Source organism: Jaculus jaculus, chromosome X, assembly GCF_020740685.1.
Source record: "Jaculus jaculus isolate mJacJac1 chromosome X, mJacJac1.mat.Y.cur, whole genome shotgun sequence".
NCBI lineage: Eukaryota > Metazoa > Chordata > Mammalia > Rodentia > Dipodidae > Jaculus > Jaculus jaculus.
This window is the reverse complement of record NC_059125.1, coordinates 109,910,619-110,054,797: the sequence shown is the minus strand read 5'-3', so window position 1 is coordinate 110,054,797 and position 144,179 is coordinate 109,910,619. Positions and strand designations below refer to the sequence as shown.

The 144,179-nt window shown below is 40.7% G+C and overlaps 1 protein-coding gene across 4 annotated transcripts; it reads right to left on the bottom strand.

Moving 5' to 3' along the window:
- Positions 1 to 33,605: 33,605 nt before the first annotated feature.
- Pls3 (plastin 3) lies at positions 33,606 to 142,610 on the bottom strand. Of its 4 annotated transcripts, none has more exons than XM_045140603.1 (17): positions 142,486 to 142,610; positions 83,929 to 84,009; positions 67,534 to 67,697; positions 59,312 to 59,441; positions 58,709 to 58,841; positions 56,253 to 56,334; positions 55,178 to 55,343; positions 50,013 to 50,155; positions 45,819 to 45,845; positions 45,464 to 45,559; positions 43,221 to 43,416; positions 42,129 to 42,207; positions 40,991 to 41,105; positions 40,672 to 40,805; positions 38,252 to 38,375; positions 37,910 to 38,034; positions 33,606 to 34,842 (listed from the first exon to the last, which is right to left on the bottom strand). In XM_045140603.1, exons 2-17 carry the CDS (start codon positions 83,999 to 84,001, stop codon positions 34,710 to 34,712), a joined length of 1,920 nt encoding a protein of 639 aa, XP_044996538.1. In that variant the 5' UTR covers positions 84,002 to 84,009; positions 142,486 to 142,610; the 3' UTR covers positions 33,606 to 34,709. The 4 variants fall into 4 exon arrangements, with proteins under 4 accessions (XP_044996538.1, XP_044996539.1, XP_044996540.1 ...); XM_045140604.1 differs by lacking the exon at positions 142,486 to 142,610 and adding an exon at positions 141,821 to 141,899; XM_045140605.1 differs by lacking the exon at positions 142,486 to 142,610 and adding an exon at positions 103,435 to 103,453.
- Between the last annotated feature and the right edge of the window lie 1,569 nt (positions 142,611 to 144,179).

Here is a 144,179-nt window from a genome sequence, read left to right as displayed (position 1 = left end):
CATGGGCTGGGGCGATAGCTCCCTAGTTAAAGGTGCTTACTTGCAAAGCGTGAATACCTGGATTCAATCCATCATTACCCACATAAAGCCAAGTGCACAAAGTGGCACATGCGCCTGGAGTTCGTTTGCCCATAGAAATTCTCTCTCTCTCAAATAAATTTTTAAAAAATTTAAAAGGAAGTACAAACATGGTATGTTTTCTTTCCTTTGTGGTTCCTAGATTTTATATATAGATACATACAGAGATACACTTGTATAGATATGCATATATGACAAAAATAGAAGCAAACTGTCTAGGAGACAAATAGGAAGGAGAACGGTGAGGAAGAGGAGGGTATAGATGTAGGCAATTGTGCTCAATGTACAATGTCCTTATGTAACACAGCATCATGTGTAATGACTTAACAAATAATTTAAATCCATTTACCAAGAATATTTAATAAAATGCTATCCTATTGTTCAAATATTCAAGATACAGATGGTGGAAATCCTAAAGTTATTCAACAAATATTTAAAAGCTGACAATATATGAAAAGTAAGAAATAATGTAAGCCAGCACTTAGGAGGCAGAGGCAGGAGGATCATGTGTTCAAAACCATCCTTGGATACATAACAAGTTTGAGTTTGAGGCCAGCCTGGGGTACATATGATTCTATTTCAAAACAAAACAGGGGACTGGTGAGATTGCTTAGTGGTTAAAGGTGCTAGCTTACAAAGCCTACCAGCCCATGTTCAATTCCCAACACACCCATGTAAGTCAGAAGCAAAAACTAAACCTAAAAATAAATAATCTAAGGAGCTTCCCAGGCTCTGTGTCACCTATACTTTGTTTGCTATTTGGAGACTAAGAAATTGATGTCAAAAATATTTGTTTCTTTTTCTTTCTTTTCTTTTGCTAAGTAGTCCTGAATGATCTTGAACTTGAGATCCTCCTGCTTCTGCCTCCCAGCCTAGAGATTACAGGCTTTGGCTACTAAACCAAGCCTTTGTATTTTCATTGTTAATATACTCTTTTGTGATTTAATTTTTTTTTATTAACAACTTCCATGATTATAAAAAATACCCCGTGGTTATACCCTCCCTCCCCCCACTTACCCCTTTGAAACTCTCCATCATACCCCCTCCCCATCTCAGTCAGTCTCTCCTTTACTTTTTTTTTTTTTTTTTTTTTGGTTCTTCGAGGTAGGGTCTCACTCTAGCCCAGGCTGACCTAGAATTCACTATGGAGTCTCAGGGTGGCCTCAAACTCACAGCGATCCTCCTACCTCTGCCTCCCGAGTGCTGGGATTAAAGGCATGCGCCACCACTCCCGGCTCTCCTTTACTTTTGATGTCTTGATCTTTTTCTCCTCTTATTGATGGTCTGATGCAGGTAGTATCAGGCACCACCTTGTACATCTGACTTCACTCAGGCCTAGGGAATCGAACCCTGGCCAGCAGGCTTTGCAAGAAGCATCTTTACCTACTGAGCCATCTCTGCAGCCCTCTTTCATGAATTTTTAAGAAAAAAAAATTTACAAATACAAAAGTCTCTCAAGTGAGAACTGAAGTCACCCTGGGCCAGATCCCACATTCTCTGGTAACTACTCTTTAAAGAAACACATGAAAGAAATTCCAGGCATGTGCCTCAATCCCAGCACAAGGACGGCCTGGAGTTTCTCAGAGTCTTCAGCTCTCAGCTCTGAGGCAAGGCTTTCCCACCTCCTCCCCACCCCTCAGGACCTCCTGCTGGCTGCTACCCTGAGTCTTGGTCTCAGGCTGTGATTGGCAGCCCTTTTTTTTCCTCACCCATTCTCTGCTAATGGGTGGGACTTACCGGACAAAGAAAAGGCAGCTCTCTTTTTAAATTTCAGGCCAATTCAGAAGATCACAAATGGGGCTGGAAGATGGCTTAGCACTTGTTTGCGAAGCCTAAGGACCCAGGTTTGATTCCCAGTACCGACATAGTGCTAGATGCATAAAATGGCACATGTGTTTGGATTTCATTTGCAGTGGCTAGAGGCCCTGGTACACTCATTCTCTCTCTACTTTCCTCTCTCTCATAAATAAATAAATAAAATATTTTTAAAAATCGCAAATGAAGTTGCTTCACAACTTCACCTTGTAGGAAATGGGAAAGGAAAAGTGCGTCCAACCCCTCCCAGGTGAAATTTCCCCCACAAAGACCTGGGCTGTGCATCTCAGTTTCCCTGCTTTCCCCCCTTCACTTTAGGGAGTAGTGATCATTTCCCATGCAGAAAACCAAGTCAAAGCCCCTTTTCCCTATCCTCAATTTTACTGGGCAAACTGCTTCTTTATTTACTCACTATGCCAGGCAGTCAAGGTACACAGAGGCTCAGTGGCTTTGACAAACTGAACTATGACAAAGTTCCTTATGCAGGGGTCCAAAGCTGCAAATCTGATGCTCTCTCCAAGCAAGCAGAGGTCCTCAACATCACTAACAATCAGAGAAATACAAATCAAAACCACAAGGGAACACCACCTCTCACCTACTGAGATGTCTAGAATAAAAATGAAATGGAAAATAACAAGTGTGGTGAGGTTGTGGGTAAAATTTGAAATTCTTGTACTGCCAGAGGGAAATAGAAATAAATGATGCAGATAGCCGAAAGTGGTGGCACACACCTTCAGTCCCAACACCTTGGAGGCTGAGGTAGGAGGATCATTGTGAATTCAAGGACTACCTGGGCTAAGAGTGAGTTCCAAGTCAACCTGGTTAGAGTGAGATCCTCCTGCACCACCATGCTCGGCTTGAGACAGATCATTTTTTTTAACAAAATGTATGATGCTATGTGTAGTGATATAAACGCATGCTCCTAGCACTCAGGAGTTTACATAGGAGTATTGTGGTGGGTCCAAGGCCTGAGCTATACTCAATCTCAAAACCAGCAAAAGGCCAACAAACAAACAAAAAGACCTTTAGCACTGAATGAATTGAGGGTATAGCCATACTTAGTAAGTATACATGCTTCTGTGACATGGGTATATTTGGAAAATGTGTATAAACAGGTCCTTCTAATAGCTTCTCATTTAAGTGGCTTAGTCCAGTGTTGCAAACTGAAATTATATTTTTCTGCAGTATTTGTGACAGAGCCCAGCTCCTCACACATACAAGGCATACCTCTTAGCATTGAACTGCCTCCCTAGTCTGTTATTTACTGCCCTAGTAACAGTCCTCTAGAAAATTCTAATTGTTGCTTGGCACCTGTGGAGAGGTTCTCAACTGTCACTAGAATCAATAAACTACTTATGAGTGGGAATACACTTCTGTATCCCTGGATACATGGGGCTAGTGGCCTGTTTGTTTCATTAGCTTCAGGGACACTAGCTTAAGTGAGCAGAAAATGGCTGGCTGATCAATATTGTCTTAAGCCTGATGACAGCCCAGTACATTGTGAAGTCATTGAATCACAGGTGACTGAGCTCTAGAGCATCAAGATCCTAGTAATAGGCTGAGGCTCATTTCTCTTGTGCTATTTTTAAATCTTTTTACTATTTTTTAAAATGCCCCTTTTTGTGGTTTTTCAAGGTAGGGTCCTTCTCTAGCACAGGCTGACCTGGAATTTACGATGTAGTCTCAGGCTGGCTTCAAGCTCTCTCCTGAATGCTGGGATTAAAGGAGTGTGCCACCATGCCCGGCTAACAATACCTCTTTAATATTCAATTCTGACTTCGGAAAATTGTTTTTTGCTTATGGCAAAGTTGTTAAAAAAAAAAACGGTCATAAGATTATAAGGAAACTGAAGACTGATTTACAGCTTAGTGCCACCTCACACTCCATCAACAGATGAAGATTGGACCCTGAATCCATGCATCTGGTAGGTTTGTAATATGATTCCTTGCTGCTGTTTGTTTCAAGCCCTTCTGTATGACAGTCTCACTTTTAAAATATTTATTTATTTATTTGAGAGAGCGAGAGAGAAAAAAAATGAACCACTACAAACGAACCCAGATGCATGTGCTGCTTTGTGCATCTGGCTTTATATGGTTACTGGAGAATCGAACCCCGGCCATCAGGCTTTGCAAGCAAGTGCTTTAACCACTTAGCCATCTCATCAGCCTTAGGCTTACTTTTTATTAAATTATTTTATTTCAGTTGATATAATAGGATATGCTCATATTCCCTTGCCCCTGCTCCCATTACCATGGGGGCCTCCTCAGTAGGAATATGGTATTCACTGTGAGGTCATAAAGGTCTCAGCTACTCCCTGTGGGATAGTAGGGGAACCATGCTTCAAGGAATTCTTATCCACTCTGTAACTCTTACAATCTTTCTGTCTCCTCTTTCACAGTGTTCCTTGAACCAAGGAAGCCTGTTGGCAGTTTGATTTAGTGTTGACTTTTCTGTAGCCTCTGGATTTCTGCTTTGATTGGTTTTGATTGACCACAGTTCTGTCACCATTGCCCTGGCACTGGTTTCCAGGCTAACAGTGAGAGCACTATTCATGCTGCTGCTTCCTCTGCAATTTCTCCAGGGCCCTGGCACATGTAGTAGAGGTGGCACCTCTGGTGGTTGCCAGTCAGCTCTCTTCTTGTCATATTGATGGATCTTGCTTCTCCTCTGTCTTCTCTGCCATCTATAAAATAAAACAGATTAGGGCTGGAGAGATGGCTTAGCAGTTAAGGTACTTGCTTATGAAGCCTAAGGACCCATGTTCAGCTTTCCAAGTCCCACATTAGGCAGACACACAAGGTGATGCAAGTGTGAAAGGTTGTATGTGCAAAGCCTAAGGACTCAGGTTCGATTCCCCAGTACCCACATAAAGCCAGATGCACAAGGTGGCGCATGCGTCTGGAGTTCGTTTGCAGTGGGGCTGGAGGGCCTTTCTGTCTCTCTTCTCTCTCTTTCTCTCTCTCTCCTTACAAATAAATGTAAAAATATTTTAAAAAGAAATAAAAGAAAATGTTTGGGGGCTGTGGCTACAGCTCTGTGGGAGAGTATATGCTTAGCATGTACAAAGTCCTGGTTTTGATTTCTAGCACTGCAGTAAACAAATAAATAAATGTTGGTAAATTAACAAGCAATGTATAATCTCTAAGAAAACACAAATGACCACCGTTATGTTTTCTGAGATGCATAATTCTTGGTAAGAATTAAACACTGATTATTTGTGTTATAAGAGCATGAATTCTCAGGTTGCTCGTATGTTTCTAAATCTCTTCCAACCCCTCTGCAGGTAAGTCCATCCCCATCTTGCACAGCACCCCTCTGCCCAGAGAAGCTTCTCCTCTGCTTCCAACTTGTGTCAACATCACCACTATCTTCTTTTCTTGGGGAACCTCTCACTCTACAGCCACCTTATTGGTACTCCCTTACTCATTATTAGCAGTTGTTCTATATGATAGAGCAAAGCAGGAAAAAATGATTTCGTCTGTTTTCTTTCTTTGTTTTTCATTTTCTTTTCTTTTTTATTTTTTTGAGGTAGGTAGGGTCTTCCTCTATCCCAGGATGACCTGGAATTCACTATATAGTATCAGGCTGGCCACCACACCTGGCCTTGTTTATTTGTTTTGTTTTGAGACAGTCTTACTCTGTATCCCAGGCTGGCCTTAATTGTACTGGGAAGCTCTTGCCTCAGACCCTGAAATGCTGGGATCACAGGTGTGAGCCATGTTTTGTTTCATGTGTGAACTCTTTTGGAGGCATGTTCTTATGTAATCCAAGTTCACCTGGCATGCACTATGTAGCCAAGGATGACCTTGAAATTCTAATACATCTGTCTCTATTTCCTGAGTTCTGGGATTACAGATAAGTGCCACCATCCCTGGCTTTTGTAGTACCTGAGGTCAAACCCAGGGCTTTATTCTTGCTAGGCAAGCACTCAACCAACATCCCCAGCTAAATATCTGGACCTTATTCCCTTTGTGGACTCAGTGTCATATGCTGCTATTTTGCTACAGTATGTAAGTAATGGGAAATTTCAAAGAGATGAACTTTTCTGGATTTAGCTAGTCCTGGTGTTGAATGCCTGTGACTCCAGCTACCGACGCAGGAGGATCAAAAGTTTATGGTCAGTCTGAGCATTTAGTGAAACCCTATCTCAAAATAAAAAGTAAAACATGACTGGAGTGATGACTCAGCAGTTAAGGATTTGCCTGCAAAGACAGATGACCTGTGTTCAACTCTCCAGTACCAATGTAAAGCCAGATGCACCAAGTGGTGCATGCATCTGGAGTTCATTTGCAGACACTACTCTCTTCCTCTCTCTTTTTCTGTCTTTGCTTATAAAAAAAAAAGAATATTAAAAATGTAAAAACAGGGCTGGAGAGATGGCTTAGTGGTTAAGGCGCTTGCCTGCAAAGCCTAATGACCCATGCTCAACTCTCCAGATCCCATGTAAGCCAGACACACAAAGGTCAGGCAACTGCAACATCACACATGCCCACTAGGTGGCACAAGTGGCTGGAGTTTGACTTCAGTGGCTGAGGCCCTGGCATGCCAATTCTTTCTTTCTCTCTCTCTCTCTAAAATTAAAAAAGTAAAATTAAAAAAGTAAAAACAGAGCTGGGAGGCCAGGCATGGTGATGGATGCCTATATTTCTATACTCAGTAGGAAGGTAGAAGCACGTGGATCAGGAATTCTAGGATTAGCAACATAGTGAGTTCCACAAGATTTGTGGGAACTTCTTGGGATTGAACCCAGGGCCTCATGTACTGTAAGACATGCTCTACCATTGAACTATAACCCCACAGTACTCTGGAAGCTGTAGCAAGAGGACAGAATGTTTGAGGCCAGTTTGGGCTACACAGTGAGGCACACAGCCTGGATAATTTAGCAAAACCATGTTACTTCATAAATAATTTTTGAAAAGGTTGGGTTATAGATTAGTGGTAAAGTTCTTGCTTAGCATACAGATGGTTCAATCCCTAGTCTCACCAAAGAGAATAAAATTTATGTGTCTTGTCATACTTCTAGGCTTATTGTAGTGATTTACATAATATCACACAGACACACATGAGGTGCTGGGAATATTAGTTTGAACACAGAAGCTATTTAAGTGTTTGTCATGAAGGGTAATGCATGTCTGCAATATCAATACTGGGGAGGCTAAGGCAGAAGGATCCAAGTCTGGGCTACGCAATGAGACTCTTTTAAAAACTAGGTTCATTAAAAAACCATTTGTAAATGGTGAGACTACAGGGTGAATTTCAGGTCAGCCTGGACTAGAGCAATACTCTACCTTGAAAAACCAAAAAAAAAAAAAAAAAAAACGTTTATTATGAGCTGCAGAGATGGTTCAGTGATTTAAGGCACTTGCTTGCAAAACCTGCTGGTATGGTTTTGATTTCCCAAAATCAATGTAAAGCCAGATGCACCGAGTGACACATGCATCTGTAATTAGTTTGTAGTGGCAAGAGGTACTGGCATGCCCATACTCTATCCAAATAAATAAATAATAAACAAACAAACAAACAAACAAATTTCTTTGTGATTGTGATCATTATAATCATCAGAGGTAGCAGACCTCACCCCTGTGATCTATAATCTACCTAACCCACCTTTGAACAGTAGAGTAATGATAAATGTCATTTTCATTACCAAAATGCAGTGGAAGTAATTGGTAGCAATATAGCTTCTCCACAACATTTTATGAAAGCTTTCTTTTTGAGTGTGGCGGTGCTGCTCAGTGGGGCAGTGCTGGCTTAGCATGTGTGAAGCCAAGCATTATGTTCTCAGCACTGAAAAGTTCTTTTCCTCAGATCTCCCTGTTATAAGAATCATAAGCCAGCTTTGAACCTTTGCCAATATGATAAGGAAACAATCATGTGTCAGTGCTTTTTATGATCTCCAGGCTATTAAAGCATATTTAACTATTCATAGTAAAAGGGATAATTTTGTTATTTATTTATTTATTTTTTTGGTCTTTCGAGGTAGGGTCTCACTGTAGCTCAGGCTGACCTGGAATTCACTATGTAGTCTCAGGGTGGTCTCAAATTCACGGCAACCCTCTTACTGCTGCCTCCCGAGTGCTGGGATTAAAGGCGTGCGCCACCACACCAGGCTCAATTTTGTTAAATTTTTTTACTTATTTGAGAGACGGGGAGAAAGAGGCAGATAGAGAGAGGGAGAGGGGTGGGGGAGAATGGGCATGCTAGGGCCTTTAGCCATTGTATTCAAACTCCAGAAGCATGTGCCACCTTGTGCATCTGACTTTCATGAGTCCTGGGGAATCAAACCTGGGTTCTTTGGCTTTGCAGGTGAGCACTTTAACTGCTAAGCCATCCCTCCAGCACAAGAGGGAGATATTTGTTGCACATTTATTTTCCTTTCTTTCTTTCTTTCTTTCTTTCTTTCTTTCTTTCTTTCTTTCTTTCTTTCTTTCCTTCCTTCCTTCCTTCCTTCCTTCCTTCTTTCTCTTTCTTCTTTCCCTCCTTCCTTCCTTCCTTCCTTCCTTCCTTCCTTCCTTCCTTCCTTCCTTCCTTTCTTTCTTTCTTTCTTTCTTTCTTTCTTTCTTTCTTTCTTTTGGTTTTTCAAGGTAGGGTCTCACTCTAGCTCAGACTGACCTGGAATTCACAGTGTAGTCTCAGGGTGACCTCAAACTCATGGCAGTCCTCCTACCTCTGTCTCTCAAGAGCTAGGATTAATGGTGTGCACCACCACACCCAGCTCACACATTTTGTTTTTCTTTCTTTCTCTTGTTTTTTTTTAAAAAAGTATCTTATTTATTTATTTGCACTCAGAGACAAGAGACAGAATGAGAAAGACAGAGAGAAAGAAAGAAAGAAAGAAAGAAAGGAAGGAAGAAGGAAAGAAAGAAAGAAAGAAAGAAAGAAAGAAAGAAAGAAAGAAAGAAAGAAAATGGGCTTGCCAGGATTTCCAGTCACTGTAAGCAGACTCTTGATACATGCCCCACTTTGTGCATCTGGCTTTACGTGGGTACTGGTGAATAGAACCCGGGTCATTAGGCTTCGCAGGCAAGTGCCTTAACTGCTGAGCCATCTCTCCAGTCCCTCCCTCCCTCCCTCCCTCCCTCCCTCCCTCCCTCCCTCTTTCTCTTCCTTCCTTCCTTTTGTTTTTCAAGGTAGGGTTCCCCTCTAGCCCAGGCTGACCTGGAATTCACGACGTAGTCTCAGGCTGGCCTGGAACACACAGTAATCCTCCCACCTCTGCCTCCCAAATGCTGAGATTAAGGCCATGCGCCACCATGCCCGGCTCAATAAATGTTTTAAAATATTTTACTTATTTATTTATGTGAGAGAGAGAGAAAGAGAGAGGGAGAGAGAATGGGCACACCAAGGCCTCTAGCCACTGAAAACCAAATCCAAACACATGCGCCACTTTGTGTATCTGGCGTTATGTGGGTACTAGAAAAATGCCTTAACCATTAAGCCATTTCTCCAGCCCTGCTATGTTCTTGATCATATTTGTGGCCTATTTTTTTACACTCATGGGAAATTTATTCCACACACACTGAGATTTGTAGAAGGAACATGAAGATTATTTTTAAGCTATTTTAGTTGGCGGACAGAGGTTTAGGTTTCATTCATTCTGGCATTTTTAAATAATAGGTTTTTGATTCTCATCCCCCTTTTAATAACCAATCTCCCTCTCTCCCCCTCCCCCTTCTATTTACATGTCACTTGGGTCCTTTAGCCCTTCCCTCATCCCTCATCCATCTTTTTAAATTTAATTATATATATTTTTTTATTATAGAGAGAGAGAGAGAGAATTGGCACACCAGGGCCTAAGCCCCTGCAATTGAATTTCAGATGCTTGTGCCACCTAGTGGGCACGTGCGACCTTGCGCTTGTCTCACCTTTGTGCATGAGGTTATGTGGGATTTGGCCAGTGGAACATGGGGCCTTAGGCTTCACAGGCAAGTGCCTTAACCACTAAGCCATCTCTCCAGCCCTCATCCATCTCTTTTAAAAATGATTTTATTTATTTATTTGTAAGGAGAAAGAGAGTGTGTGTATGTGAGAGAGAATGGGCATGCTAGGGCTTCCAGCCATTGCAAACATACTGAGTAATCAAACCCAGGTTCTTAGGCTTTGCAGGCAAGCACCATAACTGCTTAGCCATCTGTTTAGCCTTCATACATCTCATACTCCTGGTTACAATTCTACCTTAATTTCTTTTTTTTTTTTTTTTTGAGGTAGGGTCTCACTGTAGCCCGGGCTGACCTAGAATTCACTATGTAGTCTCAGGGTGGCCTTGAATTTATGGTAATCCTACTCCCTCTGCCTCCAGGCCTGGTCTTAACAGGGTTGATCCACATTTGCGCCCCCTTAAATGTAAATACTTATAGATATTTCAAGCCATGGCTTTTCACTTATCATCGCTACTAAAGATACTCAACTATGAGCTGGGCGTGGTGGCGCACGCCTTTAATCCCCGCACTCGGGAGGCAGAGGTAGGAGGATCACCATGGGTTTGAGGCCACCCTGAGACTACATAGTGAATTCCAGGTCAGCCTGGGCTACAGTGAGACCCTACCTCAAAAAAAAAAAAAAAGAGATACTCAACTGTTGTTGAGAATGTAGTTTGTGGTTCACAGGTCCTGTGAGAGAAACTGGTTATAGTGGGAAGTACCAGGGTTGAGACTGTAGAAAGAGAATGGGGTGAGGAAAGGTGCTCGTTGTGGTTTCTGTGGGAAGGAGGGGGCCTGGCAGGGTAAGCTGGTTGAGAATTGACTAATTTGAATGCCTTCAGAGGGGGTCCAGATTTATCCAGGAACTGGCCCTGGGGTGCTTAAGACTCTGAGAATATTTGTGTAACCCGCCTATTTGGAGTGTGTGGGGTGTAGGCTGGAGGTTGGTTAGTTTGCATGTGAAAGGTATAACCCCAAGAAGTTGTTTACTATCTCTGAGAACTGGCTCTGGGCAGTGTCTCTGGGGCCCACATTGTGAGGTCACAACATCTGAATTACAACAGGCATGATGAATATCAGCTTCTGTAAAAAAGAAAAAAAAATCTGTTCTTACAATTTCTATTACTACTGTCTAATTCTGGAGTATCATTTCAAAACTAGAAAATAAAATTAAGAGGCAGTTCCCAAGGTAGGCAGGGTTTACAAAAGCATTTTTTTTTCTTTTCCAATGCTGGGGATGGAATCCAGGGCCTCATACATGCTATGCAACTGCTCTATTGCTGAACCACACTCAAAGCACCACAACTCTCTTTGAAAAAAAAATTAATTGTTTAATATTTTGTTTTATTTGAGAGGGAGGGAGAGAGAGGCAGATAGAGACAGATAAAGAGAGAGTGGGCATGCCAGGGCCTCTAGTCACTGCAAACTCCAGACACATGCACCACCTTGTGCATCTGGCCTTATGTGGGTCCTGGAGAAAGAAACCATGGGTCCTTTGGCTTTGCAGGTAAGTGTCTTTACCGCTAAATCATCTCTCCAGCCCTGATTTTTTTTATTAGGAACTTCAATATCACTATATGAACACACTGAAAATTGTTCATATGCCCATGGGGTTATCTTCTTTTGTCCCCTTTCTATTGCCCACACGCCATTGAATGCATTATCTGCAGTGGATTTCCTACCTCCATTCCCTTGGCCCCCTCCGGTAGTATTTAGCATTTCAAGTTCCCCTTTGACCACCAGCTGGCCTGCTATTTCCAGTCCTGGGCCTGACTTCCCAGCTCTCTTTGTTCTCTCACTCCCTGGTGGTTTAGACCGAAGTGGATGGGAATTATCAGAGAAGGAAAGGAGAACAGTGGAGCTCTTGTAGGTGCTTTATCCTGGCTAAGCAGTTGTCCGTTTTTGCATTTCAGGTCTCCAAGAAGTCTCACAAAACATGGCAATCTTCTCCCAGTGAGGGGTGGGTTGGAGGAGGGATTAACTCTGAGGAAATGGGAAGGGAAAGGAGTTCCCACTCCTCCCAGTGGCATTTCTCCTCAAACATTGGCCCACGAATCTTCAACAGCACCCCCCCATCTTCCTGGTTTTTCTTCTTCATGATATGTGCAGTAAAGGGGCCATCTGCCCCCAGAGAGCTCAGTCAAAAGCCCCTTTTGGTCTCCATTCCCTTAACAAACACAGATCAAGGGCTAGTCATAGTGTTAGAGGTCCACAAAATCCAATGACTTAAAGAATACTTTACTTATTTATTTATTTGAGCAAGAAAGAAAAAGAGACAGAGAGAGAGAATGACCACCACAAATGAACTCCAGACACCTTGTACATCTGGCTTTATGTGGGTACTGGAGAATTGAACCCAGGTCCTCAGGCTTTGCAAGCAAGCACCTTAGCTGTTGCACCATCTTTCCAGAGACTCAAATGACTTAAAAAAAAACAACTTTAGGGCCAGGAGTTGGCTTAGCAGTTAAGGGTCTTGCCTGCGAAGTCCTTAGATTAAGGACCTAGGCTCACTTCCCCAGTACCCAGGTAAGCCAGATGTACAAGGTGGCACATGCATCTGGAGTTTGTTTCCAGTGGCTAGAAGCCCTGTCGTGCCCATTCTCTCTCTCAAATGTAGTGGTGGTAGAAATATGCTAGAAAACTTGAACAGTGGAAAGCCTCCAAGATGAGATAAGAAAAGAATGAGAAGAGATGACTAGAGAGGCTGCCCCCCCCCCGCCCTAGCTGTTTATTGCTCTTTCCACCCTTTTGCAGTTTATTTCAGGTTTAACTTTAATTACCACTTACACCCCTGCCCCAGCCAGCGGGAAGTTAAACAAGGATCCGAGGGGAAGCCATCCTGAATGGGGAGAGGCAAACAGACACAAAGAAGGAGACCAAGCTGAGTATTTGGTCAAGGTCTCAAATTTTTATTTTCACACATAGGTTTATATAGGGTTGTAGGGGGAAGGGGGCGTTGTCAGGCCAAAGATCACAGGGTTACTGGATAAACGGCAATATGCTTGTTTCTTCATCAGTTACCTGCAGCACGGGGGAGGGGGTGGTCATCACCCAGGCGTACGAGTTCTTCATTTCTGGTAACTGAACATTAGATGAGGAAACAGAAACTTAACTCTCAATATGGCGGTTTCTGTCAGCATGGCCAAGGTTAGGCTCATAGCTCCCAACACACCCCATTGTAATTTATCTTTTCCAAACTGTTACATCTTTGTAAATTTTTTGGAACCTGCTCACCCAACTGTCAAGTACTATTGTAACCCATGCTTGATGATACTATAAAATCCCTCACAAACTTGAGTTCAGGGCCAATGCCATTGGAGAGATCCCGAAGTCAGTCTGCAGGTTTAAATAACCTTCCTCTCCTTCACCTGACTTGGAAGGCGGTCTCTTGACTCCAAGAAATTCCTGTAAAATCTCTCTCTCTTTCAAATAAATAAATAAACTTTATTTTACTTATCTATTTGCAAAGGGAGAGAGAATGGGCATAGGTATGCCAGGGCCTATTGCAGCTGCAAAGAACTCCAGACACATGTGCTACTTTGTGCATCTGGCTTTACCTGGCCACTGGGGACTCAAACTCAGGCAAACAAGTGCCCTTAACCACTGAGCCATCTCTGTAGCCCCTGCCCCAAATTTCTGAGCTCAAGCGATCCTTCTGCCTCAGTCTCCAGTTTACTGAGATTACAGGCACCACCATGTGTGGCCATAAATAACAAAGTTCTTTAGTTGCCTTTTAGGAAAACCTTGAGAATCTGGCTTTTCAAAGAAGGTACGCAGGGACAGAAGCATCCAGTTCAGTGTGTCAGTGACTATTTGAGGGGACAAGCTAGACAGCCGTTATGTAGCAAGTCCCAGACCAGAAATGAACAGAAGACCACCTGAAAAAAAGATTAAAAAGCAGGGTCTTTATTAAGCCTGCCAGCATCTGTCCCTTCACAGCAAGGAGAAAAGCAGCCCCGTCCTACATTTATAGTGAAATTTAAAAGGCAAAAATCAGGGCTGGAGAGATGGCTTAGCGGTTAAGCGCTTGCCTGTGAAGCCTAAGGACCCCGGTTCGAGGCTCGGTTCCCCAGGTCCCACGTTAGCCAGATGCACAAGGGGGTGCACGCGTCTGGAGTTCGTTTGCAGAGGCTGGAGGCCCTGGCGCGCCCATTCTCTCTCCCTCCCTCTATCTGTCTTTCTCTCTGTGTCTGTCGCTCTCAAATAAATAAACAAATAAATATTTTTTTTTAAAAAAGGCAAAAATCACATTCCTTTACAATGAGCTGAAGTCCCCCAGACACCCCTTCCACACACAATTGTCTTTAGCAAGAGCAAGCAAGCATGATTACAAAATCAGAGTATTTGCAATCAGCACCTGGTATGAAGCAGATACCAAAAATCAGGACATCTTGACCTCAGGGTGAGAGCAAACACCAGGTGCCTTACTGGGACCCATCCACATTCTTGTAATTAATGCTTGTGCTAATCTTTAATCTCTTCTGGCTCTTAGACTCATCAGTTACCATAGCCTCCTACTTGGTCCTGAGAACCATTAATTTTACTGAGGAAATTCTCTGTTGGATAAACTTGATTAGAGCATTTAAAATGCAGGGGCCTACAATCAATCCTAAAAGTAGCAGAATTATGGGTCCAGAGATGGCAATAATTAGAGTGGTGAACCAGGGTGACCAAAAAAACAAATTTTCATACCAACAAATGGGCAGCTGTTTACAGAAGCAGGGCATGACAGTTAGCTTGTGCAGTCAGTATGATTCAAAACAATTTTTCAAAACATACCTATGGACCAACATGCATATGAATCATGTAGTTGGGTCGCCCTAACCATGAGCTATATTTTATTCTATTTTAGTCTTAAATTGTTATGATTGTCCCTCTGGGTCCCCCTAGACAGTTCTGTCTTTGGCATTTCTTCAGCTACCGATCAGTTCAGCTCCTTAGCAGTTAATTCTGACAGTGGCTTCGTACATCAGTCCAGCTTTCAGCTTTTCCATTACATTTCCCTTGTCTTCCCAGTCATAATATATTTGGTGAGTAAAGCAGATCTGATCAGGGAATGACAAACAGTTTAAAATTATTCTGATCAATATTTAAATGTAGTTGTCAAGTGACAGTGCAAGCTATATCTGGAACACAGAAAATATGCACATTTTATCTTTTTTTGTTCATTATTTATTTATTTATTTGAGAGTGACAGACACAGAGAGAAAGACAGATAGAGGGAGAGAGAGAGAGAGAATGGGCGCGCCAGGGCTTTCCAGCCTTTGCAAACGAACTCCAGACGCGTGCGCCCCCTTGTGCATCTGGCTAACGTGGGGCCTGGGGAACCGAGCCTCGAACCGGGGTCCTTAGGCTTCACAGGCAAGCGCTTAACCGCTAAGCCATCTCTCCAGCCCCACATTCTATCTTTTAAGTATATGTTAGTTATAAGTACAGGCAGAACGTTTTAGTTGCCCTGAAAACAATATTTTACCAAGACTGTAAGCCAGTTGATTTAACCTAGACATTGTATGTCAGGATAAGACAAAACAGTATAAAAACTTGGCATGTATTTTTGAAAACAACTTTGGCTAGTCTGTATATCTATGCAGGCACCAATTACCACCAAAACTGGAAGCAGAACAGCAGAGTTTAAGATTATTTTCTAGAGCAGGAAACATGTCTTAAGTATCAATATATTCATAAGCAATGAACTTGAGATACTAGAAATGAGACAATTACTTAAAACCTTAACTGTGACTGTTTATACATAGTTTAAGAATAAAGTCAAACCTGGCCATTGTTGAGCTGAATTAGCCTGATTTTAAACATACATTAGAGACATTTTGACAGACACAAATAATTTCTTTTTTTTTCTGTCTCATATTTTACATTGTATTTTGGTTTTATTGTTATTATTATTTTTATTAACAACTTCCATGATTGTAAACAATATCCCATGGTAATGCCCTCCCTTCCCCTACTTCAGACACCCATCACTCCCTCACACATTCATTCAGAAGCTATGCATTTCCATTTTAAATGCCTATTCTATTTACAACTCCAGAGACCAAGACCAAACCTCACAAATTACTCTGAGTATTATTTCAGACCTCACATTGAGGATTTTTCTTTTTTTCTTTTTTTTTTTTAAAAAAAGCTCAGTATTTCTTTTTCTTTTTTCTTTTTTTTTGTTTATTTTTATTTATTTATTTGATAGCGACAGACAGAGAGAGGAAGAGGGAGAGAGAGAGAGAGGGAGGGAGAGAGAGAGAGAGAGAGAGAGAGAGAGAGAGAGAGAGAGAGAATGGGTTCGCCGGGGCCTCCAGCCATTGCAAATGAACTCCAGACACGTGCGCCCCCTTGTGCATCTGGCTAACGTGGGTCCTGGGGAACCGAGCCTCGAACCGGGGTCTTTAGGCTTCACAGGCAAGCCCTTAACTGCTAAGCCATCTCTCCAGCCCACATTGAGGATTTTTCAAGCCAAAATTTGACTAGTCTGAATTTCAAATTTTAATTTCTAATTTCCAATCTACCTGGCGTGGTCAGTGTGCCCTGGTCAACCAAGGACAATGTGTTCAACTTGATATGCAGTTGGGCGGTTGAAAGTTCCCTCTGGCAGCCATCCCACATCAAAGGAAAGCCAATCTAATTCACAGACCTTCCTTAAGGAGAAGGCATCACATCTGGCACCTGAGTCAGATGCCCACTGTTGGAAGAAGGACAAGTTAGGAAGGACACATTGCAATAGGCTAGTCGTGCTAGACATGGAGTTTGTCTATCCCATCGTGGAGTTTTGATTCTGCAGTTGGTTTCCTAGGAGGATCCAAAAATGTTAAGCACAAAAGAAGAAAACAAATACTAACAGAAAGACAAGGATATGTGGCCACACAGAACTGAAACAGACAGATCAGGAGTCAGGGCAACGTCTTGCCACTGCCCGGGATTTGGGAAGTGGTGTTGCATTCAGCCTTCCATTGAATCCCCCTTACCTCCAGAGGTTTTCAGACCAGATGACGCTCTGCTCACCGTGTTGATGTCTCCTGACTGCCACTCCTTTCTGCAGGGACATGAAGAATGTCCCTGGGGCTGAGGAATGCCTCTCAGTGGCTTCCCCCTTTGGCTCTCCAACCCGCAGTCTGAGTGGATTCCAAAGAAATCAAGACTCTGAGAGGCCAGATTTGGGGGTCAGTAGAGTGAGATGAATATAACATCTCACTGGAGCCTCCAAATGTATCGAGTTCCAGACCAAAAGTGAACAGAAGACCACCCAAATAAAAATCAAGTAGGAGAGTCTTTATTAAGCTGGCTGGCATCTGTCCCCTCATAGCAAGGAGCCCCTTCCTACCCTTTACAGTGAGTTTTCAAAGGCAAAAATCACATTCCTGTACAATGATCTGAAAACCCTCAGACACCCCCTCCACACACAATTGTGTTTAGCAAGAGCACACAAGCAAGCATGATTATAAAAACAGAATTTTTGCAATTAGCACCAGGTACAAAGCAGATATCAAATCTTGACCTCAGGGTGAGAGCAAACATCAGATGCCTTACTGGGACCTCATTCTTGTAATTAATGCTCTTTACTAATCGTTCATCTCTTATGGCTCCTTGAGAACGTCAAGATGGCTGAGTGGCCTAAGATGGCTTCCTTTAGGTCTGTTCACCAGAGGTAGTTTCAGTTATACAGAACACCATTGCTCCCCCCAAAAGAAGCATATGGCCTGTGAAGAGGCATGATGTCTATGCCTATACCAAAGAACCCCACACTTACCCTATGGCCACATAATCAACCAGTGCAACTCCTCCTCTTTCTTGTCCCTTAAGTCACCCTTTACACACACACACACACACACACACACGCACACACACACACAGAGTCACTAATTATGAGTCAATTGTTTTCTTTTATTTATTTAAAATAGTGTCTCAGTCTAACCCAGGTTGACCTGGAATTCACTCTGTAGCTCCAGACTGGCCTGAAGTTCATAGAGATCCTCTGACCTCAGCTTCCCAAGTGCTGCGATTATAGTTGTAAGCCAATACACTGGCTTTCAGAGTCAATATTGAGGATGTACAACAGGTTAGTCTGGAACTTACTGCCATCCTCCTGCCTCTACTTTCTGAGGGCTGGGATTATATCTGTTTGTCATGACACCATGAGAAGAGGCTGACTTGAACCTTTTTAAAAGTCTTAGCCTTAAACTGGGTGTGGTGGCACATGCCTTTAATCCCAGCACTTGGAAGGAAGAGGTAGGAGGATCACTGTAAGTTCAAGGGCACCCTGAGACTACAGAGTGAATTTCAGGCCAGCCTGACTTAGAGTGAGACCCTACCTGGAAAAATTAAAACAAACAAACAAACAAAAAAGTCTTAGTCTCTTTGCCTGCTGACTGCACAGTAAATCCTTTAAACATTTTTTTTGTTTATTTGTTTATTTATTTATTTGAGAGTGGCAGATAGAGAGAGAAAGAGGGAGAGAGAGGGAGAGAATGGGCGTGCCAGGGCCTCCAGCTACTGCAAACGAACTCCAGACGCATGCGCCCCCTTGTGCATCTGGCTAACGTGGGACCTGGGGAACCCAGCCTCGAACCGGGGTCCTTAGGCTTCACAGGCAAGCGCTTAACCGCTAAGCCATCTCTCCAGCCCCAGAAATTTTTATTCTTTAAGAAGAACTTTCTCAGAAGGTGTTGGAAGTGTTCCCTAACTGGGCAGAAATAAAAAAAAAAAAAAGGCCAGATCCTTCTGATATTTCTAAACTGTAGTATAGTGAAATGACTTACATTTTTCCCACAGGACCAAGGATGATTCCATCGTTCAGCTAAGTGAAAGCTCTTTGCTTTGGTGTCTTGTTACCATAAGCTGCCTAGCCCATTTCATTATGTTTTTCTTCAAGAGGAGCATTACTCGAACCTAAAGACATATGAAAAAGCCATATTGAAACTATTTCTTTGTTAGCTGATCGAAAACCATAATTTTAAAAAGGAGGAGATGGGCAAGGTGGATCAAGGAAACACATGGACAAGTGATTGAGGGAGGGTACTTGACATTCTCATCTGGCCTCCACATACACATGCTTTGATGCATGCATCCATACACACACGTCTATACACCGCATACACACCACACATACCATACACTAATACTTCACACATGTACATTGAAAAAAAAAAGTATGAGCAGAAGTACCCTTCCTGGGTAGATAATGCTGCATCCAGATGCTATAGGTTGTTATAGGAACATCCCAGGTCCATGAGAGGGTTAACTCCCAGTTAGTTCTCCTAAACAGTATCAGTTATTGCCACCTGTTCTTGGTTGCTCACCACAACTAGATAGTAAGACCCTGTTGCTGAATACACTGCATGATTTGATTGCAGGACACTGTAAAATCAAGCTAGAACTGAGCTGTGTGTGTGTGTGCTTGTGCATGCACTCACATGTACACATGTGCCATGGTGTACTTGTGGAAGTCCGACAATTTTTGGTTCTATCCTGGCCTGTCCACCTTATTTAGGAAGGGTTTTTCACTCTGGATTCTTGCTCGGCTACTTTTTGCTGAATTCACCCCAATATTCTCAGAAATTCTCCTGTCTCCACCTCCCGTTTTGCCCAACACATCAGTGTACTGGGATTACAGAAGCCCATCACTTCAGATACCCCAGCTCGGGTGGAGAGTGCTCTATGTACTAAGATATCTCTATAGCCTCTGATCAGTGTATATTAAAAAGTCTTTTGGGCTGGAGAGATGGTTTAGTAGTTAAGGCATTTGCCTACAAAGCCAAGGACCCAGGTTCAATTCCCCAGGACCCACGTAAGCCAGATGTACAAGGGGGTACACATATCTAGCATTCATTTGCAGTGGCTGGAGGGCCTGGTGCGCCCATTCTCTCTCTCTCTAATACACAAAAATAAAATATTTTTAAAAAATCTTTTAAGACAGGATTTCACTCTAGCCCAGGATGATCTGGAACTTCTGTGGCCCAGGTTGGCCTCAATCTCACTGTGGTCCTCCTGCTTTAGTCTCCACAGGGAAGTGGTGGCTTCTGTAATCCCAGGACACTAATGTCACCACAACCACACTTTTTTTTTTTCATTTTTAAAGATTTAATGTACATCTATTCTTTTTTTTTAAATTTTATTTATTTATTTATTTGAGAGCGACAGACACAGAGAGAAAGACAGATAGAGGGAGAGAGAGAGAATGGGCGCGCCAGGGCTTCCAGCCTCTGCAAACGAACTCCAGACGCGTGCGCCCCCTTGTGCATCTGGCTAACGTGGGACCTGGGGAACCAAGCCTCGAACCGGGGTCCTTAGGCTTCACAGGCAAGCGCTTAACCACTAAGCCATCTCTCCAGCCCTGTACATCTATTCTTAACACGTGGAACATATAGTATAAAGATTTCATACTGAATAAATTATATTGATTAAACCAAAAAAATGGAAAAAGGAGGAATTTACATCAAGTTTTTAGCTATGTTGTTTAAATACAAATATGCAGATTTTTATATATCTGATAGAGGATTAATATCTAGGATATACAAAGAACTCAAAAAGTTAAATAATAAAGAATCAAACAAGCCAATCAAAAAATGGTCTATGGAGCTAAATAGAGAGTTCTCAAAGGAAGAAATACGAATGGCATATAAGCATCTAAAAAAATGTTCTACGTCACTAGTCGTCAGGGAAATGCAGATTAAAACTACATTGAGATTCCATCTCACTCCTGTCAGATTGGCCACCATCATGAAAACAAATGATCATAAATGTTGGCGGGGATGTGGAAAAAAAGGAACCCTTCTACACTGCTGGTGGGAATGCAATCTGGTCCAGCCATTGTGGAAATCAGTGTGGAGGTTCCTAAAACAGCTCAAGATTGATCTACCATATGACCCAGCTATAGCACTCCCAGGCATATATCTGAAGGAAACATCTCATTTCCTTAGAAGTACGTGCTCAACCATGTTTATTGCTGCTCATTTTATAGTAGCTGGGAAATGGAACCAGCCTAGATGTCCCTCAACTGATGAGTGGATAATGAAGATGTGGCACATTTATACAATGGAGTTCTACTCAGTGGTAAAGAAAAATGAAGTTATGAAATTTGCAGAAAAATGGATGAATCTGGAAAGGATTATACTAAGTGGGGTAACCCAGGCCCAGAAAGCCAAGCGCCACATGTTCTCCCTCATATGTGGATCCTAGCTACAGATGACTGGGCTTCTGCGTGAGAATGAAAATACTTAGTAGCAGAGGCCAGTAAGTTAAAAAGGAGACATAAAGGGAAGAGAAAGGAAGGGAGGAGGGTACTTAATAGGTTGGTATTGTATATATGTAAGTACAATGATTGTGATGGGGAGGTAATATGATGGAGAATGGAACTTCAAAGGGGAAAGTGTGGGGGGGGGAGGGAGGGTATTACCATGGGATATTTTTTATAATCATGGAAAGTGCTAATAAAAATTGTGAAAAGAAAAAAAATTAAAATTGAAAAAAACAAATATGCAGATTTTTATCCCTGAAAAAAAATCTCAATTGTGTTTCTTCATCAAGAACTTCAGCTGAACCTAGAACTTTCTCTTACCTCTATTAGAAAGAAAATAAAACAAAACAATAACCCAGAAAAAAAAACTGTATGTTGATTGGCTGCTGAGACATCAATGACTTTTTTTTTAAAGGTTGAAATCATACAAAAGTCATAATTGTTAAGTGTTCTAGATACACATTTTCTAATTACAAAATATAGTTTGTAAAGTTTTGTGTCATGTTTATGAAGATAATTATAAATTATATTGAGCTAAGTGCAAGGCTATGTGTGCTTCATTCTACTTCTCTGGTCAGCTTGGCTATCTCATACTCAGCTGGAAGCCCTCTTCTCTAGTGCTTCCTACTTCCCTGTTTTAACCTTAATATTTACTCTATCACATTCCCAAAGCAAGGACAAAAGACAAAACTGTTGCCAAGTAGTAGTCAAACTGCAGCTGAGGGCACAAAGCAAGAGGGCCGGCTCTCAAGGGCTCTTCCCTGACTACCAAGCAAACTTCTTGCTTATCTCGATCAATGATGATCCTCCTGCCTCAGCCTTCTGAGTAGCTGGGATTACAGGTATGTGCTATTGGTCTTTGCTTGAGGAGCTAATTTTTTTTTCAAGGGAGGGTCTCGCTCTAGCTCAGGCTGACTTGGAATTCACTATGTAGTCTCAGGGTGGCCACGAACTCACAGCCATTCTCCTATCTCTGCCTCCTGAGTGCTGGGATTAAAGGTGTGGGCCAGCACACCTAGCCTGAGCTCATTTTTTCTGTCACTGTTTTAATCAGATACAGCAGGTCTAATAAAGGGCCACAGACTGGCTATTCAGAGAAATTTCTCAAAGCTCTGAGTTCATGGTACCAGCTTTATTGATTCTGTTGTGGACTCTGGGGTTGCACACTGCACAGCCTTTCTGTGTCTATGGCAGAAAGGAAGATGGAGGGCTCTAGGGGGTCTCTGTAGAGAGATGACATGTTTATAATCGGCCAGGGTAGCTCCTTGTTAGTGGATAAGAACGCTTACCTAGAATGATAGAAGGCCCTGAATGTAATGTTCAGCGCTATCAGAAAAGAAGGAACGATGGAAGGAAGGACGGATGGAGGGAGGAAGTGAGATAGATAAAGAAGAGAGAAAGAAGAAATCAAGGGAAAGAAATACAACTAACCTTGTAAAACCACCCTTAAACCACAAGCCAGGTCTAAATCTGTAAGTTTAAAAGTTGTCAAAAAGCAAGAGTAATAAGTCATATTCGCCAGTAGAGGGGGATGTTCGACTATTTCTGTGGCTTGCGTGGCTGTGTTTAGCTGCGTCTCACTTCAACACAGAGGAGCCTTGTTGGATATTAGCGCCCGATGAAATTGTTTACGTTCAGAGGAGAACAATAAGGCCCAGCTGCCAGTGACAGGCCCGCTCCCATGTCAGGGATTACTTTTCTCCGTTTCATCACTGCTATTAGGCCGTGGCAGGGGAAAATGGTGATATTATTATTATTTTATTTTATTTTTTTCAAGATAGGGCCTCGTTCTAGGCCAGGCTGACCTGGAATTCACTATGTAGTCTCACGCTGGCCTCGAACTCACAGCAATCCTTCTACCTCTGCCTCCTGGCTGCTGAGATTAAAGGCATGCGCTACCACGCCCAGCGATATTATTTAAATATGTCTTACAGATGTGTTGATTTATATGTATTGTCCTTTTTTTCTGGTACTTCGGAGTGTTTTTGCAGATGTTAGGCAAGCACTCTGCTACTTAGTGGCACTTCCAGCCCCAGGCCCACTCTTTAAACCCGGCTAAAGAAAGTTCTTCCTACAAAAGAACCTGGAGCCTATGAATGAAGGTATCACAGGCAGGAAGAAAAGACAACAACAACAGAATGGTAGCCATAAATAGAACAGAGTAATCCTCTCAGATTTAAAAAAAATACTATTTGAAGGTTGAAGCAAAAATTAGGGTGTCATCTCATCTGTTTAAGGTATGTAGAAAAAATACTTAAAGTATTTATATAGTTTTTTCTCTTTGTCTTTTTCTCTTCTCCCTCTCCCTTCTGCCCTTCCTTCTTTCCTTCTTCCCTCCCTTCCTCTTTCTCTCTCCTTCCTTCTTCCCTCCCTTCCTCCCTCCCTCCCTCCCTCCCTCCCTCCCCCTCCCTCCCTCCCTCCCTCCCTCCCTCCCTCCCTTCCTTCCTTCCTTCCTTCCTTCCTTCCTTCCTTCCTTCCTTCCTTCTTTCTTGTAGAGAGGAGAGAGATAGAGAGAATGGGAGCGCCAGGGCCTCCAGCCACTGCAAACGAACTCCAGATGCGTGCGTGTACATGTGGCTATACATGGGTACTGGAGAATTAAACCCAGGTTACTAGGCTTTGTAGGCAAGTGCCTTAACCTCTGAGCCATCTCTCTAGTCCAAGATACTTATATTTTAAAACAATCTAAAAGCAGAATTAGGGGCTAGAGAGATGGCTTAGCAGTTAAGATGCTTGCCTGCAAAGCCAAAGGACCCAGGTTCCAATTCCCCAGGAACCATGTAAGCCAGATGTACAAGGTGGTGCATGCATCTAGAGCTCATTTGTAGTGGCTGGAGGCCCTGACCCACCTATCTCTCTATCTGCCTTTCTCTTTCTCTCAGATAAATAAATGAAAACAAGATGTATTTAAAAAGAATTAAAGTAAAAGTTTAAAAGAATAATAAAAGAAGCCTGGGCATGGTGGAACACACCTTTAATCCTAGCACTTGGGAGGCTGATATAGGTGAGTTCAGGGCTACCCTGAGACTACATAGTGAATTCCAGGTCAGCCTAGGCTACAGTGAGACCCTAACTAAAAAAAATAAATAAAAAGGAATAAAAGATCAACAATACAAATAACAAAATAAAACCAGACACAGTGACACATGTTTGTCCTCAATTTTAGGCCAGCCTGGCCTACATAGCATGACTGCCTCAACCTTCCACCCATCCCCACAATTTAAAAAATATATGTACAACTATTTAAAGGGCAAGGACAAAGGGCTTTAGATGTAGAAGGCATGCTTAACACGCAGGAAGGCTTCAGCACAAGACCAATACAAGAAAAAAAATCCAAACAAAAAATGGGAGGGGAGGCAGGAGGATGAACTTATATAAATGGATGTGTGGTTCCTATGGCATAAAAGTGGTAAGAATGGGCTGGAGAGATGGCTTAGCGGTTAAGCGCTTGCCTGTGAAGCCTAAGGACCCCGGTTCGAGGCTCGGTTCCCCAGGTCCCACGTTAGCCAGATGCACAAGGGGGCGCAGGCGTCTGGAGTTCGTTTGCAGAGGCTGGAAGCCCTGGCGCGCCCATTCTCTCTCTCTCCCTCTATGTGTCTTTCTCTCTGTGTCTGTAGCTCTCAAATAAATAAATAAATAATGAACAAAAAAAATTTAAAAAAAAATGGTAAGACTATGGGTAAATCGAAGTGAAATTCAAAAATTATTCCTATAGATCATCAATAGATAAAAGAAACAGTACCAAAAAATGTTATGACCAGCTGGATGTGGTGGCACACACTTACAATCCCAGCATTTTGGAGGCAGAGGCAGGAGGATCAATGCAAATTCAAGGCAAGCCTGGGCTGTACAATGAGTTGAATTGGACTGGAGGCCCACTCTATGGGAGGGAGTACATGTCTGGTACTGAAAACCTAATCAAAAGCCTATGGCAGGGGAAGTCATGAGCCTTAGGGGTATAAAGCCTGCTCTTGTCTGTTTAAATGCATATATTACTCTCACCAAATTGCCCTGAAAGCATTACACTTAATGCTCATATTCATACATTAATGCTATTGTCACTTCTGGTTAGAGAAGCTTCTCTTTTCAGATGGCGATGACCACTGGGATGACCCAAAAGGCAACATAGTGCTGAGAAAAAGGGGTGGAGGAGTGTCCAGCACTGAAACATTTCACACCCTCCAAGGCTCAGGGTCCATTGTGGAAGAGGTGGCAGAAAGAATGTAAGATCCAAAGGAAGGGTACCACTCCTTACATACAACTGTCTGGGCAGAATTTGGCCTCAATATCCAAGACCTGGCAATGCCTAGCAATACCCACACAAGACCCTCATAATAGGAGAGAAAGATGATGACCTCAAATTAAAAGAGAGACTAACGGAGAGCGGGAAGGGGTATGACGGAGGGCAGAGTTAGGAAGGGGAAAGCAGGGGAGGGGAGGGAAATACCATGGTTTGTTATCTGTAAGCATAAAAGTTGTCCATACAATATATACTAAAAGTAAATAAATAAAAGAAAAATAAAAAGGGAAAGAAATTCCAGCTGAGGGCTTGGGCTGTAGCTCACTGCTTGGCATACACAAGGCTCCAGATTCCACCCCCAGCAACACACACACAAGCCACTATCAGTGCTTCCCGTGCTGGAGCTCTGACATACTTTGCTGGACCTGTTGGCTCACGTCTATAACTCCAGCAATCGGAAAAATCACCTATTAGACAGTAGTATGGATTACACAGTGAGGCCCTGTCTCAAAACGAAGCAACCCCCAATAAGTAATCATTCCAATGTTGTCTAAAAATATTCCATTTATTTATAGAGGGAGAGACAGAAAAAGGGAGGGAGAGAGGAACAAAGGAGAGAGAGAGAGGTAGTGAGGAAATGGGCATGCCAGGGTTTCCTGCCACTGCAAACAAACTCCAGACACGTGTCACTTTGTGCATCTGGATTCACATGGGTACTGGGGAATCAAACCTGGGTCATTAGGCTTTGTGAATAAGTGCCTTTAACTGCTGAGCCACCTCTTCATCATATATATATATATATTTATTTTTCGAGGTAGGGTCTCACTCTAGCCCAGGCTGACCTGGAATTCACTATGGAGTCTCAGAGTGGCCTCGAACTCACAGTAATCCTCCTACCTCTGCCTCCTGAGTGCTGGGATTAAAGGTGTGCATCACCACACCCAGCCCTCATTCCAATATTTTTAGTATTACGGTTTTTCTTTTTAGTATGTGCTTGGTTCTTACAATGGAACCTAGGGCCTTATACATGCCAGGCAAGTGTTGTACCTGAGATGCACCCATCTAATATCTTTTTTTTTTTTTTTTTTTTTTTTTTTGGTGTTCGAGGTAGGGTCTCACTCTGGCCCAGGCTGACCTGGAATTCACTATATAGTCTCAGGGTGGCCTCGAACTCACAGCGATCTGCCTACCTCTGCCTCCCGAGTACTGCGATTAAAGGTGTGCACCACCATGCCCGGCCCATCTAATATCTTAAATCTTAAAATGGCAGTACAGGGACCTACCAATCCAATGTAGCACAGAACTTATTGTAGCCTGGATTCAATTATTTATTTATTTATTTGTGTTTTTGAGGTAGGGTCTCTCTTTCTCTAGCCCAGACTGTCCTGGAATTCACTATGTAGTCTCAGACTGGCCTCAAACTCACAGTGATCCTCCTAAGTCTGTCTCCCGAGCTCTGGGATTAAAGATGTGCACCACCATGCTGTGCATGGCCTGGATTTCACAGCTCATATTTGCTGTGTTGTGTATCTGTTTTGTCCCTGAAGCATTCATCTCTTGAAGCTCAGTCTTCACTGTGCAGTGCTGAGGTGGTGGGAACTTTAAGAGTTTGAACCAGATACATGGCTTTAATCCTAGCACTTGGGAAATAGATGCACGAGGATCATAAGGTTATAGCTAGCTTCAGTTACATTGCAAGTTCAAGGATAGCCTGGACTACATGAGACAGCAATAAAACTTAGTAGAGCACACTAAGTCTTTGGGGACTTTGTGCCCTGGATGAATTATGTAGTTTTGTGGGGTCCCTTTTAGTTTTCTTGAGAATGAGCTATTACATAGATTGAGTTTAGAGTTCCACTCTTGCTAGCTTCCTATCTTACCTTGTGATCTTTCCTCCTTTGTGTTTCTGCCAATGGTGATGTCACCTGCCATCTACCATGATGTCATTCAGCCAAGAGCAACTTGGCAATAACCAGTGCTCAACTACTTAGTCTTGCACCCCAAACTGAAAATTGGGAACTAAGTAAATTTGCCTCATGTAACCCAGATTGGCCTTGAACTCTGTGTAGCTGAAGATGACCCTGGACTCCTGATCCTTTTGCCTCCTCCTCCTAAGTGCTAGGGTTATATGCATGCACCATCATGCCCAGCAAAAAACTTTTCTTTGTTGTACAGCACTCATCCTTAGATAATGTTATAGTAATGGGAAAGAAACTAATTTTAGTTAGTTTTGGAATAATTTTATAAGCATACAGGCAAGAATATATATTCAAAAGAGACACTTTTTTGTGGGGGGTAGTGTCTCGTTGTAGTGCAGGCTGACCTTGAATTCACTATTTAGTGTCAGGGTGGCCTTGGACTCATGGCATTCCTCCTACCTGTCTCCCAAGTGCTGGAATTAAAGGTGTGCACCACCACACCTGGCCTTAAAGAGACACCCTCGTTCCTCCCTTTGGCTATCAAGACTGTAGAAACAATGGTTCATACCAAATTAAAATTTCCTCAGGGGTCTCATGCTGGGAAAAGCAAGACTGGGGTTCTGGAAGTAGCTAGACAGACAGCTTGTCTCTCAACAAGAGAGTCTACAGTTCTGATCACCATGTCAGCTCACCTTGCAGGAGACATTGGAGCAGAGACAATGACGGGACCACTCCTCAAACAAGATTGCCCTCTACTTAAACCTGAATCTCATGTCAGGACCTGAAGATGAAGTGGGGTGTGTGTGTGCGTGTGCGTGTGCGTGTGTGTTTGGGCCTCTTTGTTCTTCTTTCTAATTTGTTCAGATTGTATAAATCTGGTTTTTTTTCACCATAATTGGACTGCTGAGGTTAGGTGGCCAAACCTATTTTGGTAGAGCTGCTAGGGCCTTGGCTCTGACCCTAATTCCAGTAACGACTTGAAAAATGAAGTTAGGCTATGTACTAACTATTATATTCATAACATACTCTATGCTGTATAACTATGTAGTTTCCTTATTCTCAGGAGATTTATGCTGAGTATTTAGGCATCAACTGTCAAGATGCTTGTGACTTTTCACATGGTTCAACATCAACAAAAGGACAAAATATATTCATCTGTTCACTGGTGAACATAGGGGAAGGATATACATGTGACATTATCTCGAAGATTCTCTGTGTTCAAAACATTTTTGCCATGTTATTTTATTTTATTTTATTTTATTTTTTGGTTTTTCAATGTAGGATCTCACTCTAGCCCAGGCTGACCTGGAATTCACTATGTAGTCTCAGGGTGGCCTCAAACTCATGGTGATCCACTGACCTCTGCCTTCCAAGTGCTGGGATTAAAGGCATTTGCCATCATGTCTGGCTTCATCTTCAATTTCTTTTTAAACTTTCCTAACATTGTAAAAATATTCCAATAAGAAAGTAATAAGTGGTTATCTCCCTCTTCTGTTCCAGGTATGATTATAGCAATTGCTTTTGGTCCTCAATGCTACCAGTTTTTTCTTTTTTGCATGTGTGTGTGTGTGCGTGCGCACGTGCATGTACACGTGTGCCAGGGTGTATGCATGTGTATAGAGGCTAGAGGTTGATATCAGGTTCTACATCATATTTTTTGAGGTAGGGTCACTCACTGAACCTGGTGCTCACCAAGTCAGCTAGGCAAGTTGGCCAACAAGCCATAAGGGATCCTTCTGTCTCTGCTTCCCCAGAATTGGGATTACAGGCATGCATGGGTGCTGAGGATCCAAACTCAGGTCCTCATTTTTGTGTTGTAAGCACTGTATATATGGAGCCATTTTCCCAGCTAGCCCTGATACTACCATTTTTAAAACTGAGATGGCATAATGCATTGTTCCATATTGTTATATAGAGAGCTCCTGCAGTCCCAGCTACATTATTCTATTGTGTGGATAGGTTCACAACTTATTATTATTATTATTATTATTTTTTTTTTGTAGTTTTTTGAGGTAAGGTCTCACTCTAGGCCAGGTGACCTGGAATTCACTATGTAGTCTCAGGCTGGCCTCAAACTCACCTCTGCCTCCTGAGTACTGGGATTAAAGGTGCATATATCCATGCCTGGCTGGATCAGAATTTATTGCGCCAATTCTTTTTATTTTTTGTTTTTGTTGTTGTTTTGATTTTTCGAGGTAGGGTCTTACTCTAGGCTAGGCTGACCTGGAATTCATTATGGAGTCTCAGGATGGCCTTGAACTCATGGCTGCCCTCCTACCTCTGCCTCCCGAATGCTGGGATTAAAGGTGTGCACCACCACCCTCAACTGCACCAATTCTTCATTGCAAGATTTCATAGTGTTTTTAGTGACACTGTGATACTTTCTATCTGTAGAATTGAAGGATGTGCTAGTTCTTAGTATAACTGTCATGGTAGGTTAGCTAAATTGGTTAGTTGGTCACTATTATCAAGTTGCATTCAACAAATTATAAGCTGCTCACTTTCCAACCATAGTTTCTGAAAATACCTATGTACCCATACCTATCAGATAATTATCAATAATTTAATGCAGGATTGTCTCAAGTTTATGGGTAGCCTTGTCTACATTGTGAATTCTGGGCCAGCTAATGCTACATCATGAGACCATGTCTCAGAAAATTCAAAAAGTGGTTGGATCTATAGCCCAATTGGTAGAGTGCTTGTCTAGCACGTATGAGGCCCTGAGTTTGATCCCATAAACCGGGAATTGTTGGCACACACCTCTAATCCCAGCATTTAGGAGGACTGTGGTATGCAGGTCAGAAGTTTAAGGTCATCCTGGTTTACACAGTGAGTCTGAGAGGCCAGCCTGGGCTACATACAAACCTGACAATAAAAGGCAGTTAAAGGAAACCCTAGTCCAAAACCACAACCTGTCCCCTGCCTCTGGATGAAGTCAATCTGAAAAGGCTGCAGACTGTGTGACCCCGAGTCTGAGATCTGGACAAAGCAAAATGATGGAGCCAGCTGCCAGGGGGGTGGGGATAGTGGGGGGTGATTATGCAGAGCAGAGGGGTTTTAGAACAGAGAAGCTATTCTCAATACAACAGTGGTGGATGCTGTCTTCACACATTTGTCCAAACACAGAGAATGAACACCACCAAGAGTGAGAGCAGGGGTGTAGCTCAGTAGAAAAGCTTTAGACCGGGGTGCCTGGGGCTCAGGGACCCACACTTAGCACAACAAAAACCAGAACAAACAAAAGAATGATCCTTAATGTAAATTATGGCCTTGGGTGATACTGGTGGTATCAATATGTGCTTACTGACCAGAACAGACATCCCAGTCCAGTGCAAGCTGTTAATAGAGGGCTGGTGTGTATGTGTGAGGGTAGGGTTTATGGGAATTTTGTTTTCTGTTTAGCTTTTTTTTTTTTTTTTGGCATCTCGAGGTAGGGTCTTGCTCTAGCCCAGGCTGACCTGGAATTCACTATGTATTTTTAGGCTGGCCTTGAACACATAGCAATTTTCTTACCTCTGCCTCCCAAGTGCTGGAATTAAACCATGTGCCACCATACCCGGTTTGGTTAGTATTTTTTTTTTTTTTTTTTTGGTTTTTCGAGGTAGGGTCTCACTCTGGTCCAGGATGACCTGGAATTAACTCTGTAGTCTCGGGGTGGCCTTGAACTCACAGTGATCCTTCTACCTCTGCCTCCCGAGTGCTGGGATTAAAGGCGTGCACCACCACACACGGCTTCTTCTTCTTCTTCTTTTTTTTTTTTAAAGACATGGTGTCTTGTAACAGAGGCTCATCTTAACTCTCTATGTAGTTGAGGATGACCTTCCAAAACCACTTTTGCCTTTTGAGTATGGCAAACGAGATTTATTTATTTATTTAGGTTTTTTGAGGTAGGGTCTCACTCTAGCCCAGGCTGGCCTGGAATTCACTATGGAGTCTCAGGGTGGCCTCGAACTCACGGTGATCCTCCTACCTCTGCCTCCTGAGTGCTGGGATTAAAGGCATGCACCACCATGCCCGTCTGCAAAGGAGATTTATTACGAAAAAGGTGGAAGAGACTCAAAGTGTCAGTGCACTTGCATGCCTCCCATTTTGACTGGCATTCAAAGAAGAGAAAGGAAAAGTTATACTTTTTAATAGTCTGAGAGCAATTGCTGGATCTATTTATTTTTATTTTTTACTGAAAACTTTAATATATGAACATATTGCAATTTGTTCATATTCCCATTGAGTTATCTTCATGTCCTCTCTCCTCCACCCTCAGTCCACTGAATATTCTTAGTGAGATTATCAATAATCATGATGGGGTCATGACGTGCTATTTATTAGCAAGTGTGTATGTCTGCGTATGGGCATGCCAGAGTCTCCTGTGGCTGCAAAGAAATGGCAGATGAACATTTTTTGCTGGCTTTATGTGGGTGCTGGAGAATTGAATCCCATACGCTTTAACTGCTGAGCCATCTTCCCAGCCCCAGCCTTGAACTGTTCCTCTTGCCTCTATGTCCTGAGTGCTGGGATTATAGGCATGTGCTGCCATTACCCATTTAAGTGGTTCTGGGGATTAACTCAAGGGCTTTGTGCATGGTAGGGAAGTACTCAAACAACTGGACTACATCCCTAGCCATACCATAAGGCTGTGTTTACATTAAGAAAATGATCTTTGGGATGGAGAGATGACTTAGCAGTTAAGGCACTTGCTTGCAAAGCCTAGGAATGCATGTTTGAATCTCCAGGTCCCACATAGTCAGATGCACAGTGACACAAGCGTGCAATGTCGCACATGCAAAGGTGTGCAGGTGGCTGGAGTTCATTCACAGTGGCTGAAAGGCCCTGGAACACCCATTCACTCTCTGCCTTTTTCTTTCTCTGTCTCTCAAAAATAAAATAATAAAGAAAGAAAAAAAATAGGAGTGGGCTTCCTCCTCTGTGGGTCATCTATCTGTTGACTCTTTTCCCCACCAAAGTAGATTTTTCAAATTTGTCTACCTTGTATTCTATGTCTTTACAGCCCAGGCAATCCTGGAACTTACTAGTGTGTGCCACTATGCCATCCAAATAATAATAATAACCATATCACTCATCACACGAAAGCTTTAAAGGGTACCTGTAAATCAGTGACTGTCCAGTAGGGTTTATTTTGTATCCCAGGGGATAATATGTCTGGACATATTTTGGTGGACACAACAGGGGATGTGGTTCTGACATACAGCAGACACGGCCTATTCCATGCCTCTATACTTCCTATAATGTTCAAGATAGCCTTATCCAGCCCCAAGTGACAACAGTGAGGAGGCTCAGAAAACCTGCTATAAGTACTTCTTTTCCCTGGCCCATCAGACTCTAGCATTTCAGTGCATGTGTATTAGAGAATGGTGAAACAAGTAAAGGTGAAGAGAAAAAAAAAAGGAAAAAAAAGGAATAACTGGAAGGGAATTTTTTTGTGGGGGGGGGAAGGGAAGGGTGTTTCACATGCATTTTCTCTACCACTGAGGTATATACCCTCAGCTGAAGAAATTTTGTTAAGTTGGAAAAAGCTATTATACTTTAACCTTGTTATTATTATTATTATTATTATTTGGTTTTTCAAGGTAGGGTTTCACTCTAGCCCAGGCTGGCCTGGAATTCACTATGTATTCTCAGGGTGGCCTTGAACTCATAGCGATCCACCTACCTCTACCTCCCGAGTGCTGGGATTAAAGACATGTGCCACCACTCCTGGCTTAACCCTATTTTAATATAAACTTTTATTTCATTTATTTGAGAGAGAGAGAGAATGGCTGTGCTAGGGGCTCTAGCCACCGCAAATGAACTCCAAATGCATGTGCAATCTTGCACAGCTCGCTTATGTGGGTACTGGGGAATCAAACATGGGTCCTTAGGCTTCGCAGACAAGCACCTTAACCACTATGCTGTCCCTTCAGTCCTAACCCTATTTTTACTATCCTTAGCTCCCTATCTCTAATTCAGTTCCCACAACTCAAATCTAATAACCACTATTTTATGGAATATATCAGAAAAGGGGGAAAAGATTTCAATCAGTGGCATATCTTTAAGTGAAACAAACATGAAGAGACTAGTGGTGAGAATGGTGATGTGTATCTATAATCCCAACAGTACAGAGGCTGAAAGTGGGATTGTAAATTCAAGGCCAGCCTGGGCGACACAGAGAAGACCTAGTAAAAGCAAAAAAAAAAAGCCCCCCCCAAACAAACAAACAAAACCAGCTGGGCAGCATGGCACATGCCTTTAATCCCAGCACTCAGGAGGCAGTGGCAGGAGGACTGCCATGAGTCTGATGCCACCAGGAGACCACATAGTAAATTCTGGGCTAGAGCGAGACCCTATCTCAAGCCCCCAGAAAACCCCTCAAAAATCAAACAGAAAGAGTGCAAGACTAGTTATTATGTAAATGCCTTTATTTTGAACTACTACATTGCTACCAGATTACATCCCTTTTCAGAGTTAGAGTAACATAATGATCTTGAGAACTATAGCAAAGAGCTTGACAAAGCAAGAGTACATCAAGTCCTACATACATACTTTGACTTTTCATACCTTTGTTGTTATAGGAGTAAAATTTAAAAATGTATTGTACACTTAGCAGACTTGGCCTACACAATTTCATCCAAGTTCTGCATTCACTCTCTCCTCAAGGGCCATATTCAATGGTATTTTCGATTGAAAGAGAGAGCTTGATGATACAGGTTTCAGAGCAAATAAGCATGTATTGAACTGACATATTGGAGACAAAAATACTTCCTTAGTTTACAGCTTGGGTGTGAGAGAGAAGATGCAACCTTAGGGTACATTTTTCCTCCACTTATAATGTATTCTTTTTTTACTTACTTGAAGACCCCTTAAAAAAAGTAGCAAAATCAGCAGACTTGTTGAATGTAATCAAAATATTCTTAAATGTACAAAAAATAATCATGTAGAAAGAATACTGTAAAAAGATACCAATTTTAAGAATAAAAGAATAAGAAAAGCTTCTATTACATTCTGCTCAGCCAGTTGCTTCGGCAAATTTTCAGTGCTACAGAGTAAGTGGAGGATACTCATGTCCACATACCTTCTGAGCCTAGTTCTGGAGTAAGAACTGGCAGCCTGGATGGATAGCACAATGACTAGCTAAGAATACTCATTATCTACCCATCTAAGCAACTCTCAAGAGATGGACATTCTAAGAGGGAAAAACATACGTACAGGAATAACACACAGCAACAGGAAATGTGAAGTGTGGCATTCTAGGAGGAGAGAGTAAAATGGTTGGCTATGAGCACGGTTCAAGTGTGCCTGGCAGATCCAACGCTAAGGGAAAGAGGAGTTGCTTGTTATTCAAACTCTCTCCCGAGGGCTCTCACGATGAGCTAGTCTTGTTAATCAAAACTAAAAGTCCTTTAAATGACCAAGAAGTTCTTAAGCCATAAGCACTTCACCTGGAAATAGCTGACTTGCTAATCATGCACTTGGGAACAAGGTTGGCTTTATTCAGATTGGTTATTTTACACTCTCTTCATCCCCCTGCCCATCAAACATGCAAACACGGTCATGACCATCTTGGGCTTTACTTCCACAAGGTCTTCAGGGAGAGCGTACACTCTGGCTCCGATTCTTCTAGCCATTGACACTGCATACCTATTTTTTTTGAAGAAACAAAAACAAAGATGAGATTTTGTCAGTTAATAGACGTCATGTGAACCATCTAAGTACTCTACGCTTTGAATTCATTTATGTTACCCTCTATTATAGACTAATAGCGTCTATTTTCTCCTCTCCTCTAATGTGAAGGGAGTATTAGTGTTTGGAGTACCAACCATATAAAAATGAGATTATAGGGTTGGAGAGATTGCTCAGTGGTTAAGGCACTTGCCTGCAAAGCCTAATGAGCCAGGTTCCATTCCTAGTACCCACATAAAGCCAGATGCAGAAAGTGGCACATGCATCTGGAGTTTGTTTGCAGTGTCTAGAAATTTTGATATTCTCTTTGCATTAGCCATGAGACAACAGAGACTTTTGTGTGCGTGGTGCTGGGGGCGGAGCTCAAGGCCTTGTGCATGCTAGGCAAGCCTACCCATGAACTATACCTCTAACCCCCAAGATAGCAGACACTTTTACTATCTTAGAGATGACAACCCCTTTTGGGACCCCTCTTTTTTTTGAGGTAGGGTTTCACTGTAGCTCAGGCTGACCTGGAATTCACTATGAAGTCTCAGGGTGGCCTTGAACTCACAGCAGCCCACCTACCTCTGCCTCACAAGTGCTGGGATTAAAGGCGTGTACCCCCACGCCCAGCTGGACCCCTCTTTTCTATAGGGAGCATTTTACTTTCACTTCAATAAAACTTGGCTTGTTTGCCAAAAAAAAGGAACAAAGAATATTACATCAGATATAAAATCCAGTACTTCCAAGACAAGCTTAAGCAAGGGGAGAGAATCTATATGGTATAGTCAGAGTATCTGGACCATCGTCAGGCAAAGGATAGGACAAAAGGACTGACATTTTCAGATGGGATGACTGGCAGGCGTATACCTCAACTAATCCAGGAAGTATTTCCAGGTGCATTCCAATAGGAGTCTTTATGGATATGAAACTTTTATCATTTCCTGCTATATATTTTGTTTTCATTTTGACATGGAAGACAGAGTAGGACAAAAGGAATGAGATATCAAAACTGAGAAAGGACTACTTGGAAAGATGAGGGTCCTTAGTGGGATGGGGAAAGGGAGACAAAATAGGAAAATGGGATAGAAATATGATCAAATTATGGTATCTTCACATATTAAAGTTCTCGTTTTTTTTTTTTTTCAAAGAAAAAACAATGTGCTTAACCTCAGAGTTTCATAGGTGGCATCTTAGCTAGCCTATAAAACAGTCCTTTGGACTGATTGTCACAAGGTATTGGTAAAGTTTTCATTAGTTACAGTGAAACTAGGTTATAGTCTAGGTCTTTAGTGAAGAAGGGACCAGACATGGAAAAGACCTAAATGTGGCTGCAATGCAAGAAACTTCCAAGGCATAGTCTTCTGGTGAGGGCTTATAACCATCATGCCAACATGGGGACTGAAGTAGATAAAATGCTCTATATACAGAGAGACATAAGTGGATAATGTATTTAAATATGTGAAGGGCTGGGGTGGGGGGGCAGTAAAACTCAGTGGTAGAGCCTATTATGTACAAGGCTGCGTGTTCAAATCCCCAACACCACCAAAAAACAAAAGTGAGACAGATGAACATTCTGAATACAATTATCCATCCTTAGGTCATGCTTTCCTTAGCCTACATTTGTACTTGAATTGCATTATATTAGTCCATTAGTTCACTAAGTAACTACTGGGGATCTTGAACATGAGATGGACTGTTAAAATTTTAAAATCTCTTTCTCTCTCCCCTCCTCTGTCCCTTTTCCTCTCTTCCTTCCTTCCTTCCTCCCTCCCTCTCTCCTTTTTCTTTCTTTCCTTCCTTCCTTCCTTCCTTCTTTCCTTCCTTCCTTCTTTCCTTTCTTTCCTTCCTTCCTTCCTTCCTTCCTTCCTTCCTTCCTTCCTTCCTTCCTTCCTTCCTTCCTTCCTTCCTTCCTTCTTTCTTTCTTTCTTTCTTTCTTTCTTTCTTTCTTTCTTTCTTTCTTTCTTTCTTTCTTTCTCCTGTCTTTCTTTTTTTCCTTTCTTTGTATAGACATGCCAGAGCCTCTTGGCACTGCAGATGAACTCAAGATACATGAGCCACTATGTGCATCTGGCTTTACATTTCTTTTGAGACATGGTCTCACTATATACTCTAGGCTGGCATTGAAATCTGTAATCCTCTTGTTTTAGCCTCTGTGATTAGAAGTCTGTGCTACCACACTTGGCTTTATAGCTTTTTAAAAATTTTTCTGAAATCTCTCAGGTAAGTATTATTGCTTCTTCTTCTTCTTTTTTTTTTTTTTCAAGGTAGGGTTTCATTCTAGCCCGGGCTGACCTGGAATTCACTATGGAGTCTCAGGGTGGCCTTGAACTCACCATGATCCTCCTACCTCTGCCTCCCGAGTGCTGGGATTAAAGGCGTGTGCCACCATGCCCGGCTATTGCTTCTTTTTTATTGTAAAGGATTTGAGGCTCAAAGACCTTTCCCTCATTTGAGTAAGATCATGAATCTTTGTCTTTCTGTATCTGTCATATTTCACTTAACATCATCCTCTCTAGATTCACCCATGCTCCTGTAATTGATAAGATTTCATTATTTTTAGTGGCCAAATCATATTCCATTGTCCTATACAGACTCTACAAAACTGGTACTATAAAAGAACACAGTATAGAATGGTGGTTATCAGAGGCTTTGGTGACATGTTTGAAAAGTAGAAAGATAAAACAAGGAGTCACAAATAGGCAAAAATGGAGACAAGGGGTGGGTCAGGTGTTTTCTGGGTGCTAGCGTATAGAGAACAGTGCCTACTGGTAGCCATGGAGGGCCTTTCTTATATAATGACAATGTTCTACAATTAATTGTGGTGATGGTTGTAAAATATTGTGAGCATACTAAAAGCCAATACTCTGTGTACTTAAATAAGTGAATTGTATATGTGTTAATTATATCTCAATAACATCAACATAATGCTAAAACTCTTTTTGAAAAACGAGATCTTCCCCAGGTGACACCAATGTAAGGTGAGTGAACTTGAGAGTTCAGAACTCAAGGCATGTGCTCTTTCCACAACATCCCCACTTACTTGGCATTATTGTGCTTGTCATCTTCTGTTAGATTGCCACTCTTCACAAGGTCATAGTTAATGCAGCCTGGCTGGATAGCATCAATTAGATCCACAACCGCCAAACTGGAGCTGATCGTCTTGTCCTATGATAAAAGAAGAACAAATCTCAGAATGTCAGTACATACACATTAACAAGTGCTTCTTTACATAAAGTGCATAAAAGAAAGCCTAGCCAACCAGAAGACAATTTTGCTATTGGTCCAGTAATAATTCTTACCAACCGCCTCCTCCCCAAGCTTGATCCTTCCAAATTTTAGAGATTACCTAGCAAATATAATGTACACTAGTCAGTATTCTGACCTTGAAACTCTGAATGGAAGTTGACTTTCCAGCTTCACTCAATGTTCTGTTCACCCAGTTTACAATGATGTCATCATTTGCTTTCTGACCCTCTCCCAGATCCTCTAGGACATTGAGGGTATATCTAAAAGAAACAGTAGAAAATAGGGTCACAACATGCTCCAAGAAGAAAAAGGCACATATCACAAAGATAGATGCCTTATGCAGAACTGTCTCTAAACCAATGAGTTCATGGAAAGAGAACCTCACTATGTGAAAAAAAACAAGTATATCAAGGAATAGTGGCTTGCCACTGATCTACTCTATTGCAGTGAGGGGGCAAGAATTATGGTGCTTCAATGTACTGTGCATTTCATACAACTGCAGTAGTAGTGTAATGACAAAACATCTGCCATGTTTTGGCTATTACCCAATCATAATAAACACTTTCAGTGTTAGTGTTCAGGTCTTCATTTTTAAAAAGATACATGTGAATATTCATATTTTTTTCTTTCTTTTTTGTCGAGGTAGGGTTTCAATCTAGTCCAGGCTGACCTGGAATTCACTATGTAGCCTCAGGGTGGCCTTGAACTCACTGTGATGCTCCTACCTCCGCCTCCCAAGTGCTGGGATTAAAGATGTGCACCACCACGCCCAGCTGTATATTCATATTTTTTCTAACAACTCATTTTTAATATTTTTCTTATTTTTTATTTGAGAGTGACAAACAGAGAGAGAAAGAGGCAGAGAGAGAGAGAGAGAGAGAAAGAAAGGGGGGGGAGGGCATGCCAGGGTCTCTAGCCACTGCAAACAAACTCCAGATGCATGCGCCCCCTTGTGCATCTGGCTAACATGGGTCCTGGGGAATTGAGCCTCGAACCAGGGTCCTTAGGCTTCACAGAAAAGCGCTTAACCCCTAAGCCATCTCTCTAGCCCTCTAACAACTCTTTTTTAGGAAGGGTATCACTGTGTAACCCAGGATGACTTTGAATAAACTAAGTAGCCAAGAATGACTTCAAACCATAAATCCTCCTGCCTCAGACTCCTGAGTGCTGGGGTTACAGGTGTAAGACACCATGTTGGACTTCTGACAAGTTTGATTTATTTATCTTGGGGGGCTGATGATAGAACTCAGTGCCTCTTGTATGCTAAATATGTGTTATACTATTGACTTATACCATTAGCCCATCTGTCAATATAATTCAGTGATGTTACATGAGGATTAAGTCTACTTATCTGGTTTCCTGTGGGAAAAAAAGAAGCCTGGCACGGTGGTGCATGCCTTTAATCCTAGTACCTGGTAGGTGGAGGTAGAAGGATCACCATGAGTTTGAAGACAACCTGAGACTACGTAGTGAATTTCAGGTCAGTCTGGGCTAGAGCGAGACACTACCTTGAAACAAAAATAAAAAACAGAACAAAGAATCGGGCTAGGGAGATAAGGAGATGGTTCAGGGGGTAAAGTCATTGCTTCGCAAGTGTGAGGACCTGTGATCAAACCCTAGCAACCCCATGTAATGCCAGGAGTGATTGATGGTATATGCCTTAATCCCAGGGCTGGAGAGGTAGAGAGGATTGCTGAGGCTCACTGACTAGCCAGTCTAACCTAATTCGTGAGTTCTAGGCCAGTGGTAAGACCCTGTCTCAAAGGAGGTGGATGGCATTCCTGTGGCTTTCACATGCATATTGTGGTGGTTTGACTTTGGTGTCCCCCATAACATCATGTGTTTTGAATGCTTTGTTCCCAGCTGATGGCAATTTGGGAATTAGAGCCTTGGGGGGGGGGTTATGTTGTTGGGAGGTGTGCTCTCCTGTTGCCATTGTCCACCTGATGGTGTCCTGGAGGTGATGTCCAGCCTCTGCTCTTGCCATGTTTTTCCCTGCCATCATGTGGTCTTTTTATTTCCAAAATAAATCCTTTCCTTCCATCGGCTACTTTTGGTTGGGTACATTGTGCCAACACTTGTGCACACACGTGCATGCATACCCACATATAACCATGTGCCCTCACACATACAAATACACAAACATATAGGCCAAAAAAGGGAGAAAAATTAGGGAGCCAGGTGTGGTGGTGCATGCCTTTAATCCTAGCACTCGGGAGGCAGAGGTAGGAGGACTGCCATGAGTTCAAGGCCACCTTGAGACTACATAGTTAATTCCAGGTCAGACTGGACCAAAGTGAGAGAGACCCTACCTCGCAAAACCAAAAGAAAAAAAAACTTAGAATATTTATACTTCTCCTAGCTAACTTATAGGTATCTAACATTTAATATCCAACATATGCTTAGAAAACTCATTTCAGAGTCTAAATGCAACCAAGTTCAAGTATATTCATCAAACTAAGTTAGCTATTTAAATAATAATAAGTAAACATTCCATGGTGAATTTATTGACCTATATTGCTGTGAAGCTTAAATAGCCAAAATTGTGCACTGTACCTTCTCATCAGCTGCCAGACTAAAGCTAAGGTCAAGGTTTGGTTCCCATCATTCAGGTCTTGGCCTCCAATGCCAACCAGGGAGAATTTAGCAGGATGCTTCCCTAATTCAACAGCGTAGTTGCAGTTTTCTAGCTGCAAATACACAAAAGCAAACGAAGGGTTAAAGATTTCCATGTGCACACACACACAAAATAATAAGAAGACGTGGTTCCTGACCTCATGAAGAAGTTCAGGGTCCAGAGTTTTGAAACACCAATGAAACAAATCAAGAATCAAAATAGTCTTCCAGAAAGACAGGAAAGAACATGATTTTCTACCTTTTTCATGTTGGCACCAAGCTTTGGGTATGGAGGTTTATTAACTTTACTCCAGTCCACAGGAACTTTAATTCGTTCATATAACTGTAAGATTACCAGGGCATCTTGCAGGTCACTAACAATGAAAAAATAATTAGTGTTTTCAAATAGCCAGACACTTGGTTTTCTTAAAACAGCAATACGACACTGTCAGACAAGATGTCTAAAGTCACAGTATCCATGACTCTTTTTATTGACTCTTATTTAAAATCAATCTTTCCAAAAAAGAAGAAAAGACCATTCAGCTCACTTCCATGTATGCAATCAAACCCCGTATCAACGCTGGGCACATAGGACAAAAAAAAAAAAAAAAAAAAAAAACTCTGTCTCTACATTAGGGTCAGAGAATTAGGTAATAAATTACAATATGGATAAACATATAATGTGATTTTGGCATGAATGTAAATGCTATGATGAAAAATGAGACCAGAGTTGGTAGTTTGCAAATGGCAAGTGGTTTGAAAATAGTGAAGCCATAGGATGTAGGAAGGATATAACCTACCACACATGGGCAAATAGCTGTCCATGTGTTGAATGAAATAAAGATATAATCAATCCACTGCTTGTGGTGGCTGAGAGTACCAGTCAAAGGTCCCAAGGAATCATGACTAGTCTGTCACAAGTGTTCCTTGGACTCTGCTTCAAAAATATAAAGGGCTGGAGAGGTGGTTCTAGAGTTATGGTTCTTGCTTGCAAAGTCTGAGGGCCTGGGTTTGATTCCCCAGTACCCACATAAAGCCAGATGCACAAAGTGGCATATGAGTCTGGAGTTCATTTGCAGTGGCAAGAGGCCCTGGCGTGCCCATTCTCTTCCTCTCCTTGCAAATAAATAAATCAATAAAAATATTTGAAAAAGTACCTGATCCCTAAGGTCTCATATAGACATTTATACTTTCTACTACTTCTACTCAATAATTATGTAAGGAAAGAACTTAGGTGTTTGTGTATTTGGAAAATGATGATGGAAATCACCATCCAGTGCTTTCCAATAACAATTGCTACAAATGAACATGTGGAAAATTTTTAGAGCCATAATTATTCATGTAGCACCCATTCCTGACATTTATAACTGTTCACAAATAGTGGTTGGATGGCTTACGCATAGAGATGGTTTACGTGGGGATTAACACCAAGAGAGTTCATCCAGTTACGGAAGGTTCTTTCTTCACGAGTTTCTCCTATAAAGAATATTGACAAAAGGTATCCATTCATTCATTCATTCATTAAATGTCTTGTATATATACAGCATCAACCCATGTATGAATTTACTTTATCAGTTCTATTCAAATGAACAAAATTTCAGGTATTCTTTCTAAATACATTATCGTCAGATTTGTGCTTTAAGTTTTTTTTGAAATTTATTTTGAAACTAAAACACAGCTTAAAACGCAAAATTTAAAACTTTTATAGTAACATCAGTGGTTACCCAGTGAACTTCAATTTGCATTTGCCAATTATCATAGTGTGCTTTATATATAAAATCTAGAGTAAGTAAGCTGCTTTTCCCAAATTTAAAGGAAATAATTACCATGTAGTGACATTTGTTTTCAGTCTGTGGATTACTGAAACATAATTACTACAAATTTATGGGTTGAATCAAATGTGTATTTGCATTTTTCTTGATAGAAGTTTAAAAAGTGGTCTAGGCCAGATGTAGCGGTTCACTCCTGCAATCTCCCAGCACTCAGCAAGTCATGGAAAGAGGAGCACTGTGAGTTTGAGGTTGGCCTGGGCTACATGGTGAGATAATGCCGAGAGACAGAAAGGGGAAGGGGGAAAGAGAGGGAGAGGGAGGGAGGGAGGGAGGTGGGGGGGGGAGAGAGAGAGAGAGAGAGAGAGAGAGAGAGAGAGAGAGAGAGAGAGAGGCAGAGAGAGGGAGAGAGAATTCCCTAATGTTTTTCTAAACATTAAGTGGCTTCATGTTGGGTGACCCTAGATTTTTCGTTGCAGTGATGGATACACTAGGTAAAAGCTCTGCCAACTGAGCCACATCCCCACCCAGACTTTTTATTTTAAAACTCTCCTTCTACCACCATCTCTATCCAACAGCTGCCAATTTTCACTCAGCACTGCATCTACTTTTGGAAGATTCTTACGAAAGCTACTTACTGGGTTGAGCTTATGATGTCTTTTTGGGCTCTAATTTCTACTCAATAGTCTACATGTTAGGATTTGAGAGACTTTTGGTTACCTTCTAGTAAAGTCCAGTCAATGTCCTGGTTTTCAGGCTTAGTTAGTGCCGGGTACTTATTAAACAGGTTAGCCACAAAGGCTAAGTTCAGTTTGGGGTTTCCACTCACAACATCAGCAGGGGTAACAAACTGCCTGCAACCTAATTTATCCGCTTGTTGAAGCATACTCTCAGCTCTCTTCAAATCATCTGTTTCCTGTTGAAGTAAAAGAAGACAGTTTTTTTTTTATAAAAAGTCCATCCTAAAAATACAGAATTTCCCTCTGCAATCATAGGTTGGGTATACAATTCTACTGTCTTTCAGCCAACACATGGTACTTATTATAAAATTGTTTTGAATACAACAAAAAAGTGGCTTAGTATATATAGTACCTTTAAATTCCCCTAGATGGCACTAGATGACATATTTAACAGCTATACCACTCAATTGGGATTACCTTTCATGCCAAAATGGAGAGAAAACAAAACAAGAAACTTAGCTGGGTGTGGTGGCGCATGCCTTTAATCCGAGCATTTGGGAGGCAGGGGTAGGAGGATCACTGTGAGTCTGAGGCTACCCTGAGACTGCATAGTGAATTCCAGGTCAGCCTGGGCTAGAGTTAGAATGAGACCCTACTTTGAACCCCAAGATTTTTTTTCTTTTTGCAAAAGAGAAGTGTCCATCTTTTAAAACCATATACCTTATTTAAGACCTAAGTTTAAAATATGACCAATTAAATTTTTTTCATCTTTCCAAAGAAGTCTATAAAAGTGTGAGCTCAGAGGTAAAATGAATGCTTAGAGAAGATCGACAGTGGATGGTGGCTGGATGAGAGGTTTGCAGGGCACATACTTAAGGGGAATAGCACAGACTGGGAGAAATTAAGTAAGACTGTGCAGGGCTTTAAATGCTAAGCAGAGGAAATTCTGGAAGGATTTTGAGGAGGGAAGACAGTGTTTTAGGAGGATCAGTCAGGGAGAATTGGCTAGTATGTCTGTGAGGGCATTTCCGGAGAGGGCAGACACACCCTGGATATGGGCAGTTTCATTCCTATGGGCAAGGTTCCTGGACTGAATGAAAAGGGAAGAGGGAGAAAGCATGGATGCCTCCTTCAGCCGTACGCTGGAATAAGTCCTTTTTCTCTCAAGCTGCTTCTGCCAGGCATTTTTTCACAGCAAGGAGAAAAGTAACTAAGATATCTAGGGAAGGGCTGTATTTGAATCAGAATTAGTACATTGGCGCCTTTGACCCAGACAGGTGATACCCTGACCAGCCATCCTAGAGAGCTCCCTTAATGCATAGTATTTCCCTTTATCCCTACTAAGAGTGATCTGAGCCAAAGAGATTTGCATTTTCAAACTGAAATATATGCACACAGCCAGTTCCAAATTCAATTCCAGTAAACTCAGAGTGAAATGGCTTAGCCAATGCAATCCACTGAATCTAATTCCATAATGGCATACATATGTGGGTTTTGTTAATTGCTAGAATGCATTCTGTATCTAATGGGCATACAGAAACACCAACTCCTATACATGGGACTAAACTGTCAGGCTAAACTCCATTATGGATGGACAAATAAAGACCAACTTTGGAGAAGGCACTTATCCAAGGTCACTGTATAAAATTGGTAACATAAATTGGGCATAGTGGTGCACACCCTTAATCCTAGCACTTAGGAGGCAGAAGTAGGAGGACTGCTATGAGTTGAGGCCAGCCTAGGACTACAGAGTTAGATCCAGGTCAGACTGAGCAAGAGTGAGACCCTACTTCGAAAAAACAGTAACAAGAACCCCAATAATGATTTCCCAAACTGAATTTTATGGATCAGGACTTTGTAGAGATATTCAAATTACTCCTAATTTAGGAACATCACTGGTATAGGATATATATATATATATATATATATATATATATATATATATATATATATATAAAATTTATACACACACATACATATACATATATAGTACTGTGGTTATTATTGAAATACTTGAGAAGCCAGTTGCTAGTGCTTATTTCCCTATAATCCCTTTGACTGTTTCATACCATACCTATAAACCAATAAATATTACCATACTTACATAACACACAATTATCAAAATAAGTCACAGCAGGTTTCTCCCCAGAGTTACATGTATAGTAATACTTTAAAAATAATGCTTAAGGTGTCAACAGTATTACATGTAGTTATATAGTCATGCAATACTTGCAAGAATTAGACAACAGTTTGGTAAGGTAGAATTTGAGTAGGTATACTTACATTGAAACCTGACATATTAATATCTATCCGGGGTTCACCTTCCTTTTGTCCTTTTGGTGCAATTTGATTGAGAAGATGGAAATAAGCTTTGGAATCCTACAAGTGAATGGAAAATGTCATTTAGATCACATTTACAAGAATGATGGTATCTTATGGTGTTATGTTAGTTACCAAGGACATTTGCATCAGATTTTGTGAGAATATATGGCGCTGTTCTCTGTCTTTTTATTTGAGAGATCTTTTCCCCAGAAAAGTCCATCCATGTAGCCTTATGTCTGTCTTGAACTTGATTTCGATTTGTCTTTACAATTTCCTGAAGTCATTGTTACAATAATGCTAACAAACATTTCTGTACCTTCACTGAATTACTGAAGTCAATAAGCTGGACAGATAAAGCAAGCGTGTAAAGGTAGAAGAGCAGGAATCCAGGAAGCATAGGGAAAGAGAAAACAAAGAGGTTATATATCCATAACTTAATCTACGGAGGAGAGATCTGCTATGTTAATGATATATTTAACGCTAAGTTGAAAAGACCAATGTAAACATTCTATTACTGAGCTACATCCTCATGCCTGAAGATTCCATTCTCTTTTTAGCTTGTGAATACATGCAGCTTTTTTCTTTTGTCTTTTCAATACATAGAACAAAATGGAGGGGTGGGCGTGCTCACGCAGGGCAGGTGGTGAATACTGGAAAGAACCAGGGCACATCAATACATCAAGAACAGAGAGCCAACTGCCAGCCATGAGATGGGTCACCTCCAGCTCAAGTGCTCTGGCAGGTCCAGGCCGATGGTGACAGACACTGCGGTCACTCAAACCTCATCAAAACAGAGATCCAGAGGCTCCAGAGAAAGCAACTGTTAAACCAGATCTCTCTCTTGACCGCCAAGGTTCCGGGAACATTACAGCAGAGGGGCAGAAAGATATTGAGGGGCTCAGGGTGGGTAGGAATAGTCTCCACCAGACTGTCTGAGGCCTCTTGGTCCTCACAATGAATACCAATAACCCCACCAAAGAAGACCCTCAGTTGAACTGGAGCGGAGGTATGAAGGCCTAAGAGTACAACCCCCTTTTTTAAATAAAAAAAATCAATAATGGGCTGGAGAAATGGCTTAGTGTTTAAGGTGCTTGCCTGCTCAGCCAAAGGACCCAGGTTTGATTCCCCAGGACCCATGTAAGTCAGATGCCCAAGGGGGTACATCCATCTGGAGTCCGTTTGCTCTCCCTCTGCCTGTTTGTCTCTCTCAAATAAATAAAGAAAAATAAAATATTAAAAAATAAAAAGTCAATAATAATAATAATAATAAAACCAAAATGGAGTCCCTCATACTGGAGGTGGGATGGGGGCACTAGGCTCTTTACAAACTCCTCAGATTGCATCTAGGAAGCCATTATGCCAGGGCAAGTAAGCGTCTTCATGCACGTTAAAGGGCATTCTGTCTTGCTGTGACACTGGAGGACAAGAACTTAAGTCAACATTTCCTACTCTTGCTCTGTTGGAAGATCAGCCATCCACAGATGACACTTCCAAATTATTGAGCCCCCAAAGCCCCAGACAAGCTCTAAGAACATTTCTTTTTCCATAGGAAGTACCATAAATGATATACACCCTGGTCCCCAGGGAAGCTGCTCAGTAAGTGAGTGTATCTGATGCCAGACCTGCACATATGAGCCTCTGGCATTTGCCCTGAAACCTGTATTTTAAACCAGTGGTGCAAAAATGAGTTTATGTCCCTACTGCTTATGGAAAACAGTGACTCCCAAAATTCAATTCAACATAGAAAAAAAAAAAAACAACAAAACAAAACTAGGGCTGGAGGGATGGCTTAGCGGTTAAGGCATTTACCTGCAAAGCCAAAGGACCCTGGTTTGATTCCCCAGGACCCACATTAGCCAGAGGCACAAAGGGGCACATGTGTATGGAATTTGTTTGCAGTGGCTGAAGGCCTTGGAGTGCCCATTCTCTCTCTCTCCCTCTGTCAAATAAATAAAATTAAAATATAAAAAAGAAAATAAACTAAAATGTTTATTTACTTTTTTGCTAGAGAGAGAGAGAGAATATGAATGTGCAGGCCAGGGCTTTCTGCCACTGCAAATGAACTCCAGATACATGCACCACTTTGTGCATTTGGCTTTATGTGGGTACTTGGGAGTTGAATGTGTGTCAGCATACTTTGCACGCAAGATCCTTTAATGACTGAGCCATCTTTCTAGCACCCCAAATGTTTCTGAGACACTGTTTTGTTATGTAGTACCCCAGGCTATCCTGGAACTCAAAGCAATCCTCCTGCCTTACTTTCCCAGAATGCTGGTATTCCATGTTTGAGCCATCACACCCAGCTTCCCACAGAGAATTATTTGAGGAACTTTTTAAAATGTGTCAGCTAGTGTGTTAGGAATCGGCATTAAGAAGAGGGTACTAAGGCAAGGGCCAAGGCAGGATGGACAGATATAAACACTTATCACTTCCTTAAGGAACTCAACATCTACAGATAGGAGAATATGATGGGAGAGATGCCCAATTAGGAAGGTAACCATAGTGGGAATTTTGAATTGCTTCTCCTGTATTAGGTCTTCATTAACAGGTACAGTGAAGTCTGGAAAAGGTGGAAGTAAAAGATTTACATCCTTTTATACTTCATGTTCAATATCAGATGGACTATAAGAATGGTGATATAGTACACAGTCTCTTTAAATTTTTTTGAAAAAAAGTTATAGAGATAGGCAGGTAGAGAGAGAATGGCCTTGACAGGGCCTTCAGCCACTGCAAACGACTCCAGACACATGAACCACTTGTGCATTTCGTTTACATGGGTCTTGGGGAGTTGAACCCGGGTCCTTTGGCTGTGCAGGCAAGCGCCTTAACCGCTATGCCGTCTCTCCAGCGCAGTACACAGTCTCTTTTCCATGAAATGAGAGACTTGGTGCTCATATTCCTTACTTGCATAGACTGCTGTACCATAATTTTTTAAAAATTTTTTATTTATTTATTTGAGAGCGACAGACACAGAGAGAAAGACAGATAGAGGGAGAGAGAGAATGGGCGCGCCAGGGCTTCCAGCCTCTGCAAACGAACTCCAGACACGTGCGCCCCCTTGTGCATCTGGCTAACGTGGGTCCTGGGGAACCGAGCCTCGAACCGGGGTCCTTAGGCTTCACAGGCAAGTGCTTAACCGCTAAGCCATCTCTCCAGCCTGTGCTGTACCATCATTTTGAGAGCAGGGAGAGAGTTGCAGTGGGAGAGTGCTTGCCTAGCATGCCAGAGGCCCTGGGCTCCACTCTCAGCATAGCATAAATAAGTCAAACTAACTTTAAAAAAATCTGAGGCTGTGGCTCATTTGGTAGAATGCTTGCCCACTATGAACAAAGCCTTGAGCTCTATCTCTAACATCACTGACTACATAGCGGGGTCAAGGCTGGCCAGTGATACAAGATACCTGTTAGATTTTGGGGTTGGGATAGCGGTACCAAGGCAAAGGTTGCTTGAGAGTCACTTTCTCTTGTGCTGAACCCCACCATTGTCTTTCCTAGTGTTAAAATAAAACATTGGGCTCAAGAAACTGTCTGTCTCAGAGTCCTTAATTTCCAAATTCAAACTGACAAGACCTTGTTCCAAAAATAATTTAAAGAGCTGGGTGTGGTGGTGCATGCCTTAATGTCAGCACTCAGGAGGCTGAGGTAGCAGGGTTGAGAAGTTCAAGGCCAGCCTGGGGCTACAGAAGGGAGTTCCAAGGTCATCCTGGACTGAATGGAGATCCTACCTTGAAGAAAAAAAATCATAAATAAATATTTTAAAATAGACCAGAGTTGAGCTAGGAGGCACAAAGCACAGCAGCTTGTGTCGTGTTGCGTCTCATGTCAAATCAACTGTCAGCCGACTCTGCTGGCAATATGTTCAGGTGAGTGGGGAAATAGGTAAGCAGGGTCCTGAGCACAGGGCCATGATACAGGATGGTGGACCCATGGGTCAGCAGATGAGAGAGGCTGAGAGGAAGCAAGAGGGGCTCCGATTAAAGAGGTGGCAAGGTGGTCGGGGCTCTGGGCATGCACTGGTGGCTGTTGGGCTCCAGGGTGCATTTGCAAAGGGAAAGCCAAGACGTTGGGCACTTCGGGGCTGGGGAAGGTAAGAACAGGCATAAAGCCCAGAACTGTAATCCTAACCCTCGAAGGCAGAAGCAGGAGAATCAGCAAGTTTGAGGCCAGCCTGGGCTACCGAATGAGCTCCAGGTTGGGCTACAGTGTGAAATCCTTTCTCGAAAACCCACAATTGAGCCATTAGGGCCTAGGCAACAAGGCTTGGTGGTATACTGTTATGGCTTTGTCTGTTAAGGTTAGATTAAAAATTATCAAGTGTGGGGCTGCATGACTGTAATCCCATCCCTGGGGAGCTGTAGACAGGAGCATCAGGAATTCAAGGCCATCCTCGGCTACACTGAGAATTCAAAGCCACTCTGAGCTACAGGAGACCCTGCCTTAGAAAAAAAGACGTATTACAAGCCCTCAAGCCATTATATTTCCCAAAATCTTGTGGTTCTTTGCACAGTTACCTTAATGTCAGCACTGAAGTTGTTGATCTTTTGCCAGCCTGAGTTTTCCAAGTGAAAGTTGGCCCATCTTAGCAGAAGCTCTTCTGGAGAGAGTTTCATAAGCTCCTCCAAAGTCTCACCATCTCGAAGTAAAGCGGCCAGTGCTTGAAGACAAAAGACCTTCCATCAGTATATAATGTGACAATGGTCATTCTAAGTTCACTGGTTTGTTTTGAGGTAAACTCAATCTCACCTCAAACTCATGACCCTCCTTCCACCTGTTGAGTGCTGGGATGAGGAGTGTGGGCCATTATACCTGGATTCATTCAACCTCTTTGTCCTTGATAGTTTCATAAATGTGTACACTGTATTTTGATCATATTTACCTCCCATTATCTTCTCTTATTCTCCTTTCCCTAACTCCTTCTTTTATCCAACTAGTCCTCCTTTTACGTACATTTCTTTTTTCTAAATATTGAATTTTATTTATTTTTTAGCAAGGGAGAGACAGACAGCGAGAGAATGGGTGCCAGGGCATTTGGCCAGTGCAAACAAATTCTAGACACATGTGCCACCTTGTGCATCTGGCTTACGTGGGTCCTGGAGAATGGAACCTGGGTCCTTAGGCTTCACAGGCAAGCGCCTTAACGGCTAGGCCATCTCTCCAGCCCTACGTGCATTTCTTTTTGTGGGTGTGTGACTGTCTGAATGTAATTAAAATTGTCTGCATGAGCATGGATGGGGTCACCCAGTCTTTTACACTGCTCTGTCATTGAGATGCTCGAACTAGTATGACATTGACATGTAGCTTTATGAGAATACAAAGCAAATACACAATAAATGATAAAATACTATAATATGTCCTTTTATTTTTTATTTAAAATATTTACTTAAGCCAGGCGTGGTGGTGCATGTCTTTAATCCCAGCACTCGAGAGGCAGAGGTAGGAGGATTGCTGTGAGTTCAAGAGCAGCCTGGGATTACAGAATGAGTTCCAGGTCAGTCTTGGCTAGAGTGAGACCCTATCCCCCAAAACAAAGAAAACAAAAATATATTTATTTGAGAGAGAGAGAGACAGAGAGAAAGAGGCAGATACAGAGTTGAATCTGGGTACAACCAGGGCCTTCTGCTCCTGCAAACAAACTCCAGACACATGCACTGTTTTGTGCATCTGGCTTTGTTTTACGTTGGTTTTGAGGAATCAAACTCAGGCCATCAGGATTTGTAAGTGCATGCTTTTAACCACTGAGCCATTTCACCTACCCCCAATTTATTATTTTAGTATTCTTTACCAAATTAGGATGTAAGTTTGAAGTTTAACAATTTCATGTCATGTTATCTGTTTATGTAAAGTGCTATTATGTAACTTTGAAAAACATGTATTTTAAGAAGAATGTTTAAAATTAGGGAATATTTCACTTAACTTTTTCACTGAAAAAGTTTGGAGGTCCTGGGAGGGAAGCTCAGGGGTCGAGTGCTTGCCTAGAATATGTAAGGCTCTGGGTTTCTGTTCCTAGCACTTCACGTAAAACAAAAGTAGTTTAGAAACACTACAGGCTAGGTATATGCGGTCAGTTAATTCTTTGTGTGTGTGTATGTGGTGCTGAGGGTTGCCCGTATGCTAAGCAAGTGCTTCTCCACTCAATTATAATCCTAGGCCCTAACCAATAATTCTTTTTTTTATTTTTTATTTTATTTTATTTTATTTATTACTTTTCTTTTCAGCAAATACAGGCAGTTTGGTACCATTGTTTAGGCAAATCCATGACCTACCCCCTCCCAATGGACCCTCCTTGTTGAGGTATATGGGTCGTGCATTGTGGAGTTAGCCCACAGTTATTGGTACGATAAATGTCTGCATATCATGATCCAACATGTGACTCTGACATTCTTTCCGCCCCTTCTTCCGCAAAATTTCCCTGAGCCATGTTGGGTTCATTTTTGGTCTGCTTCAGTGCTGAGGTGTTGGGGGCCTCTGAGGCTCTGGCTCTCTGGTTGGTAGGAGTTGATTTTTCTCTGTGTTGGTCTCCTTCCCCCTTGTGCTTGCCCTAACCAATCATTCTTAAGGGATTAAACCTATCTTAGGGGCTCAGTAGGTAAAGTGCTTATTACATAGCCATGCGGCCCTAAGTTCGAATTCCTGGGGCTTGCTGTCGAGCTAATCTAGCTAAATCAATGAGCTCAAAATTTAGTGAGACCCTGTTTCACAAAAAAAAAAAAAAAAATTGGAGGGTAATTAAAGAAGACACTGACTCTTGAACTCTGGTCTTCAAATGTACCTCCCTCCCTGACACATGTGCACCTTTCTAAGATGTTTTCCTGATGCTTGTCATGTCAGTTCAGAGTATTGTCAAGCGCTGCATAACCTCTGATCCTTATCAACACACACACACACACACACACACACACACACACACACACACACACACACACGACAATCACTGCATAGGGTCATTGTGAACCTGAAAAGTTTCCAGTGCTCAGTGATGTCCTAGCCATTGTGGTGTTATAGTGCAAAATAGGAAGTGTTTGTTGAAATGCTGGGGTAAACAAAGCAAGCCATCAGTTTTATAAAATAGCACGTATACATCCTATTTGGTAGGCTCATGATAGATGACTCTAAATTCAAAGATAACAAGTGGGACTGGAGCGATGGCTTAGCAGTTAAGGTGCTTGCCTGTGGAGCCTAAGGACTCATGTTTGAGTCTCCAGGTCCCATGTAAGCCAGATGCACATTGTGACCTAAGTGCCAAGGTCAAACATGGGCACAAGATGGTGCAAGTGTTGAGTTCAATTGCACTGGCTGGAGGCCCTGGTGTGCTAATTCTCTTTCTCTTTCTCCTTCTCTCTGATAAAAATAAAAAAAGCAGGGCTGGAGAGATGGCTTAGTGGTTAAGCGCTTGCCTGTGAAGCCTAAGGACCCCGGTTCGAGGCTCGGTTCCCCAGGTCCCACGTTAGCCAGATGCACAAGGGGGCACACGCGTCTGGAGTTCGTTTGCAGAGGCTGGAAGCCCTGGCGCGCCTATTCTCTCTCTCTCCCTCTATCTGTCTTTCTCTCTGTGTCTGTCGCTCTCAAATAAATAATTTTTTTAAAAAAGTAAAAATTTAAAGAAGGGCTGGGGATTTAGTAGGAGTGGTAGAACCTTTGCCTAGCATGTCCTGGTTTGATTAATGGCACCACACATCAGAAACTATCATTAACTATCATCAAGGAGCTCAAGGATTTAATCAAAATTGGAAGCATAGTGTTTATAGAAGGTATTTGTGCTTGAAACCTTTATAAAATCAAAAGCCTGAAAAGGATCAAAAAGGCCAATGTCCACATGCCTCAGATGTTTTTACGTGAATCAATGACATTTTTACTGTGTATTTCCCCCTTTCCCACAATCAGGCCTAACACAGGCCTTACATAGCTGCGAGGCTTGCCAACAATGAGAAATGCAGGACCTGTTACCAAGCTTAGTGGCACATGCTATGGTCCCTGCTACTCAGGAGGCTGAGGGAGTAGATCACTTGATCCCAGGAGTTTTGTTACAAAATAAATTTTAAAAATATGTAAATGAAATAAAAGTAAGGAGAGGACAATTTAAAGAATAAAGTAAGGGCAGAGGATGTGGCTCAGTGAATAAATGCCTGCCTAGCATGCACAAGGCCCTGGGTTGGATCCCTAGCACAATATAAAAACTGGGTGGAGTGGCACATGCCTACAATCCCAGCACTCAGGAGGTGGAAGAAAGAGGATTAGAAGTTCAAGATTATCCTCTATTGTATCAGAGATTGAGGACAGCATGGGATACATGAGACACTGTCTGAAAAAAAGCAAAAACAAAAACATAAGCAATACTAAAAGTAGTTAAAAAAGAAAAGGCAGGAAAAAAGACAATTAGAGAAGCATCTTTTTGGTTGTTGTGGACTGAAACTGTAGTCTATTGTATTTCCTCCCTGTTCCCGTTGTACTGGATGGTGCTGTATGCAAGACTAGGAGCTTGAGGCCGGGCGTGGTGGTGCACTTCTTTAATCCCAGCACTCGGGAGGCAGAGGTAGGAGGATCGCCGCGAGTTCAAGGCCACCCTGAGACTACAGAGTTAATTCCAGGTCAGCCTGGACCAGAGTGAGACCCTACCTCGAAAAACAAACAAACAAACAAAAAAGACTAGGAACTTGAAACTATCCAGCCTGGGAAACAGACACACCCCATCTCAAAAACCACCACCACCACCATCGCCACCAAAACGCAGCCAGGGGTGTATTTCAGTGACAGCTTGCGTAGCAAGCAAGGGACCCTGGTTTTCATCCCATGCACCACAAAGGTAGAAACAAAAACGAGGCCAAAAACCAAATGAAGGACTCTTTAACATGACGAAAAATGTACGTGCAATAACATTTGGAAAATGTGCACAATCTAATATATATATATATATATATATATATATATATATGGTTTACAAATTGATGACGTGTAATAAAAGTCTATGCTATAGAAAGGGTGGTGTTTCCTTCGGCTGAGGAACTGTATGACCACTATGGGTAGTTAGAATATTTTGGAAAAGGTCTATATTTGTGATGGAATAAAAAGTTATTAAACATGATAGGACATAGCGCATAACAGAATTGAAGGTGACAACAAGAGTGAGGGTTGTGTGGACAGAGAAAAAGGATATAAAATTTGGGGATCTTGGGCTGGAGAGATGGCTTAGCGTTTAAGCGCTTGCCTGTGAAGCCTAAGGACCCCGGTTCGAGGCTCGGTTCCCCAGGTCCCACGTTAGCCAGATGCACAAGGGGGCGCACGCGTCTGGAGTTCGTTTGCAGAGGCTGGAAGCCCTGGCGCGCCCATTCTCTCTCTCCCTCTATGTATCTTTCTCTCTGTGTCCGTAGCTCTCAAATAAATAAATAAAAAATGAACAAAAAATATTTTAAAAAATTTGGGGATCTTGGAACATTGCTTAAATTTTTTGTCCTTTTATATTTTTATTGCAAAATGAAATTTAAAGCGTTAGACAAATGTTAATTATCACTGAAGAAGAGAGTTATAATTAGACTATTTTCCTGACTAGCTCTATAGCATTACCTTATGTTAATTCTAGTTATCATCTACTTACCTCAATTAAGTAGAAGCAATGATGGTCTGTATGATTAGAAAAACACCCTAATAAATAGCTTTCAGAATAATGACTGTATTCCATTACCTTCATTCCTGCTTAATTCAATGTCAGCAAACAAGCCAATCTTAATAATCTGCCAAAGCAGTCCCAAAACCAGATGAGGTTTCCCAGCCCGCAAATCTTCTGCACCAATGTTCACAACATGACACCCAATGGCAGAAGCAGAGTTCAGTGCCAAGTTCAAGTTTTCCTGAAAGACAGCCAAATTACACACTTCTTGACCTTTCCATTTTTCTCCCTGGTCTACTTCTTCCTTTACTGAAAACAACACTTAGTAAGAAAATTAATGCCAGGTATTAATTTCATCCATTTATGATTCACAGAAAACAAATTGCAGACTTCAGTGTTAAAAAGCACAGCAAAAGCAAATCTCTTGTTTCATAAGCATTCTAATTATTTTTGCCAAATTCTACAGGAAGTTAGCTTGGTATTTTTATTTGGTCATTTTTGAATTTTGCTAATACTAAAGGAAAAAGCCAAGTGACCAAAGCAAATACACCCATGTGATTAGTGTCATTTTTCTAAAAATGCCTAAGTGAGAGTTCAGCAGCATGGAATACATCCAAATTCTAGAAGTTACAATCTCCATATCTCAAAGGATATTTGTTCTTGCCTGAGAGAATTTTGCTATTATCAAATATTCACTTAATGGAAAACAAAAAGTGCTCCATTTTTTTAAAATCAAGAGTTAATTTTTTTTTCTTTTCTTTTTTTTTGCTGGGCACGGTGGCATAGGCCTTTAATTCCAGCAATCCAGTGAGTGAGGAAGGAGGATTATTGGGAGTTTGAGACCAGCCTGGGCCAGTGTGACACTCTGCTTCAACCTATACCCCACCCAAAAGAGGGTTTAAGAGTTTTGCTCATTTCTGCAATGTCTGTTAGGTACGTAGGCTTTGATGTTAGAGATTTGCACCCAAGTTCCGGCATGAACTTCCAGTAAGCTCACAAAGCTTTCAGAGCCTCATTTCATTATGTAAAATCTGGATGACCACCCCAAATTTGGAGTTGTTGGAAGGATTAAAATTGACATTGTGCTGAGGTTATGGTCAGTATTTGAAACAGTAGTGGTATGGAAGGGGATGTGGGGGGAAATGCATACCTGAATGATGAAGGGTGTAAGTTTCTTCTTGTTGATTGCTCTTTCATCAATTGTATCAGGAACCGAAAGATTGATCATTTTACTGAAACAAAAATAATAAATTTGATTTACTTTGAAGAGTCTGTAAAGCTTGGCAATGTAGCTTGAGCTTGTTTGGTAGAATGCTTGCGAAGCATTCATGAGGCCCTGGGTTTGATATCCAAAGCTGCATAAACCAGGTGTGGTGGTGCAGGAGGATCAATGCTGCAATCCAGGTCACCCTCGGTTACCCAGCAATTTCGAGGCCAGCCTAGGATATAGGATACCCTGTCTTAACAGAAGAAAACAAAACAAAACAAAAAGGCTATACATCATAAAACATGTAAATTAGAAAAAAAATCCCAGTAGAGGTGAGAATGTAGCTCAGTGGTACAGTACTGCCTAGCACAGCATGACGAATATATTAGGTTTCATCATCACTATCAAAAAATCAACAAAAGCTCAGCCAAATGTTTATAGAAGCTGAGTCTCTGAATAAGGTATGGGGCCTATTTTCTTGTTTTACTATTTTTATAGTTACATTATGAATGTGAATAACCTGTATATTCAGAAACTACTGAACACATATTTAAAAATATATTTTTATTTTCAAGGAGACGGGGAGAGAGAGAGAGAGAGACAGAGAGACAGAGAGAGAGAGAGAGAGAATGGGCTTGCCTGGATCTCTTGACATATGTACCACTTTGTGCATTTAGTATAGTGGCACTAAGGAATTGAACTTGGGCTGGAAAGCATGTAAGGAAGTACATTTAAGTCACTGAGCAATCTCCCCAGTTGCGAACACAGATTTTTTTTTTTGCATGTGCATGTGTACTATGTGTGGTGTGGTGTGGTGTGTGAGCAGATATGCAAGCCCCGGGGATAGAGGAGAATGTTGGGTGCCTTCTTCTATTGCTCTTCCATGAATTTTCTTGAGACGAAGTCTCTGGATGTGGAGATAACTGTTTTCACATACAGGCAGACACAAAAGGGTATATATCTCACTTTATTTTTGCCTGTGTCATATGTGTTTGTGCAGATGAGCTCCTGGGCACACAGAGGCCAGAGAAAAATGTCAGGTGTCCTTCCTCTATCACTTAGCCCCATAGTTCCTTTCTCTGAATACAGATCTCCAGCTTTTTCTGAGAACCAGCAGTTCTTCCATCTCTGCTTCCCACAGGACTGGGGTTACAGATGTGTATGGCCATGCTTAGCTGTTTGCATGGTTGCTGAGAAATTGAGTTTAAGTGGCCTCAGGTCCTCTCAGGCCTGCACACTTGTGGCAAGTCCTTTTACACATGGAGCCATCTCCCCAGTACAACATTTTCAAAATCAGCCTTTCAAACAGTCAAAATGACCTTATTGTGAACAGACTTTTACATGTGGCCTCTTCATCTGAAATACATTTATTGTCCTGTTCTAAGCACTCTATAAGCAGTAATCTATTGACCGCTTATAACTAGAGATGAACTTAGCACAGACTGAGCATACTTTATCTGAAATTTCAGATTTAGGAATATTTGCAGTATACAATGATATACATTGGGAGACCCAAGACAACACAAATTTTATTTATGGTTTTTTTTTTTTTTGTGGTGCTAGGGATGGAATCAAAGGTCATGACTGTGCTAGCCAAGCATGCCTCCACTGAGCTGCACCTCTGGCCTAGACATTAATTGAATCTAATATTTTTGGTGCACTTGCACTGTATCATCAGTCACACGAGGTCAGCTGTGGAGTATGACACCTGTGGCATCATATCAAACCTTTCACATTTTTGAGTACTTCAGATATCTGATTTTTTGCATTAGTTATTCTTATACTGTAAACTTTATAATGTGAAGATAATAATAGAACTGAAATTGTAAAGGGTTGATACTGGGACTAGTTACCCAGCTAGTGAGTGTCAGAACCTAAATATGGAGCCAGGCCGAATGAAGGTAGAGCAAATTCTTAGCCACCGGGCTACAGGGTGTTTGAAAACAGGACCAGTAACAGATAATGCTGATAATCCTACATCATTTCTGCCAAGATACAGCTGGCTCTGAGGGCAGCCACAGTGACAAAAGCCTTTCTCAGAAATAGGTCACTGGAGAATGAGAAATGAAGGGTTAGTTTTTTTTTCCCCCTTTGAAAGCTACTTCAGAATAAATAGATACTGGCATGCTTAAGTTTGACAAATTTGTAATGCTCTGCTTGCTCAGTGAGGAGGAGAAATTGGAAGCTGAGAGTTTTGCCGTATAAAGAGGTCCCCACTTTATGACTGAGTTTTCATCTCATGGATAGATAGCCTTAGCAATGAAATTAAAGAGACAGGACATGGGCAATTTTCCTTTTCATTTCCTGAGATATAGTTGATAAGTGCCCATAAACAAGTCTATCAATTCTGCGAAGGGCTTGTTTTGAAAATCTGGATATAACACAAACTAGCATCTTACCAAAGAACAATTCCATCGCCAACAGCTTTGAACAGGTCATCAGTGTTTGGGTTCATTGGTATAACATGCCTGCAATCGGGATCATTTTCCAAAGCTTTGTTTATCCAGTTAACGAATGCATATTTTTCTTCCTCTAAAATTATGTTAAATAACAATAAATTAATTCATATTGTAGGTTAACCATTTAATTACAAAGCCAACACTAGTTGTACAATCATAGCAAAATATGATAAATCACAAACATGGGGACCCTCTTTGGACATCCAGGTACTTGGATGCAACACAGTGGCCATTAGGAATCACAAAGTTAACAAAAACCAAATAATAGGTTAACTGATCCTTAGAGAAATTATACAACCCTCTAAAAACATCTCTGTGGCTGTGCATACAATGCCACTGTAATAAAGCCTATCATTATGTCTAGTATCTTACAAGCTATCAAAGTCATACAATAAACACCCATAACGACTATGGCAGTATCAGTCAGCTATGTCACCATGGCTATTCACTGTATTCTCAATTAGGGAAACATGTTCGGAACATTACAGCATCTACTCGCCTTAGTGCATTGTGTGAACCCAACAGCACGTGTGAAACTATTACCTGAGTAAGAATGCTGTGTTCCTTCACTGGACAGCTCCGAAGTTCCTCCCAGAGCACAGATCCCTTCTTTCCTGTTGATTGCTTTGCGGAAGGTCTTAGCAATGTCACTGCTTTTTACCTCTTGAAAAATCTATTAATTAAAATAATTTTTTGTTGAAGAATAATTTTCAGTCAGGCATAGCAACAATTAGATCTCGATACCTACATTGCTTTCCACAGGTGTTGAGTGTTCAAGGCAAACAAATGGCACTGAGTTTTTTTTTTTTTTTTTTGGCAAGGCTAAACAAGTACTACAATTCTGCTACCAAAGATGAAGCATCATTGTCAATTGCACACACTTGTCCAAAATATTAAGTGCTACATGCATTGAGTCTACTTTAAGCCAAATACTCCTGTGGCTCAAAGACATAGGTAAATCTGTTAATTTCTCATGGAGATGGATGGCTTTATTCTTTTCATCACAACTCTTAGTGCAAAGAAAGATAAAAATATATGACTCAAAACAATTTTGTGGTACAATGCCTTAGGCCAGTAGGAGTTCATTCATTCAAAAACAAAAGGCTAGTAAGGCAAAACAATGTGTTATGTTGGTTATCATAAAAGACTATCAAAAAAAGATACTAGCCAGGCAGCACTGTAATAGTGCTTAGCTTACTTCTGCCTTGTAGTGCATTCAACAAACTATTCTTAAAAAAAAACACACACACACACACACACACCTAAAGGCTGGGTATCATGGTGCATGTCTATTTTCCCAGCACTTGGGAAGGAGAGGCAGGAAGATTGTCACAAGTCTGAAGCCAGCCTACCTACATAGAAAGACCCTGTCTCAAACAGTATATATCAATCAATCAATCAATAAAGGAATAGACATCAATTAGCTGGGTTGGTGGTGGTTCACACCTGTCATTGCATCTACTTAGGAGGCTGAAGTAGAAGGATTTCACATTGAAGCCTAGCCTGGACAACTTGGTAAGACACTGTCCTAAAACAAAAATTAAAAAAAAAATAGAGCTGGGGAAGTAGGTCAGTGGCAGAGGACTTGCTTTGCATACATGTGTCTCTGGGTTTCAAGCATTGTTATGTACAAAACAGCAAACAACAACATCAATAAGAACAACAATATATGAACATTCTGAAGATCTGACTCAGCATTCTCAGGATGCTGGAATCTGCCTCCCCTCAAATTTGTCCCTGTTTACTTAGCAATGTGCATGGCTAAAGTAGCTACCATCAACTAGGAGCAAGATGTATCAACTTTATAAAACTTTCTCTTTTTTTAAATAAACCATGCATGTAGTATGTATGGTGTGTGTACGCACATGTGCAGGGGCCAGAGGAGAATAACTGCAGAGAGATGAACTCTCATCTCACTGAACTAGGTAGGAGCTGTCGGTGTATTGGTGTTTTACTGTTTTTTTTGGGGGGGGGGTCAGACTGGATGACTAGTGATCCTGTGATTCTTTGGTCTCCACTTCCCGTGGGACTGTGGACTATAGTTCTAGGTATGGGTGGCCACACCTGGCTTATTATTATTATTGATTTTTCTAAGTTGAAAATTGTATGGATACGTCATATATTGGGACCATCATTTCTCTCCTCCGTGCATCCATTCTGCTGGGGACCCTCCTCAGTGGTATTGCTGGTATTCCCCCTAGGTTTGTGGGTTGAGATGAGAGAGCAACAGGCCAGTCAGTTATTGTAAGGGGTGGGGGCACACCTGGCTTTTTTTTTTTTTTTTACAGAGAGTGAGAGTGAGAGAGAGACAGAGAGTTGGTGTGCCAGGGCCTCAGCCACAGCAATCAAACTCCAGCCGCATTTGCCACCTAGTGGGCATGTGCGACTTTGCGCTTGCCTCACCTTTGTGCATCTGGCTTACTGTGAGATCTGGACAGTGGAACATGGGTCCTTAGGTTTCACAGGCAAGTGCCTTAAACCTAAACCATCTCTCTAGTCCACACCCAGCTTTTTAAGTGAGTGCTGGAGATCCCCATCAGACTCTCATGCTTGTAAGGCAAGCTGTCTTACCTGCTAAGCCATCTCTCCAACCCACTTAAACTTTCCTTCAGTACTTTTTATAACCTTCATTTAAGTGAACCAATTGAAAGAAAAGTTGCACAAGAAATGCAAAATGTCTCCAACACCATTAGTACTGCCAACAAATACATACTCACATTCTTATCTCCAGAAATGAGCAATTTTTCCTTCGATTGGTGCACACAAATGGAATTTCTAAATACATAGCAGTTCAGGCTGGAAAATCTCACCCATGCAATATTGACTGAGGCTTGCACACATCATGTCAAGTTTAAAGAAGTGTCTTTTAAAAAACATCTGGTGTTTCCATGAGTTCACCTTTCTGTGATTAGTCCACCTCTATAGAGAAGGTGATTTTCTGTAATGAGTGGGAAGTTGCTATATGTACTGTCAGTGGTCTTTTCATAGTCCCTATTTTCCCATTATTTGTCTTGGATCTATAAACATACTGTCATTTAGCAATATAGTATGCAATAAGTGTTTGAAGACTCAGGAGGCAGTGGTAGGAAGATTGATGTGAACTCAAGGCCAATTTGAGACTGAAGAATGTGTTCCAGGTCACACTGGCCTAGAGGAAGGCCTTATCTTAAGAAAATTGTTAACATTTGTATCTTCAATCTAAATTTCTTCTCCCAACTTTACAGCTGCTTTTTCTCTCTCTCTCTTTTACACACACACACACACACACACACACACCCGATTGAGACCAGGTCTCAAACAAAGCAAAATGAAACAAAACCAAAAAAGCCAGGCATGGTGGTGCACGCCTTTAATCCCAGTACTCAGGAGGCAGAGGCAGCAGGATTGCTGAGAGTTCGAGGCCACCCTGAGACTACATAGTGAATTTCAGGTCAGCCTGAGCTACAGTGAAACCCTACCTCAAAAAAAAAAAAAAAAAAAAAAAAACACCTGAAATGGAAGGAAAGAAAGAAAAAATACCCCCGGAATGTATCTACTTAGTGAACAGCCATTTCTCAACTATACTCCATTTAGTTAACCATCATAGAGTAAGTTAAAATCTGACAGCTGTGCTGTTCCTCATATTTGGCATACCAAAAATCATGACAATGAATAAAAAATGTTATTGCCTCAAAGTGAGATATGAAAAGCTGTTTTTCTTGTTAGGAACATACTGGCTTTCAGCAATACTGCCTTCTAAATATTAAATTATTTCCAAATGATCACAATTCGAGCTGAAAGATGAATCCAAATTTGTAGATATCACAGGAAAGTGGAATAATTCAAAAACAACCACACACACACACACACACACACACACACACACACACACACACACGAGAAAAGAAAAATGTCTGTTGTATATCCTAATGCGGTCACCACTATATAGCTCTGTTTAATGATGCTGCTTGGAAATGGCATGCAAAAGTGTAATTAAATGTGTTAATTGCCAATTGTCTTAATAAAGCTACGTGACGGTGTGTGTGTTGGTGTTGAGGACAGAGCCCGGGGCGAAATACTTGCTGGGCCACTGAGCTACACTCACAGACTCTACTTTCTAAATATTTTTAAAGGAATTACATTACCTAAACTCAGTTTATTTCATAATCTTTCCCTTTTCTTGGATACAATTTTTGTAAATACAAGAGCATTTGCATTTCCTTCCTACTTCAGTAAAGAAGTTGCTGGAATGGAGGATGAAGCTATTTGAGTATAGGCTTTGACTTAGCAAGACTCTCAGAGGTCAGAGCTAGCACAAGGCTGACCAGTGTGCTAGAGTGTCCTCAATGAATCTTTGTTTTGTACTGTTTGCCTTCCCTGAGGAAGAACTTGCTTTAATGTCTGTGAACAAATTCCTGGTGTACTCTGCTCAGGCAGCCAAGTCCAGTCTCATTCTCTACATCCTTTTAGCCTCTTTTATAGAATCGCTGGTTCTTAGTCCTTATTAAGTTTCACTGGCTTTCTCTAAAAGACCCTCAACAAACCATTTAACTTCTTTGACTCACCCCCCAACCCCCAAGGGAGCTCGGCACAGGCCTACTAGCCAAACCAAAACAACACAGAGGCATATGACTTAAGAAGGAAAGATTTCAAAAGGATTGTTAAAAAAAAAAATCAATTGCTTCCAGTTTGGGGCTTGTTTCCAAAGTAGCAGGTTTGAAGTTTTTCTTCTTCTGGAAATTGTTAGAGGCCTGAACTTGGAAAAGAGCACTACTGCTTTTTGTTTTTTAATAGCAGTGAGTCACAGACGTGTGGGTCCTGTCGTCTGTAGTCCCACAGTGACAAGAGAGGCTGAGCAGGAGAGGTCACCGGAGCCCCAAGAGCTCTGCCCAGCCTAGGCAACTTGGTGATACCTTATCTCATATGAATGGATGAATAATTAACTTAATGAACAGAAACAACTACTTCATGCTATTTGTGTAGCATTTACTCTGTCTAGCAATGTTCTAAGCACTTCATTGGTATTGCATTATTCACTCATAGGAGGTGGACAATATAAGTAAAAACCGCCAAAAGGGTTAAAACTTTCTGTCATTGTATAAGAGCAAGCCGCTCACTGTGAAAATAAGAGCTGAACACAGTTCTCTCTGCTTGGAGAACTCATTGCCCTATAAACCTTTCACAGTTGAAGTAAGAAAATTGTATAATTTGATAAACACCAAAACCCATTAGAAGCTGGGGATGTAGCTTGGTTTGTAGAGTGCCTGCCTAGCATTCAGAAAGCTCTGCGTTCCGTCCTCAGTAACACACAAACGGGGCGTGATGGTTCACACCTGAGGTCCCCACATGGTAATCCCAGGACGCAGAAGGGCTGCTAGGAGGATCAGAAGGTTAAGTTCATCCTTGGCTACATAGAGAGATCCAGGCTGGCTGGCATATATGAACCCCTGTCTCAAAAACAAACAAACAAACAAACAAACAAACAAACAAACAAACAAACAAACAAACAACAAAAACCAGTGAATTGGGCATGGGCTCAGTGGTAGCCTAGTATGTGCAAGGCAAAGGCTTTGATCCTCAGCACCACAAAAGGGAAAGAAAGCAAAACAGATATAGGAAAAGGTATCAGTATTTAAACAACCCAGTAATTTAGTTTTGAAATAGTTAAAAGCAGATTATTAAATTATGGTTTTGCATGTGAAGCCTGAATATAATATATATAATATATGAAATATATTATATAAAACAATATATAAAACAAAACCTAATGTATAAGAACATACTTTTTCTTCTTTCCTTAGGGTAATAATTCCTGACAGGAATCACATTCTCCCTGCTTCTTGCATAACTAAGCTCTCATATTGTGACGATCCCTAACATGGTCAATTAATGACAAAGCAGATTAGAGTAGACAGGTATTTGGTGCAACGTCCCTCCTTTCTGTCCCTCTTTATTCTGCCACAGTCAGGGTAGCTCCATTTGGACCCTTATGATGGGCTTCTTTACACTCCTTCACAGTTAAGTTTCTTGACTCACAGGGAGCCAACTCATCTCTGGGCAGTTCTGGGTCAAGTAACTTGCTTTTTCAAGAACTCATGTTTGTTCCTTTGTTTTCACTTCAAAATTGAAAGTGTGGACATATTGATTCTTTGTAATTCTAAAATATTAATTTAAAATATTAATTTAAGCAAAAATTATTCTCATGAATGTTTTATTTTCAGAAGAATATCCAGAATTTATGCATCATTTATTTGTTAAAGAATATACTAAGGCAATTTGAGCTTGTCATTCAAAAGCTATTAAAAGTGATGTGAAGCCAGGTTTGGTGGCGCACGCCTTTAATCCCAGCACTCAGGAGGCAGAGGTTAGGAGGATTGCCATGAGTTCAAGGCCACCCTGAGACTACATAGTCTTTAATCCCAGCACTCGGGAGGCAGAAGTTAGGAGGATCGCCACGAATTCAAGGCCACCCTGAGACTACATAGTGAGTTCCAGGTCAGCCTGAGCTAGAGTGGGACCCTACCTCGAAAAACAAAACAAAACAAACAAAAAAAAAGTGTAATGTGAAAAGCACAATGATTCAAAATACACCCAATAAAAAGTTGCTGGATGTGATGGCATATGCCTTTAATACCAGCATTGGGAGGCAGAGGTAGGAGGGTTGCTGAGAGTTCAAGGCCACCCTGAAACTACTGAGTGAATTCCAGGTCAGCCTGGACTAGAGCGGGACCGTACTTCAAAAAAAATTTTTGCCAGCTCATTTTCTTCACAAACTTTCATATTTTTGACCTTAGTATGACTAGTATGCCACATAGTTAATGATGCAACCCCTTTTTTCCTATTAGCTAAAAAATTTCTGAGCTGTAAGTTTTATGAAAAGCAGCAAATCACAGTTAACTGCTACTTAGACCTGCTTTAAATTCACAGCTAAACATGCGGGTTACGAGGGGCATAAGTTACATCAGGACATGCAAGTGCTCAAATCACAAACCGTTTGTCACTTACTATTGAACACAGAATTCAAAACAAAAGGCTTTGGCCAGAACTGGAGACAGAAATGGTGGGAGGAAATCAGTTTTACAAAAGAAAAATGGCAAGAACTATATCATTATAATTAGGACATGATTCTGCAGTTTTGAAATGGTAACACCCACCCACTCTGCCTGCCAATGCTGACAGTTGTGTAGACAACTTTAGTCAATTTGTTTCCTGACCTTATGGTGTATTTCTGAGTTAATTCAAGCCAGAGCATTCATATCTGAATCTCATTGCCCAAAGTGAGGCATGGTAACTCATGAGAGTGTCTTGTATAACAACATACATTTTAGGAACAAAAAAAGACTACTGAAAAGGAGGTAGTGCTGGGATCTTAGTGACAAATTACAATCACTAATTATTATTATTAGTGTGAGTAGATTGATGTATAATACGATCTACTCAAACACAGCTTCAAAATAATACCAAATATCCTGGGTATATGGTTGGCACATGCCTGCAATCTCAGCATTTGGAAGGCTGAGGCAGGAGAATCATGAGTTTGAGATCAAACCCAGTCTCAAAATATAAACAACAAAAATACCCAAACCTAAACTAAGTCAAACCAAAACCCATAAAAATATTCTTTTTATTAATTTTTTTGTTTATTTGATTTATTTATTTGAGAATGACAGACAGAGAAAGAGGCAGATAGAGAGAGAATGAGTGCATCAGGGCCTCCAGCCACTGCAAATGAACTCCAGACGCATGCGCCACCTTGTGCATCTGGCTTATATGGGTCCTGGGGAAATCAAGCCTTGAACCGAGGTCCTTAGGCTTCACAGGCAAATGCTTAACTGCTAAGCCATCTCTCCAGCCCCTATAAAAGTATCCTTTACTGAAAGAAGTAATATTTTTAAAATATGTATTACAGGGCTATGGCTCTGAGGTTAATTTGCTTGCAAAGCCTGATGGCCTAGGTTTGATTCCCCCAGTATCCATTCAAGCCAGATGCACAAAGTGGCACATGTGTTTGGAGTTCACTTGCAGTGGCAAGTTCTCTCTTTGATCACAAGTAAGTAAATAAAATTTTGAAAAAAATCACAATATTGTGTTAATAAATATATGTTAAAAATTTCAGCTAAAATAGGTTTCAATAAAGAACCATATGCCTTTTTTTCAACCTCCAGGCAGAGCTCAGAGTACTAAACTATATACTTGGGAGGGGGAGGAAGAGAAGAGTTATTAGATCAGCTGCTAACCATGAGGAGTATTTGATGATACTAGAAAAGAAAACAAAAATTTAAAGTGCCTCTCCCAACAGACTAAAAAGATATGCTTCTAGCTTTTAATTATCACGATGATCGCCCTAGAGAGACCGGTACAGTTAAATACCACTACCACAGGACTAGAAAACATCTTTTTAATCAGAAAGTTCAGCTCAGGAAGCTTCTAAGACTGTGAGTCAGGGTATATTATTAAAACTGCTAGCATGCTGTTGTCTATGGGAAAGAACACTTCAAGGATGTCATTTAGCACCTGTAATGATGCCCCTGTAGGAGATGGTTTGCCGTCCACGGCGAGCATGGTGCTGCATCTCTGTTCCTGTCACTGCCCCCTTTAAAGCTCAGTTCTTTTGGTAAGAAATTCTAGTGGCTGACTTAATTTACTGGACAGGATGACATATTAGTAGTTATTAGAATGCTACCATGGTACATTTAGCCACTTAATATCACAGTATTTGCATGTTAAGATCCCCTTAGAAAATGGAACAATCATTACTTGGAATAATCATGGATTTTCATACTTACATAAACAAATTCATCAAAACTTATCTTCCCGTCTTTATTCCTGTCACCGTCCACCATGAGCTTCTGAATGATTTCTCTCACTTTATATCCCGGCAATGGCATATTAGCTTCCTTGAAAAGCTCATGAAGTTCATAGTCACAAATGTATCCATTGCTGTTGAGATCTTCATAAAAAAGAAGAGCAAGAAAAATAAAGCAGAAAGGTAAAAAGGAAAAAAAAATTAGTAGAAATAAGTTAATTAACATTTTCAGTTCAAAAGCTCACTTACTGACATTTTCTTATCATTTGGTGCCTTAGGACTTTTGGAAGAGAATGTATCATAAGATCCCTGCATTCCTCCTCTCCTTTTCTGTAGTTTGCTTTTGCCTCACACCTTGCTGCTATCTTATCATGTAGTCCATCAGTTACCATGGCTCACTCTGGAGAGTGAGATTCAGTTTGTTTGCTTTGGTTAGAATGAACTCAAGTACAGACCACAAGGTCGGGAAGCAAATTGACTAATCACTTTGGAAAGGAATATACATGACGTGCCTGGTATTTTAAACAGTGTGAGAAGATCTACCTAAAAATGGTAACCCTGATCATAAGAAAGCAGAGTTGATTAATAAAACTATTATTAAATCAAAGGGCCAAGAGAATTTTTAAAAGAAATAGCACATTGTACACCAACAATGCCTAGCTGTGATATAAAATAATTTCTATGTGGCTACTTAGGCGTTTTCATGTTCTTATTCTTTGATTTGTGCAATAGAGGTTAGATGGGTTAGCACTGATTCTAATCTCAAAGCACACCTGATACAAAGCATTTGCCTTTAGGGCCATTTTTTTTCCTGAGTTAATGTAAACAACAGTAATCCAAGACAGAGTCCATAGAAATAAGCACAGTACTGGGTAAGGCAGATGTTCAACATGACTCTATAAATAACCTTTGTAACCTCTATAAATAACCTTTTTATTTTTGTGCTACTGCAGTTTTAACAGAATATACGAAGAGCTAATTAAGTGAATGGTGCTTATTTTTAAACTGTTAAAAATGGAGGGGTTAAAATCCTAATAAGTTACCCCAAACTGGTTTATTTAAAGTGCTCTAATAAATGCATTTTTAGTGAATAAACATTCAATTTTATCAGTTAATATCAAATATGTAAATTAAGTTACTCTTGGACTAAAGATGCTCTCATTCCAATCACAGTTATACATATAACATATAACAGAATCATGCAATGATATAAATATAGTTGTGATGAAGAAAATTAAAGCAGGGTAAACACTTATAGCTGGGATATTTGGTCCCTCAAGTAACATTTAGAAATGTCTGGAGTTATTTGTTTTTTTTTTTTAAATTTTTTGTTCATTTTTATTTATTTATTTGAGAGCGACAGAGAGAGAAAGAGGCAGATAGAGAGAGAGAGAGAGAGAGAGAGAGAGAGAGAATGGGTGCGCCAGGGCCTCCAGCCACTGCAGACGAACTCCAGACGCGTGCGAGCCCTTGTGCATCTGGCTAACGTGGGTCCTGGAGAATCGAGCCTTGAACCAGGGTCCTTAGGCTTCACAGGCAAGTGTTTAACCGCTAAGCCATCTCTCCAGCCCTGGAGTTATTTGTTTTTGCAGGGGCCAGGGTATTGCAATGTAGCCTTGGCTGAACTGGAACTGTGAGATCCTCCTGCCTCAGTCTGGAATTACAGGCATGTAGCACCACACCCAGCTTAGGGTGAAGACATTTCTTTGGGGGGGGTGTCCTTGTGTGTGCACATGTTCTTGTGAGTGTGCATGTGTGTGCCACAATGAGCATATGGAGGTCAGGGGACAATTTAGGGCGTCAGCTCTTGCCTTCCACCTTGTTTGAGGCAGGGTCTCTTGTTTATGTCTGCATTTGACATGCTTGCTGGCCCATGGGCTTCTGGGAAATTATCCTTTCTCTGCTTCCCTTCTTGCTGTAGGCACACTGGGATCACAGAGGGTTGCACTATAGTGTTCACATTTATGTGGGATCTGGGATCCAAACTCATGCTTGCCCAGCAAGCGCTTTATGCACTTGCCATCTCCTGAGCCATAGAGATATTTGTGATTGACATACTGGGTGGTAGATGACCCTGGTATGCGATGAATAGAGGACAGATATTGCTAAAAATGTGTATGATCCCACCCATTATCTAACACAGACTTATGCAGCTCAAAATATTAAGTAGCGCTGAAGCTGAGTGACTTTGGGTTACAGTTACATTCAAGGAAGGCCACTGTGATGGAGATTTTATTTGAATATAGACTTGCAAAAGATAAAGGCAGACATCTCTGGAGAAAGGAATTTCAGGTGGGGCAAAGAGCAAATGCAGTATGTCATGTAGACATGCACCTGGGGCATTCTGGGAAAAGCAGACCCTACTATGCCTTGAGCAGGGTGAGAAAAGGGCACCTCTAGAGATAAGGCCAGGCCATGGGCTATGAACATTCTTCTAGGGCACAGTACATATTTTGCATTTTTCCTGAGGTGTGAACTGTTTGCCTCCCAGTAGGTCATGTTTTTTTGTTTTGTTTTGTTTTCAAGGTATCATCTCACTCTAGCTCAGGCTGACCTGGAGGAATTAGTTCACTAGGTAGTCTCAGAGTGGCCTCCTACCTCTGCCTCTCAAGTGCTGGGATTAAAGGCATGTGCCACCACGACCAACTGCAATTTTTGTCAAGGACAAAAATATTAACTATTTCATGTTGGTGCTTTTATTTTGTTTCTTTGAGTTCGAGTCTCATTCTAGCTAGGCTGACCTGGTTCTCACTCTGTAGCCCCAGGATGGCCTCAAACTCATGGCATCCAATTACCTCAGCCTCCCAAATGCTGAGGTTAAAGGCATGCACCACCACACCCAGCTTTTTTTTTTTTTGGTTTTTCGAGGTAGGGTCTCACTCTAGCCCAGGCTGACCTGGAATTCACTATGGAGTCTCAGGGTGGCCTCGAATTCACGGCGATCTTCCTACCTCTGCCTCCCAAGTGCTGAGATTAAAGATGTTCACCACCACGCCCGGCCTTTTTTTTTTTTTTTTTTTTGAGACAGGATCTCACTATGCAACTCGGGTTGGCCTGGAACTGGCTATGTAAACCAGGCCAACCTTGAAATTGCAGCACTCTTCCTGCCTCCTTATGCAGGCATGGTATATACAGGCATGGACTTCCACACCCACTTAAAATATTAAGTATCTTTTTTGAGACCAATAAACCAATAATTTTAAGGCTACTGGAATTATTTTTTTCTTTTTTGTCTTTCTCTTTCTTTCTTTCTTTTTTTATTATGACATCAGGTCTCACTCTAACCCAGGTTGACCTGGCATTCACTATGTAGTCTCAGGGTGCCCTTGAACTCACAGTGATCCTCCTACTTCTGCCTCCCAAATGCTGGGATTAAAGGTGTGCACCACCACTCCCAACTCTATTTTTCTTTTTGATTGGTGCTGGGGTTCTAATTCAGGGCCTTGCACATTCTAGGCAAATGCTTCACCACTAGTCAAAAAAGGCTGCTGAAATTCTTTGTCTAGTTGTGATGCAACATTTCTAGTGGTTTTCTTTCTCTTTTTATGTGGTGCTAAGAATTGAACCCAAGGCCTCACACTTGCCAAACATGAGGTCTACTACCGGGTCCCAGATGCTAGAGTCAAATATTCTTTTTTAAAAAAATTTTTATTTATTTGAGAGCGACAGACACAGAGAGAAAGACAGATAGAGGAAGAGAGAGAGAATGGGTGCGCCAGGGCTTCCAGCCTCTGCAAACGAACTCCAGATGCGTGCGCCCCCTTGTGCATCTGGCTAACGTGGGACCTGGGGAACCGAGCCTTGAACCGGGGTCCTTAGGCTTCACAGGCAAGCACTTAACCGCTAAGCCATCTCTCCAGCCCTGAGTCAAATATTCTTAAATATTGATTACTATATATTATTACTATTGACACTGATCATTGAACCCAGGGCCTTTTGAGTGCTAAACTCTATCATTGGCCTACATTCCCAGACCTCTTTTTACTTTTTGTTTCAAGGCAGGGTCTCACTCTATCCCAGGGTGACTTCAAATTCACTGAGTAGCTCAAAGACTCACAGAGATCCTCCAACCTCTGCCTCTTGAGTGCTGGGATTAAAGGTGTAAGCCACCTTTCCTGGCCTCTTTTTACTTTTTTAAAAAATATATCATTTATTTATTTATCTATTTGAGAGTGAGAAAGAGGCAGAGAGAGAGAGAGAGAGAGAGAGAGAGAGAGAGAGAGAGAGAGAGAGAGAGAGAAAGAGACAGGGAGAGAATGGGTTTGCCAGGGCCTCCAGCCACTGCAAATGGAACTCCAGACGCATATGGCCCCTTGTGCATCTGGCTTACGTGGGTCCTGGAGAATCAAACCACGATCCTTTGGCTTTGCAGGCAAATGCCTTAACCACTAAGCCATCTCTCCAGCCCCCTCTTTTTACCTTTTATACTTCTACCTCAGCCTTCCAACTAGGATTATACGCATGCATAACCAGGCCCAATATGCATTTTAAGATCTATTAATTAAGGGCTTGGGTTATAGCTCAGTTGGTAGACTGCTTGTCTAGCATGCATGAAACCCTGAGTCCCATCTCCCCCACAGCACTGCATAAAACTGCTCACGTTGGTGCACTTGGGAGGTAGAGGATCAGAAGTTCAAGGTTATCTTCCATGATAAGCGACTCAACACTTCTAAAATTTGTTTATATTTCTTCAAATAAAACATTAAGTATCCTTAGGGGCTATCTTTATGGTCTTTGGATTTGTAAAAGGTCCTCCATCAAACATTTCTACAAACACTCCTTCTATATGTAGAAATTAATCCCAACACACTTTAGCCAATAAAGAGAATAAAGCAATTTACAAGGCATTGAGGCAGAATTGAAGCAACTCCCATAAACATCTTGGGTTTAAAGACACCTGCTCTCATCCATATACCAATCTATTTCTCCTACTTCTTTTATAAAGTTAATGTGGAGCTCAGCACTGTGGACTGCATAGGACATAGTGAGAAGTATATAGCATAGCTGAAGGACCTCATAATGGGGGTAATAAGACACAGGATCTAATAGTAGCATGTTATCTCTGCAGGTCTTAGTGTTCTCATCTATGCTTTGGACAAAATAAGATCCCTTTTGATTCTGTCATACTGTAAATAAGGATACATAGGATTTCACAATGCCTACCCCCCCACGTACCTTTGAAAACCAGAGGCGAATAATAATGTACATTAAATACAGATACAGAGTGATAGCTCTACTCCTCATTATGTAAATATATAACCCAAACTGACTTAGAACTCATGCATTTATGTCTGGCTACCTAGCTATTTATCTGCCTACCTATCTACCTGTCTAGCTTTCTATGTCAAACAAGGCTGCAACTTATTAAGAGATTTTACATAGATTTAAGCACAGGCATTAAGGGGGACAGAGAGGGAAAGGTATTTAACAAAATAATTTTCAGCTATGGCTCATTTTTTAAAAAAAATATTTTATTGACGTATTTACTTGAGAGAGAGAGGAAGAGGCAGAGAGAAAGGGCACACCAGGGCTTCTAGCCACTGCAGACGAACTCCAGACGCATCTGCCCCTTGTGCATCTGGCCAACGTGGGTCCTGGGGAATGGAACCTGGGTCCTTAGGCTTCACAGGCAAACACCTTAACTGCTAAACCATCTCCCCAGCCCAACCTGGCTCATTTTTATGATAATTTTAGAGAAGGAAATAATTTACTCACTTTAACTAAAAACTTGGTACACCTCAGTGGTATTTGATAAAACTTTTTAAAAATGTATTCTCATTTTCTCTGATTATATCTTGGCCTAATTTAAACTTCTGTTACTGTTTCTAGTTTCGACCTGCTATATAAGACACCCCATAAGTTTTCTTTTGGTGTAAGTGAAGCAGAAGGCAGAGTTAGTTTAAGCAAAATATTAGGGAAAAAAAACCCCCTCAAATGGATTCAAAGTTACATGAAGCTGACCAAGGCCCTGACATCTATCTGGCATTTCATTTTATTAGCTGGAACCAGAGCTTAGGGTAGCTGGGAGAACCACTGTTTGCATGAACTCCCTTTTCTTGGGCATTAATTAGAAGACAGTTCACTGATGTGATTAAAAGATGCCAGGAAGTAGCCACCCTAGAATATAACTAACATGAAATAACCACATGCGGAAACTCCATTTCAAAGTAGGGTGGTAATAACAGATGCCTTTAGACACAGGAAAATTGTAAAGGGAGCTGGAGGAATAAAAAATCTGTCATCATAGGACAATCTTCCTTATTGGGTTGCATATTTCTTGATAAAGTTTCTTTAACATTAATCTTATTATCTACCAACCCACTGTCTACCACATACCATGGTGTCTTGCACACAGTAAGTGATGGGAAAAATTCTGAAACTAATTCTCAGACATTAACCAGAGAAAGAATGCTAATCCTAGATGAGAATTTCTCAAACAAATTTGAAGTGAAAATGATTTTTTAAAAATTCAGAAATAGCACTGAAAAGATGGAATGGCAAATCATCAGGAAGCCAAACCTTGACAGAAATATCCCTCAAATTACATTGAGTCTCATTCCCTTTGTTCTAATCTTGTCCCCACCCACCAACCTTCAGATCTGTAATTTAGCTTTCTAAGTAAACACACCCATCAAAGAGGGCCCAGGCAGAGAAGCAGAGATGCTGTCAGGTCAGGTGTCTATCCAAGCATACAAACATGCTTTGGTTTTACCCAAATGTGCCGTATGGTTGGGTGTGGGGCACCTGACTGTAGTACTACCTAGTTCTTTTCTTAGAAGGCTGAGACAGGAAGATAGCTTGAGCAAGGGGTTTGAGGCCAACTATGGAAACATAACAAGACTATGTCTCAAAAACAACACAAACCAGAGGCTGGGAAGATGGAACAGTGTAAAATACTTGCCACGCAAGCATGAGAACCTGAGTTCAGATTGCCAGCAGCTGCACATAAAATCCTGGGTGTGGTAGTGCATGCCTATGATCTTAGTGCCAGGCAAGCCTAGAGAGGAGAATTTCTGGGCCTGGCTGGCCAGCTAGTCTAGCTGAATCGATGACATATCCCATCTCAAAAAATAAGGTGAAGAGTGGCTGAGGAAAACATACAATGTCAATGCCTGCCTCCACACACATGCACACACACGTGTACCCACACATTTGTGAACACAGATAATCATATCTCTCACACATATCCGCCAAGCGTCCCATAACAACAAACTGCTAAGCTTGTGTTGTCTTCCAGGGCACACTGAGCTGAGTCCAAAAGTAAGTTTGAAAAATTACTAAAACAGAACAAACTCTGGGTCTTGCTTAAAGGATTTGGTTTTTCAAGTCCTTGTTAAAGTTTTGAATCTGTGAGGAGATTCACCCTTTACCTCTCCTGAGATGACAACATGGGCCACCGTTCTTTTGTAAATCCTATCTCCTCTCCTTTTCTGCTATATTTTACCATCAGATGGTAACCGAGCTAAGCTATGGCATTTTGGTATTAGTACTATTAAATTATATTGTGTGCCTTTCTAAGAGCTTCTGAATCATAGATTTGAAGAAAGTAATTTCAATGAGAAGGCAGAGAGAGCCTAACAAATGGCAGAGGCTAGCAATTAATTTTATAAAATTCCCCAGCTGGTAAAGTACTTGAGAGACAAAATAGCATGTAATTATTTTTAAAGCGTTCTATGCTAATATTTTTCAATCCTCAGTTAAAAAAACTAAAATACCACCAACCCCAGTAATACATCCATAGGCAGTCTGAGAGACCAGAAAATGAGGGAACATAAAGGTACATTAGAAAGCATACACCTCACCAGCAGCCCCGAACAATGCTGGATTAGAACTTTTTCACATTCTGAGTTTTGACATAAATATAAGAATTTAATAATAAATGTGTCCAGAAAACACAGCTAGATGCCAAGCTGTTTAAACTAAAATCACAAACATCAGGCACAATGGTAGCCCTCTATTTTCTCATTAAAGCTGCCAACGTTCTGGAATCCATTTCTCTCTCATTTGCCACTTTTAACTATACAGTGGCACTGGGTTACAAAAGACTCATCTCTTCCAGTATCATATTTCAACCAGCTGATAAAAGCAAATATGAAGACCATACAGCCTACATTACCCAGAGTAGTCACAATGTTTCTGCAAGCATTTTGGTTCAAAAAGTATGGCCAATTGGGGTAGACATTAACGTGGAGACAGAGAAATGCCATCCTCGGAACCAAATGCTGGTACAATGTAAAAAGCTAACTTTTAACAAATTCACCAAGTATTCTCCTTAAACACCAAAAACATTATCCTTGAAAAAAAAATCACTAGGAGGCTCCTGATATTTCACCAGATAAGACCATTTTTCTTTCTGGCCAGTGAATTCATCAGAAAAGAACCAACTGTTGGTTTATAAGGAATTCATGCTGTCTCTCTGTCTCTTTCTCAGATGACACATGTTGATTCACATCTGCATTTTGTTTTAAAGGAACTCTCATGATTCTCTTTTACCAAGTCTTAGTTTAAATGCTGGTTACCTCCATCCACATGCTCCCCCAAGTGACCTCAAAGTAAATAAACTTATTATACAGCCATGTTCCTGCAGAAGTTTGAATCACACCAAGAATGCATAGCCTTAAAAGGAAATGTTTTCCCTCCCCTTGCATCCTGTTATTTAAGCTATTTTAAGTACTTGTCTGGAGAAAGCTCAGCCAGGATTCAAGTGGTTTTGATTTTAGCTGCTGTTTTACACTGCCCTTGCCTAGACGGTATGCAATGCAATCCATCACTTCAAACACATCTTTTGGGGTGCTACTTTGTCTTATAAATCTGACAGAAAGAAAGACCAGGATTTCCCTTGACCCTAAGGTTGTGTGTATGTGTGTGTGTTGTTTTAACTATCCTAGAATCTGTCTAAATCTGGGGTTGCTCTTATAAAGAGGTTGCAACTGTGGGCCCTCATCTGCAACACACATGTGGCTTCCACATTAACCCACTCTGGGCTCAAATAAGAAAACCAATCCAAGTGTTCACGTACATCCTTTCAGGAAGGCTGGTTTTAAAAAGGTCAGTTTATGTTGAGCAATACATTCCAAACATTTAAGCCCTCAAAAATGACAATAGGAATGTAAATGTCTGATAATGGGTTTGCACAAAAGCACACACACTCACACACACAATCTTTAAATCCCTATAGAAGGTCACACAATATTGATTCCAAAGACTCAGCGAAGGATTTGTGCAGTCGAATTTAGATGGTTTTCCACCCTAAGATCTAAGCAGTAAACTCAAGCTTGTTTTAAGCATTAAAACTTTTCAAAAGGCTGATACTAAATGTCTCCAGATGTTTAGCTAAATGTAGGGCTGGCCTTTCACAACTCCTACCTTTTGAGGTAGTCCACTTCAACAAACATAAGAGGCAATTTAATAAGTCAAACTCAAGGGTAGACTAGAAGTTCCTATAATAGAATTCCACAGAATTCCCCAATGTGGCCTTCAAAGACATCCGCAGAATGGACCAAACAATCGAAAGTGTTTATCAATCATTATCTGCAAATGTTTGCAGCCGTTTAGTTATGATGTGTCATCTGCATACACGCTCACATACACGTGTTCTCATGCAAGTGTGGTACTGCTGTGTTCTTGCTATCTTTCACCCTAGCAATGCATGTTCTGTAGACTATCCAAAACTCCCACTCCTGATGTTCCAGGGATAATTAGCCAGATGGCATAGTGAAAAAGCTCTAGCTAATGCACTTTTAAAAAAAAACAAATATTCTTTTCTTTTTTTGGTTAATTTTTATTTATTTATTTGAGAGTGACAGACAGAGAGAGAAGGAGGCATACACACACACACACACACACACACACACACACACACACACACACAGAGAGAGAGAGAGAGAGAGAGAGAGAGAGAGAGAGAATGGGCGCACCAGGGCTTCCAGCCACTGCAAACAAACTCCAGATGCGTGTGCCCCTTGTGTATCTGGCTAACATGGGTCATGGGGAATTGAGCCTCGAACCTGGGTCCTTAGGCTTCAGAGGCAAGCACTTAACTGCTAAGCCATCTCTCCAGCCTAGTTAATGTACTTTTTAGTCAGGATATAGCATTTATAGGGTCTTACAGACAGTAGCAGGCCCTTAATTTGTTGCGTAGTCAAGGCTAGCCTTGAACTTCAGATCTTCCAGTCTGTATTTGTCATGTACTGGGATTATAGACATTCACCACCATTCCTATATTCATTCATTCATTCAGTTTGGTGGTTTTTGTGGTGCTAAAGATGAGTCCAGGGATTCATGCATGCAAGTCAAAGGCTCTACAGAGACCCGTAGTTTATTTCATTAATTTTTTTTTTTTTTGTGGTAGGGTCTGGCTGTAGCCCAGTCTGGCCTGGAATTCAATAGTCTCAGGCTAGCCTCAAATTTAATTCACAGAGATCTTCCTACCTCTGCCTCCCCAGTGCTGGGATTAAAGGCATGTACCAACACTCCAGGCTTCCATAGTTTATTTTATTTATTGATTTATTTTTTTCTTTGAGGTAGGGTTTTACTCTAGCCCAACTGACCTGGAATTCACTATGTACTCTCAGGGTGGCCTCCAACTCACGGCAATCCTCCTACCTCTGCCTCCCGAGTGCTGGGATTAAAGGAGTGTGCCACCATGCCCAGCCCATAGTTTATTTTAAAGGCATAGTTCAACAAATGTGCACTGGTGTAATTTTATCCAATACTGAAATAAATTGGACTAAACCACCATATTTTTTGAGGCATCATTATGATGTGGTTTCTATATAGTAGAGAATACCAAGTTATTGGAAACAACTCAACTTCCTGGGATGAGAGAAATCTGGTATAGCTACATTCACTGCAACCAAAGTTTTTTTGGCTTCATTTGGTATGCAACCTCAAACGAATACACCCACACTATTCCTAGTCATTTAAGATGCCCTATTATTCTTACATTTCAAAAGTACCCAATTCCATGTTTTAAAAAAGTTTACTACACTTGGAAGACAGAGGTAGGAGGATCGTTGTGACTTTGAGGCCACCCTGAGACTCCATAGTGAATTCCAGGTCAGCCTGGTCTAGAGTGAGACCCTACCTCGAAAAAACAAAACAAAACAAAACAAAAAGTTTACTAGAATATGCTTAGGCGAAAAAAGTAATTTTTTAAGGAAGTATTTGCAGGATGGAAGGAATACTGAAAAGATTTGTTACATGCATTTGTACTTGTGGCAAGGAGTAATTAAAAATTGACGTCAGAGCCGGGCGTGGTGGCGCACTCCTTTAATCCCAGCACTCGGGAGGCAGAGGTAGGAGGATTGCCATGAGTTCGAGGCCACCCTGAGACTACATAGTGAGTTCCAGGTCAGCCTGAGATAAAGTGAGACCCTACTTCGAAAAACCAAAAAATAAAAATAAAAAATAAATTAAGTCTTAGAATGTAAATGACATTCTTTTGCTAGTAAATATTAACTTCCTAAGTGAAATATATATGTATGCTTGTGTTTCAGAGACAGGATCTTCCTATCTAGCTTGGGCTATCCTGGAACTCTTGTCATCAATCCTTTTGCTTCAGCCACTCAAGTACTAGGATTAGAGTACTGAGATTACAGGCATGCACCATCATGCCAAGTTTTCCTCCTTTTAGAAAGAAACTATGCAGGATGTCAACATTTAAATTAAAACAGACACAGTCTGCAGTGTGGGGGGAGCAAAGGTTTCCGCTGTCTCAGGGGGAAATACTGGAGAAGTTGGTGGGAAAATTAAAATAATTACATGAGAATGGAGCTTAAAACTAAGCAGGTGCAGAAAGTGAGTGAAAGGAGAACTTTGAATCCTAATACTCAAGTTTTGAAGCATTATTAATTGATTGAACAAAACCTGTGATTAGTGGTAATTACAGAGATTTTTATCCACACACTGTGATTTTGCTGAATTTCTAAGGAGGTAATCAAGGCTATTATTATTAACAGAAGGCGAAAATCATATAATGATTTCCATATTTTGGCACAATTGAACTGAGACAAAGTAGTCTTTTCTACTCCCCCTACCCCACAAATTAGGAAACACTCATCCTTGAGAGGAAAATAAGTCATAGTGCCTTTTAATAAATAAGGAGTAACTGAATGAAAAAAAAAAATCTACAACACCTTTGACAGTTGCCTGAGGGATCTAGAAGAAATAACAGCTAAAATCTACAAAAGTGTGTTTCTTTTAAAAAGAAAATCAGAAGATTCAGCTGGACTTCAGTGAGTATAGTATACACAATACTATACACAATCCATGTATTAATGAGCGGCAGTATAATGGCCAAAAATCTTTTAAGAATAATTCCTTCACAATAAAGATTTTTCATAATAATGACTTTTAAAAGAAATCTTTTATATATTTATTTGAGACAGAGAGAGAGAGGAAAGGAGAAGAGGCAGATAGAGAGAATGGGCACACCACGGCATTCATCTGCTATAAGGGAACTCCACATGCATAAGCAACCTTGTGCATTTGGCTTACGAGGGTCCTGGGGAAGCAAACCTAGATCCTATGTCTTTGCAGGCAAGCACCTTAACCACCAAGCAATCTTCTCCAGCCCTATAAAGATGTTTTGAATGTACAGTTGATAATGACAAAATCCCAGTATATCAAAAGACTGTGTATAGCTCCTTAAGATTCAGTCAATTAAATATTTACTGAGAACCTAAACTGCGCAACACTATGCTAGATATTGAGGAGAATACGAAAGAATAATTTCTGAACAGACAGAAATCTGAGACTCCGGAATTCTTAGTGACAGCATGCATGTTAGCGGAGTATATGTAGAGACCCAGGCCTGGTGGGGGATTCAGTAAGACTCATTGTCCAGTCTCCTACTTTGGAAAGCTATTTGCCTACTCGAATCTCTACTGAGCAATAGTTCCACAGTGACTCTTTTTTGTAGTCAAACTTTCAATTGATCCTCCACTGCAATTTAATACTTTTTCCCTCTAAGGAGATAATTGGTCAACCATCTTTTTGTCATTATGCATTAACAGAGCAGTTAAGTTCTTTAACTGATAAAAGTACTTAAAAGTTCCATATTGAAATCCATCCTTAGTTTGCTTTAATTTAAAAAAATATATTTTATTTATTTATCTAAGAGACAGAGACACACACACACACACAGAGAGAGAGAGAGAGAGAGACAGAGAGACAGAGAGACAGAGAGACAGAGAGAAAGATAGAGAGAATGGACACACCAGGGCCTCTAGCCACTGCAAATGAACTCCAGACACATGAGCCCAGTTTGCTTTAATTTTAAAGAAACACTGCACATTAATAATTTCCAAGGTAGGGCTGGAGAGATGGCTTAGCGGTTAAGCGCTTGCCTGTGAAGCCTAAGGACCCCGGTTCGAGGCTCGGTTCCCCAGGTCCCACGTTAGCCAGATGCACAAGGGGGCGCACGCGTCTGGAGTTCGTTTGCAGAGGCTGGAAGCCCTGGCGCGCCCATTCTCTCTCTCTCCCTCTATCTGTCTTTCTCTCTGTCTGTCGCTCTCAAATAAATAAAAGAAAATTTAAAAAATATTAAAAAAATAATTTCCAAGGTGCTACACAATAGGATAGGGCCATATTTACTTCAGGAAGCTAGGCATGGGACATTAAACAATTGGAGCATCCAGATATCATGGCCTCTACTCCAATTTTATTAATAAAGAAACAAACTAAGCTGCTCCCAACACGGAATGATGAATGTAAATGAAAGGTAAACCTTAAAGAGAATGCAATATTAAAACAATTATGATAAGAATAATTACAAATATTTAACAAGTCAAACCTACCACTTATGACCAAGAATTCATAATATCAGTGTATGTACCAGTCTTCTTATATTGAGTTGTATCTATAGCTAGGTAATTGGCTGTTGTTTTTTTTTTTTTAAAAAAAACTACGCACATAAAATTGTGTTAAGATTTAGGACTTAAAAGTGTGGTTGGGAGTTATTATTTTACCAAAGTCATGTTGTCACTACTAAATGCCTTTATAGAAAAAAATGGAAGATGGGTTGAGGACGTAGCTCAGTGTGTAGAATGCTTGCTTAGCAGGCCTGAAGCCCTGGGTTCAATCGTCAGTATTGCATAAACAGGGCATGGTAGCATATTCTTATAATACCAGCACTTCAGTGTGGAGGCAGAGGAATTAGAAGTTCAAGATCATCCGTGGCTACATGAGGAGTTCAAGGCCAGCATGATCTATATGAAATTCTGTCTCTAAAAATGGGGGGCCTGAGGTAGGGGAAGAGTATGAGATGGCTCAGTGGATGAAGCACTTGCTGTGCAAGTATGAGTACCTGAGCCTGTATCCTCAGAACCCACAAGAGGCTAGATACCACAGTGTAATCCCAGGGTGTCTACGACAAAAAGAGAGGCAGAGGCAGAGATTCCCTGGAAGCTTGTGGGTCAGCTAGCCTGGGAAATGCAGGGGTGAACAACAAGGGTCCTCTCTCAAGCAAAGGGAGAGGTGAGGACACATCTGAGTTGCCCTTTGACTCATGGACTATGACATGTGTGTGCTCACACTCACACATACAGACCCACATGCAAAAAATTAATAAATAAAAGGGGAATGAAGACATGTATCAGTCTTTCCTTTCCATTTTTCCATTCACTGCAAACGAACTCCAGATGCGTGCGCCCCCTTGTGCATCTGGCTGACGTGGGTCCTGGGGAATCAAGCCTCAAACCAGGGTCCTTAGGCGTCACAGGCAAGCGCTTAACCGCTAAGCCATCTCTCCAGCCCAACATTAATGGGATTTTTAGCACAGGTATAAATGAGAATAAATCTGATTGAAATAATAAATCATTAAGATGCAAATTTACTCCCTTTAGGTTAGGAGATACCAAACAATAATAATCCACCTCAGTAAACTCATGTGATGATATATATATATATATATATATATATATATATATATAAATATATAAATATATACATATATATATATATATATATATATATATATATATATATATATATATATATATTTCTTGTTTCTCTTTATCTTCTACAGACAGACTTGGCCTTAACATTGAAATCTGGAATGTAAACACTATACATAGCTGCTCAAGTGTCTGGCATGTGATAGGATTTTGAAAGATAAACCAAGCCAGGCCTGGTGGTACAGGCCTATAATCCCAAGTAGTGGGGAGGCTGGAGCAGAAGGATCATAAATTCAAGGACTGCCTGGGCTACAAAATAAGTGAAAGTCCAGACTGAGCAACTTGGAGGCCATGTGTCAAAAAAAAAATGGTTGTGGATATAGCAAGCTCAGGGGTAGGACATTTGCCTATGCATGAGGCACTGGGCTTAATTCATAGCTTAGCAAAACAGAGAAGCAAAAACAGCATAGCATCTTACATGTCTTTGCATCTTACATTGATGATGTAATTTCACTTCTTGTAAGAAGGTGGAACCTTCAGTATTATTCAAAGGCAAAGAAGATTCAAGAAAAGGACCATAAGGGCAAGCTAATTCAGGAGGGTAACCAGACGTGATGGCACATGCCTGTAATCCCAACATTCAGAGGTTAAAACAGGACTACAAGTAACTCAAAGTTAGCCTGGGCTACAGAGAGAAAGACATGTTGCAACAGATAACCAAAAGACGTTAACAGGGATGGAGGGGCGGCTCAGTAGTTAAAGGTGCTTGCTTATAACTCCTGACTGCCTGGGTTTGATTCCCCAGTGCCCACATAAAGCTAGATACACAAAATGCTTCCGGAATTTGTTTGCAACGACAGGAGGCCCTGGTGTACACATTACCCCCTCTTTCTTTTCCTCTCAAATAAATATATTGAAAAAAAAAACAAAGCAGCAACAAAAACATAGGAAGGATAAAATTCCATTTAATATCCTAATATTTTCAGGTCACATATCCCTTGAAGAATATAGTAAAAGATCCCAACACTCATCTCAGGAAAAGATGATACTCAAAATACAGTAATAGCACAATATGTGTCATCAAAATTTCAGAAGCCACTATCACCTCTATTAAATGGCTGGGATCCTGGGCTAAAAAATCTTAGCCATGTCAAATACTAGATATAATCAGACATAATACAATCAAATTATAAGTATATATTCAGCAACTTCATCTATCTTTTTGTTTGGTTTGGTTTGGCATATGGTTTTAGAAGACAATCTCACTACATAGTCCACACTGGCCTCAATCTCAAGATCCTCCTTTAGTCTCCCGCATGCTAGAATTATAGGCGTGTGTAACCAAAGCAAATCTAGCCCATATATTTTAACTGCCTTCCCTTAAGGCTCATGATTAACCATTTATATAATATTTTAGAGAATAAATACGAGCTCAAATAAGCTATCTTTCCTATAGCGATAGCACAAAAAGTACTCACCAACTTTTGCAAAGGCCTCTTTGAGCTCATCAAGCTCATCTTTGGATATTTGAGTGGTCGCCATCTCATCCATTTAAAGATCTAGAGAGGAAGCAAAAGGTTTCAGACTCAATAAAAACAAGTTTGTGGTGAACACGAACTATCAATGCTCTTGCTAAGTTCCCATTTTGGGACACACTAAGTTTAAAGGCAAAGTACTAAACCATTCTGGCCATATGTGTACCTGCACCCATGTTAAAGACAATAAATGAAAAGTCCTCATTTATCAAGTTATTTATTAAAGAACACTTCTGAACTTTACTTTTAAGGACAAAATCTTAAACTACATTCAAAGTGTACAAGGAAAGGCAAAGAATGGAAGCTAGCAACCAAAAATAGGGGCATGACAGAAATGCTTGGTTCCATGTGCAGTCTGAAGACCAAAATCACCAGGTCAATGAGTCATGTGAGATATCAATTTCCCATGAAGCCACTTTCATAAGCATCCAATGAAAACACTGATTTCAAATAGCATACTGACACCTATCAACCCTTCCCATTGAAAACGGAATAAAGAGGAAACAAAGCATTTGGTTTTGATGTAGAAGTCACGTGTACATAACTTATAAGATTATCCGAGTTTACACATTTTTCAATTCTGGGCCTAATTGATAGATTTATCAAATAAAACAGGAATTGGTAATGTAGAGCTGGTTGGCCAAAACTGGACCATTGATGAATTGTCATGGTCCCCAAGAAAATTTTGTTTTTTTACAGAAAACAATATGGCGATTAGTGCTGATCACAGAGCACATTAGCTTTAAATCCCAATTAAATGAAATATCCCAGAAAATTCTGTCTTTTTGCCAGACTTGAATTAAAATGTTATGCTGAAATGACACCAAATATTATTTTCCAACTTTACATGTAACATTTGCAATTTCAATCTTTACAAAAACTTTGCTGTTGGCTTAGCAGTTAAGGCACTTGTCTTTGAAGCTGAAGGACCTAGGTTTGATTCCCCAGAGCCCACATAAGCCAGATTCACAAGATGGCACATGCATTTGGATTTCATTTGCAGTAGCTAGAGGCCCTGGTGTGCCCATTTTCTATCTGTCACTTTCTCTCTGTCTTAAATACATGAATACATACATAAATAAATAAAAACTTTGCTGGCCCTGATATTGATGAATGAGTTCGAGATCACAAGGGATAATCTTCAAATACAAACCTATTAAAAATTCTTGGACAAACGAAAATGAACACATTTGCCCAGTGACATTTTTTTCTTGCTTTCATTATTTCTCTCCTTTAATTTTTAGAGAGATTTTACTTTTACAGGAGATTTAAGTTCATAGAAAAATTTAGCAGAAAGTATAGTTGCCATTTGTTCCCATATACATAACTTTCCTCTTTTTTTAATCAACATCCCACATCAACCTCATCAATTATCACCTGTAATAACACATCATTATCAGTATGTCTTTAATTTATATTAGGATTCACTCTTGGTAGTATAAATTCTATGGATTTGAATAAATGTATACTGCTTACATATTTAGCATTATAGTATCATACAGTGTACTTTCACTGTCCTAAATGTATGACCTTTGCAAAAAACAGTGTTCTAAATGTTAAATTTCACAAAGTAAAAATGTTATCATTAATCTCTATTTGTCAATTTAACAATGTTTAGGATTACCATGGAAATATATCATTAATCTCTATTTGTCAATTTAACAAGGTTTAGGATTACCATGGAAATATATCTCTTGGCATGTCTTTAAGGGATTTTCTAGATAAGATTAATTGAGGCTGAATGACACACCCAACTTTGGGTGGCATCATTCCATGGGCTGGGAGCCCTAAATTGTATAAAAAGGAAAAGCTACAGGCTACAGGTCTGCACACTACTGACTAGCTGTCATGGTGCTGGAAAGACCTATGTAACCTGTTGGAGGAGAAAAGTCATCAATGTTTTTTTTTTTTTTTAATTTATTTAATTGAGAATGACAGACACAGAGAGAAAGACAGATAGAGGGAGAGAGAGAGAATGGGCGCGCCAGGGCTTCCAGCCTCTGCAAACGAACTCCAGACGCGTGCGCCCCCCTGTGCATCTGGCTAACGTGGGACCTGGGGAAGCGAGCCTTGAACCGGGGTCCTTAGGCTTCACAGGCAAGCGCTTAACCGCTAAGCCATCTCTCCAGCCTTCATCAATGTTCTTAACAAGCAGTGGACCCTGCAAGCTTACCAGACAGGCCAAATGTATCAACCAACTGCTCTCTGATTGGACTTGAGGCCTTCTTCATGGAAGGGAATTCCTGCATAGTATTGAAAACCTACATGCTGAGGAGGTCATAAGCCCTAGGGGAAAAATCTACTACTTTCGTCTGGCTAAATGGATATATTATGATTACCAAACTACCTTTGAAACACTTGTGTTTATGGCCATATATTAATGCTACTGTCACTTGTGGGTAGAGAAGCTTCTATTCTCAGATGATAGTGACTACTGGAAGACTCAAAAGTCATCAAAGTACTGAGAAGAAGTGACAGTGGAGTGTTCAGCACTAAGTGAACCATCTCTGTCACACCCTCCAAGGCTCAGGGACCATTGTGGCACAAGTGGTGGAAAGAATGTAAGAGCCAAAAGAAGGGAAGGCATGCTTTGCAATACTGTCTTTTAGACACAAGTGGCTGTGGCATTCCTGACCTTACAGTGGCTAGCCCTACCTACATAAGATCAAAATCATAGGAATCGCTCCGCCCCTCAAAAAAACCCCAATGACATAAGAATCACAGAGGGACTATTTGGAAAGAAGAAACAGTTCAATGGAGGGGGCACAGAAGAGGGGGAACAAAGAGGGTGGAGTAGGGGATTATTTATGATCAGGGTACATTGTGTATGGAGGTTGTCAATAATGTCAATAAAATTATGAAAAGGAGAAAGCTAGCTGAGCACTAGCATTGGTCGCTTGCTACTTTCTCCCAGCTGACGTGAAGATGTGTTACAGGGTCCTGGCCATGTGTGCTATGCTTTCCCTCATCATAATGTACACAGCCCCTAGAAACTCCAAGACATAAGTAAACCTTTCCTTCCTTCAGCTGCTTCTGATTGGATATTGTGTCCCAGCAATGAGAAAGTAAACACTACATTAACAAATAAAACCACTGCGCTCTTTACATACACACATACATTCCTTTTAGACATTGTTTTAAAAAGCAATAAATTGCTATGCGTGGTGGCACATGCAAATAATTCTAGCACTTGCGAGGGGGGAGGTAAGAGGATCATACATTCAAGTAATCCATAGCTACATAGCACGTTCCAGTCCAGACTGGGCTGCATGCTATCTCTCAAACGAAAGCAAAGAATCATTTCTCAAATCAAAAAACAAATTATTCATCAACCCATTTCTTTCTCTCTCTCTCTCTCTCTCTTCTTTTTGGTTTTCTAAGGTAGGGTCTCACTCTAGCTCAGGCTGACCTGGAATTCACTATGTAGTCTCAGGGTGGCTTCGAACTCTCGGTGATCCTCCTACCTCTGCCTCCTGAGTGCTGGGATTCATTTCTCTCTTTATTTTGCCAATAAGCACAATACTTAGAAGTGAAGTAGACAGGGTATGGTGAAGGTGTGTGCTCAAAAGACAACAGGCCATACCTGTCTTTTTCACAACATGGATATTAATTTCTAGAATTTATCACATTTTCAGGCACATGGTAAGGCAGTCAACAAACATGTACTTTACAAGCAGAGAGATAGCTCAGTTTATAAAATGCTTGCCCTGAAATCATGAGGACCAGAGTTCCATTTCAAGAACTTGTATTTTAAAAGCCAGTCATGGTGGCACAAATTTGTAATCCCAGCAATGGGGACACAGAGACAGGCAGATCCTTGGAGCTCACAAGTGAGCCAGTGTAATCTCAGTAGGCAAGTTGTAGGCCAGTGACAGACCCTGTTTCAAAAAATGTGGATAGGATTGGAGAGATGGCTTAGTTGTTAAGGTGCTTACCTGTGTAGCCTAAAGACCCAAGTTTGATTCCCCAATACCCTTGTAAGGCAGATGCATAAGGTGGGGCTGAAGGTGCGGCTGAAAGTTCTGGTGTGCTCTCTCTCTCTCTTTCTCAAATAAATAAATAAATATAATATTAAAAAATTAAAAATGTGGATAATTTTCCTGAGGGTGACGTGCAAGTTTGTCCTCTGATTCCTATCGTCACATGAACTACGTGTACCTGCACACACATCCACACAACATAAAAACCCACCTATATTTTACTATACAGATACATGCCAAACACATCAGATAACTTCATATTTTAATTGCTTGAACTTTTGTAACAGCTGTATAAGGCAAATCATCTTATCCCCGTTTTTCTTAGTAGATGATTGGGTCATCAGGATCACGAGACTAGAGTTTAATTCAGATTTCTCAAATGCTAAATAATATTTTAAAATATTTATTTGTTTATGAGAGAGGGAGAGATAATGGGCATGTCAGGACCTCTAGCCACTACAAATGGACTCCAGATGCATATGTCCCCTTGTGATGTGCATCTGGTTTATGTGGGTCCTGGGAAATTGAACTGAGGTCCTTTGGCTTTGCAGGCAAACTTCTTATCTGCTAACCCATCCCTCCAGCCCATAAAGAAGATTTTTTTTAGAATAAATATTTTTATTTATTTGATAGAGAAAGGGAGAGAGGATAGGCATGCCAGATCCTCTTGCCACTGCAAATGAATTACTGTTGCATGTGTTAGTTTATGCATCTGGTTTTACATGGGTACTAGAGATAAAAGTCCAGACTGACAGACTCTGCAGGCAAATGCCTTTAATTGCTCAGCCATCTCTCCAGACCCCTAGACCAAATTTTAAGTGACCATATGATTATATAAGCTAAAATTTGTGTATAATTCAAAAGATGGAAGATAGACTATTGTTCTTTTTTTGTTTTTTTTGAGGTAGGGTCTCATTCTGGCTCAGGCTGATCTGGAATTAACTATGTAGTCTCAGGGTGACCTCAAACTCACGGTGATCCTCCCATCTCTGCCTCTCGAGTGCTGGGATTAAAGGCATGTGCCACACACCTAGCTGGTAGATAGACATTTTTAGAAAAGCAATAAAATAAATCCTACTGTGGATCATAAGGAAGATATCTTCCTCTCTTAAACCTTGCTAGGATACCATCACATTACCCATGTCAAGTTAAGAAAATAAAAACATCTTATCTGTTCCAAAAATTTCCTTACCTATGTTATAAAAATGTTAGCCAGGTGTGGTAGTACATACCTTTAATCCCAGAAGTTCAGAGGCAGAGGTAAGAGGACTGCCATGAGTTTGAGGCCACCCTGAGACTACATAGTAAATTTGGGGTAGCTTGAGCTAAAGTGAGACCCTACCTCAAAAAACCAAATGAAAAAAGTCCCTAGAGATAGACAATGTCTCCAGAGATTGACTAAGTAAAACACCTTTCAGGAGTCTTGAAAGACTTGAAAGGGCTGGACACAAGTCTGATGATAGGAGTTCAGACCCCTAGTACCCATATAAAGCCCAACACAATGTGGCCCAAGTGTCTATAATCTAAACACATCTATGGTGATGGTAGCAGATCCAGGAGAACCCCAAAGGTGGCAGACCAGCTAGTCTCATGAAGGGGAGGGTCTTGGGGATGTAGCCAAGTGGAGAACCACATGGGCAAGGCCTTGGAATTGATTCCCAGCACAGAGAAAAAAAAAGAGGTCCAACATCCCTAGGTTCTCCTCTGGCCTCCATATGCATGCACTATCATATGCACATGGACACACACACACACACACACACACACACACACACGTACGAATATGAACACACAAGTATTATTAATTTTAATACACACACACACACACACACACACATATGTATGTGTGTGTGTGTGTGTGTGTGTGTGGTTTTTTGAGGTAGGGTCTCACTGTAGCTCAGGCTGACCTGGAAGTCACTATGTAGCCTCAGGGTGGCCTTGAACTCATGGCAATCCTCCTACCTTTGCCTCACCAGTGCTGGGATTAAAGGCGTGTGCCACCACACCTAGCTCAAGATTTTTAAAAATTCAAAAGTTAAGAGATAACCTTGTAGTAGTAATTGTAAAAATATTCTATATCACTAGGATGATGTTTAATACTATCTATTATAATACACCATAGGATTTATCATAATTTCATGTATACATATTTTCAACAATCCTATTTTTGTTTTATTTCATTACATTTTAAGACAATGCTGCAATTCCTGGCCCTGTCTGTCCTGGAAATTAATATGTAGACCAGACTGGCTTTGAACTTTCAGTGATTCTCCTGCTTCTGCCTTCTCAGTGTTGATGTTATGGACTTTTGCTACCGTGCACAGCCAATCATGATTTCAATGCAAAATTATTACATGCCATGAATTATATGATGTAGAACAATTTACAGAAAGCTTGAAAGTGTGAACACAGAATCATAATCTTACTTAAAGTTATTTGTTATATTTCTTTCTGTTACTTGATTATGCAGTTCTTAAGCTTGAACTTTGTAGATGACAATGTCGTGATGTCATGTCAAAAGGCTGGACACACCTGAAAGAGGTTTGATCTCTATGTCTCAAAGTCCTTTCGAGTTTAGGTCAGTAATAATTTCAAAATATGTGAGTAAAAAAAATCCAACCAATAAGAAAACCCTACACAACTGATTTTGGTCATGGACTGCCACATCACTTCTTATAAAATAAAAGTAAACTAGAAACGTTTTGTGGATATAAACCATCCCAGCTCTTCATCCTTATTCTAGATCACCAGGAATCTGATCAAATCTTTCTGTCTCCTTTCTCCATTCTATAGGAAGCAGGACTGAATAGGGTAAAAATCATTCCCTCCCTTCTTCATACCCCCCACCAACATTCCATTCACCCTCATTTCTATCCTCACTCCACATTGTAAGGATCTTTTATCATCCAAGCTCCTGCTTTCAAAGAATTTACAATCTGGAGGAGGCAAACATGCTAATAATAGCAGTACAGCACAAAATGTATTAGTGGCTACAATAAAATGTAAGCATATACATTACTATTAGTAGGCTAAAGGCCCTACAGACTTTAAGGTTCAGTTCCTTCAAAAGGAGGCCAGGGATGCTTAGATCTCCGAGAAATAATTTTAAGTTACTAGTTTAATCCCAAAAATTAATTCAATGCATTAAAGTATTTTCTAGCTTCGTATTTCTGTCTTTAGGTTTTTAACTTAGGATTTTAATTTAGAGGAGACAGTCTGCAGCCCACCTAAATACGAATAAAGATTCTAAGTCAAACAAAGAAAGCAAAGGCAAACAAAAAGGAATTGGAAGCTGCACGTTGACTTATACTTGTCATCCCAGTACTTAGCGGCGGCTGAGACAGTAGGACTGAAAATTCCAGTTCAGTCTGGAATAGATAGTGAAATCCTGACTCAAAACAAACTACTGGGAAATGACTCAGCTAAAGTCAAAGTTATTTATTGTTCAAAGTATGAATTTAGTTATGAGAGAGATGGGCATGCCAGGGCCCCTTGCTGCTGAAAATTAAATCCAGACTCATGGGTAATTTTGTATGTCTGGCTTTAAATGGGTACTGGAAATTCAAACCCAGTCCTTCAGGCTTTACAAGCAAGTGCTTTTAGCTGCTGAGTCGTCTCTGAAGCCCTGAGTTATTTTATTTAGTAGAATACTTCCAACCCTACTAAGTGAAATTTACAAGTCTCACAGTATGTTCTCTGATGATAAGAACCAGAATTCCTACCCGGTGTGGTGGGTACATGCTATAAAACCAGCACCTGTGAAGTGGAGGAAAGCGGACCCATAGCTTAAGGTCATTCTTGGCTATACAAGTTCAAGGCCACTGTGGGCTACATGAGACGCTCTCTCAAAAACAATCACATTTTCTTGCCGGGCGTGGTAGCGCACGCCTATAATCCCAGCACTTGGGAGGCACAGGTAGGAGGATCGCCGTGAGTTCAAGGCCACCCTGAGACTACAGAGTTAATTCCAGGTCAGCCTGGACCAGAGTGAGACCCTACCTCGAAAAACCAAAAAAACAAAAAAAAAAACAAACCAAAAACAAACAAACAAACAACAACAACAAAAAACCCCCCAAAACCAATCACATTTCCTAAATTTGAATTTCATCTGAATCTTCAAGTTATTTTATGTAGACGTTTAGCCACAAATTTAAAGACACATTTGTCATGAAGACTACTTGTGGGTGTTGGGCGTGGTGGCACACATTTGTCATCCAGCACCTGAGAAGCATAGGCAAGAGGAACTAGTACAAGTTTGAGGCCAGTCTGCTCTACAGGTGAGTTCCAAGCCAGTCAGGGCAACCGTCAGACCCTGTCTCAAAGAAACAAAGCCAAATACAACAAAATGTCTACTCCTGGGTATTTGATAGTGTCTTTAAAGAAATTAAGCAACAAAGTACTATGTTGGGAAAAAAGCACATTTGGACATGACTGCAGATTTCTTTTCACTGTGTAGAGCAGTGTCTTCAATGTTTCATACTATTAATTGATAATTGCAAATGAACTATTTGTCATATAAATTGGCCCTAAATTTGAAGATGGTAAACAATGAACGGTAGCATTGAATATTTTTATTAGCATATATTTATTGTCAAAATGATAGGTTTAGTACAGATTTTCAAATATTAAAACCTTACAATTTAAAAGAGTAGCAGCTCTATTCCCCCTCGCGGGACATTGTACTAGAGGGCCTTTTTTTCTTCCTCAAAGCAACAAAATATCCCAGGCTAGCTCATAAGTGAAGCATAAATGTGATTACGTCCTATGAACACTTCATTGAATCCAGAGTACTAGAGCCAAACTTTGTTCCCAACCCAAGGATGTGGTGTGTTGTAAAGGAAAAACAATGGCCATTTCTCAGTACTCTGGTCTTGCTGTTTCCTAACAGTAGGTCCACGAGCAAGTTTACTTAATCTCCCTGAGCCTCAGCTTCTATTTTGAAAATAGCAATAATAATACGTATTTCCTTAGAGTCTTCATGAAGATTAAAGATGACACTTATAAAGGCATAGTGTCAACTGTAGAGCATTATACAGCCACGTAAAATCCTCCATGAAAGAACGTGGGACACATTTAACTACCTAAGTAATTGTGAGAGCCTATATAAATATTAGGCATTACTTTTACTAAGAGCCTTCTAAATGGGATACATGAAAAGTTGTCTCAGCTCCCCTATAATTACTGACTACAGAATATAACAGGCCTCCCTCATATATAAAAATTACAAGCCTTTATTCAAAGTAATGTAATAAGGATGGGCCTAAACAAAACCTGTCAGCCACATTTTACCCATGACTCAATTTGATTCTTTCATAAGGGTAGCTTCTATAACACAGAACATAAGGTGCAGGAAGGCAATATGTTTTTTTTAAAAAATAATTTCAGTTTAAGTATCTCAAAATTGTTCACAGCTTGCCAATACTGTCACATCCTTCCTAATCTGCACATTTTCTCTTGAGCAATGCAAAATGCAAGGTAAATTGATAAAATCCAAACTTAATTCCAGTTTTATCATGTATGGTTGACAGGTGAAAAGAAAGGCTAACTTGTAACTATGTCTCTCCTTTCTTCCCAGTCTGTCTTTATACAAAAGTCAACTTTATTTATATAACATGAGAGAGAGCTGATATTCAAAGATACAGAAATATGCTTATCATCATTTCAATTTGACAAAGCAAAATACTAGTCAAAAATAAAACCTCCAAGTCTCTAGCTTTTTTGTGGAGTGCTGTGGCTACAAAGCACTTTGATCTGATTTTGCTGTTTTCTTTTTCCCTAGCTTCCTATGCCTGCCTCCTCTGTACAGAGAAAGTGGGAGGAGGGCGGGGAAGCAAGCTGGAGCTCTCCCTAAGCATCTAAGACAGGAAAGGAGATTGTCAACTAAGGGACTGAAACAAAAGCTAGCTAAACCTTGTTTGTTTGTTTGTTTGTTCTTTTCATAAAAGGATATGATGTACAACTGGGTATGAATTCAGGGCGTCACCCGTAGAAGAATCTTATGCCTATGAAGTCATCCCTAATTACAGCGTTTGACTAACAATACAGCAATTATGAAACCACTCCACTGGCTCATTTAACTATACATAAACCCTGAACACAAGAATGTTTGCTGAGAATGATGTACCTACAACTACCTGAAACTATTACTCAAATTCTGAAGGCATTGGAGGGAGAAAAGGAGGGGTTCCTGTTTTCATTTCTTAAGGCACATCCCTTAGGAATGTACTTACGAGTATGTGTCATTCAGTACGAAGTCAGGGTCAGGGTGGTAGGGAGGGTGTCACGTTCAGGGACTCCTCTGTGGATAATCAATTTGGATTAGGAGCTTTACATTTTTTCCCCTGAGACTGACATGGCAATAAAATACATGGCTGCCCTTGTAGCTCAGTGGCCGGGCAGTTGTCTACCAAGTGCCCCAGGTTTCATTCCCAGCACAGCAGGACGAAAGAAAGAAAACAAGAGAGGAAGGGATGCTCATCAGACTTGCTTCCTGGCCACTGGCAAATGGAATTGGGAAGGAGAAGTTGATCAATTAAATTAGGGCCTGGGCAAGACATACTTAAAACTCATGAAGAAAGCAACAACGAGTGAGTTACACAGGGAAGAATGCATTATTTCAACTCTAAAAAGTGTGTGTATGTGGGCCCAACCACATAGCCACCATTGTACGTGAACAATTCAAGGGTGGGAAACAAAAAGGAGTATTATTTGTCATCTTCTTCCATTCCAAATAGACAGTGCCTTGGAACACCCACACTTTACACACCTGCCTGTACCAACAGAAACTGCCAGCCTGCCTCCTCCTTAGGTTAGTCAATAGCACTAGCCTCGAGATCAGATGGGCGTGCAACATTCTATGGGCTAAAGCTCATCTACTCCTTATTACGATTACTCAAGCTCCAATGCCATGTTTCCTAATGACTTTAGAAGATTTCAACTTGCACATTAGTCCATTTACTCATTTCTACTTACAAGACCTTCATTGATGACTTACTATGTGCTAAGCACTGTGTTGGATGTTGAAAACATAGACAAGTAAGGAACCAAAAGCCCCTTTACTCCAGAGGAACTACTGTCTGGGGGAGGATAGATGGGGAAAATATATCATAATAAAGCTATACTGAATGGTGGGTGTCAGGGAACATTGTTTTTCCCCCGGGAATGCAATGTGAACTTTGTCTCAGAGCTCAGGAAGGAATTTCTCAGGTAGACAGACATTTTACTGGTGACCCTGTTCTAGGGTCAGACTCAGAAAGAGAAGATGGTATCTGGAGATGCAGAAAGACAGGGTGGCTGGTTTTTTTTTTTCTTTCTTTCTTTGCCTAGGATTACCCACAGACAATTCTAGAAGATCAGAGTGCAACTCAGATGTCACCAAGGGACAAGGATGATTCAATTGACTATACTTCCATTGTTTTGCTTGTGTCAATGCTATAAACCAAACCCAAGGCTTCATTCATGCTAGCAAATGTTCTACCACTGACTCAACATCACCCCATTCTCCTTCCTGCCATACCACTTTCAACTTTCCCATTTTCCTTGGTCTCCAAGCAAATACATCTGAAACTACTGTTTGCCTATAAGGCTTGTTCTTTACAGATGACTTTGCCAATAATGCTCTGGAATATCCTTGAAATTCATCTATCATAGCTCTTTTATTGTTTCAGGTCTGGTCTACTGCACACATTTTGTCTGATTTGTTTATAATCACTTTCTGTCCCTCTCCTTCCCTTTTTATCTCAGTCATGATATGTAGCTCAGGCTGGCTTTGAACTTGCTATCGTTATTCCTCTGTCTCCAGGGTACTGAGATTAAATGGCATGCATCATCATGCCCAGCTAACATGTATACTTTTTTAAATTTGGAAAATATAGTCACCCAAAGAGTAACATTCAATTCTCTTACACAAAGCTCTTTGATGGAAGTGACCATATCTCATTCTTTCCCATACACCCATTCTTTATGACAGTGGTTGAACAGAGTAGGTATTAATAAAGTTATAATAATACATCTTTATGAAGATTTTTTGGTATGTGAATGTGCCTATTCATGTGTGTGAGTATGGGTACCTTTATGGCACAGTGCACATGTAGATATCCACAGACACCTGTCGCATGGTGGGCCTCACCCTGCACGTTGTTTGAGGAAGGGTTTTACGTTCACCTCTGCAATCACCAGTCTAGCTGGCCCATGAGCTTCTGGTGGATTCTCCTGTCTCCACCTCCCTTTTCAACACCAGAGGGCTGAAATTATAGAAACTAGCACTTCAATAGGGATCCAAACTCAGGTATTCCCCAGTCCTTTGTCAGTGTTAATTTTAGCTGCTAACAGTTACAGAGGATTTATATACATTATGGAAGTTACTTCTTGTGGAAAAAAAATTCTCTATTTGCCTGGTTATATTCTCATTTTACAGAGAACAAAGGGGTTCAGAAAAGCTAAGTCACTTCAAAGTTCATAGAGCTATAAAAAGGCAGACCAAATCTCCAACCTAGGCCAGCACTCCCAACAATTATCCTATGTAACTTCTTCAACAGTATACTGGGTGAATTTACTTCCCCCTAGATTTATTGGCACAGAAATATAATTATTCATTAGTGTGTTCTTCATAGCTTGGACATGCATTCTATTCTCAGTAATTATGTTTTGAATTAAGAATGTTCCTCAACTAATAACCACAACCATTTGATTATGCCTGTCCCAAAATTCAGTAAGCTGTAATTTCTTGTGCCTAAATTAATTGCTTCAGATCTGCTTGATATTTCAGGTCATCTAGCATCATCTTACTTAGCCACACCTATGTAGTTTTACCTTTCTTTCAACATCTCCTCTACATGGCTTTTCTTGTTATTTACTTATTTATTTTTTTTGGAGACACAGTCTCACTGTGTAACCCGGGCTTGCCTGGAACTCCTCTTGCTTCAGCCTCCCCAGTAAGCACATGTGCACCATGCCCAGCTTTGAGCATGCTGTTTTGATCACAAGTCTCCTTCAGAATATATCCTATTAACTCCAAAGATGGTAATCAACTTTTGTTTGACCCTGCCCTCTTCTTCTATCCCTCTTTCCCACAAGGTCTTCTCTCTACATGTAGTTCTTACTCTTGGCTCTTTCCTTTTTTACTCTGCCAACCTAAATTATATGTGCACTTCAGGATTCTACAGAAGCCTCCTCACCTCTCAAAGCTTATTTCCCAATGACTCTATCTTTTTCTGAACTTTCTTCAATTCCCAAATAATTTAGTATCTTACCACAAATTTAGCAACTTAATTCAACATCCAGAGATCACAGAAAGGACAACATGAAAGGTATTTATTTTTTGAGAAAGTCTCATGTAGCCCAGGCTGGCTTCAAGGATGACCTTGAACTTCTAATCTTCTTGCCTCCACCTCCTGAGTGCTGAGATTACAGTTTAGGTAACGACACTAACCTTATGCAGTGTTGGGGGGATTGAACCCAGAGCACCCTGCATGCTAGGCCGGCGCTCCACCAACTGAGCTAAATCCCTAGACTGGATTCTCTAACATTATTACCTAAATTGGATTGGGGGGAGAAAAAAAAAAGTATCTGGAGTACTTAAGTGACTTTGCCCAAACCACAGAGCTGTGTAGCAACTGTAAATTTTAAAGACTGTATGGGAAGAGAAATAATCAACTGTTTCAATGATAAAAACAAAAATACTAGATCTCTGGGCTCATGCCCAGTTCAGCCGATTTAATAGCTAGAGAGAAATAAGAACAGCTGGTATAGCTGACACTAACTTGTTCCCTATTACTGCAAAGACAAAGGATCCACTTACACCTTAACTGAAACAACAAATAGTGTATGTAACTGTAGAAAACATAAGGAATGTGCACAACAGGTTCAGCAAAGAATATATATATATATATAGTTCTAATAAGTTCTTTCTCCAAAACATTGGGACACAATTGATTTTGAACATAAAACATCTGTATTTTGAAAACAAGTACACAGGGGCTGTAGGTGTAGCTAAGTGTTATAAACCAAACCCTGGGTTTGAGCATCAATAGAAAAAATAAAATAATAAATAAGGGAAAACTAAACAAATGCTTCTCTTGCAGGACATCTACTGCTATATCTGACAAGCTTCTATGTCACCGTATCACATACACATTGCTTAACTTCAGCCTCTTAAATGCTAAGAGCTGTGAATAATCACTCCTACCGTAAAACTCAGTATTACTATGAATATAACCAAACACTCAAATTTCTATGTGATCATTTTAAAAAATATATTTAAAAATTTTTAATTTTTTTAAAGAATTCTGTTGTTTGTGAGACTTTTCTCAAGCAGCAAGAGGTTTGGAGTGTTAATAGCTTAAGAGGCTATAGATATATCATTTTCTTTTTTAAAAATTTTTTTGTGTTTATTTATTTATTTGAAAGTGACAGAGAAAGAGGGAGAGAGAGAGAGAGAGAGAGAGAGAGAGAGAGAGAGAGAGAGAGAGAGAGAGAGAAAATGGGCATGTCAGGGCCTCCAGCCACTGCAAATGAACTCCAGACGCATGTGCCCCTTTGTGCATCTGGCTAATGTGGGACCTGGGGAATTGAGCCTAGAACCAGGGTCCTTAGGCTTCACAGGCAAGCGCACTTAACCACTAAGCCATCTCCCCAGCCCTATAAATATATCATTTTCATTCAATGCTTTGAAAGTCAAAGGAGGGCAGTGTGAAACCCCAAATGCCCTCACATTTGTCTTAGGCTCCTAGTCTTGAAAAGTTAGAAAAGGTTAATGAATGAAGAAATGGTGATTTGTTTTGCTGTTCACTAATTGCAGCATATCAACTTTATTAAAAATTGCATAGGGTTTGGGAGATGGTTTAGCAGTTTAAGGCACTTGCTTGCAAAGCCTGGTGGTCCAGGTTCAATGCAAAAGTTCCAACATAAAGCCAATACACAAAGTGGCCCATGCATCTGCAGTTAATTTCCAGTGGCAAGAGGGCCTGGTGCTCAGCTTTTTCTCTCTTTCTGCTTATAAATAAATAAATAAATAAATAAATACATACAGTTTTAAAAATTGTTTTAAAAACACAACAGGTTCTCATGTAACCTAGCCTGACCTCAAACTAACTATATAACCGAGAAAAACTCTGAATTTCTGATCTTCCCACTTCTACCAGGAATACCATGGCTGGTTTATGTTATGCTAAAGAATCACCCAAGTGAGGGCTTCATGTATGTTAGGCAAGCACTCTATCAAGCCCCTCACCACCACAAAGATTTTTGCTGTCAATGCAGACAATAAATTCCTACTAAGACAAATTTCAACATATAAGACAGACTTTGTTCAGCTTTGTTATCTTCTAAGCCTAGATCTTATGGTAATTCTATCAGGTATTTCAGCTGTACATTGTAAAACTAAATGGAAGACCTTTTTGGACACGTGGAATAAAAGTGACAGCCTTTTCTCTTTAGGTGTTGTAATTGAAGCTGCTTGTATTGTACAATATTGGGAGCTGGACAGCAAGGCAATGGACTGATGGAACATAAAATAGGATATATTCAGAAACTATCCTTCTATGATTTATTTTGGCTAAAATAATATACAAGCCAGCCTGTTGGAGGTGGAGTATAATTTTGGCTATTTGGGAGGCTAAGGCAGGAGGACCACAAGTTCATTGCCAGCCTGAACGATTTAGCAAGACCATACATGAAAACAAAAAGCTAAAAAAAGGGCTAGGGATATGGTTCAGGGGTATTCTGCTTGTTGAGCATGTACAATCCTCAGTACCAAAAATAAAAACAAGTAAATGAATGAAAAGGAAACTGCTTAGAAGTGATGGTATATGAAGACAAATCATGCCTGATAATATTCATGGACACTTGGTAAGGTAACCTGAAAAACCTTCTATGACAAAATATGATTTCAATTCTAAATCAATTGAGAAATAAACTGTGGGAAGACTCTTACTGAAGGCTAATTCTACCCTTTGCTCCACCACACGTACTTACCACTAACTGCAATTCTAAAAACAACATTTCATTTTATTCATTTATTTACAAGGGGGTGGGAAGGATAGATGTGCCATGGCTTCTTGCCAGTGTAAATGAACTTCAGATGCATGTGTCATTTTATGCATCTGGCTTTACATAGTTACTGGGGAGTCGAACCTGGGCCATCTAGCTTCGTAAGTGTCTTTAACTACTGAGCCAAGGGATGGCTATTCTTTGCAGTCATGATAAGCTATCCAAGCCCTCTTTCTACTTTAATACAGGCAACCAATCCAGGCATCTTTTTTTGTTGTTTGGTTATTTTTATTTATTTATTTGAGAGCGATAGACAGAGAGATAAAGAGGCAGATAGAGAGAGACAGAGAATAGACACGCCAGGGCTTCTAACCACTGCAAACGAATTCCACGTGTGCCTCCTGGTGCATCTGGCTAATGTGGGACCTGGGGAATCGAGCCTCAAACCAGGGTCCTTAGGCTTCACAGGCAAGCGCTTAACCGCTAAGCCATCTCTCCAGCCCATATCCAGACATCTTAAATTTTCTTTTTCTTTTGAGACAGGGTCTCATGTGAATAAAATGAGTGGCAGGCGATCTAGAAATCTCATGTAGTTTAAAAAATGCAGGGCTGGAGAGATGGCTTAGTGGTTAAAGAGCTTGCCTGCAAAGCCTAAGGACCCAGGTTCGACTTCCCAGAATCCATGTAAGCTAGATGCACATGGTAGCAGATGCATCTGGAGTTCATTTTCAGTGGCTGGAGGCCCTAGCATGTTTTTTTTCTCTCTCTTTCACTCTCTCCGTCTTCTCTCTCTCTCTCTGATAAATATAAATTTTTTTAAAATTAAAAAAAGTATATCCTTGAGTGGGGCATAGTTGCACCTGCCTATAATCACAGAACTTGAGAGATTAAGGGATGAAGAAGGTGGGTTTGAGGCTATCATGAGCTAAATAGACAGTTTGAAGACAGTCTGGGCTATATAGGGAAGCACTATCTAAAAAAGAAATGAGGGCTGGAGAGATGGCTTAGCGGTTAAGCGCTTGCCTGTGAAGCCTAAGGACCCCAGTTTGAGGCTCGGTTCCCCAGGTCCCACGTTAGCCAGATGCACAAGGGGGCGCACGCGTCTGGAGTTCGTTTGCAGAGGCTGGAAGCCCTGGCGCGCCCATTCTCAATCTCTCTCTCTTGCTCTCTCTCTTTCTCTCTCTCTCTGTCACTCTCAAATAAATGAATAAAAAATGAACAAAAAAAATTTAAAAAAAATAAAATAAAAAAGAAATGAAAAGAAACACACACACACAAAAACAAGAACAAAACTAGACTAGGCAAACACAAGGCATAAATTAGTGGTTGGATTCTTTGAGTGCTTCTCTAGCACGCATAAAGTGATGGATACAATCCTCACAATCCCCAACACAAATAGTAAATAAATGAATAAATAAATACACTATTAAACAAAACTGTGAACAAAACTTGTCAGAACATAATAAAACTCTCACATTCTTCACATGCAATTGGCCTGTTGTCATGCTTTACTTATCTACTCTGGTTTCATACTCCAAGACACTACAAAACTCTTCAAGATGTTTGCAATCTATGTTTTGACTCTAGCTGAAAGTCAAACAGAGAAGAGGTTTAGAAACCGTTCTTACTGGCAGCAATTCTGGCATTTTACCTTTACAATAAAACACGTCAGGCACAGATCATGTATGGACAGGCCCATCACTTGTAGAGGACTGTAAATGCTTACAAATAAACATAAGTTGCCCCAAGCTAAAACTATACTTATTTAAATCTTGTGTTATGAATACCTTTAATACAAAAAAATAAAGCAGTACAACATCTTTAAACCTATCACTGATTCTACATTTATCAGGATTTACGCAACCATTCTTCCGTATAAAAACTTTTTTTAAATTATTTATTTATTTATTTGAGAGTGATAGAGAGAGAAAGAGGCAGAGAGAGAGAGAATGGGCACGCCAGGGCTTCCAGCCACTGCAAACGAACTCCAGACGCATGCGCCCCCTTGTGCGTCTGGCTAATGTGGGTCCTGGGGAATCAAGCCTCGAACCGGGGTCTTTAGGCTTCACAGGCAAGTGCTTAACTGCTAAGCCATCTCTCCAGCCCTATGCAACCATTCCTCATGTATATTTTCCTCCTGCCTTCTTTCTTTCATGCCCTCTTTTCCTACTTTTCAAAACTGAATTTTTTCAAATTCAGTTCCATACATTCCATAATTTTGCAACTACACATCTATTAAGAAACAAATTCATTTTCTGGAAACTATTCTATGCTAAAATAGCATGAGCTAAATTCTAATTGATCTTTTCCAATACCAGTATGCATGAGTCACTGAAATCCCAAAGGGTGCCCAATCCTGTGTCATTTCCTGAAGGAGTCTCCAATACTTCCATTTTAAGTAAAAGTTTGCTTTCCTCTTTTGGTTCTTAATAAATACAGATAAGATCTAAAGGCAATGGCTATTCAAAACTAAGTTAATAACTTTTACACTGAAGGCATTCTTTAAATTTTGTAGATTCCTAATGCAAATCATAATAATGATCTTCCACTACTACTACCAAGTCAACTCCTGAGACTGAAAGCTGTTAATTCCTTCCATATTCTCAAGCAAATTTTTATTCCCTCCATAAATTGTGGAAAAATAAATCTGCGGCTAATGAAATTAATTGGCATTCATACCTAAAGGGTATTTCCAACCCCCTTTCCTATGAAAATTGACATATGTCTGACTGAAGCCAAGGGTAAGCTTCGGGGGTATGTGTGGGTGCAAGATCAGACTAGCTAACAAGCTTCAACTTGAAACAAATGGCACAAAATATGACCTATAACTTAGGAATCAGTAGATATACAATTTCAGCTCCCTCCTGCAGCTGAGGAATAAAACTTACAGGATTGTCAACAACCCTGCTGAATAAATGAACACTGGAAGTCATTACCAGTGCTATAATATCATAGCACCACTTTAAATAATTTATTTTGTAAATTGCCAACATTAGGACAATCACTTGCCATATCACTTTGTAAGAACAGTGATACTAATCTAATCATGACATGTTCTAGAATGACAGCCACCTCATTTTAATGTCATGGATTAAAAAAAAATACTTTCAACAAAGATCAAAGGCATCTGAAATCCTGTCTCTCCCACACAAAAAATTTCCATAGGTAATAATTCCTATTATTTAAACCTTTAGCATATGACTTGACTATTATGTTTATAAGGACATCAAAACTAAGTTTTTATAAGAGAAAGTCTCCAAATTTAAAAAAGCAACAGAATATAGAGAGACCCGGTTAATTTCTGAACTACAAAAATTTCTTATGATAAATCTGATTGTACTTAAACAAATATTTAGAAACTGACTCCAAATACTCACCCAAATAAAGAAAAGTAATTTCAAGCCTTATTTAGTAACGTTTAGCCTAAATGTTTAGTAACATAAAAGTTTAGAGCCTAATAAAATAATATTAGAATAGTTACCCTTCTGCGACGGGAGCAAACCTGTTTCCTTTCTTGAAGCACTAATAGAACCGTCTCCCACGCCCAGAACTCAAAATCTGGAAACCCAACATTCTTCTTACAATTGCATCTTTAGAGAGCAAGTCACAACACTTCCTGCTAGCAAATGAACACCCTGACAAAGGAATGATACAATACTTACGAATCCCCTTCCTGTCCGCCTTGAAGTCCTTTGCCAGAGTTTGTTAAATGGTATCTTAAACACAACATTGAGAGAAAACTTTATTTTTTAAATTCAGCTCCACTTTTAAAACCATACAAGGGCCCACAGGAATTTCAAGTTGGTTCAGGTCAAATAGCTACAACCTATATACCTATTTAGAGTTTGAGCAGTAGCCAAGTAACCTGCTTATTTTAGAGCAGAAGGAACAGCTTCTCCCCAGTGCCCAAGTCACTCGCCCACAGTCGAGAACATTGCTTAGAAAAATAAATTAACTATCTCAGGCCACTTATGTTCTCTGTTGTTCATTTCTATTCGCATGCAACATTTACACTCCAAACTCTAGCTGGTGTAGCATTTATGTCAACTCTATGTACACTTTGGTTTCTGTTCAAACTGGCGGAACACATGGGAGGGAGCTATGCCAATGCTTTCCGAACTGAGTAATTTTCTGTTGCGAGGCAGTACCACCTAAAAAAGAGTTCCGGACACAGACTGGCTTTAGACCCTGGCTCCACAAATAACTATTTCTGTGCATTCTTATTAGATAGATTGTTTAAACTTGTGTCTGACTTTCTCAACCAGGATGGAGACAATAATTGGGCTGGGGCCGAGTGGTACATTGCTTGCCTCACATGCAAGTAACCCCAGGTTCCATCTCTAGCAGGGTAAAGACCAGTAATAATATTAATGCTTCATGTAACAATATGTACTTTAGCAATTGTGGGGGGATTAAGTAATTTAATACATGCCGTAAATTTAGATCATAGAATGCCACATTGTGAACACTAGAGGTGACAGTTGCTCTTAATAAAATCTGCTTTTTTGGGTGGGCTGCTGGGGTTCAATACCCCAGCGCCTATGTAAAGTTGGATGCAAAAAGTGGCATATGTGCCTGGTGTTCCTTTGCAGTGACAAGAGACCCTGGTATGCCCATACACATACACGCCCTTGTGCATGCAGATAAATAAACAAATATTAAAATGTTTTCTTTTAGTTTAGTTTAGCAATCTAATCTTTGAAGTACTGCTTTAACTCATCAACTGTGAAACATTAATGGGATAGAAAAGAAAATCAACAGGAGCACTGGGCTAAGCCTAGAACACCATTTCTCTCAAGACACAGGGCACATTAATAATTTGAGAAGAATGGGAGCACAAAGGAAGCATCACAAGCTTAGAAATCTGGAAGTCTTTGTAAACTTGAATCAATCAGCCTCTAGGAGCCCCCAATTCCTGTCTCTAACAATGAAGTCAACTCCACCTAACTTCTGCAGGTCGTGGTCAGTTAGTGGCAGACAGTATTTGAATCTGCCTGCATGTCACTTGCTCTACTTACCTTATGAGAATGAAACAAAGTGAGATAATAGATCCTCCAGTCCTTTCTGAATAACATCAAACCAAGTGATATATTATGTGACATACCAACTTCTCTGAATATACAGGTGACTCATGGCTCATTCACTTGGGAAAAAGAGCCCTCATGGACAGTTTCCACTAAGAGGCAGAAAATGTTCCTCTATACTCATCACTAACCACCACCTGCAGACACTGCGTTACAGTTTGTTTCCTTATCTTAGTGGATGGACATGCTTCAATGTATGACACCAGTCACACAATCTGTGGGAAATATCACAAAGCAACACAACCCTGAACAGAAGGCACATAGCACTAGAAGCCAGAGGACATGTTTTTCCATCTGTCTTTATTGCTGACTCACCCTCTTCCTTCAACTTTCTCAAATTCCCCATTTGCCAAACAAGCCTATCACTGTCTGCCCCGGGCCTACTAGGAAATATGGGAGGTTATAAGGACCTATCATCCCCTTGGGGCTAACTGGAAGAAAGATACTTATGCAGATATTATATCACGTACTTTGCAGACAGAGAAAACTGGAGCAGAAGCAACTGCCTCAGGTAAGAAGACAATGGCAACGTTAGACCAGAAATGTTGGGATTTTCCAGTCTGACCTTTCCTTTAGCCACACCTATTGCTTCAAACCTCTTCCATGTGTCTGTCTTAACTGCTATATAACTACTCTTTTCAGACACTCAACATCATCATTAGTAAATTAATGTTTTAAACTAATAATTTTCTGTTTGAGATGAAAACTGTCTCATTTTTCAGGTACACATTTTTTTTTTTCGAGGTAGCGTCTCACTCTAGCCCCAGCTGACCTGGAATTCACTATGGAGTCTCAGGGTGGCCTTGAACTCACAGTGATCCTCTTACCTCTGCCTCCCGAGTGCTGGGAATAAAGGAATGTGCCACCATGCCTGGCTCCAGGTACACATTTTTTAAAATAAATTATTTATTTATTTATTTGAGAGCGACAGACACAGAGAGAAAGACAGAGAGAGAGAGAGAGAGAGAGAGAGAGAGAGAGAGAGAGAGAGAGAGAGAGAATGGGCGCACCAGGGCTTCCAGCCTCTGCAAACGAACTCCAGACGCGTGCGCCCCCTTGTGCATCTGGCTAACGTGGGACCTGGGGAACCGAGCCTCGAACTGGGGTCCTTAGGCTTCACAGGCAGTTATAATAGGATACTGAAAAATTCTACCTTTCCTTGGTCATCGTTGTATGTTTGCTTCAGCTTTGCAAATGAACGCTAATCTCTCTCTGCCAGGTGCTTGTAACACAGGAGTGAGACACCAAACTTGGCACTCATCTTTAATCAGAGTAAATTCTGTCAGCATCAAGTGGCCGATTTTAAAGATTATTCACAGAAACATAATAGTATTGACTTCAACTGTTGACTTCAACAACACTGTAGCTGAAGGTCTAGAAATATATGGATATTCCCTTTAAAATTCCTTAAATATCTGAACTAGGTGTGGTGGTGCACACCTGTAATCCCAGCACTCAGGAAGCAGAAGCAGTAGGATGGTGGCTTTGAGACCAGCCTGTAGGTTACACAGAAAGTTCTATGCTGGCCTGGGATATTTAGCCAGTCCTTACCGTCTCAAAACAAAACATAAGTAAAACACACATCTTTGGGAAAAAGTTGTAGCTCCGTGCTAGAGTACCTACCTAGCACATGTGAGGCCTTGAGTTCAATCTCCAGCACCAGAAAAGCAAAGAGACAAAAGCAACAACAAAACACCCCTCTCTCCTCCCAACAATGCATCTTTTACTTTCAATGGTGGGTAGGGCAATTCCTAAAAAAAAAGTTCTTCAGTATTAATAGTACAGCCAGTTTTTGTGTGCAGGTCATTTTATAAACTTCTATCTCACTCACCTCCTGAAAGTAGGGAGTTTAAAAAAGGTAGGGGTGAGCATGTCTGTGTTTGTGTCTGCGTGTGTGTGATGCTGTGAATGGAATCTGTGTTGAATTGTACAATGGCTTGGGAAGCAAAGATGGTGGCAGGGGTTGTGGAAAAAGTTTTACGTTTTTACAAGCAGGCCACAGCGGGAAAGCATGCACCTTAAGTTCATCTTGATGAATGCCAAGTAAAGTCAATGGAAAACAAGCATAGTAGCTTGCCCACGCACGGCACAAACTCTCTCAGATGGTGCAAACAAAACCATAAAGTTCACACACACACACACGCACCTGTGGACATACACCCTCAGGGTGGAAAGCACAAAAAGGCACACCTAAAGAGTCACATGAGAGTTTCATAAATGTGTCACTGTAATATACAAGTAGAACATAAGAGCTAGACAGAGAGTTTTTAAGGTCTCTTCCAACTTTCCCTCAAATGTCATGCTTTCCACCACACCCAGTGGTAGATATATTCTTTCTGTGTGTAAGAGGTACCTTGGAGGCCTTCCCACTGGACTTAATGACACACCTCAATGACATGATCTCATTTCCTTTCAAGAGAAAAAAATTTACTTATCTTTGTGACTTACAAAGAGTAACACCCACAGAGAATGAAGCTGTAATGCACAGGGACCTAGCATATAATGCAGATGCCAAATTAGCATGCCAGAAATGGCTACTGTAATTTTGAACCATATGGACCATTTTGGAAATTTATACTAGAAACAGTATTAGATGAACAATTTTAACAATCAGGTGAATCTGGTTTCTATAATCATTTTTCTTCTCTACCTGCCTCTCTTGTCCTTCCCTTGCCTTGCTGTCTTTTCCCCATGCTGGGCCTTGTGCATGTTAGGCAAGTGCTCACATTGAGCTACATTCCTAGCCCCTGTAGTATTGTTTTGCTTTGATAGTTGGAGAAAAAATAAGTCAAGCATATATCTTGACTACATTACTTCGAGTAAAATCTCCACATTAGCATTTATTTATTACTTGTTTATTTGAATAACAAAAAATTAAAGTTTAAGAAAAGTCAGATTCTTTTTTAAGGTTTAGCATTCTAATTGTATATTAAATTATGTGGTTTGTTCTAAAGCAATAAAACAAAGAGGCTGAAATATATCTAAGACCTTTCTTTGTTTTTTTTTTTTTTTTTTGAGGTAGGGTCTCACTGTAGCCCAGGCTGACCTGGAATTCACTAAGGAGTCTCAGGGTAGCCTCGAACTCATGGCGATCCTCCTACCTCTGCCTCCCGAGTGCTGGGATTAAAGGTGTGCGCCACCACGCCCGGCTCAAAGACCTTTCTTTTTAGACAAGTTCTTGCTATGGATCCTTGGCCTCAAACTTGTGATCCTCCTCTCCCAGCTTCCCAAGTGCGGGATTTAAATGTATATATCCCCATGGGGAAGGATCTGATTTTGTAAATCATTTTTTACGATGTAGGGTCTTGCTGTAGCCCAGGCTGACCTGGCATTCGCTATGCTCAGGACGGCTCACAGTGAGCCTACCGCCTTTGCCTCCCAAGTGCTGGGAGTAAAGTGCACCACCAGAATCGGATTTAAATGGCATACGTGTTTTGCTCATAGCTAATAAAAACAAAGAAATAACTCATATACTTTCCATCTTTATACAATGAGGATCACTGGTTCAAAAACAAACAAACAAAACAACAAACAAGTAGGAAAGGATAAGGGAACAGGAAGAGGGGAAGAATAGAGAGGGAAGGGAATGGAGGGAAACAACAAAACCTCAGCTCACAGAAGTTCCTCAACTTTTTGGCTTCTGACCTGAAGGTTACAAAGAGCTTTCTGATATGTGCATTAGATCTATCAATGTAATTTTTATTGGAAATTACAATAGAAAAGGCTTAGATTTAAAAATCAAAGCCCGAGCATGGTAGCTTACTTAGTTCCATCACTTCAGCGAGTTCCAGGTCAGTTTGGGCTAGAGAAACTCTGCCTCAAAAAAAAAAAAAAAAAAAAAAATCAAAAAGGACAAAAAAATGTACTAGGCATGCTAACCTACATAACATTTTTTTTCTACATAAATTTTTAAATGAAAATTAACTTATCAAAAATGGATTTAATGAGAATAACACTGTTAATTGTTAAACTTGGTTTCACATTTGTTGCACAATGTTTATACTTAATCCAAGCTAATTGGATTGTCATATCTGCTCCTGCATTCAACCTGTAGTATGTGGTCTGGATTGGGTATAAGGAAACAAAAGTAAATCTGGCTTCCCACGGATAAACAGTTGAAAAAGAAATAAATATTTTAAAAGCCTTTTCAGACAACAATAGATGCACTTTAATGTCATACCAAAACTCTAGAAATAGTAGATTTGCAAAGGTTAGTTTCACTGATACAGTTCAATGATATTTTTTTCATGTTCTGTTATGTTAAAAACTCTTTGGTCTTGGTTGTACTTTGAATGGACCTTAAAAGATAAGCCTTGGACTGGAGAGATGGCTTGGCAGTTAAGGCATTTGCTACAAAGCCAAAGGACCCTGGTTCAATTCTCTAGGACCCACGTAAGCCAGATGCACAAGGGGGGGGGCATGTATCTGGAGTTTACTTGCAGTGTGGTTGGAGGCCCTGACATGTCCATTCTCTCTCTCTCTGCCTCTTTCTCTCTCTCTCATATGTGTGTGTGTGTGTGTGTGTATACACACACACACACACACACATATATATATATATATATTTTTTTTTTTTTTTTAAAAGATAAGCCTTTAGCCCCTGAACCATCACTCCAGCCCTTGAGTGGGACTTTTCTCCATAATTGCTTTTGTTATCTTATGCATTGGTCATTGTGAAAACATATTGTTTCAAAAGTTATCCAGGTTTTCTAAATGCTGAGACATTTCATCATATAGTGCCTAACAAATCACAACCATTAATTACATCAGCAATCACATTAGAAAGGTCTTAGTATTGATCCAGGTGGGGCAGCTCACACCTGTAATCCCAGAGCTTGGGAAACTAAGGCAGGGGGACTGCCATGAGTTTGAGGACAGCTTAGGCTGCAGTGTGAGATCTTGTATCAAAACAACAACAACAACAGTCCAAGTATTATCCCAGCACTTGGGAGGTAGAGGTAGGAAGACAATGTGAGTTCAAGGCTACCCTGAGACTACAGAGTGAATTCCAGGTCAGCTTGGGCTAGAGTGAGACCCTACTTCAAAAGAACCTAAAAAAGAAAATATAAAAAGTTCAAGTAATAATGGGCTTGGTTCAATCTTTACCACTGGGGTAAGAGGAAGGAGAGGAGGAGTGACACAGACTGACAGAGACAATACACAAAATCTAAGTATAGAAGAGATATCATGGTGGCCAAAGCAAATTTCAAAACCAATTATTGTTGTTATTATTATTATTACTTAAATGCTTTAATTTTGGGCCAGAGAGATGGCTCAGAAGTTAAGGTTTTAGCCTGTAAAGCCTAAGGACCTGAGATTGATTCCCCAGCACCCATGTAAAGCCAGATGCATAAAGTGGTGTATGTGCCCAGAGTTCACTAGCAGTTAGAGGCACTGGCTCTCATTATCTCATTCTTTCTCTCTCTGGCAGGTGTGATGGTTCATGCCTTTAATCCTAGCACTTGGAAGGTGGAGGTAGGAGGTGATTGCTGTGAGTTCAAGGCCAGCCTGAGACTTCTTAGTGAATTCCAGGTCAGCCTGGGCTAGAGCAAGACCCTACCTCAAAAAACAAAAAACAAAAACAAAACAAAGAACAAAAAAAGCTCTGATTTCATCATTGCCAACAAATAATTCTGTTGTTTGTTTGTTTGCATGACAGACACATTTTGTTCTTGTTTTGGATAAAATATCTGTTAAATATTCAGGTCTAAATATTTGTTAAGTGTTTCAAGGGAAAACAATTTTTACCTTTGAAAAGTCAGTTACTTGAGCTCATAATTCAGACAACACAAATATTTTTCCTCAAGACAACCATGGTATATCCACAAGCGGCCAAAATGTTGTAGTGGTATGCATCTTGCACAGACTTCAGATTTAATAACACTGATTTTTCCTGCTTCATCCAAAACATTCACAAATGATACACACATTATAGGATTTTTCTAGCAGTGAGGGAATGGTGCTGAGAAATACAATGGATATCATTGTCTCTGTGTCCATTCTCACTAAGGCGCAAGCAGTGTGCCAGCAGTGGGAAAAGGGCCCATGCCCTACACTCTTTGAGCACTGGTCAGTTATTTAGTTACATATTTATGTATTTATTTGGTTTTGATTTTGAGACAAGGACTAATCGTATAACCCAGGCGGGCTTCCAACTCACAATCTTCCTGTTTCAGTCCAACAAAGTTTATATGCTGAAAAAATCTTTTCAAACCAAGAATTGTCAAAATTACATATCTAAGGGGTGGAGATATTGATTAGTGGGTAAAGGTGATTGCTTGCAATGCCTACTATCCCAGATGTACAATGTAGTACATGCATCTGGAGTTTATTTGTAGAGGTCCTGGAGCACCCGTACTCACTTTCTCTCTATGTCTGCTTGTTTTTTTGTTTCAATTTGTTTTTATCCATTAGAGAGAGAGAGAGAGAGAGAGAGAGAGAATGGGCACACCAGGGCCTCTGGCCACTGAAAATGAATTCCAGGCACACGTACCACCTTGTGCATCTTGCTTAAGTGGGTTATGGGAAACTGAACCTGGCTCCTTAGGCTTCACAGGCAAATGCTTTATCTGCTAAGCCATCTCCAACCCCTATGTCTGCTTCTTTGTGTGTGTGTCTCAACTGAATAAATAAACAAATAAAATACTTTTTAAAATTACATACCTAATCTTTATCCAGAGTTCTGTGCTGTTAAAGTGAAAAGAAGAAACAGGGTATGGTGGTGCATGCCTTTAATCCTAGCTAGCAATGTGGAGGCAGAGGTAGAAAGGTCACTGTGAGTTTGAGACCAGCCTGAGACTACACAGTGAATTCCAGGTCAGTTTGAGCTATGTAAGACCTTACCTAAAGAGAGAGAAAAAAAAAAAAAAAAAAAAAAAAAAAAAAAAAAAAAACAGGGCTGGAGAGATTGGTTTGTGGTTAAAGTGTTTGCCTGCGAAGCCTAAGGACCCATGTTCTACTCTGCAGATCCCATGTTAGCCAGACACACAAAGGTGAAGCAAGTGCAAGGTTGCACATGCCCACTAGGTAGCACAAGCATCTCGAGTTCATTTGTAGTGGATGAGGCCCTAGTACATCAATTCTGTATGTCTCCTCTCTGTCTGTCTCTCTCTCTAAAATAAAAAAGAAAACAGAAAAGAAAAACTATTTGGGCATGGTATGATCGTTCCCCCTTGTAATGCCAACTACTTAAGAGGCTGAGGAAAAAGGATCACAAGTTCTAGCCAGTGTGGGCTACACAGTGAAACTATGTCTGAGGAAAAAAAAAATCAGAAAAGGAAGAGAAGGAGAGGGAAAGAGAGAAGAAAGAAAAGAGTAAGGACAAGTTGGGGAAGGTAAGGACCATGTCAATATCAATTTAGAGGCAATCTGAAGCTTAGCAATTCCAAAGCATATTATGCTGAATCCAGTTCTTGTCCAACAGGGTAGTTTAGAAACTGTTATTGAGCTTTGAGGGGCTGGGATGTAGCTCAGTTGGTAGTGTGCTTCCCTAGCCTATAATCCGAGGACTCTGGGGATAGAGACAGGAGGATCATTACTTCAAGGTCATCCTTAGCTGCATAGCCAGTTCAAAGCCAGTCTGGGTTACATGTGATCCTGTCTCTAAAATAAAATAAGAAAGGAAATAGATTTCTTATAAAACCACTTAATATTCAACTCATACATAGGAAATCATATTCCCCCCCTGTAACCAGCACAAATTGCCTATTTTATCACAAAGTAGAACAAGTAAGGTTTGAAAGTAAAACTTAATATGTAATGCAAGAATATTACTCTATTCAAATATTAAAAGCCAACTGCACTGTAGTATGTATGAGTAAAACAGAATGTAGGCTATTCTAAAGCAAACCTCAAAGTCTGGAAGAGGAAAAATGATATAAGACCATCATTGTTAATTTACAACCGTGGTATTTATTATACTATTTTGCTATGTAAGTTTGACTATTTACATAAAATTCATTTTTAAGCTGTCAATAGTAGGTCATGCCTGTAATTCCAGCACTTGGGAGACTGAGGCAGGGGAACTGTCATGAGTTCCAGGGCAGCCTGTATTACAGTACATAATCTTGTCTCAAAAATTTTTTAAAAACCATTTAAAAAATTATTACATTTAGCTATTTAGTATTCTGGAAAGAAATTATAATTCCTGGCTCATACTCTTTCATTGGACAAATACTGACTGAGCAAAAGGAGCACAGTATCAAGAAATATAACATTTTATGAAATATGTCTTTCATACGCTCAAGGAAGGGACTAAAAGTGTTTATGTCCACATATGTTAATATCATGAACACAATTTCCTAAAATGTACACCATGCCTCTACTATGTCCATTCTAAAGGATAATATGCCATTATAAAGTACACTTTGAACCATCTGAATTGCAAATTATTCTAATATAACTTTAAGGAAAAACAAAAGAAAATGGGCTTGAGGAAGAAAACACAAAAAGGAACCTTAAAAAAGAGACTCTCCTTGGTTTTCCTCTATAAAAGGAAACGAACAAGAGATGTGAGCAAATATGGGCATGACCACATCATTTTTCCACCACAGCCCGTCATCTTATTTTATTTCAGGACAGGAACCATCATGTCATCTCCTTTGAGTCAGCACTTGTACTATTCACATAGGCAAAAATAACTAAGCAATATCTTCATGTTCCATGGTGAAGATGAAACACATTTAAGTATCCCATAATTCCTGTAATGACAGAGGCACACTTACAAATGAGTTTACATTAATTTGAGTCTAATATGTCCTTTCAGCAACCGCACACAGAAATTGGATTAAGCTCATCCCAAAGTAAAGCCAGTAGTATTCCTTAGTTTCTTAAGCAGTGTAGGTGTAGTTATTAGCTTCTAGATTCTTGTCCAATATTCCAAATAAATTGCATTTTTTATAATTCAACTCAGATAAAACATGTAAGACCTGTCATTCAAGACTCATTTAATAAAGGTTTTTAAAAGCCAAGAGATAACATTAAGTGATTTTTGAATTGTTCCATAACTTTAATATTATGTTGTATGATAGCACTTATTTTTTTGTTTCTTTTAGCAATCTATTTTTGCAGCCGAGACACTACCTTGCATAAATGTAAGCACTCAACATTCCAAAGTTGCACTACAAAAAAGAGGCAAGGAACAAAGCAAGAAGTCTAACTCAGCTATCAAGAAATCACTGCTGTAGCTTTCCAAATGTTACAACTACGTTTTGACCTCAAAAGAAAAACTAAGGAAACTTCAAAGGTAAGAGGAACTTTAGCATTTCCTGTCAGCATGCCCTAGTTCAAGATTAACCTTGTCCATTCTGAGGAAGACATATAGAATTCCCTTTACATGACTAATTCAGATGAAGAGGTGACATGAAACCACAGCTTCTAAGATGCTTGTTTCTACTTGTTGCCAAATATTGCCATCACTTCAACGTGTTAAAATCATCCATGAAGAGTTTCAGATATATTTGCATGTAAAACATAATCTGATTTACACTATGATTATAGAGATAACTTCACATAGAAAAATTGTTGCCTTCCTGTGTAATAAAACATCCTGGTGGCTAGTAAGGGTGATGGCTCAGTCGTTAAGGCACTTGCTTGCAAAGCCTGCTGGCCCAGGTTTGATACCCACATAAATCCAGATACACAAAGTCATGCATGTATGTGGAGTTTATATGCATAGCCCATACTTTCACTCTTTCTTATTCAAAACAATAAAAATATTTTTAAAAACGCCCTGTGCACAGAGTAGTACATGAATTTGGAGTTCATTTGCAGTGGCAGGAGGCCATGGTGTGCCTTATCTTTCTCTCTCACTTTCTCAGTGTAGTAAATAAATATTAAAAAATAAATCATCCTGTAGAATGCCAATATTCACTTCAAGAACTGAATACAGGGTGAGCCAAACTCTCCTGTGAAATAAATTCTATTTCATTGGGAGCTGGCAGTGAACCACTTTCTTTGAATCTCTTTTGAATTTATTTTTGGTGCATTCATAAAAACATCTAAAAGAGGGCTAGAGAGATGGTTTAGCAGTTAAGGTCCTTGCTTGCAAAGCCAAAGGACCCAGGTTCCATTTCCCAGGACCCATGTAAGTCAGATGCATAAGGTGGAACATGCATCTGGAGTGTGTTTACAGTGGCTAGAGGCCCTGGCACATCCATTATCTATCTGTCTCTTTCTCTCACGCAAATAAATAAATAATAAAAGATCCAAAAGAAAAATTCAGTTATTTTGTGTTTATACTTTTAGACTTACTTTTAGTCAAGTAAACTCTCTCCAGTCTTGTATATAGTTCATGTTTCCTTTGCCAGGTATAATTCAACAACTCTACTATGCTCCTTCTAGCCTCTCTTTCGGGTTAGTTTCTTTGGTTCCGTTGCCATTAAGGTTTTATTGGCTTCATTTCATTTTGTCAAATCTCCAGAGAGTTTAGCTTAGCAGCAGTGGTTGCTATTTTCTACACATAATGGTCATTGTTAAATTTGGCTCAACACAGAATCCTGAACACAATGTAGATTTATCCATAAGACTGACCGCAAAAACGTCATTTTCTCTTAAAATTACCATATGCTTTTACTGCTCAAATGTATGGGAGATATCTTACTAATTTTACTTATTTATTATTTTTGAGGATGGAGTAGAATTCATAAGCATCTAACATGTTGGTTCAGATTACTAGAGACTGGCTTGTAATTGTCTAGTCTTGCTCTTGCTCTTTTAGCATTTTGTTTGGCATGCTGTTTCTTGGTACAGCTAAATAAGATGATGTATTTTGCTACAAGTCAAAAGACTTTTGTGGTCATCATTTGCTAAAAATCACATTGCTAGCAAAGTCAGCCATCCAGGAGTAACCAACCTCTTCCCTCTCCCAATTTTTAAAGTCAGAAATTAGCAAAGGTCTTTAGGAGAGTTCTGTCCATGGGCCAGACTCTTCCAGGTTCACTGGTCCTGAGAACGTTCATAAGACCAAACACATAGACAGGCATGGTGGCTCACACCTTTAATCCCAGTACTTAGGAAGCTGAGGTAGGATGAGCATAATGAGTTTGAGGCCAATTTGGGTAAAGTGAGACCTGGCCTCAACAAAAAAGAAAAAAGTATAACTCAGTGACAAAAGTACTTAGCTAGCTTATGTGAGGCTTTGGGTTTCATCACCACCAGCTCACAAATAAATAAATAAATGGATTAAAACATGCCAATTTGTTAAAAAAAACTCAGGGTGATCCTGCTTCTAATGAGCCCCTTTATATTACATTCTCGTTCGAAAACAAAAACAAAAACAAGACAAAAATGGCTGGGGAGGTGGCTTAGTGTAAAAAGCACTTGTCACGCACGCAAGTAGCTCAGACCCCCAGAATCTACATAAAGCCAGATGCCTTAGCTCTAGTGTCTGTCCTCCCAGTGCATCCCTGGCAAGAGACAATAGGCAGAGACAGTAGAATTACCCTCAAAGCTTCAGGGGCAACTAGCCTCAGAAAGGCTAAGGGAAGCCACATGAGTCACGAGAGACCCTGGCTCAAACAAGATAGAAGGTGAGGACTGACACTCATAGAATCGGCTTCTGACCTCCACATTGGTACTGTAACACAAGCTTGCCACGCTCTCTCACAGAAAGGTTAAAAATATTCCCAAAGTTTTGTAGTGTTGAAGATCAAACCTGGAGGAGTCAGGTCCATGCTAGGTAAATGCTCTACTACTCAGTTATATCACTGGCCACATTCTGCTTCTTTTGTCTAGATAAAGTCTCGCTATATAGCCTCCCAGGATGGCTTAGAACTTGCTTATAGACCTCGCTGGCCTCAACTTGGTGATTTTCCTCCCTCTTATCACAAAATGCTGTCATTACAAGTTTGCACTACCACACCCAACTTCATTTTCCTCCTTAAATTATACTTCTTTTCATTATAGATAGGCTTTGCTAAGCTGTAGCCAGTAATTAAAGTTAATACAAATCACTGATATTAATGGCGGTAAACACCAGTGTAATGAAAATACCCTAAGCCCTATGCTACACAACGTAGGGGAAATTTGCATTATACAGAAACAATTCTACTAACTCTACTTATAGCAGCACATTGGAACTTTGATTTTCCTATTTCTTCTCTCTAAACCTAACTAGTGAACCCTATCTTCTTAATGTTATAGGCCAAGAGTAAAAAATTTTATTAAATGTAATAAAAGCCCATTAGAATATGAACAAGGTGGAAAAAACAAACCAGGTTTTCTGCTTTCCACCCCGGATCATTAGTTATAAAGAGTACAAATGCTTTATCTTAAGAAAGCAGGATAAAAATGAAAGCATGATACATTTTATTTTCCTTCATCCAGAAGCAACAAGATGATAGGTTCTTTTCAGTTCCTCTACAATAATCATCCTGGCAGTCTTGTGGGTTTTAACAGATACTTTGTATAAGTTTAATATTTTATTTTTTTGCAGAATCAGTAATGAAACTATGAGAATACACAAGTGTTTTCATTTAAAAAGTTTTGATTTACTGCTCATGAAAAACAAACACATCCCACACTCCAGATCATTAAATCCCAATGTTTTAACAACATATCTCATTTTATTTTGGGAAATGAATATATTTGAGACAGGAGGAGGGGCAAACCATAATTTCTTGAAGGTAGAACAATAGGGTTAAGCGACTTTTTTTTTTTTTAAAGAAAGAAAGCTTTGTTTAGATGAAATCATAATATGAACTTGTTGGGGATAAGGGGTCAGCAGAAGTGGGAAGGAATAGGCATATATCCTAAGGACCCTTCTTACTACCTTAGAGATACTTGCACAAAAATGTTTATTACTGTTCTATTCACAATAGCTAGGAAATGGAACCAGCCTAGATGTCCATCCACAGATGAATGGATAATAAAGATGTGGTACATTTACACAATGGAGTTTTATTCAGTGGTAAAGAAAAATGAAATTATGAAATTTTCAGGGAAATGTATGGATCTGGAAAGGATTATACTAAGTGAGGTAACCCAGGCCCAGAAAGACAAACATCACATGTTCTCTCTCATATGTGGATTCTAGGTACAAATGTTCAGATTTGTGTGAGAGTTGGAGCAAAAATTAGTAGCAGAGTCTAGTAAGATAGAAAAGGGTCTAAAAGGGAGGGAGAAGAGGGATGGACTTAAGGGGATGGTACTGTATATATGTAAGTAGACAGACATATTACTGTGGTTGGAATGGCCTAAGTGAAGTCAGGGGAAAAGACTGAGTAAAAGGAGTGTGGGGGGAGAGGTAATCAAAATTCAGGGTACTGTGAATAAGCCACATCATAACCTATATTTCAGGATAATGGCACACCCAGAAGCCATAGACTACTAGTAGAAAAATTTCAGTGCCAGAGATGGGATACCTTCCATTGAATTGTTGGCCAAGGAGGTCCCTGATGCCCTGAAAACATTACAGGCTATTGCCAAGGCTCTTAGTTTCCGACAGGAATAGATGATAAGGCCCTATTGCTGAATGTTTCACATGCCTGGGCTGCAAGGTCACTGAGAAATCAAACTGGGGTTGAGCTGAAAACCTTCTCCTAGTAGACCAACTGACAGGAAACTGGAAAGCCTGCACTGCATGCAGCCTTATGGGAAACAGAAGCCATCAGTGGTGAAAACAGTGGACATTGAAAGCTTCAAGTTAGGCAGGCCAGGCCAAGTAAGCCAATGGTTGCAATAGTGGCATGTCTGCTATAGGGGAAACCAACTGCTCTCTAATTGGTCAGGAGGCCAACTCTATGAGAGGAAATGCATGCCTGGTACTGAAAATCTAACCAAAAACATATGGTGGGGCAGGTCATGAGCATCAGGAGTGTAATACCTGCTCATCTGGCTAAATGCATACAGTATGCTCACCAAACTAACCTGTAAGCACTTTACTTAATGTTCATACCCATATATTAATGCTACTCTCACTTTTAGTTAGATAAACTTCTCTTTTCAGATGGTGACCATTGGGATGACTCACAAGGCACCATAGTGCTGAGAAGACATGATAGAGGAAATTCAGCACTGAAACATACCATCACACCTTCTAGGGCTTAGGGTCCATTGCAGAAGAGGTGTCAGGAAAGAATGCAAGAGCTGAAGGAAGGGTAGGACTGCTTACAATGCAAATGACCAGACAGAAATTGTCCTCAATCTCCATGACTTCACAGTGCCCAGCACTATCTTCACAAGACCCTCATAATTGGAGAAAAAGATGATGACACAAAATAAAAGGGAGGCTAATGGAGAGAGGGAGTGGATATGATGCAGTATAGATTTGTGAAAGGTTAAGTGGGGGAGGGAATTATTATGGTTTGTTTTTTATAAGTATGGCAGCTGTCAATAAAAAGGAAAAAACATGAAGTGCAGAAGAAAGACAAGAGTGTAACTGTGGAACAAATACAAGCAAAGTACAATACCTAAGAATAAACTGTCATAATGAAACCCACTACTTTGTACATTGACTTAAACAATTATAACCATATAGCATTCATGAATTTGGTTCCTGACTAAGAAAATGAGCTACTTTTTATGTGAGTTTTCATACACTTACATACATATGCTGCATTTTTTTTTTTTTTTACCAAGTTTTGCCTCAAGTATGTCACAATGAGAACAATGCTAGTGTTTTGCCTACCGACATTTCAAGGTCAGCGCATTTTCAGCTTCAGTGTTAAAATTCTTCTGAAAGTTAACTTTTGGAAGTTTAAAGTTTGGGTTTTTAATGGTGTGGTGCTTCAATGTTGGGGTTGTTCTGACATCTCTTCTGGTTGTATTGAGTGCTCTTTGACAACCAAGAACCTTTAGATGTATCAGAAAACATTGAATGGCCTTCAGATTTTGAAAAGTATACTGGAATAAAATATGTTTTTCATAATATTCTCTGTTGATGCCAAAACTGAAAAGTTCACAGCAGATGGACGTTAATGTTACAGTGTGCCCTGAACACCATTTTTCTTCTATTTTTGCCCTAATCCTACAGCATACATAGCATTGCTATACTACCACCAATAGACCTCTAGATTAGTTGATAAACTTCACATTTTTTAGTGGCCAAGTACCAGGCTCATAAAAACATCACTGCCAGTTTTGAAAATAGTATTTTGAAGGTAGGCAGTCTTATTTATTTTCATGAGAAGATTCTCAAGTGATAGCAGCATAGTAAACTGTAAACATAGTAAAAAAAACAATAAACTGGTAGTTATTAACTTGAGGCTTGACACAAACATTAACTCAATGATTCCTTTTATAGGGGTTAAGAGGAGGGGACGAGGTGGGGATTGAAGTTGGGACCTTTCAGCAAGTTGAAGAAACAAACACTCTGACAGTGAGTAACATCTCCAACCTCAATTCTCATTTAAGAGTGAAAAGTAGATGAAGAAAGATTGGAATTCTTTTTCTTTAAAATCTTTTTTGTTTATTTTTATTTATTTATTTGACAGTGACAGACAGAGAGAGAAAGAGGCAGAGAGAGAGACAGAGAGAGAGAGAGAGAGAGAGAGAGAGAGAGAGAGAGAGAGAGAGAATGGGCATGGCAGGGCTTCCAGCCACTGCAAACGAACTCCAGACACGTGTGTCCCCTTGTGTATCTGGCTAATGTGGGTCCTGGGGAACCGAGCCTCGAACCAGGGTCCTTAGGCTTTACAGGCAAGCGCTTAATCACTAAGCCATCTCTCCAGCCGGAAAGTTTGGAATTCTTGAATATCTTGTCAAACTGTGGCAGCACTCTAACTGCTAGGTACCACGGCTTGCTCCTTGTACTCCTAAACCACTTCTTCCAATGGCACCACACTGTATTGTTTGTGGCTCCGAGAATCTTGTCCCGCTACAGATGGCCACTTGATCCACCTCACCGTAGCGTTTCAGGGCTTCCTGGTGTTTGCTGGTCACACATGCCTTGCTCATTTCCTCGGCCCCCTAGAGGAAGAGTTGGGTACAACCGTCGAATTTCATGGGCCACGTTGGCCAGCTGAAGGTTAGGACAGAAGCCAAGTTGGAGAAGGAGAGCTCAGGTGGTTTTCAGGATACAGGCTGCTCCACTGATGCGCATGCTCACGTCTGCCTCTTTCCGCACTGCATTCTTCTACATTAATTCTGTTTTTGTTTTTTTTTTTTTTTTGGTTTTTCGAGATAGGGTCTTACTCTGGCTCAGTCTGACCTGGAATTCACTATGTAGTCTCAGGGTGGCCTCGAACTCTCGGCGATCCTCCTATCTCTGCCTCCTGAGTGCTGGGATTAAAGGCGTGCGCCACCACGCCCGGCTTCTACACTGTTTCTAGTTGTCAGGTCAGGGACCAGTCCTCCTTGAAAAATGTTCCGATCTTCCTCCTCGTCATGCCACATAGGGTCCATAGTGCCATCACCAACACGGTGTGGAGCAGACTCTAGGTGCCTGTGCAGCTGTGAAAGTGAGTTCGGTCCATCATTCTGCACACAGAAAACCTATCGAATATTGTGGTGCCCTCCTGCCACTCTGTGCCTGGGCCTATGCAGGTCCTGGTCCTCATCTTCGGGGCCCCACAGCTGGGTCATACACTTTGAGCAGAAGTTGTGCCCACAGCCAATGGACACGGGATCCTAGGCAAATGGGGCACACTGTTTCTTGCCAAAGTGATTGCAAGAAAGTGAGAGCGGCTGACATCTTAATGCACTAAGGACCCAGATGGGTGCAGTAGCTGGAGCAGAGCTGCCGGGAAGCAGCTTTGCTTCCAAGCTTCGCTGGGACCCTGTTACTTGGACACAATCCTCAGCTGCACTTTTCCTCAAGGTTGAGTGGCCAGAGTCTAGCCTTAGCCCAAAGCAGTCCTCTGCCCAACTCTCTCTCTGGCCCACAGAGACCTTGAAACCTCAGGCTCCCTACAACTTGGGGCCTCACCTCAGTTTCCCTGTGCACCACATTGTCCTCAGCTTGGCTTTTCCTTCCAAAGCTACCAATGTGGTCCTCAGTTCCGCAGCCACAAGAGCCTCACTTCGAGGCTCCAGTGTGCACAGTTCCACTCTGCTTTAGGCTCAGAGCCTGGCTTCAAAGTTCCACTGTAACCCCAGTATTCTTACGTTCTGCTTTTCTTCTGGGCCCAGACTCCACTCAAAGTTCTGCTTTGACCCCTATGTAGTGCTCAGTTTCGCTTGTCTTCAGGCCCATAGTCTCAACTCAAAGTTCCATTTTTTTAATTTAAAAAAAATAATGAGGGAGGGAGAGAGAAAGAGAGAATTGGCAGGCCAGGGCCTCCAGCCACTGCCATTACTTCCTAGCCCATGTGCCACCTTGTGCGCATGGTTGACCTTGCGTCACCTTGTGCATCTAGCTTACAGGGGACGTGGAGAGTGGAACATGAGTCTTTAGACTTCACAGGCAAGCACCTTAACCACTAAGCCATCTCTCTGACCATATATATCTTGGTTTTTCAAGGAAGGGTCTCACTCTAGCTCATGCTGACCTGGAATTAACTCTGTATTCTCAGGGTGGCCTCGAACTCACTGCAATCCTCCTACCTCTTCCTCCCGAGTGCTGTCCAACCCTATTTTTTTTAATTCTTATTTATTTATGAGAGAGAGAGAGAGAGAGAATGAGAATGGGCATGTCAGGTCCTCCAGCCATTACAAACTGACTGCGGACACATGCACCACCTTGTGCATCTGGCTTATGTGGGGACTGGGGAATCAAACCTGGATCCTTAGGTTTCTTAGGGAAGTGCCTAAATCTGTCAGCCATCTATCCAGCCCAAAGTCCTGCTTACAGTTTTCCACAGCTAAAGGCCCTGAAATTACAGCAAAGGACTCAAAGCAGCCCTTCCATCAACCTAGGACGTTTGGAACAGAAGCAGAAACTTCCAAGTAGTTCAAATTTCAAAGTAAAATTCTGGGTTCAGGCACATCGCCCTTGCCATTTCGGCTCAATTGGAAAAGTGACAGCTGCCTCCTTAGATCCAGTGGCACCTCATGTGGTCCAGTGGACTAGGTTTAGGAATCTTTTAAATTTATTTATTTATTTTTATTTTGTGGCAGGGGCTGATTTGAAACTCACTCTGTAGCTCCAGCCTAGGATACATGAAGACTCTGAGAAAACAACAAAAGACAATAGTATAACTTTAGAAAATAAGGCTTAGCATTAGGGCTAGGGAAATGGCTCAGCAGTTAAAGGATCTTTCTTCCAAAGTCTGGGGGATTGGGTTCAATTCCCTAGTAGCCGTGCAAAGTGAGACCGCATGCATAATGGTGCGAGGCCCTGGTAGTAACCTCTGTCCATTTTTTTTCTCTCTGTCTCAAATAAGTAAGTAAATAAGTTTTAAACCACAAAAAGAACATTAGAGAAGAAACTCAATTGTCTTCCTTAATGAAATTATTTTAAAATTTATCATCACACATACATTTTCAAAAATCTAGTTCATTAATGTAATGCATTTCAAAATCCTAGAGCTGTTCTTTGTAGTTATAGGTAAACTTTTTTCATGAAATTTATACAGGAAGCAACAAATCTAAGACTAGCTAAGCCATATTGAAGAACAAGGTGGGAGGAAACATTTTTCCTGGTTTTAAAGTTATACCATGCAGTTACAATAATCAAGTCTGTGATACTGGCAGAGTACTAGATACATGGAACACTATAACAGAATAGATAACTCAGAAACAGCCTTAAGCGAGTATGTTCAAGTGATGTATGTGCATACACACACACGCACACACAAACACCAGGCACATTGTACATGATGTTCTACTGAGACATATCCCTAGTCCTATATATATCCCTACATATACCTAGCCCAGGTTCCATTAATTTTTACAAATGCAAGAAAACTTTTCAGTGGAAGAATGATACCACAAACAAATGAAAAGTTAAAAAGGAAAAGGAAAAGCCATGCGTTTTGGCATATGTTTATAATTCCAGTACCTGGAAGGTGGAGGGAAGAGGATCTCAAGTTCAAGGCTACCTTTTGCTGTATAGCAACTGTGGTGGTCTAGGTCAGGTGTTCCCCCAGAAACTTATTTGTTCTGAATGCAAGATCACTAGCTGGTGGTAATTTGGGAACAGGAGCATCGTGGAGGTGATGTGTTGTTGGGGGCGGGCTTATTGGTGTTACAGCCAGCTTCCCTTTGCCAGTGCATGGCACACTCTCCTACTGCTGTTGGCCAGTTGCTGTTGGACAGAAGGTTATGTCCACCGTCGCTTTCCCCTGTCATCATGCAGCTTCCCCTCAAGTCTACAAGCCAAAATAAACCCCTTACTTCCACAGGTTGCTCTTGGTTGGATGTTTTCTGCCACCAACACAGAACTGACTGCAACTGCAAGTTTGAGGCCAGTCTGGGCTACATGAATATCTGTCTCAATAACAAGGGGAGGTGAAAATGCAGCTCATGTGGTAGAATGCTTGCCTAGCATGCACAAAGACCTGCATAAACCAAGCATTGGGGACTCATGCCTGTAATGCCAGCAGTGGGGAAGTAGAGGCAATATGATTGATCAGAAGTTCAACCCATCTTTGGCCACATAGTAATTTCTAGGACAGCATAGACTCAAAAGAGAAAAAGTTAAAAAAGAAAATATTTTGTTTTGTAAAATACCTCGTTTATTACAGATAAGTATAAAATATTTGCATACCACATATCTGAGAAAGGGTATATCTAGACTATATAAAAATTAAACATAAAAAAATGGCTCAATGAAGCCATGGCACATGCCTTTAATCCGGGCACTTGGGAGGCAGAGGTAGGAGGATTGCTGGATTGCCGTGATTTCGAAGCCCAGCCTGAGACTACATAGTGAATTCCAGGTCAGCCTGAGCTAGAGTGAAACCCTACCTCAAAAAACCAAAATAAAATAAATAAATAAATGCTCAATGAGAAAAAGCAAAAGGCATGAAGACATGGGAAATAAGCATACAAAAAGAGCCTCAAAATCATTAGCCATTGTGTTCCAGTGAAGCTCTATTGCTGTACACCTCCCAAGATGGCTATGGTTAAACTGTGATACCACCAAATATTGATAATGATATGGAAAAGTCGGACTACTCATACATTGATCGTAGAAACACAAGACATTTTGGCAATTCCTTACAAGACTTACATTTGGCATCCATACAGCTCAGCAATTGCATGCTTTGGATATTAATCCCAGTGTTAAACTTTTTATCACTGTAACAAAATACCTGACATGAACAACTTAAGGGCAGTACGATTTATTTTGGTTCATGATTTCTGAGGTTTCAGTCAACAGACCTTGATGATGTTGCTGAATGCAAGACGAGGCAGAACATCACAGAGGGAGTGTACCAAAGGCTGCCCACTTCACAGTGGACAAGAAGTAAAGATAGAAGAGGGCCAACAAGACTTAGCACCCACAGGCATTACCCCCAGTGCCTTACTTCCTCCAGGTAGTCTGAACCTCTTGAAGTTTCCAGAATCTCTTAACATAGCACCACTCAGTATTCAACATATGAGTCTGTGAGAAGCATTTCACATTCTGTGGAGAGCTGCGATGTGCCGGGCCCTAAAGATGGCGTCGGCCTCTGCCTTCCGCTAGCCAATAGCGAGCGCTCTCTGGGATAAACAAGTCCTTATTTGGCTGAGGCTGCTTAACTAATTTTGCTTCCTTAATCGTGGACCTATCTGCATGGGCCACATGGCTCACTAGGATTGGCTAGCGCAAGACTACTTAGCTTGTGGGTCGGCTCTCCCCGGGGTCAGAAGATTGTTCAAGGTTCCTGAATAAACTGCTTAAAGAGCTCTCGGGTTGCATCATTCTTGCTGGTCGAGGTGGTCGCGACAACATTCCACCCATAAAAATCCCAGAAAAAAACCCATACATCCAAATACTTAAACACTAATTTTTATGGTAATTTTATTTGTGATAACCAAAAAATTGGAAATGGACTGGTTGTTACACAATGGTAGAGCATGTGCTTAGCATATTCAAAGCCCCGAGTTCAATCTCAGGACACTAGCAAAGAAAAAAGAACACCTGAAAATGGTACGAATGTCCTTTAGTAAATGAACCACTAAATAAATGATGTTATATCCACATCATAGAATCATTGAAAAAGAACAAAGCATTAATACACACAACAATCTGGATATGTTTCCAGTTAGTTACATTCACTGAAAAAAGCCAATCCCCAATCAGGCACATGGTGGCCCATACCTGGGTGAGATCTAAGGCTGGAGGATCACCAGTTCAAGGTCAGCCTGTGGTACACAGCGAGATACTATTTCAAAAAAAAGCTAAAAAGCCAATCTCAAATGTTACATTATATAATATTATGTTGATAGAAAAATTTCAGAAATGGAGAAAAGATTAGCAGTTTCTAGGTGTCAAAAATTTGTGTAGAAAGCCGGGTATGGCAGCATACACCTTTAATCCCAGCACTCAGGAAGCAGAGAGAGGTAGGAGGATCACTTGAGTTCAAGGCCACCCTGAAACTACATAGTGAATTCCAGGTCAGCATGAGCTAGAGCAAGTCCCTGCCTCCAAAAACCAAAAAAGAAAAAAGAAATAAATGAAAGAAAATAAAGAAATGGAAAAAAAAGGAAGAATTAGTATAGAAGGAGAAGGGAAGCACATGCTGTAATAAATGGGGAATAAAGTACTTTCTAGAGGTGACGGAATGTTCTGCATCTTGAGTACTGCCTTGCCAAGATGCTGGTTATGAGGTTGACACAACTGAGGGAAACTGGGTATGGGCAAATAGATCTATGTGCCCTTTGTGTAAACCTAAAATTACCTCAACCTTAAAACCTTAAAAATCAATTTCAGGGCTGGAAAGATGGCTTAGTAGTTAAGGCACTCACCTGCAAAACCTAAGAGCCCATATTCAAATCTCCAGGTTCCACATAAGCCAGATGCACAGTGGCTGAAGGACCTGATGTACCCACTCTCTCTTTTCCTCTGCCTCTTTCTCTCTCTCTCTTAAATGAATAAATAAATAAATTTCAGGGACTGAAGAGATGGCTCAGCAGTTAAAGACACTTGCTTACAAAGCCTTGCAGCCTTTGTTCTATTCACCAGCATCCATATAAATCCAGATACACATGGCGCATGTGGAATTCATTTGTACTAGAAGGAGGCCCTTGCATGACCACACACACACTCTCTCTCAAATAAATATATGAAAGTATTTTTAAAAATCAATTTCAGGAGCTCGGTGTGATGCACATGCCTTTAATCCCGGCACTTGGGAGGCAGAGGTAGGAAGATCGCTGTGAGTTTGAGGCCACCTTGAGACTACACAGAGAATTCCAGGTCAGCCTGGGCTAGAGCGAGACCCTACCTTGAGAAACAAAAACTAAACCAAAAAAATTGTAAAAATCAATTTCAGAATTAAATATAAAATATATTATAATTAATAGGGGAATGAGAATAAAATCTACTTGTATTAATCCAACATCCCATTTTTAACACTGATCCCACAATCTTTCCAAAACATCATTGATAAAAATCACTGATACAACATTTTTTTTTTTTGAGGTAGTGTCTCTCTGGCTCAGGCTGACCTGGAATTCACTGTGGAGTCTCAGAGTGGCCTCGAACTCATGGCGATCCTCCTACCTCTGCCTCCCGAGTGCTGGGATTAAAGGCGTGCGCCACCACGCCCAGCTTGATACAACATTCTTAATGTGTATAGTCAATTCATAATTCCACTATTGGATATGACCAATGTCAAATATCTTTTCATATATATCATAATCAAATAGGACTGATATAAAAAAGTATTTCAGGGCTAAAACCTATAATGTGATGATTATTATGACCTTACTGGAAATTCTTTTAACTTGCTTTAATAAAATCCAGTTAAATAGAAATTGGGAGTAACAAAACCCAAAAACGTTTCTCTCCAGATAGTCCTATAATGCACTTTATTTCTTGCCAGAAATCTCAGTGAAGCCTTCTGTGATCACAGGATTTAAAATGGCAATTCCTTTCTTTCCTTAATCTTGTTTTCTCTTCACAGCACAATAGCATCTAATATATGGCATTGTTTGAATATGAAAATCCTACAAGTGGTTCATGTGGTTAACACTCTTCTCCAGCTAATGGATCCACTCATTGAGAAGTGACTGAACCCCGAGGGCTCTAACATAATCCATTCATAAGCCCATGGATGGATTCATAATTTGAAGGCATTATTAGGAGGTAGTCAAAATTTTGGAGGTTGGGCCCAATTGAAAAGGAATTGTCACAGAGGCTATGTCCTTTTTGAGAGGTGTTAAATCATTCCTGACTCCTATGTCTTTCTTTCTCTGCTATTATGTTCTTCATTTTAGGCACAAAACAATGGAGCCACCTGACTTTGGTCTGAAACCATGAGCCAAAATTAACATTTCTAAAGCATATTATATTTGGGCTGGAGTGATGACTTAGTGGTTAAGGCTCTTGTCTGTGAAGCCTAAGGACCTAGGTTTGACTGCCCAGAACCCACATTAGCCTAGTGCACATGGTGCCACATGCATCAGGAGTTTGTTTTCAGTGGCTAGAGGACCTGGCACACCCATTCTATTCTCTCTGTCTGCTTCTTTCTCTGTCTCTCGCCAATAAATATTTTTAAATTTTTTTTTATTTATTTGCATTCAGAGAGAGAGAGACAACGCATGCCAGAGTCTCTATCCACTGCAAATGAAGCCTATATATGCATGTGCCACTTTGTGCATCTGGCTTACATGGGTGCTGGGTAATGGAACCCGGGTCATTAGGCTTTGCAGTCAAGTGCCTTAACCGCTGAACCATCTCGTCAGTCCCAAATTAACATTTTGTTTTGTTTTGTTTTTTCAAGGTAGGGTCTTACTCCAGCCCAGGCTGACCTGGAATTCATTCTGTATTCTCAGGGTGGCCTCAAACTCATGGCGCTCCTCCTACCTCTGCCTCTTGAGTGCTGAGATTAAAGGCGTGAGCCACCACGCCCAGCTTCCAAATTAACATTTTTTTAAAAAAAATTTTCTTTAGCATATGTAACAACAAATGTCTGTTGTACCATACCATTATTATTTTTTATTTATCTACCAGTAGAATATAAGCCTCATAAGGGTGGTGACTTTTATTAATTTTATTCACAGCTATAATCCCAGATGCCAACGTATTACCTGACATGTAGAAGGTACTGAGTAAAAGCTAGACTAAGTAATGAACATCTGGATGAGATGTAGTTTTTATCTTGTCAAGAGTGATATGTTGGCTGTGTGTGGTGGTGAGCTGGGTATGGTTCTTACACTTGTAATCCTAGCACCTGGGAGGGTAAGGAAGAGGACCGAGAGCTCATGGTGAGACAGTGTTACACAAAAAAGAAACAGAGAGTGAAGGTAGGGCTGGAGAGATGATGTATCAGCAGTTAAAGGGGTTTGCTTGCCAAGCCTGCCAGTCCAGTCCAACCTCTCAGCACCCAGGTAAAGCCTGAACCCCAAAGTGGTGCTTGTGTCTGGAGTTCATTTTTAGTGCCAAGAGGCTCTGGCCCATCCATACTATCTCTCTCTCTCTTGCAAATAAATTAATCAAAGTAATTTTAAAATGATTTTAAAAAGAAGAGAAAGGTAAACAACAACAATCTTTGAGGAATGCTATAATAAAGCCTAATTCCTTCTATACTGTTAAAACTTAAAAATAAGGGCTGGAGAGATGGCTTAGCGGTTAAGCGCTTGCCTGTGAAGCCTAAGGACCCTGGTTGGAGGCTCGATTCTCCAGGACCCACGTTAGCCAGATGCACAAGGGGGCACACGCATCTGGAGTTTGTTTGCAGTGGCCGGAGGCCCTTGCACGCCCATTCCCTCTCTCTATCTGTCCCTTTCTCTGTCTGTACCTCTCAAATAAATAACTAAAAATGAACAAAAAAATTAAAAATAAAAAGAGTCAGAGAAAATGACTCTATAAGCAAAAAATCCAGCTTAGTAGAAATAAGATAATTGTGTTGTGTTATGTATTTCTAGCATGATGGAATAAGCTGTCAAAATCTTTCAAGTGAATTACCATACAAGAAGTACTTTAAGATCAGTGTTAGGAGTGCAGTCTTGTTAGTACTTTCTGGAGTGAATCTGTGACCCAGAAAAGAGTTTCTTGCTCAGTGTTTAGCTATCACTAATGCATTCCCATTAGCTGGGGAACAGTAACCAGATCCAAGCTACTTTAGTTACTGGTGAGTTTCAGGACATGGAATAGCTACTGTCATTTTGTTAATGTTTGAAAGAAAATAGCAGTTCATATAAACTAATTCCAGGTGGAAGAGGTACTGCTATTAAGCAGTGCTGGCCCTTGGATATGATATTTAAATGCACAGAAAGAGTAGTGATGGGTTGGGTTTGCCATGATAAAGTTCCATCCCTCCACCAACGACCTATCAACAAGGCCCAAGGCAGTCAAAGTCAGACTTCAGTCCCCTTTCTGAAGAAAAAAAAAAAAAAAAAAAAAGGAGGCTGTATTTGACTCTGAGCTCATCAAATTGTGGCACATTGTTTTATTTATCTATGGGTGCCAGGCACATTGTACACAATTAACAAAGACCTGTTAAAGGAATTATGTAATTATATAGGAAGTTCTGAATGGGTCTCCAGGAAATGGTAATGACCTTCAGTCCTCCTCTCTCAGGAAAGCCTCTCCTTTCCTCAAGGGTCTGGAGGGAACTAACCATCTAGGAGCGTAAGAAGCTTGGACCCAGGAAGTTTTCTCCACATTAAACCCAAAACAAGAATGACAGAGTAAGTTTCTGGGAACCATTAGCTATTTTATTTTCTTTTTTCTTTTAGGGTTTTGAAACAGGATCTCACCATGTAGCCCAAGCTTTCCTTGAACTTGTGGCAATCCTCCTGCTTTAGCCTCCCAAATGCTAGTATTGCAAGTGTAAGCACTATGGCCAGTTCATTTGCTCCTTTCCCCCAGTACCATGTAGGTGGATCTACAGGCAAGGGTACTTAAAGATAAACTCCTCTAGATACTGATTTTTGTTAATCCTCCTACTTTCTCCCTCATTCCCCTGTTCCCCACTTGCACACTTTTATCCCCAAGTAGTCCCCTTTCAACTTTCATGTCACAAGTTTTCTATTACGCCCACTTCCTCAAAACCTTTTCACTGCTTGAGGTCCTCTTTGTAGTTTTATGACCTATATTCACACTCATATCTACAAGTATGCACACATGTAAAAGTTAAAAGCTGGGATTTGGGGGCTGTCCATATGGCTTAGTGGTCAAAGTGCTTGCCTGTAAAGCCTAAGGACTTAGGTTTGATTTTCCAGTACCCACGTAAGCCAGATGCACAAAGTGGTGCATGTATCTGGAGTTCATTTGCTAGAGACCCTGGTGTGCCCATTTTCTCTCTCTCTACCACTTTCTCTCTCAAATAAATACACAGTAACAAAAAGCTAGAGTCTGCATGAGAGTGAACATGTAGCATTTCTCTTTCTGAGTCTGAATTAACTTTAACATGATAACTTACAGATCCACCCATTTTTCCCTACAAATTACCTCATTTTATTTAATGGTTGAATACTTGTGGTACAGTTCATTATATTTTTGTTTGTTTGAGACAGGCCTCATGAATGCTAAGTAGACACTTTACAAGTGAGCTACATCTCATGGTACATGACAAGAACTTATTACCGCTCTTGAAGGAAACCATGTATTTTCTTCTGACGCCCTACTATCAGAGGAACAACTGTCAGATTTGAAATACCAAGTTTTCCTAACCAATTTAAAATCTGTGATACTCATGAAGTTGATGTGAGAAAATTCAGGCATCAGCTATACCTCCAGTTACTACAGTTATTTTGCATGCAGTCCACGAATCAGATAAAATGTGAGAGAATATAGAACTACAGAAAGTCTTACAGCTGCATATGAAAGTAATGGCAAATAGTTTTGAGGGCTTCTGAAGACATGGATATTTCCACAGCTGCAGAACCCAACTATTGCAGAAGTAAATGCTGTGCACAACATCTACAATTTAGTAAAACTGGAAAGAATTTTATTTTTGTAAAAACGAAATGGGGTGTGGCTCATTTTCTTGCCAAAGGGCTATTTTATTCCAAGACACTGGTGTCTGCTGACCTTCATTTATAGGCTGAGCAATGTTCTATTTAAGTAAAATTAACTCACAGTGGGCTCTTTTTTAGGATGCAATAATTATTGCATAGAAATAACAATGTTTAAATCTGATTTGTTCTTAGTTTAGATTTGATTACATTGGGTCATAAAGGAATGTCTTTGTACACACAAGGTTTAAATTTAGAAATTATTTTATGGTAAGAAAATAAGGTGACACTAAATTCATTTTCTTCATTTAAAGTACTTTTAGGCCGGGCGTGGTGGCGCACGCCTTTACTTCCAGCACTCGGGAGGCAGAGGTTGGAGGATCACCGAGAGTTCGTGGCCAACCTGAGAATACATAGTGAATTCCAGGTCAGCCTGGGCTACAGGGAAACCCTACCTCAGAAACCAAAACAATAAAAAGTTAAAAATAAATAAGTAAAGTACTTTTAGGTTTCTCAGAGAGCAGTTTAACTTTGATGTCTTTCTCTTCTACTCAATCGCAGGAGTACCTTCTCAACCTTTGTAAGCCCTACTCTTCACTAAAGCTTTGTTAATTGAATGAATTATGAAACCCCTCCCAAATCGACTAAGGTATTGTCTGCGTTCCCCTTTGGTAAACTATTACTTGATATATAGTTATTACTATCTCAATATACACTTGAGATCTTTGTGCACAATGCAGAGTTCTCCTGAGCTTATATGTATCTGTGGCCTATAGACTTGATTTTTTTTTTTTTTTGAGGCAAAGTCTCATGCATTCCAGGCTGGTCTCTAATTCACTATGTAGCCATGGCAATTCTTGATCTTGTAATCCTCCTGCTTCCACCGCCTGAGTGCTGGGACCATGGTCATACACCCCCACACTCAGTTTCTGGGGTGCTAGTGATCCAACCCAGGGCTTCATGCATGCTAAGCAAGCCCTCTGTCAACTGAGCTACATCCCCAGCCCAGTCTTCTTTTATATACAGGACTTACATACGCTACAGTACTAGACATTCAAAACTTCTCTTCATCCTTATTCAGATATCTAGAAGGAAGGTTTTCACCTCCTGTTAGCACCTGTAACATATTCTAGCTTCCATTTCAATCCAGGGCAAACAAATCTGGAATACTTCCGTTTAAGAGAAGATATCCAATGGACAGGTTGGCTTCTATTTTTGAGCATGTAACCAGCTGGCAAAACTTTTTTTGCTATCTTCATTTAATGATAATTTGGTTGTACTTTCTTTTTATTTGTTTGAGGATAAAATATTAAAATTTAGGCCAGGCATGGTGGACACACCTTTAATCCCAGCACTCGGGAGGCAGAGGTTGGAGGATCGCCGTGAGTGTGAGGCCACCGTGAGACTGCATAGCGAATTCTAGGTCAGCCTGGGCTAGAGTGAGACCCTACCTCAATAAAATAAAATAAAATTTAGTAATTTAGCTAATCTTGGTAATGCAGGCTTATAATCTCAGCTACTACACATGCTGAAGCAATAGGGTCTCAAGTTCAAAGCCACCCTGAATACCTTAACAAAGAATATCTCAAAATTAAAACTACAGACATACATAAATAAATAGTGGGCTGGAATTGTAGGTCAGTGTGAGAATGCTTGCTAGCACGCACAAAGCCCTGGACTCTATCTCTAGCATCACAAAAAAAGGGAATAATTTAGAACCACTAGGAAAATGACTCAGCTATAGATATAAGTTGAAGATACACAAATTGCTTTAAATATTTGTTGAATGTATCATTCATTTCATGAGTTTTGCTTTTGAAAGAATCCAGTTCAGCCAATAGTGGGAATCATAAATTTACGACTAATATGTTTTGGGTTCACCCATTTCCAAAGGCTACATGTCATCTAGGAAAGGTACCGAGTTAATTTATAACCCCTGCCTCTTCTAGCATTTACGTTTTCATGGATTTATTTTCTCTATGCTAAGAATAAAACTGCCTAACATTCATACTTTTGTTATCATAGGAACATTGAAAACCTTGAGACTCTTCCCACCCACCAAATCCAGCACTGACATTAACTATTACCTTTCATTCTTGTTTAAGCTATATTTGTTAATGGCAATGAGTTTAACATAAATGGTCTCTGTAACTTATTAGGAGACATGTTTCTAATTTTCCTTTGAAGGCAAGTTCTGTAAACTATTAGATAGCATAGCCTACAAAAGGATGAAATAAATGATAAACAGGTTTCTGAACAAAGTGAAGAAGTTCCTTCAACCTACAACATTGCTGAAATCATGCAGATTCACAATGAGAAGCAACAGAAAACAGTATTGTCACAACAACATCAATTAACATGAAAAGAACATTTTCTTAATCTTAAATACTGATATGAAAAGGGATAACTTGGCAGAAAATTAAAGCTAACCCAAGAATGAAAATATTTGTTGCACATCTCCTGCATGCTAGCTGCTTTATAAATATTTTCACTTAATCCTCACAACACTGAAAAGTCAAATATTTTATCCCTACCACTGAAAAGAGAGTGGTATTAACTCATTTTTACAAATAGGGAAATGTGTTTTAGGTGAGTTAAGAAGTCTTCCTGATGCCACAGAAGTATCAACTGGCAAAAGCATTGTAACTCATATTTTATACTAAAATCTACTCTGCGAAATAGCACATACACAAACCCCTGGACAGGGAGGAACAGAAAAAGGAGATGGTGAGGATTTGTTGTTGGGTCAAGTATAGAGTGAGTTCAGAATAGCTGGGGCTACTGAATGAGAGCCCACCTCAAAACAAGGAAAATCTCAATTGGAAGGGCCAAGGGTATCACGGGTATCACAGCAGAGTATGTGTTTAACATACACAGACTCTGGATTCCACAGCCAGCACCCAGATTTCAACTCTGTGAGAAAAGGCAGTGGATTTTTCATATCAATAGCACAATGTCAAGTTGAGTACAATGCTATGCAATTAGAGCTTATAAGCTAGAACATAATAACATTAATACTTAAAGCTATTCCACTACCATAGCATTGTGTTTTATAGAAAGTAAAGCATTTATGTTTTATATGCATAAATTAAATTATATACAAAGAGCATATATATATATATGTTTATATGTTTGAGTTTATCACAACTTAAGAGAATCAAGTTGCTAATGGGTTATAAGATTATATTAAAAGCCTTTCCTGTTGAATCTTTTAAACCACAGATTATAGAAGGGATCATACTTTACAAAAGAAAATGATTTCTAGAAGCCAAAATAGCCTACTCTTCAGAGCTTATCATATAATACTTGGTTATTTTCAAAAGTCACTAAATTCAGGGTTTTCTTTTTATTTCCTATTATTTCTTATCCCTAAATACATGATGTTTTAACAAGTATGGTCAAATATAATGTCAAATAACAAAATAAGAAAGCATAATATTTCAACGTATATATATGAAAAGAAACAAAGCTGTGTGTGTGTGTGTGTGTGTGTGTGTGTGTGTGTGTGTGTGTGTATGGCTTTGTTTCTTTTCTTTTATGATTTGGGGTTTTTTTCTTTATTTTTTTCTGACCCTAGGTCTCCTTCACTATGTAGCTTGGCTGGCTTTGAATTCAAAGTGATCCTCCTGCCTCAGCACCCCAAGTGCTACCTGAAGTTTACACTTTCTTAGCGTAGAAGTTAAAAACACCTCAAATGTTAACTAGGCCAGAACTGGGTATGGTGGTGCTGTTCAGGAGGCTGAGGAAGGAGGATTGTCCTGTGTTTGAGGTCAGCCTGGTCTACAGAGTGAATTCCAGGTCACTCTGGCCTAGCGTAGGACCCTACCTCGAAAAACTAACCAAACAAACAAAAACAACTAAGACTAGAGTTTGAGAAGATAAGGGACTCTGTAATGACTACCAACAGAGGCAAAAAATACTGCTCAGCAGTTAGAAGGGAAAAATGAAATATCTCAATGAATGGCTTTAATGGGATACTGTGCATAATATTTGATCAAATATTAAAAAACTACATATAACATAAGAAAATATTCTCTTGATAGCAATCATTTATCACTTCTTGGCCTTTTGGCTAAGATGAAGTTTAGCAAACATTTGATTTTTTTTTTTTTTGCTACATCACATCTGGCTTAGTATTAATATACCTTTATTTGTAAAATTAGATAGCTGGAGAAAATTTTCAAGGAAACTAATGTGTGCAGGACTTAAATGATGAGAACTACCATTCCTGTAAAATCCTTTCTCTGTGTGTGCGTGTGTGTGGTGCTGGGGAAAAGAAGCCAGAGCCTCACACATGTGAGGCAAGTGTTCTACCACTGAGCCACACCCGAGCCCTTTGAACATTCTTGTTAAAGCCCCGCTGTAACTATGATGTACGATTCCAGTATGCTGACTTTGTATAGCACCTGTCTGAGGAACAGCCAGGCCATCACATAGCTCACTTATCCTTTCAGCATGCCTGTGAAATGTGTACATTGGAAACAGATGACTTAAAAAGAAAGTAAATTCCAGATATGAGCACCGGGGGCAAAGTTGATTTACTGAAAATGACCTATCTGTCCAGACAGTAGAACCCTAAAAGACCAGAGATGCTACACCCACTGCCTCTTCCAATAAGAAAGGCTGCCTCTTTATTATCAAACACATCCTTGTGTTTTAAGAAAATTTAAGCTTCTCATATTATAAAATCACTAAGTAGCTGGGCCTGGTGCTATAGGCCTGTAGTCCCAGGTACTTGGGAGGCTGAGGAAGAAGGATAGCAAATTCAAAGGTCTAGCTGGATTACAAAATGAGTTCAAGGCCAACCTGGGCAATTTAGTGAGACTCTAACCCAAAGTAAACATAAAACAAGTGGAAGAGCATTTCCCTATTATGCACAAGGCTCTGTATTTAATTTCCAGCCCCAAATAATAACAATAATGAAGAAAAATGCATCAAAAATTGCCACTAAGGAATAATATAAATGGGACCTCTGTATATTACAGAACTAACATTAAATCATGGAAGGAGCCCCTGATGATAATCCTCCTGCAGATTGTGTCAACAAGGTATTTACCTTGGTTCTATACATTTGCATCAGATTTTGAAAAATCTGAGGTTGGGACTGTAGCTAAGTGGTACAGCACATGCCTAGAGTGAGGGAGGTCGAGAGTTCTAGTCCAGCAATGAAAAAAATATTCTTGGTGTCTGGCACACACATGCATATAAGCATATGTGTGTATATATATTATGTTTACTTAGTTATTAATATAATTTTAGGTGAGGTTCTCAGATTGAAACTCTGTTCCAGTGACAGAGCCATTTAATGAACTCTCCTTCCTGTGAAGCTACATCCAATGTGCTCCCCCTTAGTAAGTTGTTGTTATTGTTATGTTGTTTGACACACAGCCTCAGGCTGCTTAGGTTGTCCTGAAATTCACTATTAGCAAGGACGTCTTGGACTCATGATATTCCTGCATCCTTCCTGCATCCACCTCCCAAGTGTTGGGATTACAAATGAGTGCCACCACAGCCAGCCTGTCCCTTGGTATTTTCATTTTCATGTAATGCTAATGCTTCCTCATCCCTAAAATAGTTTATATGCACATTTTCCTTTCTAGTACTGAGAATATGGCCACATTCAATACTATCAAATTTAACTATGAAACTGCCTCATCTCTATAACTAAAATAAATTGATCCACGTATGATGAGACCCATCCTTACATCTGACATTTAATCATTAGACAGTTACCAGAATATTCATCTTAGCTCTCATAACTAAATGCAGGTAGGCATGACCACTGGTATTGAAGAGTTTAATATAGCTGTCAGTCAAGATTGTAATACATTCCAAAGGGTTGAAGCTCCTACACTTTGCGCATACAGTATATGATACATCACTCTCTAGAGTTAGGATAGACTCAAAGTATGACCGAGCATCTTTCCTTGTTAATTTGCATATCAAAAATTTTCCTCTAGATCACTTTTCATAAGAGGAAAATTATATGAAGTAATTTGAAGAAAGCAGATGCATTGCACCTAGATTATGCTAGATCAAATAAAAAAAAAACCCACTGTCATATATTTCAAGAATATCGCGTCAGTAAAATTTGTGGAGAGCCAAGTCGAAGTAAGGCAGAACATGGACTACACACACTTTGGTCTTCTCTCTCTTCAGTTTCTCCAAAGACAATCACTTTAGTGCTGAAGCACCATGGCCAAGCTGTCCTTTTCTTTTCAATAGCAATCATGCTATTTGCCCCAGGGCAAATTTCTCTAAGTTTCTGATAGTCCTCTGGATACTGACACTGTGCCAGAATAAATAGTCATGGTCAGGACTAATGTGTGTGTAGCCATTTGCCAAAGAGACTTCTCTCACTGAAGACATTACTCAGTAGTCATAATGAATCCTCATACCCTCAATATCACACACGTCATTATGTACAGCAATTGGACTCAAAAGAGCTTCAGCGAGACTAGACACTTTGGACTTCAACACTGACTGTCTGTTCTATGCCATACCGATGCAGAGCATAATTTACTTAGCTCCCACCAGAGATAAAGGAGTCAGGTATCTTGCTAGTTCTAACAGTAGAAATTAAAGATTAGACTCACAAAAAAAGAACTAGTCTCACAAATCCCAAATTTTAATAAAAATTTAGGCTAATTAGATCTTCCTACTAAATAATGAAGTCAGAAGTAGCGAGTGAGATTTCAGTACAGGTATGTCAGAAAATGAAATGTTGTGTGAGCCAGACCTTAGTGATAATTTGTTTTGATTTTGTGTTTTTTTTTTTAAATTCAGGACTAGAGAGATGGCTCAGCAGTTAGGGAGCTTGCTTGCAAAGCCTGAGGGTTCAGTTCCCCTGTGTCCATGTGAAGCTAGATATACAGTGGCATATGCATCTGGAGTTTGAAACAGCAGGAGGCCCTGGTGCACCCATTCATTCTCTCTTTCTCTCAAATTAATTAATTAAAAAAATAAAGTCTGTATCAGTCAGCAGTTCAGAGTGTTTGCCACTTAAGTAAGGTCTTCAGTCAGTGATCTCTAAGCGCAATCCTCCAGAATCCATGTAAAAAGTTGGGCATGGCCACTCATTTCAGTGTCCCCAGTTCACTGGGTGAGAACAGAATCCCTGGAGTTCATTGACTTACTGCATCTTAGGGTTTAGGGAAACACCCTGTCTCAAGGAACAACACAGTTGGGTGTTATGAGTAGAACACATGACATTATCTGGCATGTGGTACATATATCTGTACAAACATGTGCACACAACACACATCACACACAACATAGTTCACACATATTCTACATACACGCTAAAAAGATTTCTCTCTCCTCTATTATAGTCCAGTTGGTCAATAATATCACACTTTTCTCTTTTTGCTTGTTTGTTTTTTTCTAGTTAGGGTCTCACTCCAACCCAGGCTGACCTGGAATTCACTGTGTAGTTTCAGGCTAGCCTCGAACTCACAGTGCTTGATTCTCTTACTTCAGCCTCCTGAGAGTGCTAGGATTAAAGGCATGTGCCACCATACCTGGCCTTCATTTTTCTTTTAACTCCTTACAAAATTTTAATTTCAAAATAATTTTAAATAGATAGAGTAATTAACAGCAAAAACACTGATTGTGTTTGCCCTCATTCAGCAATGACTAATGTTATCTTTTTATTTATTTATAATACTAATCAAAACTAAAAAGAAATCAATGACTATTGGTGTGTATTCATTATGAACAGTGCTTGGTTTCATAGATACAATTTCTTCTATTTGTTTTAGGTTAGTTTTAATAAATTGTTAAATTTATATACATTATAACCTTTAAAAATAATTTATTAAAATTATTTTGTCACTTCTCTTCCACTAGGGGGCGTCTGTCTACCAGTGTAGTTAACTCTAGTCGTTCAGGTGTAATTTAACTCCATTTCTAGATAATCTGGGCCACAGAAAGTATGTGCTTAAAGCTAGTTCTATTTTTTTTGGGGGGGGGGTTGTCTCAGAAACTCATGCACAGCTGAAAATGGAGTGCGGCAGTCCTTCACAGGTTCCTAAAACAATCTGGGATTTGGGAAAGAAAATATAAAGCCAAACTCTCAACTAACCCCATTTTTCATAAATGAGTAAGGTGCTTAAATGCCTGGCCTCAGTGATCACTCTGCCTATTCTTCCTTCCTTCTTTCCTTTCCTTCCCTTTTCTCTCTCCCTTCTTACCTCCTCCCTTTTTTCCAATTCTCAGGTAGCCCAGGCTGGTTTACAATTTCTAATCTTTCTCTTCCACTCCCAAGTACAGAGATTACAGGCTTCTACTACCTGTCCCTGCTTCCCTTCACATTTCCACAAACTACAAGATATAATCTAAATAGTGAAACTGCCACGTTTTCTTACTGGCAACCTTTACTGGAGCGCATGGGTGGTAGATTGCTACAGAACTTTCAAGTCCTCTTATTACTTTAACCAAACTGCCAGAGACCAGGAAAAAACAACCAACTTTGTGAAATTTAGTGCCAACACTTTTGGGTGTAATTTCTGATTCAATTTATTCCAAACCACAAATAACCGATAGTTAATTTGATTAAGGGATTAATCGCCTTTGGTATAGATGTCCAATACAGAATGGTTCAACTTAAGTATAGGCCAGACTAAGGAATATGGGTAGACTCATTTTTTTAAAAAATTTTTGAACACTTATGGAATATAGAGTCAATCTAGCATTTTGAAGTGAACTGGAATTAATGTAAAATGTTGACTTAATCAGAAAATAAAAGAAAGATTTTTTTAAAATTACTAAGACCATGATGGGCTTGAAGTGGAACAGGGGAAATACATGTCACAGCACAAAGATATTTCAAAGCTTTTATTTCCAAAACAGCTACTGTTTTTAATTTTGGTTTAAAACAGAGTACCAAATTCCCTTTCTATTCCCCTCATCCAAGTTTAAGAATTCCCTTGAGTCGAGGCTAGCTGACACACACACACTTTTTAAAATATTATTTTCGGGTTGGTTTTGGAATATGGGCCTCAGCCATTTACATTCCAATTTTAAAGTCAAAAGACATCATGTGACCATTACCCTAGGGGCATCAGAGACTTGGGACACGTGATGTCAACTGGCATGTGTGGGACAGAGGCCACAAAAGTTGGAATTCACTGTAAACTGCATCTCCAGGATCAAGCTTAGGCTTCCAAACACATTGCGACATTAAAGTAGAGTAACCGCCAACTGGCTCAGTAGCTTTTTATTTCACTTACATTTTTTTACCTACTGTGGTCAGCCTGGCCACCATCCCCTTCCCACCTCGTCGTTGTTCCTTGAACAGGCTGAACACCGCCAGCATCCCTAAATGATTCTAAATGGCGACGTTCTCCAACTCAGTTCCAAGCTGGACCTGCAGCACTGGGGATGTCGCACAGCTCAGGTGAGACCCCCAGAAGCAGCAAAGCGTCCGCCTAGCTGGGACTAGCTCTGGCCCGAGCTGGCTGAAGGTCCTAACCGCCCGCGCACTGGAGAGTCGCGGCGGCAACTTTGGGACTGGCTGGAAGCCAGGGTGGAGGTGGTCGGCGTCCCCCCCCCCCCCAGCTCCGCCACCCCTCACTGGAGCGCGGAAACACCAACGAGGGAGAAAAGTAAACAGAAGCAAGTGCAACTGGGCGAGGAAAGGGGCGACACCCCCCACCTCCAGTGGCCCTTTCTCCTCAGCGTCCTGGGGAGCCCCGAGAGGTCCCGGGTGCGACAGCCCTGGCCGCGCAAGTTGGCTGTAGAGCCCGGGGAGCGAGGAGCAGGGCGGCGCGCGCTCGGAGCAAAGGGGCGCAGAAAGGTACCGCGGTCCCCCGCCCAGAGATGTTGGGCTACTGGAAGAAAAAAAAAAGTGCTTACTCATGGGGAGATACGGGGCGATCGCGACGCTCAGGGTCCTGGCTAGGGAAGGATTCAGGCGGAAGGTGGGCAGCCCAAGCCAGGTTCCTTCCCTGGGCCGCCGCGCTCCGCCCCTCTTAGGAGCCTCGGGGTCGCCGAAACCCTCCGGGTCATCCGAAGCCGGCGGGCAGCGGGCCCCGGGATTTCCTGAATCCCGGCGGGAGGGAGGGAGGGCAATGGCAGTAGCCTGAGGAGGACGGCAGAGGGAAGTTTAGGCAGGCGCTCGCGTTCCACTTCGGGGCGCCGCCGCAGAAAGGAAATCAGACTTACGGCTGCCTTCCTGGACCACCCGACCGAGGTGGGCAACAAGTTAGGAGCAACTAGGGAGAAAGCACCTTAGAAGGTGAAGAGCAGAAAAAGTGCTTGCCACGGGTGGTGGTGGGGAACTCTCCTGGACTCTCATCATTCCTGTAACAAATGATCTTCTGGATGCCCCCAGAGCTCCCGAGTAAATTTCACTCCCTCCCCCCCCCCCCATTTTTGCCCATCTCCCGACCCCCGGTGCAAGGCATGTTCTTACTGATCTTGGGAGATGCTCTCCCAAGACGCGGGAGGGCCCACGCCCAGGAAACTGGACCCCTCTCCCCACCACATACACAAGCCCGCCAGACCTGCAATGCACTTACGTAAAGTCGCAGCGGAGTCACAGATCAGGCCCCACAGCCGCCGACCAAGCACTCAGACAACTTCTGCCCCTCGGAATCTCTGCGGCTGCCTTTCTAAAGCCAGCGCTCCCTCCCCTGCTACCAGCCCCCTCCGCCCTTCGGCCGCCGCCATTGGCTCGGGTGATGCTAGCAGTTGGCCTGGGAACCAGGAAGGGGATTGGGCCGTGAGCCTGTCACTTGAACTGAGCGAGGAGCTGAGAGAATGGGCCCTGGGTTGGGCATTTGAGAGGGATGCGGACTGTAACTGCAGCCAGGAGTTGAGATGGTCCCCGCGCCTGGTTCTCCCTTTCTTACCTGGGCATAGAAATCTACAGTGCTGAGTTTGGAATGCATGTTCAAAAACAATCTTACGGAAATAATTGTAAAGATGGGAATGTCAGTACAAGTTTAAATGTCATTCATTTAAATCTGAGGTGGGGGTGGGGCAGTGATGTCTCCACCCCACCCCCACCCCCAGCCATTGAAGAGAAATTGTATGGGAAGGTGGTTGCTTTCCTGTGCTTTGATCAACTCTGGTTCCTCGGGAAATGTTGCCTTTCTCTCTTTCTTTCTCTCCCCCCTCCCTCTTTCCCTTTCCCACTCTTCCATTTCACTACGTGGTCTAGGATGACCTTGAACTCTTCATTCCCCTGCCTCTACTTCCCAAACACTGGGATTGCAGACGTGTGCAACCATGACCAGTTTACTTTTTAATGCTGGGAAAACACCACCACCAACATCCTCAGCCCCTTTTAGTTTTATCACAGGACCTCACCATGTATCCCAGCCTGGCATCCAACTGGAGGTCCTCCCTACTTGCTGGTAAGAAGGGCTGGTACTACCCTGTCCAGCTTATCCTTTTGTTAAAAAATCCATTTTATTTTGTATTAATTATGTAGTTTACTGTATGATCAAATGGAGTGTTAGTCCCATTCTCTTAGTTATAACCATTTTCCTGTCCCCATTCCACTAAGGACCCTCCTCAGTGCGGTTATTGGTATTAACCACGCGGTTATGAATGCATCAGTCTCTGGGGGGGGGGGTTCTGGGGGACAAGGCCTAATGATACTCTTTCCCACCTGCGGTCTTGCACCGTTTCTGCTCCCTCTTCTGCAATGTTCTCTGAGCATTGGCAAGTGTGTTCTAAGTCTTCTTCAATGTCGAAGCTCATCCTTTCTTGTTGATATTGTTTTGAGACATTGTCTCACTCTGTAGGCTAGGTTGATCTGAACACATTACGTACACCAGGCTGGATTTGAATTCATGTTTATACATCTGTTTCAGCCTTCTGAGTGCTGAGATTACTCGTGTGAGCCACCATACCTGACTCATGTTTTACTTTAAGAAATCATGGGAGGGTTGGAGAGATGGCTTCGTGGGAAGCCTAAGGACCCAGGTTCAATTACCCAGTACCCACGTAAATCAGACACACAAGGTGGTACATGTGTCTGGAGTCCATTTACAGTGGTTGGAGGCCCTGGTGTACCCCTTCTCTCTATATATATGTCTGCTTCTCTCTCTTTCTCTGCATCTACCCCCTAAATACATAAAAGCCTAAAAAAGTTTAAAAATAGACAAGGGAGTAGAATAGGCAGGTGTAGCAGACAGATTCAGGTTCGCTGAGATAAACTTCCAGACCAGGCACAGTAATGGAGGAAGGGATTTATTGAAGTTTA

Excerpts from the sequence above, each read along its gene's own strand:
- Pls3 (XM_045140603.1), bottom strand. The coding sequence starts at position 84,001 with ATGGATGAGATGGCGACCACTCAAATATCCAAAGATGAGCTTGATGAG. Across the intron at positions 56,335-58,708 it reads GGCGATGGAATTGTTCTTTG|TAAAATGATCAATCTTTCGG; the intron begins GTAAGATGCTAG and ends TTTTTGTTTCAG. Across the intron at positions 43,417-45,463 it reads TTAATATGTCAGGTTTCAAT|GAAACAGATGATTTGAAGAG; the intron begins GTAAGTATACCT and ends TTACTTCAACAG.